Source organism: Microcaecilia unicolor, chromosome 3 (assembly GCF_901765095.1).
Source record: "Microcaecilia unicolor chromosome 3, aMicUni1.1, whole genome shotgun sequence".
NCBI classification, from domain to species: Eukaryota; Metazoa; Chordata; class Amphibia; order Gymnophiona; family Siphonopidae; genus Microcaecilia; species Microcaecilia unicolor.
Genome location: NC_044033.1, coordinates 336,299,874 through 336,444,052, shown reverse-complemented (window position 1 = coordinate 336,444,052; position 144,179 = coordinate 336,299,874). Strand labels below are relative to the sequence as shown.

At 46.8% G+C, this 144,179-nt stretch overlaps 1 protein-coding gene across 1 annotated transcript; it reads left to right on the top strand.

Annotated features, from left to right (window-relative positions):
• The first annotated feature begins 49,421 nt into the window (after positions 1 to 49,421).
• LOC115464736 (zinc finger protein 398-like) lies at positions 49,422 to 130,273 on the top strand. The gene is made up of 7 exons (XM_030195090.1): positions 49,422 to 49,589; positions 106,374 to 106,500; positions 113,225 to 113,338; positions 113,475 to 113,588; positions 114,301 to 114,461; positions 129,334 to 129,359; positions 130,255 to 130,273. Exons 1-7 carry the CDS (start codon positions 49,566 to 49,568, stop codon positions 130,271 to 130,273), a joined length of 585 nt encoding a protein of 194 aa, XP_030050950.1. The 5' UTR covers positions 49,422 to 49,565.
• Positions 130,274 to 144,179: the final 13,906 nt, after the last annotated feature.

Genomic DNA, 144,179 nt, shown 5'->3' with positions numbered 1-144,179 from the left:
CATCCAGTGGGAAAATGTGGGTTATAGATGCTACAAATAAATACATCAATTTATTTTTTGTACCTGGGGCTTTCCTACTCATAGCAGGTTCAATGTGGCTTACATATTATATACAGGTACTTATTTGTACCTGGGACAATGGATGGTTAGGTGACTTGCCCTGTGCCTGCAGTGGGAATTGAACCCAGTTCCCCAAGACCAAAGTCCACTAACCACTTCTTCACTCCACATCAATACATACGCCTTCAATGTCTTTTTCACATTATTCAACACAGTCCTACAATCCTCCATAAGTATGGAACAACAACATTTCTACATTCTAGCCTGCAAACTATTTTCAAGGTGGCCACAGGTACTGAGCCCTTACGTCATGGTGAGGGAGAGGGTTTCTGGTTACAGCTCCTAATCCAAATTACCTGCAGGTGGCTACAGCCTGGTGGTTGCAGTGGCCTAGTGCTTAGAGCACCAGTCTTAGAATCCAGAGGTTACCAGTTCAAATCCAAGTGCTGCTCCTTGTGACCTTGGGCAAGTCACTTAACTCTCCATTGCCTCAGGTGCAAACTTAGAGCTTTCCAGAGTAACTGAATGTAACTTACCTTGAACTACTACTGAAAAAGCTGTGAGCACAATCCAAATAAATACAAAAATATATATTTATGTCCCCTAGCCTGTGCCCTTCTGTACCTGTTGTATTATATTACAATTGTGATGAAGTAAACATCCATCTAATGCTTTTACCATTACTTTCCCTTTTCTCCTCACCACTATATACCAGTGCTCAATGTGAAAAGATGGCCCAGCTGCTTATAACATCTTTGTGGCCCCCACCAATGTGGTTTGGTTGTGGGTGAGGGTGTCTGGTGATAAAAGAGCAAACTTCGTCTAGGCGCTACCTATAGATATCTCCAAGTTTCTACTTGGCAGCTCACTAGTGCTACACAACATACCTATTTACACAACTCTGTGCTGTGCAGCTCTATGGTAAGGGGGGGGGGAGAGGGTAGATGGGCATTTCTGTTCCTCATCACAAACGCCCACCCAGCCTCCCCCTTACCATACAGCCATGAAGTTTGGAAGGAACAGGTGGCCTTCTGTATGGCCACACATCACACATATGTCCCAAAGTTTCTCAGTCACAGTTCACCTGTCATGCAATCCATATTGCTGCCTCCTCTCACATCAACCCCAGTATTTGATATTCCCTATCATTTGGAACAGCTGTCGGCGGCCCACATTGCGGGAGTCATGAATGTCAAGGCGGATTTTCTCAGTTGCCATACCTTGGATCCCGGAGAGTTCCAGGAGGTTGATGGGCCATTTCGTCTCTGCAGGAGACTAGAGCCCCTGCGCTGTCCGTCCCAGGCAGTGGGCTCCCCAGCCCGTCAAGCAGGCATCCGTCGTGACGACAACCCACTCTGGGGTCGTAAGAGGAATTCCTGTGGACCTTACAGAAGCTGCCCTTCGAGCCCTTGCCAAGGGCATCGCTAAAGGACCTGACTTTGAAAACGGTCTTCCTGGTGGCTATCACCTCAGCCAGAAGAGTTTCCGAGCTCCAGGCGTTCTCGTGTAGAGAGCCGTTCCTGCGATTCACTGAGGCAGGAGTGTGATTCACCCAGTGCCTTCCTTCCTACCCAAGATTGTTTCTCGATTCCATGTGAATCAGCAGCTTTGCCTACCCTCCTTTCGTAGGGAGGATTACTCAGAGGAGTACCCTGCGCTCAAATACCTGGATGTTAGACGGGTCATCATCAGATACTTGGAAGTGACCAATGATTTCCGGAAGACGGATCACCTGTTCGTGCTATTCGCAGGCACTCGTAAGGGTCTGCAGGCATCTAAGCCTACGGTGGCAAGTTGGGTCAAGGAGACGATCGCGGCAGCTTATGTGGCGGCAGGGAAGATTCCGCCTATTCAGTTCAAGGCACACTCTACTAGAGCACAAGCAGCCTCGATGGCGGAGTCCAGATCTGTCTCCTTGGAAGAGATTTGCAGAGTGGCTACTTGGCCGTCGGCTCATACCTTCTCACGACATTACCGCTTGGATGTGGCTGCTCAGGCCGAGGCCCAGTTTGGGGCTTGTGTTGCGTTCATGGATTTCCATGTCCCGCCCTGGGTGAGTACTGCTTCGGTACATCCCACCAGTCTATGGATTGATCGGCTTGATGATAGGGAAGGTAAAATTATGTATCATACCTGATCATTTTCTTTCCCTTAATCATAGCCGATCAATCCATAGCCCCTTCCAGATATCTGTATTGTTTGTGTTCTGGTTATATTTCAGGTTCAAGTTCAGTCTTCAGTTCCTGTTCACGAGGACTTCATGTTCAAGTTCTTCCAATTGAAGTTTCTTCGAGCTGAGACGATTTTGTGTTACAGTGAGCTGCTGCTTCCTCTCCTCCCGTTTCAGTGGTGGCTGGATTGATAACTAAATTGTACCAGCGCTCCCTCCCGCTTCGTGCGACTGTAGGGTAGCTTTGTATCCCTCCCGCTTTGGCGGTGTTAGGGTAAGCCAGTTCCTCCCGCGGTTGTGGTAGCAGGATAAGCCAGTTCCCCCCGCCTCGGCGGGTGTGGTTTCCCGCCTACCGCCCCGGCAGTGGTGCGCTGGAATATTTCCCCTCCCCCGCTTCGGCGGTGGTGAGCTGGGCAGAGTGTCCCTTTGTGGGTGTAATTCTCTAAGTGCTGAGTCCTGCGGATGGAGCTTTGATATCGACATACCGAGGAATTTCCGGCAGCACATGACCACTTATAGGGAGGCAAAAGATTGCTCTCTATCTCCACCTGCTGGTAGATGGACACAACCCCACCAGTCTATGGATTGATTGGCTATGATTAAGGGAAAGAAAATTATCAGGTATGATACATAATTTTACCATATGTAATGCACAAAGAGACACACACTGTTATATGAAATATATGTCATCTGTATTAAAATAACCCCAACAATAACAGTTTTGATTTCCCTCCCTCCCCCCAAATGTCCTTTATGGCTGCCCACGTCGTCCTTCCTGAAGGGCCGTATGTACCAGGCTAATGAGCAGTACCAGGGGCACCCTCACTGCCCTATGGTGCTGCTTATTAGCCTGCCGCATTGCCCCCATCTCCTGCCTCATTGCTGACACCTCCTGCAGCAACTGGGTTTGGATATTTACCAACTGGTGTTGCCCATCCACCAGTTGCTGCAGGAGGTGCAGTGCTGGGGCAGGGGATGGAGGTGGGGATGGAGAGGGGGTGGGGCTTGAGCAGGGGATGGAGAGGGGCCTGCGGATGGGGGTGGGGATTGAGCAGGGGATGGAGAGGGGCCTGCGGATGGGGGTGGGGATGGGGTGGAGACAGCAGGGGGTGTGGGCCCCTCATCTTCACCCTCAAGGGGAAGCATTTCAGGCGAGGCCTCCTCTTCCTGGGCCTCCTCTTTCTCCTCCTCTTCCTGGGCCTCCTCCTTTTCCTCCTCCTCTTCCTGGGCCTCCTCCTCCTCCTCTTCCTCCTTCCTCTGGGCCCTCTTCCTCCGGCACCTCTTGTGCCTCTTCCTTTTGGCCCTCCTCCTCCTCCTGCCGCCGCTGGCGCCCTGTGTATGTAACAGGATTGCCTTAGAGATCAGCACATCCAACATAGGTTACATAACATAAGTGCAGGAGCTGGCTGGCCTGAGGCGGGGGATAGGCTATGAGATGCATGAGATGAGATGACAGGGAACCCTGGATGCTTGTCTGACTCAGAGTACACAGGCAGACCACAGTCATTGCTCAGCAGCATGTTTGCATAATGATTTGTGACTCTCCTTGGCTGAGCATTTTGGGGTTTTCTTTTTTTTTGGGGGGGGGGGGGGGGGGGAGGGAACGCATCACTTTAATATGAGGCAATGACATCCAGTAAGAGTAGGACCTGAGGCAGCAGTACCATGAACGAGTATCCACCCCAGAAAGAGGGATACAGAAGTGAGGCATGTCATCTCATTCATCTCAGAAGAGCTGAGTTGGAAGTTGCAGCCACACTCAAGGTTTCTCCCCTGAGTTCATTTTGCTGCTGCATCAGGCCTTTCTGCTGCAAAATGCTGCTCCTGCTTCCCTGTCTGACAAGGGTGATCCGCCCTTGGGTGGATCTCCAGGCCCTAGGGGACTCTGTTTCATAGTTGGGGGTCTTCTGTTCTCTCCACCCAGTGCTCCTGCATAATGTCCAGAATTCCCCGGGGTAGCCGTCCGTATACTAGCTCAAACAGAGACACCCCCAGCGATGCCTGAATATTTTCCCGGCAGGCGTGGATGGCAGGGGGACGGAGGGGTCGCTGGACATGGGTGGATGGCAGGGGGGACAGGAGGGTCGCTGGACATGGGTGGATGGCAGGGGGGACAGGAGGGTCGCTGGACATGGGTGGATGGCAGGGGGGGATGGGGGTCGCTGGACATGGTTGGATGGCAGGGGGAAGAGAGAATCGCTGGACATGAGTGGATGGCAGGGAGGACGGGGGGGGGGGGTCGCTGGACATGGGTGGATGGAGGGCAGGGGAGAGGAGGGCTGCTAGACATGGGTGGATGGAGGAGAGGGAAGGGAGAGAGAAGAAATGCTGGACATGGATGGAGGCGAGGGAAGAGTGAGGAAGGAGATGAGATGAGGGAAAAGGAAGAGAGGAGAAAAACTGCACATGGATGTAGAAAATAGGCAGAAGCTGGATCCACTGGACAGTCAAGTCTGCGGAGGACTCAGCTTTTACTTACGGATGTAAGGCAAGAAATTAAGAAGAAAGGAGGAAAGTAAAGAAATAAATGGAAAGGAAGCCCTGGAAACGGAGTTAAGAGGACAGATAGTAGTAGAATCAGATACTGAGCCAGCATGATCAGAAAAACAAAGTCACCAGACAACAAAGGTAGAAAAAATCATTTTATTTTCATTTTAGTGTCTGGAATATGTCCAATTTGAGAATTTACATTTGCTGTCTTATTTTGCACTCGGTATACTGGAGCTGTAACAGCTTACACAAATTATTTATAATGAAAAAAAAATCACGGTATTTTTTTTCTCCTATACTAGTATAATATTTTCAGTGTTGTCTGTTTATATGCACTATGGCTGGTATAAGGCGTGTGGCAAATGTGGGTGTGGCTATAATGGGGTGGAGTCATATGTGGTGACTCCGCTCACAATGAGTACCAGCACCTTTTTTCTACAAAAAAAGCACTGTAAATATGTCTTCTTTATCATGTACCACACAGGCACATTATAGGGAAAATGGGCAATGGGATTTGATATGCCACCTTTCTGTGGTTTTTGCAGCTATATTCAAAGTGGTTTACGTAGTATTTACAGAGTACTTAACCCTCCATTGCCCCAGGTTCCAATAAGTACCTGTATATACTATGTAAACTGCTTTCACTGTAGTTGCAAAAACCACAGAAAGGTGGTATATCAAGTTCCTTCCCTCTCCCTCCTATTTCTTTTTCAACTTCTGTGTTAAGGGTGTGACATGTCAACTGTACACTAGTCATCTGTACTGTGCAATGTGTTACCCACCTTTAGAAAGTAACCAGATGTCACAGAGAAGATTGAGACCTGTAGTGCCTCCGCCTACAGGGCTGTTGAATAGAAACAACTGTACCAGAAAATGTCCAGTGTTTAATCTTAAATGACAGACCCCAGCTCCCTCCTCTCTCCGAGCTTTGTCAGGCAAAATACACACCCAAAGATAGCTATATACAGTGGTGGAAATAAGTATTTGATCCCTTGCTGATTTTGTAAGTGTGCCCACTGACAAAGACATGAGCAGCCCATAATTGAAGGGTAGGTTATTGGTAACAGTGAGAGATAGCACATCACAAATTAAATCCGGAAAATCACATTGTGGAAAGTATATGAATTTATTTGCATTCTGCAGAGGGAAATAAGTATTTAATCCCTCTGGCAAACAAGACCTAATACTTGGTGGCAAAACCCTTGTTGGCAAGCACAGCGGTCAGACGTCTTCTGTAGTTGATGATGAGGTTTGCACACATGTCAGGAGGAATTTTGGTCCACTCCTCTTTGCAGATCATCTCTAAATCATTAAGAGTTCTGGGCTGTCGCTTGGCAACTCGCAGCTTCAGTTCCCTCCATAAGTTTTCAATGGGATTAAGGTCTGGTGACTGGCTAGGCCACTCCATGACCCTAATGTGCTTCTTCCTGAGCCACTCCTTTGTTGCCTTGGCTGTATGTTTTGGGTCATTGTCGTGCTGGAAGACCCAGCCACGACCCATTTTTAAGGCCCTGGCGGAGGGAAGGAGGTTGTCACTCAGAATTGTACGGTACATGGCCCCATCCATTCTCCCATTGATGCGGTGAAGTAGTCCTGTGCCCTTAGCAGAGAAACACCCCCAAAACATAACATTTCCACCTCCATGCTTGACAGTGGGGACGGTGTTCTTTGGGTCATAGGCAGCATTTCTCTTCCTCCAAACACGGCGAGTTGAGTTCATGCCAAAGAGCTCAATTTTTGTCTCATCTGACCACAGCACCTTCTCCCAATCACTCTCGGCATCATCCAGGTGTTCACTGGCAAACTTCAGACGGGCCGTCACATGTGCCTTCCGGAGCAGGGGGACCTTGCGGGCACTGCAGGATTGCAATCCGTTATGTCGTAATGTGTTACCAATGGTTTTCGTGGTGACAGTGGTCCCAGCTGCCTTGAGATCATTGACAAGTTCCCCCCTTGTAGTTGTAGGCTGATTTCTAACCTTCCTCATGATCAAGGATACCCCACGAGGTGAGATTTTGCGTGGAGCCCCAGATCTTTGTCGATTGACAGTCATTTTGTACTTCTTCCATTTTCTTACTATGGCACCAACAGTTGTCTCCTTCTCGCCCAGCGTCTTACTGATGGTTTTGTAGCCCATTCCAGCCTTGTGCAGGTGTATGATCTTGTCCCTGACATCCTTAGACAGCTCCTTGCTCTTGGCCATTTTGTAGAGGTTAGAGTCTGACTGATTCACTGAGTCTGTGGACAGGTGTCTTTCATACAGGTGACCATTGCCGACAGCTGTCTGTCATGCAGGTAACGAGTTGATTTGGAGCATCTACCTGGTCTGTAGGGGCCAGATCTCTTACTGGTTGGTGGGGGATCAAATACTTATTTCCCTCTGCAGAATGCAAATAAATTCATATACTTTCCACAATGTGATTTTCCGGATTTAATTTGTGATGTGCTATCTCTCACTGTTACCAATAACCTACCCTTCAATTATGGGCTGCTCATGTCTTTGTCAGTGGGCAAACTTACAAAATCAGCAAGGGATCAAATACTTATTTCCACCACTGTATACACACTCAGACACTGCTCCATCAGAACAAAAAAACAGGAAAAAAAACCTCCCCAGGGATTCTATAAATACAATTTAAATGTCATTTTCCAACTTTTTATTGACAGCTTATTCAATTGTTAATCCTGATGTTATATTCAAGATTAAAAAGGAAGATGAGAAATATTTCACTCAACCTTTTGAGTGGGAGGGAAAAGAAAATCCAAATTACTCCACTAACAGTAAGTAAATGTTTTGGATTTAAAGGGTTCTGCATTCTCAGGTCACAGAAAACATTCAAATCACATGTTTGGAGACTTAAAAACTGTTTCCTAATTTAATATTATTTGATCTTTGGTGAATCCTTTTAAACGTGCTTTTTCATAACAGGCCTTCCAATTGTAACATCTGTATTCTGAGTATCAAATAAGAGGAAGATCTTTCCCTCGTGGATCATCTTGAATCAGAGATGTCCAAACAGACTCACCCTTCTGTAACAAGAAAGTTTAAAATTCCTCCTGGACACATTTACTAAGGGCAACCTGGACCATTTAGGAATTGAGCTCTGGTGGGATAAGAGGTCTGTCTCTTGAATTGTGCGTTTCGTCTGGGCAGGAAAACATCCTAGGCTGTCCCGTACCCTATCATATCAAGGGAGACGTCGGGGAGGCCTGGCGGTCCCGAATGTCTTCTGGTACTATCGGGCGGCCCAAGGAAAGGTAGCTTTGGAATGGTACCAGGGATATCCGGATAGACAATGGGTGCATCTGGAGCAACACTCCGCGGGGGCGACACCGTTGGGAGCACTTATGTGGCTACCGAAGCCATTTCGCAAACTAGGCGAAAGCGTGTGTCCCTCGGTGGAGGTTACCCATCACTACTGGGATAAATTGTTTCCGGGGGGCAGGTGTACTTTGACGCATTTGGCCCCTATAGCTCACAACCCGTTATTCTTGCCTGGGACGACGGATGGGTCCGTCATGAGGTGGTACGGGGAAGGGCTGCGAACATGGGACCAGTTATTTGATGGAGACACTCTCCTTGAATTTGGAGAGCTGCAGTTACGATACCCTGGGGTGCTGAGAGATGATTTTGCATACTACCAATTAGCTCAATTCCTCCGTACTAAGGCAGTTAGTACGGTAATTAAACGGACCAAAGGCTACCTGGAGGAGATCTGCGAAAAGTTAACCACTTCTAGGGGCTTGATAGGCACACTTTACAAATATATCGCTGCGCAGAACCCTGTGTACGAATGCCGTAGGAGGGGATGGGAGAGGGAATTGGGGGTGACACTGGATGTGCCGGGGTGGGAGAGAATAGAACGCGAAGCGACAAAGGTCTCCATACACGTCCCGCTAAAGGAAAATGCTATGAAGGTGCTATACAGGTGGTACCTTACTCCTGATCGCCTCCAGCACATATACCCAAACATATCAGGTCTTTGCTGGAGGGGGTGTGGTATGAGGGGGACTATGGGGCATCTCTGGTGGAGTTGTTACAAAGTGAGAGCTTTCTGGAAGGCGGTTCAAAACAGGCTGCAGAGCTGGTTACAAACACCCATTCCATGGGCTTCGACGGTGTTTCTTTTTGCTGCAAAAGTAGAGGGCATGCCGGCTGCGCAGCATAAACTGCTGAGGCAGGCAGTATGTGTCGCCCGAGTGACAATTGCCCAGCACTGGAAACGACAGGGGGTCCCTTTGGTTAAGAGATGGCACAATAAACTGAAACGTGTGTGAGAGATGGAAAGACTCTTGGCAGTCAGGAAACATCAAACGCACAAGTGGCATGACATACAGTATGGCAGTTTTTTATTAATGCAGCAGGCAATGTTTAGAGCAGGCACATATGAGAAATGTGAGTGGCACATAGTGAGACAGTTGTGTAGGGCGGGGAAATAGATGGGGGTGGGAGGGATTGGGCAGGATTTAGCAATAGAGGGGGGCTGTTGATAAGATGGGGGATGGGGGGAAACATTTTTTTTCAATAAAAAGTTGAAGTTTCTACAGTTTATATTTAATTGTTGTACTGTGGCAGTAAATTGCACTACCTGGTTTTCATCTTGTCTGGACTACATTGTAAACATGCCAGTGTAGAGCGATAAATATTGTATGTTGTCTAATGAGAATTTTCAATAAAAGACTTCTTACAAATAAAAAAAAAAAAAAAAAAGAGGTCTGTCTCTTCATCCTCTTTCCTCCTCCCACTGTCTCTTTCCCTACTTTGGATAGAGTAAGCAGCCTGTGGAGACGGAGGAGGCACCTGGGTGGGTGTCCTGGGGAGTAGGTTCAGGCTTGTGAAACCTTTCATCCTCAAGTGTCAGGGTGTTGAGAAATCTGAGATGTCCATCTTGAACAACCAATTTACAAACAAACATTTAAATTATAAATGGAAAAACAACGCACAGGTATGTTTGTCTGGCATTATTCTTGTTAAAATGGCCACACAGACATCCTTGCAGAAGAGAGGAGTAGCTTAGTGGTTAGTGCAGTGGACTGTAAACCAAGGGACCCAGATCGTCCCTGTACAACTTTATGTTCATGTATGAACAACGCAAAGTTTACAAGCTTTGTGATGTTCTTAATAGAGTCTAGAGTTGGTTATTTAGCGTAGTTGATTATTATATCTAACTCACTTCACCTTGGGTTGATCTTTGTGTTCAGCTCACCATTTTTTGTGGTTGGTTCCCTCACAGGTTTGCATGTAATGTTTTCTTCAGCTCTTATATTTGCCAAAAAAATAAATCTCTCCAGCAGGAGCGTAGCAAGCCTGGCACACGCCCTGTGTGACACGCCCCAGAATGCTGATATTGATGTGTCCTCCACCCTGCCCACTTTGAAAGGGAAGTCATTCCCTTTGTTCCCTGTGCGAACGAACCTTCCGAATATAGCTTGTTGCGGCCCTGCTCTCCAGGAACAGAAAAATGCCTACTGTACCTGAATGTACACTCTTCAATAGCTTTCAAGTTGTCTTATATCTTTAAGTACAGTAAGTATTTTTCTGCTCCTGGAGGGAGCTCCAGGAAAAAAAAAATTAGTAGTTACCCTGGGATTTGAATCAGTTCCTCACGTGCGTCTGTGGTGCTCAGATTTCCTCTTTCCTTGAATCCCTGAGATTCAGTCCCGATTCCCTCTTGCTTAAATCTAATTAAAACATCAGGCTTGATATTATAGAAGCCTGTTATAGAAAAAAAAAAAGTCCACTGCACTAACCAGTAAGCCACAACTGGGATGTGCTTCTTGCTTTGTTCAGAATGGCCAAATACCTGCAGCTGACACAGCCTGGCTTTCCTTTCCTATTTCACTTTTAGGGGGAAGGAAGAGGGTCAGAAAGCAATGGGAGATTAAGGAGGGGGTTATACCTTAATCCTTCCGGTGATCAGCTGCTCCATTAGACCATCTTGTTCTAATTTGGACGTGACTGAAACAGGTCTCGATAAAAACACCCTTCTTTTTAGACATAGACATTTCTTCCCATTGGAAAATCACTGTTGGACATCTCAGCTTTCGTCCCTCTCTAGTCCCACCCAGCCTACAACATGCCCCCTTACTATTTGGATAAATAGCAGTGTGAAACGTCCAAATTCTGCTTTTCCATATTTTATACCAAGGGACCATGTGGTACCTACCGCACGCTAATGTTCGTTATCGCATGCTAAGCTTTAGTAAAAGGGTCCTGTAGTGACTTAGCAGCTTTCCAATGGTTGATGTCCAGCAGAATCTGATTTCTGATCTACAGCAACTAGATGAAAAACAACCTGTGCCAAAACAAAAACTCCTGATGACAGAAATTTACATTATGTTTATTACTGAATAAACATAATGGAAATTTCTGTCAGTATCCACCACAGAGCTGTTTGTAGCTCTCGAGGAAAGGAGCTGCCTACCATAGTATTAAAATGATCATGGAATTGCTAAATATATTTCTGATGATGATCAGTACAGCAGCACCCCCTCTTAGCTTTGTTCAGATGACAGTGCCTATGAAAACAACATAATTCTGTGCACTTACACAGGTTCTTTGGTAACTTGTTTTAAAGATATTGTACTGTCTTTTCTATAACAGGCTTCTACAAAGTCAAGTCTGATGTTTTAATCAGATTTGAGCAAGAGGGAATCGGGACTCAACCTCAAGGATCCGAGGAAAGAGGAAATCTGACCGCCACAGGCACATGTGAGGAACTACTACTACTACTTATCATTTCTATAGCGCTACAAGGCATACGCAGCGCTGTACACCATACACAAAAAGACAGTCCCTGCTCAAAGAGCTTACAATCTAGATAAGACAGGTAAACAGAACAATAAGGGTAACAGACAGAACAATAAGGGTAAGGGAATAAAGAGGTGAGGATAAAAGGATAGGGCAAGTGGATAAAAGGACAGGGCAAGTGAGTGGTGGTTAGGAGTCAAAAGCAGCGGTAAAGAGGTGGGCTTTAAGTTTGGACTTGAAAACGGCCAAAGATGAGGCTAGACTTACAGGCTCGGGTAGTCTATTCCAGGCGTGATTCCAGGAACTGCATGAAGCATGTGATGTAGCTTAAATTAAAGCTAGTAATGAGGTGATACAAACCTTTCTTACATGAAAAATGACTCCTCTGGACCAGGCACAGTGAGAATGAGGTGTTATAATCATGGCCCCTGCTTCTAAGCTTTGCTTTCTGGAATAATGTGTTTGTTTGTTCTATTTCCCTTATTTCTTCTTTCATTATCTGATCTGCCTTTTTTGCCTTTTATTTCTTCTCTCTCTTATTTTCACTCATCCAGTGGTGTGCTGGTAAATGTTTAACAACAGGCTCTCTCCCCGGTCCACCTCTGCGCCCCCCCCCCCCATCCACCTCTGCGCCCCTCGTCCACCTCTGCACCCCCCCCCCCCCAAATTGCAGAGCTGGTTATAGCCGGGGAGAGAGCCTGGGGGGGGGGGGGGCAATCTAATTCATGTTTAATGTGGGATAAAATGCCATAAATAAGTAAATAAAAATAAACTTTTAATGTTGAGCACCTGATTCTCAAAGTGGACATATTCCAAACACTATAATGAAAATAAAATGATTTTTTTCTACCTTTGTTGTCTGGTGACGTTGCTTTTCTGATCATCCTGGCCCAGTATCCGATTCTGCTGCTATCTGTCCTCTTAACTCCATTTCCAGGGCTTCCTTTCCATTTATTTCTTTACTTTCCGCCTTTCTTCTTCATTACTTGCCCTACATCTGTAAGTAAAAGCTGGGTCCTCCGCAGACTTGACTGTCCAGTAGATCCAGCTTCAGCCTATTTTCTTCATCCATGTGCAGTTTTTCTCCTCTCTTCCTTTCCCCTCTTCTCATCTCATTCCTCACTCTTCCCTCCCCTCCATCCATGTCCAGCATTTCTTCTCTCTCCCTTTCCTCTCCTCCATCCATGTCCAGCAACCCTCCTCTCCCCCCTGCCCTGCACTCCATACACCCATGTCCAGCAACAACCCTCCTCTCCCCTGCTCTCCATGCACCCATGTCCAGCAACCTTCCTCTCCCCTCCATCCACCCATGTCCAGCGACCCTCCTCTCCCCACCTGCCCTGCATCCACCCATGTCCAGCAACCCTCCTCTCCTCTCCATCCACCCATGTCCAGCAACCCTCCTCTCCCCCTGCCCTCCATCCACCCATGTCCAGCAACCCTGCTCTCCCCTGCCCTCCATCCACCCACCCATGTCCAGCAACCCTCCTCTCCCCTCCATCCACCCATGTCCAGCAACAACCCTCCTCTCCCCTGCTCTCCATGCACCCATGTCCAGAAACAACCCTCCTCTCCCCTGCTCTCCATGCACCCATGTCCAGCGACCCTCCTCTCCCCACCTGCCCTGCATCCACCCATGTCCAGCAACCCTCCTCTCCCCTCCATCCACCCATGTCCAGCAACCCTCCTCTCCCCCTGCCCTCCATCCACCCACCCATGTCCAGCAACCCTCCTCTCCCCTCCATCCACCCATGTCCAGCAACCCTCCTCTCCCCTGCCCTCCATCCATCCACCCATGTCCAGCAGCCCTGCTCTCCCCTGCCCTCCATCCACCCACCCATGTCCAGCAACCCTCCTCTCCCCTGCCCTCCATCCACCCACCCATGTCCAGCAACCCTCCTCTCCCCTGCCCTCCATCCATCCACCCATGTCCAGCAGCTCTGCTCTCCCCTGCCCTCCATCCACCCACCCATGTCCAGCAACCCTCCTCTCCCCTCATCCACCCATGTCCAGCAACCCTCCTCTCCCCGCCCTCCATCCATCCACCCATGTCCAGCAGCCCTGCTCTCCCCTGCCCTCCATCCACCCACCCATGTCCAGCAACCCTCCTCTCCCCTGCCCTCCATCCACCCACCCATGTCCAGCAGCCCTCCTCTCCCCTGCCCTCCATCCACCCACCCATGTCCAGCAACCCTCCTCTCCCCTGCCCTCCATCCACCCACCCATGTCCAGCAACCCTCCTCTCCTCTCCCCTCCATCCACCCACCCATGTCCAGCAACCCTCCTCTCCCCTGCCCTCCATCCACCCATGTCCAGCAGCCCTGCTCTCCCCTGCCCTCCATCCACCCATGTCCAGCAACCCTCCTCTCCCCTTCCCTCCATCCACCCCCCCATGTCCAGCAACGCAACCCTCCTCTCCCCCCTGCCCTCCTCCCCTCCATCTGCCTTCTTCCAGCCCCCCCCCCTCCGCTGCCCCGGTCGTCCATCATCCGTCTGCCCTCTGCTCCCCGACCTGGTTTCCTTCCGGCGCCGCTGCTTGCCTTTAAAAAATTTATTTTCCTTCGAGGCGCGCCGGCGTTGAAGCGAAGGCAGCAGGCTCAGCTCAGTTCCAGCCTTCCGTTCTCTTCCCTCGCATCATGGCTCCGCCCTCGCGCAAACAGGAAATACGTCAGAAGAGGGCAGAGCCATGATGCGAGGGAAGGGAACGGAAGGCTGGAACTGAGCTGAGCCTGCTGCCTTCGCTTCAACGCCGGCGCGCCTTGAGGGAAAATAAAATTTTTAAAGGCAAGCAGCGGCGCCGGAAGGAAACCAGGTCTGTCGGGGAGCAGAGGGAAGACGAATGATGGACGACCGGGGCAGTGGGGGAGCAGAGGCGAGCCGGCTCGCACTGGCCAACAACCAGCTCGCAAGATGCCAGTAAATTTAACAAGACTCTTGCGAGCCGCTGCGAGCCGGCTCCAGCATACCACTGCACTCATCTGTTCCCCGTGGATTTCTCTCTTCTTTTCTTTTTTTCAACACCTACTGTCAATTTTAATAACCTTTTTAAATCTCTCACTGCTTTTTACCTCTCTCGGTGCCTCTCTAAGATGCTGAGCCTTCTCCCACCCAGCAAGTCGTGGATTTTATTCTCTGTGAGGCACGAAGTGCTGCTAGATAGAGAGATACATAAAGTGTTCCATACATTAATATTACAGCAGGAAAATCAAATCTAAAATCTACCATATTTTTTATTTTTTCATAGATTTTTGGGGGATCATCAGATCTTAATGCAACTCACACCATTAAAACAGCTTGTTCTTTCTTCATACTGAAAAACATGGTTGTGGTGCAAATCCTCATTAGATCACCCTTATTTTTTGTATTTGTGGCATATCCTATATAATAATTTGCACCATGAACATTCCATGAAGCTGCCTGGGTCCATGCCTCCATTCTGATTGGCTGTGCCTGGGACTGAAGCCTCGGATGATGTCATCCAGAGAGCCCAAGCAACAGCAGCATTTTGACAGAGAAAAAAAAAGTAACACCCTGTCAGAAAACCTCCCCTGTCTCACACATACGCATACGATCTCTCTCTGTGACACACAACACACACAGTTCACCCCCCCACACACACACACAACACACACAGTTCCCCCCCCCCACACACACACACTCATGCAACATCTAAAACCTTCTTCCCTCTGTCATTCTGACAGAGAAAAAAAATGTAACACCCTGTCAGAAAACCTCCCCTGTCTCTCACATACACACACGATCTCTCTCTGTGATACAAAACACACACAGTTCACCCCCCCCCCCCCACACACACACAATTTCTGACTCTCTCACACACACACACACACACACACACACACACACACACACACACTCATGGAACATCTAAAACCTCCCCCACCCCTGTCATTCTGACAGAAAAAAAATGTAACCCTCACCTCTGGCACTGTCAGACACACACACAATAACTCTCACATACACAATCACTGTCTGTCTCATAGACACACACACTGACCCCTCCTTGGAGAATACAACACAGATGATGAACACTTCGGAACCCAATACAAGCCCAACACCGACATAGACCACTTCACCACACCCATCACCCCACCCCCCTCTCATTCTGACAGAGAAAAAAAAAACTGTACCACCCTCTCAAAAACCCTCCCCTGTCTCACTTACACATAAACACACAATCTCTCTCTGTGACACACAACACACACAGTTCGCCCTACCCCCACCCCACAAGGTAACTGTCACACACACACACAATTACTGACTCACACACACACACACACACACTCATGCACCATCGCAGTTCATCAAACCCACCCCCACCACTGTCACTGTCAGAAACACACAAAGACACACAATCTGTCACATACACAGTTACTGTCTGAATCATATACACACATACTGAAAAAGCCAAGAACTACACAAACTACTCCTCCTCTGCCAATAGAACAATGATGTACAACACTTAGGAACTCCACTCAAACACAAACTATCAATAAAAAAAACCAAACATATATTAAAACAGTTCAGGTCAAAACAAACACAAATAGATAAAACCCTTTCTAGCGCCTGTTTCATTTGATTGAGAAACAGGCCTTTCTTACTAGTATATTATATAACAAATCCTGATTATTCCTAGAACCTATAGTGTAGCACAGCACAGCACTTATCTTATCTGGTTGGCGACAATGTTTAGTAGCAGGAGAACCTCCACCGACATGGCCAGGTTTCTTAAAAAAACTTCCCACAGAGAAGAGGTTCTCAAATAATATGTGTCCTGTACTCCTGCATAGAAACAAAATGGCCATCTCAGAAATGACTAAATCCATGGCATTTGGTCCATACAAACCGTATTTTCGAAACGAAAGATGGACGCCCATTTTTTTCAAAAATACGGTCTGTCCCACCCCTTCACGTAGCCGTTCTCGGACATAGACGTCTATGGAGATGGGCGTTCCCGTTCGATTATGCCCCTCCACAGGTTCTAAGAATAATCACGATTTGTTATATAAGATATATGCCACAAATACAAAAAATAAGGGTGATCTAATGAGGATTTGCACCGCAACCATGTTTTTCAGTATGAAGAAAGAACAAGCTGTTCTAATGGTGAGAGTTGCATTAAGATCTGATGATCCCCAAAACATCTATGAAAAAAATAAAAAATATGGTAGATTTTAGATTTGATTTTCCTGCTGTAATATTAATGTCTGGGACACTTTTGTATCATAGTTATATTCAAGTCCCCACATTGGTTTGAAATTTTTGGTCAATCAATTGGATGCTAGATAGAGAGAGGCAGACAGGATGGTTTTACTGGAAGAACATAGTAACATAGTAGATGATGGCAGAGAAAGACCTGTACGGTCCATCCAGTCTGCCCAACAAGATAAACTCATATGTTCTACTTTATATATATATTGTGAGAAGGAAGAGGCTGTCCTACCCTGGTTAGGCCCCTAGAGGGCGCTGTTTCCCTAAAATGTCCAGGGAGAAGGGCTGGGTGAGTCACTAAAGGGAGCCAGTAAGGGGTGTATAGCAAGAGGTCGCTAGGACCGAGGAGGGTCCTGGGGGTGGAAACAGGTGCAGCAGGTTATGGGCTGGGTCCTGTTTGGCCATTAACCACTTAATACCCCACCTGAGTGGTGAGGGAGAGAGGAGAGCTAGCAGCTAAAGAAGAGGGCTGGTAGCTGAAGCAGGAGGATGCCCATGAGAAGTACTGGCTGAGCCCTTTGGACTGATGGTGAACTGTGTGCAAAGCAAGGAAGCTGACTGGGGTAAGAAGGCCCTAGAGTGTCAGGTATAAGAACTGTATGTTACAAGGAAGGACTGAGTGTCCAGGTGCTTAAGCTGGAAGATTGAACTGAGTAGGAAGAAATGTTTAAGCTGGAAGAACTGTTTAAGCTTGTAAAAGTGTTTTAAGCTGGAAGAGGTGTGCCCCAGGAAGCGGGAATAAAAGATTTGTATGAGAAATATCCTGTTGGTGAGACCTGACTATGTTTGCCTTTTGAGAAGCAGGTCACCCTGAGCAGAAAGGGGTAGTAGACTAATTTGCATAAAATCTGCATACTGAGAACCAGCTCACCCTGAGTGAAAGAGGGACCTTGGATCAGGGCCATGCCAAGGGTCTCTGGTGCCCAGTGTTGCCAGGTGGGCGGTTTTACCGCCCAATTGGGTGGTTTTCCGCGACCCGCCGCGGGAAATTTTTGCCCGCGGCGGGTTGCGGTTTTTTGGGCTGTTTTTGGCCTTCAGGGCGGTTTTTTCGGCCACGGGGGGGGGGCGGGGTTAGTGACGTTTTTGGGTGGGGTTAATGACGTTTTGGGCGGGGTTAGTGATGTGGGAGGTGGGGCCGATGACGTGGGAGGCGGGGCTGATGACGGGGAGGCGGGGCTGGTGACTTGGGAGGTGGGGTTGTGACGGCGGGGGCGGGGTTGATGACGCGGGGGTGGGGGTGTCAGGGGCGGGGTTTGTGTTTGGGCGGGTTTTGGGCTGTTTTTTGGGCTCGATTGGGCTGGAAAAAAATTTTCCACCTGGCAACCCTGCTGGTGCCCCCCTGCAGACTATCAGTTGGTGCCCCGTCTCGCTTCTTCATTAGATGTTTCTCCATTGCTACCTGTCTTTTCTTTAGACTGAAAACTACAGGCCCAGCCAGACCTGACAAAAGGGTCTACCACACCCTTTAATGTCAAGCATATACTAGAAAACTGTAAATTAGCTTACACAGGAAAGCAGTTTAAAAAAATAAACCAATTCCTGCTGTTTCTTAACACTGCTCTCCAGAGAAAGCACTGCCTTTATAAAGAGGCTTTTCAGTGGGACTTAGCCTATTAAAAACTATTAGCATAATTAGGAATGGCCAGCCCTTGTAACTGCAGAGACCTAAGCTTTGATTATGCATGTTCCTGTCTTTGTTAGTGTGTGTGTGTGTGTGTGGGGGGGGGGGGGGGGGGGGGGGGATCTCCATCTCCATCTCATTTACACAGTCTGACCTCCCTGGCTCACTGAGAGCCCAGTCTCTTGGAGACTGCTATACATTGCAAAATAAGATAGCAGATGTAAATTCTCAAAGTGGACATATTCCACTCAAAGTGGACATATTCCAAACACTAAACCTTTGTTGGCTGCTGACTTTCTTTTTCTGATCATGCTGGTATCTGTCCTCTTAACTCTGTTTCCAGGGCTTCCTTTCCACTGTATGTATCCCTCATTGATAAGTTTCTGACTCTAAAGTTTAGCAATTTTATTAAAGCAAAATGTATTTTCAAATATCACAAACTCTCCCTATCCAAGCAGAATGTTTTATATAAAAACAAACACACAAAAAAAGCAATTAGATTTTTACTTACCAGCTATTCTACACTATACGTCAGCTAAACTTACTCAGCCAATTAAATGGATTTTAGCTGTAGCTATGATAATTATGTACACATCATTGCAGTCATGCCCTCCTCTCAGTGTACATGCTCAAAAAACAAAAACTTTGAACCACTTACAGATAACAATTACACTATTTATTTTTTATTTCTCCCCAGTCTCACTTGCACACCTGCCTCCAAACCTGTTCTCTTTAATTTGAATGTTGTTCCAGCTCACCCTGAATGAAAGTTGTTCACACACCAAAGCCATAAATAGCTGCTGGTTGTAGTCTTTGAAGCAGCTTTAGCAGAGCAGCGTGTCTGTCTCAGCACTGCAGGGCTACCTTCACTTCCTGATGCGGGTCAGCACTGCAGGGCTACCTTCACTTCCTGATGCAGGAAGGGCAGGGGAGAGAGGAGAATCACAACTTCAGGTAAAAGATTTTGCAAGTGAGTGGCGCCCTCTAGAGGTCGGCGCCCCCCTGCATTGCTTACCTCGCTTACCGTGTCAGCACAGCCCTGCCTGGGATCCTGAGGTGGGAGCTTCATCTTCACAATAGCCTCATCATTTTCACAATATATATATGTATACACACCTGACCTTGATTTGTATCTGCCATTTTCAGGGCACAGACTGTAGAAGTCTGCCCAGCACTAGCCCCGCCTCCCAACCACCAGCCCCACCTCCTAACCACCGGTGCTGGCACCCAATCTGTGCTAAGCTTCTGAGGATCCATTTCTGAACAGGATTCCTTTATGTTTATCCCACGCATTTTTGAATTCCGTTACCGTTTTCATCTCCACCACCTCCCTTGGGAGGGCATTCCAAGTATCCACCACTCTCTCCTTGAAAAAATACTTCCTGACATTTTTCTTGAGTCTGCCCCTCTTCAACCTCATTTCATGTCTTCTAATTCTACCGCCTTCCCGTCTCCGGAAAAGGTTTGTTTGCAGATTAATCCCTTTCAAATATTTGAACGTCTGTATCATATCACCCCTGTTTCTCCTTTCCTCCAGGATATACATATTCAGGTCAGCAAGTCTCTCCTCATACGTCTTGTAACGCAAATCCCATACCATTTTTGTAGCTTTTCTTTGCACCACTTCAATTTTTTTTTAAATCCTTAGCAAGATACAGCCACCAAAACTGAACACAATTCTCCAGGTGGGGCCTCACGAACGACTTGTACAGGGGCATCAACACCTCCTTTCTTCTGCTGGTCACACCGCTCTCTATACAGCCTAGCAACCTTCTGGCTATAGCCACCGCCTTGTCACACTGTTTTGTTGCCTTCAGATCCTCAGATACTATCACCCCAAGATCCCGCTCCCTGCCTGTACATATCAGACTCTCACCGCCTAACACGTACATCTCCTGTGGATTTCTACTCCCTAAGAAGCTGGAGGAAAGGCAGAATAGCTCAGCATGACATTAGGATGGATGGATGCAGAAAGAAATAGGGAAAAATAAAGGGACATGGGACTTGATATACCGCCTTTCTGTGATTTTTTTACAACTACATTCAAAGCGGTTTACATAGTATATTCAGGTACTTATTTGTACCAGGGGCAATGGAGGGTTAAGTGACTTGCCCAGAGTCACAAGGAGCTGCAGTGGTAGTCAAACTCAGTTCCCCAGGATCAAAATCCACTGCACTAACCACTAGGCCACTAAGAGGAAAGCCAAGTGACCCCTCCCATTCAATGGAAGCAAGGGATAGAAGCAGTTAGACCCCCAGAGGAAGCATCATATTAGGAGAGAGGAAGGTTCAGTAACCCACTTACTGGCAGTTGCAGGGGAGAGGAAGACAGGAAAACTCACATTGGTGGCATCTTTAAAACGTGAAGTAATTTTTCTACTGTTCTTACAAGCAGCCAAATTTACACTGCTGAGGCCACAGTAGAGATCCTGAAAATGGAAGAGGATCCCATCAGTGACCAGCTGGAAGGTGGAGAAGACAATATGGATATCAGGAGTAAGCTAAGAATCCATCCGTCTGTTTGCTCCTCTGCCTCTCCGAGTAGCAGTCATTTATCGACCCCCTGATAAGTCCCTTTCTTCCTTTCTCACTGACTTTGATGCCTGGCTTTCCTTCTTTCTTGAACCTTCATCTCCATCCCTCATTCTTGAGGATTTTAACATCCATGCTAATGATCCCTCTGATTCTTTTGCTTTCTTGCTTTAACATCCTCTTTCAGTCTTCAACTGTGCTCCACTGCCCCCACTCACCAGAATGGCCACTGTCTTGATCTTATCCTCTTCTCAAACTGCTCACTCTCCAGTTTCTGTGCCTCAGCTCTTCCCCTCTCTGACCATCATCTAATAACTTTCACACTTAAACACCCTCCTCCCCAGTCCCGTCCAATCTTAACCAATACATTTAGGAATCTTCAGGCTATTGACCCTTCTACTCTGTCCTCCAGTGTTTCAAATCTCTTCTTTACCACTATTTTATCCAAGTCTGTCAATGAGGCTGTCTCTTCCTATAATACTATTCTCTTCTCTGCTCTGGATACTCTCGCTCCTCCCATTCCCTGTTCTGTAAAACATACCAAACCCCAGCCTTGGCTGACCTCTAGAATCCACTACCTATGTTCTTGTGCCTACTCTGCCGAACGCCTTTGGCTGAAATCCCGTGCCCATGCTGACTTCATACATTTCAAATTCTTGCTGGCCTCCTTCCAGTCTGCTCTTGCCAAACAGGACTATTACATCCAGTTGACAAATTCTCTTGGCTTAAACCCTCGATGTTTCTTTGCCATACTGAACTCTCTCCTCAAAGTGCCTTCACTTTCCCCCCAAACTCTGGCTGAGTACTTTCATGATAAGGTTCACAAGATTAAACTTAAATTCTCAACCAGGTCACCTCCACCTCTCCTTCCCTTAGTCCATTCTCTCAACCCTCCAACCCCTGCCTCCTTTTCTTCCTTTTCTGAAATCATTGAAGAGGAAACTACACATCTTCTTTCCTCCTCGAAACTAACTACCTGTTCCTCTGATCCTATTCCCACCCATCTACTTAACACTATCTCTCCTACTGTCATCCCTTTTATCTGTCATATCAATCTTTCACTTTCCACTGCGACTGTTCCTAATGCCTTCAAAAATGCCGTAGTCACACCACTCCTTAAAAAACCTTTAATGGACCCTACCTGTCCTTCCAACTATTGCCCCATCTCCCTCCTCCCTTTCCTATCCAAGATACTTGAACGTGCTGTTCACCGCCGTTGCCTTGATTTTCTTTCATCTCAAGCTATTCTTGATCCACTTCAATCTGGCTTTCGCCCCCTTCATTCAACTGAAACGGCGCTTGCTAAAGTCTCCAATGATCTGTTCCTGGCAAGATCCAAAGGTCTTTATTCTATCCTCATCCTTCTCGATCTATCTGCTGCTTTTGACACTGTTGATCACAGTCTACTCCTTGATACGCTGTTCTCACTTGGATTTCAGGGCTCTGTCCTTTCCTTGTTTTCTTCTTATCTCTCCCAGCATACCTTTAGTGTATACTCTAGTGGATCCTCCTCTACTTCTATCCCACTGTCAGTTGGTGTACCTCAGAGATCTGTCCTGGGATTTCTTCTTTTCTCCATCTATACTTCTTCCCTTGGTACTCTGATCTCATCCCATGGTTTTCAGTATCATCTTTACGCTGATGACTCCCAGATCTACCTCTCCACACCAGAAATCTCAGCCGAAATCCATTCTAAAGTATCAGCCTGCCTGTCTGACATTGCTGCCTGGATGTCTCAGCGCCATCTGAAACTAAACATGACCAAGACTGGGCTTCTTATCTTTCCCCCTAAACCAACCTCTCTTCCTCCCCCATTCTCTATTTCTGTGGATAACACTCTCATCCTTCCTGTCTCATCAGCTCATAACCTTGGGGTCATCTTCGACTCCTCCCTCTCCTTCTCTGCAAATATTCAGCAGACTGCTAAAACCTGTCGTTTCTTTCTCTATAATATCAGCAAAATTCGTCCTTTCCTTTTTGAGCACACTACCAGAACCCTCATCTACATTCTTATCACCTCTCGCTTAGACTATTGCAACTTGCTTCTCACAGGTCTCCCACTTAGCCATCTCTCTCCTCTTCAATCTGTTCAAAATTCTGCTGCACGACTAATATTCCACCAGTGTCGTCATGCTCATATTAGTCCTCTCCTAAAGTCACTTCACTGGCTTCCTATCCGTTTCCACATACAGTTTAAACTCCTCTTATTGACTTATAAGTGCATTCACTCTGCAGCTCCTCAGTACCTCTCCACTCTTATCTCTCCCTACATTCCTCCCCGGAAACTCCGTTCACTGGGTAAGTCTCTCTTATCTGCACCCGTCTCCTCCACTGCTAACTCCAGACTCCGTTCCTTTTATCTTGTTGCACCATATGCCTGGAATAGACTTCCTGAGCCGGTACGTCAAGCTCTATCTCTGGCCATCTTCAAATCTAAGCTAAAAAAAAAAACCCCTTTTTGATGCTGCTTTTAACGTCTAACCCGTTATTCACTTGTTCAGAACCCTTATTTTATCATCCTCACTTTAATATTCCCTTATCTCTTGTTTGTTCTGTTTGTTTGTCTGTCCTAATTAGATTGTAAGCTCTGTCGAGCAGGGACTGTCTCTTCATGTTAAGGTGTTCAGCGTTACGTACATCTAGTAGCGCTATAGAAATGATTAGTAGTAGTAGTATAAAATCCTTACTTTGTGCTGTGGAGAATTTCTGCATTTTCACCAGAAGCCGACCACATCAGTTTTGTTTCGTCACTGAAACCAGCCTGAAATTTGTGTTTGGCTGTATTTCAGTTTCAGCCAAAAAAGCCGGTGCTGCGCAGACCCCACTCCCTTTCCCCAGCCAGAAAGATCCCCCTCCCAAACCCAGCCATCAGCGGCAGCCCCCCTCCTGGCCTACCATCTTGTTAACATAGTAGATGACGGCAGAAAAAGACCTGCACGGTCCATCCAGTCTGCCCACGATAAACTCATATGTGTATACCTTAACCTTGATTTGTACCTGTCTTTTTCAGGGCACAGACTGTATAAGTCTGTCCAGTAGTATTTCCCGCCTCCCATCACCGGCTCTGGCACAGACCCCGTATAAGTCTGCCCTCCCCTATCCTAGCCTCTCAACCACCAACCCCTCTTCCCCCCACCACCCAATTTCAGCTAAGCTTCTGTGGATCCATTCCTTCTGCACAGGATTCCTTTATGCCTATCCCACGCATGTTTGAATTCCGTTACCGTTTTCATCTCTACCACCTCCCGCGGGAGGGCATTCCAAGCGTTCACCACCCTCTCTGTGAAGAAATACATGTTGGTGGCTAGTGGGAGCAGGACTAGTCCCCACTTGCTCCTGCCCACACCGGCTCCTGCACCAAAATGGCTGCTGGGACTTCCAGTGGCAGTCATTTTGAGATTGGAGCTCGTACAGGTAGGAGCAAATGAGGTCCCGGTCGCCATTTTGATACAGGAACTGGCATGGGCAGGAGCAAATGGGGACCGTTCCTAGTCTTTTGCCACCCTCCCCCCCCCAGCCAACAACGATGCAGTAGGCCTAGGAGAGGAGCTGCAGCTGACAACTAGTTCTGAGAGAGGGGGGCTTTTTCGGGGGGGGGAGGGGCAAGGCTATTTTCAATTTTGGCTGCAAGATTCAGTTTCGGTCAGGCTCCAATTATCACATAGATGGTGAATGTTACTGGTGATTTTCAGTTCACATTTTTATTTCTTAGTAACTAGAATTCAGTTTTCTTAAGCTACCAGGTGTGAAGTTTGGGTCTCCAGGAGGGTGTTCAGAGCTTTTAGTTAGTGAATATAATCAGAGTTAAGGGAATCACTGCAGAGACTAGAGTGAGGATGAGATTTCCAGAGATAGCAGATGAGATCAGGATTGTCTGTTTCTTCCATGTGTCAAATCCCATTTGCACCTGTCTACAAAAACACCTTCTCCTGTTATGTGACATTCTCTCTTTCTCTGCTCCTCTGAGCTTTTATTGTTAACCATGGCATATCAAATGTAATAACATAAATTGTAAAAAAATAAGTAGACAGGCAAATGTCTTTAAAAGACTTCTGTTTGGGATATTGAAATATATACAGTGGGGGAAATAAGTATTTGATCCCTTGCTGATTTTGTAAGTTTGCCCACTGACAAAGACATGAGCAGCCCATAATTGAAGGGTAGGTTATTGGTAACAGTGAGAGATAGCACATCACAAATTAAATCCGGAAAATCACATTGTGGAAAGTATATGAATTTATTTGCATTCTGCAGAGGGAAATAAGTATTTGATCCCCCACCAACCAGTAAGAGATCTGGCCCCTACAGACCAGGTAGATGCTCCAAATCAACTCGTTACCTGCATGACAGACAGCTGTCGGCAATGGTCACCTGTATGAAAGACACCTGTCCACAGACTCAGTGAATCAGTCAGACTCTAACCTCTACAAAATGGCCAAGAGCAAGGAGCTGTCTAAGGATGTCAGGGACAAGATCATACACCTGCACAAGGCTGGAATGGGCTACAAAACCATCAGTAAGACGCTGGGCGAGAAGGAGACAACTGTTGGTGCCATAGTAAGAAAATGGAAGAAGTACAAAATGACTGTCAATCGACAAAGATCTGGGGCTCCACGCAAAATCTCACCTCGTGGGGTATCCTTGATCATGAGGAAGGTTAGAAATCAGCCTACAACTACAAGGGGGGAACTTGTCAATGATCTCAAGGCAGCTGGGACCACTGTCACCACGAAAACCATTGGTAACACATTACGACATAACGGATTGCAATCCTGCAGTGCCCGCAAAGTCCCCCTGCTCCGGAAGGCACATGTGACGGCCCGTCTGAAGTTTGCCAGTGAACACCTGGATGATGCCGAGAGTGATTGGGAGAAGGTGCTGTGGTCAGATGAGACAAAAATTGAGCTCTTTGGCATGAACTCAACTCGCCGTGTTTGGAGGAAGAGAAATGCTGCCTATGACCCAAAGAACACCGTCCCCACTGTCAAGCATGGAGGTGGAAATGTTATGTTTTGGGGGTGTTTCTCTGCTAAGGGCACAGGACTACTTCACCGCATCAATGGGAGAATGGATGGGGCCATGTACCGTACAATTCTGAGTGACAACCTCCTTCCCTCCGCCAGGGCCTTAAAAATGGGTCGTGGCTGGGTCTTCCAGCACGACAATGACCCAAAACATACAGCCAAGGCAACAAAGGAGTGGCTCAGGAAGAAGCACATTAGGGTCATGGAGTGGCCTAGCCAGTCACCAGACCTTAATCCCATTGAAAACTTATGGAGGGAGCTGAAGCTGCGAGTTGCCAAGCGACAGCCCAGAACTCTTAATGATTTAGAGATGATCTGCAAAGAGGAGTGGACCAAATTCCTCCTGACATGTGTGCAAACCTCATCATCAACTACAGAAGACGTCTGACCGCTGTGCTTGCCAACAAGGGTTTTGCCACCAAGTATTAGGTCTTGTTTGCCAGAGGGATTAAATACTTATTTCCCTCTGCAGAATGCAAATAAATTCATATACTTTCCACAATGTGATTTTCCGGATTTAATTTGTGATGTGCTATCTCTCACTGTTACCAATAACCTACCCTTCAATTATGGGCTGCTCATGTCTTTGTCAGTGGGCAAACTTACAAAATCAGCAAGGGATCAAATACTTATTTCCCCCACTGTATGTTTTACTCAGTAGCTGCCAGAAATGGGGTTGTTACTTTTTAAAAGTACCTGGCTTCAAAAGTAGTGAAGTAAAAGTAAAAAGCCTTATCCAAATTAAAATACTCAAGTAAAGGTAATAACATACAGCTCTTAATTACGGCAAAAAAAAAAAAAAAAAAGGTATTCTTAAGTTGGACCACCGAATCTAGTATGTTTACAAGCAAACTTCCAGGGGGGCACACGAAATCCTTCCTAGAAAAACAAAACAACACACTGCACATTGCAGTGGGCAGAACAACATTAATACACCTATTGGAAAACAAAACAAGCTGGATTAGTACAGATCACTCCTACACAGACACTTGATGCAGAATACCTAGTCTTTATCATGCATGAACAGAGGAAACCCCTCATGAAGTATTGAATAAGTAACCACAAACTAAAAATAAAAATATGTAGACAAAAATTTAACTGAACACCTCAAGAAGCCATACTCTGCATACAGTCAAAAACCAAAGAAACAGAAACAGTGACGCGTCCCTTTGTACTGTGCAAAATATAAAAAGAGCAGATGTACATTTCATAAACTTACATAGTCCAATTGCTACATTAAAAATTAACAAATAAAACAAAAACAAGAAATAAGATGATACGTTTTTATTGGACTAACTTATTACATTTTTTGACGAGTTTTCAGAGGCGAAAACCTTCTTAAGTCAGGACAAATGTACTATGACAGCAGTATACTGTTCCAACCTGAAGAAATAGGTTTTTCTGGTCTCCAAAAGTTAGTCAAAAAATGTATATCCTATATAATTCTCACCTCCAATGTTCTAACGTGCCTGGGACCGTGGATCCCTCGGAGGTGGTCTGCTAGGCAGGCTAGAACACACTGACCTCAGTGACGTCACTGACAGCTGATTCCCAGGCAAGGGGAGGAGTAGGGAAACATGCAAAGCGTGTTTCCCTACTCCTCCCCCTGTCTGGGAATCAGCTGTGAGTGCGCCGCTCCCTGCGACTTCGGAGCAAGTGGCAGGGAGCGGGGCAACACAGAACCCCCCCCTTGACGCATCACCAAAACACCCCCCCCCCACACACACACACACGAAGAACATCAACACCCCGTGTCCCCTCACGCCCCTCCCACCAAGTTCCACACTCTGCTCTCCCTCCGATTTCAACACCCTCCTCCGCGTTACGAACCCCCCTTCCGCGACCCTGTCGACCCCCCCCTTCTTGCCGAAAACCATCCCCCGCCGCTGTCGAGTACCTGTGCTGACGGGGACCCCTACCCCTGACAGCCGAAGTCATGTTCTGGGCTACGCGGCGTTGCTTCCTGAATGATCTTCTGTGCGTGCATCTGACATCAGACGCACGCACAGAAACTTGAACAGAAGATCATTCAAGAAGCAACACCAGGACAAACGAGAACAGAACTTCGGGGGTTGGGGTCCCCCGTCAGCACAGGTACTCGACGACGGCGGCAGGGGATGGTTTTCGGCGAGAAGGGGGGGTCGACGGTCGCGGAAGGGGGGTTCCAGGGGTCCGTAACGCAGAGGGGGGGGTGTTGAAAATGGAGGGAGGGCGGAGTCTGGAACTCGGTGGGAGGGGCGTGAGGGGGCCTTGAACTAGGTGGGTGGGAGGCCAGGGAGGGAGGGAGGCCTTGAACTGGGAGGGTGGGAGGGACGGTGGGTGGGTCTGGAACTCGGAGGGGACAGAGCGAGACAGTGAGGAAGGGTAGGGGATTGCCTTGCTAGCACCTGTTTCATTGCATTAAGAAACGGGCCTTTTTTACTAGTAGTCCAATATAAAGGTGTCACATTATTATTTTTTCTTTTCTTTATATTTATTAACTTTTAAAATAGACTAACAAGTCTACTTCATCCTAAATTGAAATCCTTTCTTCTATCTTTGATGTCTGGCCATTTAATTTTTCTAATTGTGCTTTCCTGTCTTTTTTTCAACTCTTTCCAAGGGTCTCCTGTCCATTTGCCATTTTTTTGCTCTTCTGTCTTCTTCACCTCTTCCACTGTAACCAACTCCAACACTGATCTGTTCCAGCTCTGTCAGTGCTGTGGGTGCTTGAGCACCGTCAATACTGTGCAAACCCTTTGTGGTCAGGAAGGGGTAATTTCTATTGGGTTTAACATCCCCAGTCATTTTGAAAAGTTGACTCTATGTCCCCACATATCCAATCTTGCCCAGTTTCTTATGGAGGATGGGAGGGAAGAGGGAGCAGGCCCCACACACAGTGAAAGTGCAGTTCAGACTGGGGAGGCAGCTAAGCCTGACAGCAACAAAGTAACAGCCAATCAACTGCTATTCTGGGCAAGTACCAAGAAAATGTGGCAGAAAGATACTGAAGTATATTTTTATCCCCTAGTCTTAAGTGGAATTTTCCAGCACACCTAGATAGGTTGTCTATACATGTTACATTTAGGGCCACATGTTAATCACAGTTAACTGTGTAATTAATGCATTATTAATCACGATTTTAAAATTAATTATGTTACAGCATCTCCTGTCTCCTCCAAACATCTCTTCTGCTCTCTTCCACTTCCAACCACTGTGTTCGGCATTATCCAGCATCTTTCCCCCTGCCCACAATTCAACATCACCCCCCTCCCAGCAGCAGCAGCAGCAGTGTGGCCTGGTTTGATGCTTTCCGTCCGGCTACTCAGTTTGCCTCCTCTGACATCATGTCCTGTTTCTGAATGGGCAGGACGTGTCAAAGGGAAAGCTTTGGAGCAGGCCACAAACAGAGTATATGCAACACTGCTATTGCTGGGGACCAATAGAACACTATATTTAAGATGGCCCAGCGGTAGGGAGAGGAGAGTGGGGATTGAGAGGAGGGGCAGATGCTAACTCCGGTGGGGGAGGGGAGTGAGCTGCAGACCTGTGAGCAGAACTGGAGGAGGCACTAGTGGAACTTATGACCAAAGCACCATAAGCTCCAGAAACCACAAGAAGAACTGGGTTCTCTTCATCATCAAGTTTGTCGTTGCTTATGAGCATGGAGGGAGGGAAGAGAAAGAGAGAGAATGAAACCCAGGAAAGAAGGAGAGAGAATAGACCTGAGAAGGAAGAGAAAGGGAGAAATGCTGGATCTGAGTGCGGAAAGAAGGGAGATTATCAATCCTTTAGGAAAGGGAATGAGGATTGGAATTTGATATACCGTCTTTCTGTGGTTATAATCAAAGCAGCTTACATATTATATATAGGTACTTATTTTGTATCCGGGGCACTAGAGGTTTAAATTTGTTTATTGACGTGATAAGAAGGCAATACAAACATAAGGTGCCAACAATTAGCATTATTAATACAACAGTTTACTATCAGATTTATTTCAAACGTCAAAACTTATTCTGCTATTATTCTCAACCAATCCCTTCCCCCCCCCCCCCCCCCCCCCATTTAACCCTCCGTATCTTAGGCATTATAACAATGTTTTTAAGGGGAAAGCCACATGTATATATCCAGTAAAATTGGTAACATATATAAGCAAATGTAACAAGTATAATAATACTTTTCCAATTAACTCATTGTCCAGTTATGGACACATAACATTGTGCCTTGTTCCTCTGTGCTTCCTTCAAGATGTAGTGCGCCGTACATCAGAAATGGAGTTTTCTCAGAGTTTCGGCAGCTTATGCTAAACATAATATAACAACAATTGCCAACCTTCATTTGTGTCACTAGCAGTCTCCATAGTTATTATCAATGATGGAGTAGAGGTCCCTTCCTCCTCCCTCCTTATGTCTTTTCCTAAATCCTCTTATTGGAATCCCCTATATACCATCCCACTCCCTCCCCTCCCTATCAGGAAGTTTCCCATAAGCTCAGGGAACTTATATCACCATCTAGGGTTACAGATTATGTCATGTAGGAATGTGGGGGGTCCCCCAATCGATTAAGAATAAAACTACGGGCTCGAGGTGCAAGAACATGTATATAGCTCTTCCAGGTAAGATATAATTCTTTTGTCGTTTGAATCTCAAAGAGACATCTCGTAGTTCCATCAGAAACAAAGCATGGAGTCTATTGCGCCACTGCCAATAAGTGGGAGGTTCCTGTTTAACCCAGTTGACCATTATGCATTTTTTGCCTATTAGACATGCTTTGTAAATCAATAAGTTAGAGTGAACAGCACCAGCCCCCGGCATGGCGTCCATCCCCAGCAGAGCGTGCTCTGATCGTAGCGAAATGCGTTTGTGCATCAAAAATCCCCAAAACCCAAATATCCTAGTCCAGAACTGTTGGATCTTCTGGCACTCCCATAGGGCATGGTAAAGGTACAGGGTGCTCCTCTACATCTTTCACAAATAGGAGAATCCACGCTCCCCATTTTATAAAGCCTCAATTTGGATGTATAGGCTCGAAAAATCACCCTTCCCTGGCATTCTCTTAACTCTGCATTATGTATCTTTCTGGGAATCTGTCTTACATTGCGCAGCAACATTTGCAACGTTATCACCGTTTTAGTATCCGCCAACCATTTCAATATAAGATGGTCTATGTGCTTATGCCTTTCATGCTGCAGAAGCCTTTTGTGGAGAAGTGATATTGATATAGCTTCGTCTGTTGGTAGTTCATATAATTTATCTATTTTATTGGGTATATCCATAGCAAGTGATTGCTTAGGGATTCCTCTAATGTAGTGGGAAATCTGTTGGTATGCAAAAGTGTCCATCCATGTTATTACCCCCAGCCCCAAGGAGTCCAACCGCTTAATCTTACCATTTAAGTCTACCATATCTTGTATACTATGAATCCCTTTTTGTCCCCAACTTCTAAACAATTTCTTCCTGAAAATAAAAAATTGTTACATAACACCATCTTGGTTAATTTAAAAATAAATTCCGATGGTACTTCATATGGTCTCGGATGATGTTGTAACACATTACTAACTTCAATGAGGTATCATCGTGTATAAAGATTTAATGTCCAACGTTGCCATGATCACATGTGAGTCAACTCCGCTATATCCTGTAACATCACAAGGAAATGAGTGGTATCCTTAATAAAAGATTGACTTTTCGTGACGACATCATGTAAAAATGAATCTCTATAAATAGAGAGAGGCTCTAAGAGGGAACCACATGATGACATGATGGGTCTCCCCGGAGGATTGAACATGTCTTTATGTACTTTAGGCAGTATATACAATACTGGTATAGTAGGTGTTTTCTTATTCAGATACTGAAATTCTTTCTTGGTCAAAAAACCTTCCTCAACCCCCTTCTGAATGATGGTACGCCAAGAGCCAGTTGCCATTATATTCAGTAACACTGTCAAACTGATATGGCAAACTCCACCACATAAAATTTCAAATTACAACACTAGAAATGGATGGAGATACTACTCAGAGTAATACATATCATTGTATTGTGCAGTAGTTTTTACAGCATTTTTACTCGTGGGGAAGGAGTCTCATACTTTACACAACAAGCTTCATTTCATCCTACACGGTGAATCTGAGCGCATGTGTACATTTATAATCACTGACTCACCATCCCCCTCCTTTCACTGTTTCTGCACAATACAACTTATTTGACTAACTGCGGTAGGTGTATTTTACTTATCTCAATAGGTCGGCGTGCCGTGTTACCCCATGTAAAGCATATTAAACCACTTATTAGACTGGGGAACTGAGGAGCTGAGTTCAATTTTTCCCACTTCAGGCACAGGCAGCTCCTTGTGACTCTGGGCAAGTCACTTAACCCTCCATTGCCCCATGTAAGCCGCATTGAGCCTGCCATGAGTGGGAAAGCGCGGGGTACAAATATAACAAAAATAAAATAAATAACCTGTATCTCTGTATAAAAGTACTCTGGACCTACCGTTTCACCTTGCTGGCACCATCATACCGCCACCCGTTAGTAAAACCAACATGGCGATGGCGTCTATTTAACTGATCGGAAACAGCTGATTACTACTCAACTATCAATCAATGGGTGAAAGCAGCTCTAAGCGCCTCGTTGTACACGCTCACCAGAAACAGCTGATTGCTGCCTCGCTATCTAACCTTAAGCTAAGCGGCGCTACACAACCAAATATATATGCTGCAAAGATGTTAAAAGAAACAACCCCAATTCAAATATGTGTTCAGACCACCAGGTTCTAAAGTGTTTAAATGATAGATCCAGTATGTTTCTCTCTGTAGCAACTTCGCCATGGTATTTATCTACACCAAGGTGTAAGAGATTCCCCCCAAAGACAGGGTATCTCCAAACACCTGTGCTTCCGAGCAATAAAGCAGACCAGAATCTGCACAGGAAAACAATAAAAATATATCACTGGGCTAGTTCAAAGGAGCTCACACTTCCTTGGTGAATCAGGAGACATAGGATCAAAGCAAACCAAATTATTAGGGCAGTGTGTGGGAAAATAATTCAGTATTTAAGACCCCAGAGAGGGACAGAGAGAGGCAAACATTCACGCACACACACCCTCGCACCTGCATCCCTTCCACATCCACAGGGACTCATTCACTGCAAGGCATCAGGCAAACCCCGAGACACACTGAAGCACTGCTGTATTATCTTTCTACTCCAAGTGCTGTAAGCTGACTTATAAGGTAATGTTGACACAAGGGTGAGGAGGAGTGGAGTGCTGCTGCTGTGTTTGTGTGTACAGTCTCCTAAAGGTTGCATGGGATGGAGACCTACAAAGTGCCATATATGTATTGAAATCCCCTTAAACCAAAAACTCCTTCAAATCTAACCACACTGATAAAATGATTTCTACTAGCTCTAGCCAAATCTCACCCCTAATCGCTGGGGGTATAAGTGCTGAAAGAACATAAGAGCAGCCATACTGGGTCAACCCAGTGGTCCATCTAGCCCAGTATCCTGTTTTCCAAACAGTGGCCAAGCCAGGTCACAAGTACCTGGCAGAAACCCAAATTGTGGCAACATTCCATCTAGATCCCCAAAGAATAGCAAGATCATGGAATCCTAAAGAGTGACAAGATTCCATGCAGAATCTCAAAGAGCAGCAACATTCCTCTGCACTGCAATGCATGTCTTCTAGGAACTGCATCTTTTTAAAGACTGTTATCCTGACCCCCTCTTCCATCAGTGATTCTATATACAGACCCCTGACGCAGGCTTTATTCCAAAACACACTACTGTGTCGAATTTTGAAGAATAAAGATTTTGGTTATTATAACTCTTGTCTTCTGGTATTTTGTGGAAGAGCCCTGCTACCTTCACTAATCCTTCTGCTGGTTTCTCTCTACGTAGTGATACACGGTCCTCCGCTTTCGCGGTGCTCCGTCAGAAATTTAGCTTTGCCATGCTCCTCAGAAGGTCAAGTCTTATGCCCCAGGCAATAGGAAATAGGTAGGTGGAGATCCCCATTGTTCTCAGAAGAGAGAAATTGCAGAATTCAGGTGCTGGGAGTCTGTACTTGGTTGTCATGTGCTCAGATTTGTTTAAATCATATGCAAATTAGTCTGTTTTGGGGAGGTTCTCATTTGCATATTTATGGGTAAATAATGATGGAAATGTTTACAGCCTTAATGTTAGGTCATGGCTCTGATCAAAAATGTAAAGTTTGATCCAAAAACGAAGGGTTTATCTAGTGTTTTTCACTAAAACTTCCCATGAGTGTCTGTATGTTAATCTGCATTCAGATAGAGCTCTCTGATTGGATGATCAGCTTCTGTTAGGGAAGGGAACAGAGTGAGAGCAACTGACTGTTGGTTTGGCCAAGAGAGACATGCAGTTGTGACTTCCTGTGTGTGTTGACTGAGGTTATAAAAGAGTGCCTGATTATGTGGTAAATGAGAAAATATGAATGAAAAGAGGTTGGTGGAGATTGAAGTTTGAGGTTTCTCTAGTGAGAAAAGGATCTGAATATTTCAGGATTACTTGAAGTTTATGAAGAATAGAAAAGGGTGAATTTCAGTTTAAGAGTGTTTAAATCCTATAAGCTATATAAAGGCTAGATAGATTTAAGTGACTGTAAGCAAGGAAACCTTAATATTTGATCTGAAATAAATATTTGATCTGAGATAGTTGATCAGAGATAAATGTTTGATCTGAATTATATCCTTTGGTGCAAAGGAGATTAGAAAAAGAATCTTTGGAAACTAAGAGGACTTTGCTCACATTTTGAATTAGCATTCCTATTTTGAGTTGGAAATCTTTGAAGTGTTATGAAAATACATTTTGCTTTAATGAAATTGCTAAACTTTAGAGTCAGAGACTTATCAATGAGGGATACATACAGTGCTATTTTTTCCTGAGGTCCGGCTTACTTGCCTGCTCCCTGTTCCTGCTCTGCTAGATGGAGGGGGGGGGGGGGCGCCAACTGATAGTCTGCAGGGGGGCACCAGAGACCCTAGGCACGGCCCTGCCCAAAACCCACCCAAAACCCACTACCCTGACTGTACACCACTACCATAGACCTTATGGGTGAAGGGGGCACCTATATGTGGGTACAATGGGTTTCTGTTGAGTTTGGAGGCCTCGCAGTTTCCTCCACAAGTGAACAGGTAGTGGGGCTATGGACCTGGGCCCTTCTGTCTGAAGTGTACTGCACCTACTACTAAACTACTCCAGGGACCTGCACGCTGCTGTAATGGATCTGAGTATGACATCTGAGGCTGGCAAGTAATGTTCTTCAACACACTTTTTGGGGGTGGGAGGGGGTTAGTGACCACTGGGGGAGTAAGGGGAGGTCATCCCTGATTCCATCCAGTGTTCATCCGGTCACCTTTTTGTGCCGTATTTGTAATAAAAACAGGTCTAGCTCAAAACGTCTAAGTTTTAGTCCTGGACGTTTTTGCTTTGTTCAATTATAGCTGAAAGACATCCAAGTCTTAGGAATGCCCAAGTCCCACCTTGAACACGCCTCTGGCATGCCCCCTTGAGAGTTGGACATCCTTCTGATGGAGTTCAGAGCAGGGGCGTAGCCAGACAACAGATTTTAGATGGGCCTAGGCAAGAAGTGGGTGGGCACCAAGTGTTCTCCCCTCCCCCCCCCCCCCCCCCCCCCCCCCACACACACACACTACCACCAAAAAATATCCCATCTGGCGGAAAAACCTTCTTTCTACCTTGGCAGTCTACAGCAGGCATGTGCTGAAAACTGAGCATGCACAGGTGCCAGTATCGTGGAGATCAGGGGGAAGTCTTCAGCTGGTGGAGCATGGGATCCCCACCAGCTATGGTTAAATGTGTGCTACTGTTGGGTGGGCCTGAGCCCTAAGTGGGTGGGCTCTGGCCCACCCAGGCCCACCTGTGGCTACGCCACTGCTTCAGAGAAAGACGTCCAAAAAGTAGTTTCAATAATACTGATTTGGACGTTTCTGTGAGATAAACATCCAAATGCTGACTTGTGTCAATTTTTGGACGTCTATCTCTTTTAAATAGGAGCCAATTAACCTTCTATTGCCCCAGGTACAAAATAAGTAACTGTATATAATATATAAACTGATTTGATTGTAACCATAGAAAGGCAATATATCAGTCCCTTCCCCTTTCCTAAATAGCCTCCAAGTGTTAGTGTACTGTTTCTCTGTTCTGTGAAGGAAGACTTAGAAATCTATTTATTCCAATAAAAAGATATCACCAACAACTTTATTATTGACCTCTATCAGGGGCATTTTCGAAAGAGAAGGACGCCATTTTTTGACACAAATCGGGAGATGGGTGTCCTTCTCTCAGGGTCACCCAAATCGGCATAATCAAAAGCCGATTTTGGGCGTCCTCACCAGCAGATTCCACCAGAAATATCCATGGAAACTCAGACCTCACTGGGGGGGGGGGGGGGGTGTCCGGGGAGGCCTTGAGGGGGAGGTACTGTCATGATTGTGCCCATGTTTCATGCTGTCATTCATTTTGCCACCTGGTGGCTGCGACGGACTGTCTGCTTGCTATTTCCCATGTTCCAAAAATCATTCCGGTTCAGTCCGGATCTTCCAGCCTTCCAAACTGTCTTGGGATTCTTGGAAGTAAGCAGCACCCTTACCTGGTGACCTCCCTGGTATCTTGCCTTTATTAACCACCTGGAAACTTTCTAGTGTGCCTTTGCAACAGAGGTCCTCAGAAGACTTTTCATCTGTGTGAGTTTGTTGCAGTGCTAACCTTGCTACTTTCAGTTTCAGCTAGACTCTGCGTGTTTCCTTTTTTATTCTACTGTCTTCTGCCTGCCCAAGTCTCTGCATGTTTCCTGGTTTATTCTACTGCCTGCTGCCTGCCCGAGACTGCGTGTTTCCCGGTTTATTCTACTGCTTGCTGCCTGCCCAGGTCCCTGCTTGATTCCTGGTCTTCTACTGATCGCCGCAGGCCTTTAGACTCTGTTTGGTTCCTGGTTTCCCTTCTGCTTTGCTGCTTGCCAGTAAGACACTGCTTGATTCATGGACTATTCTGCTGACTGCTTATTGCTTCTGTTCCAGTCTAGCTGCTCCAGTCTGGCCTGTGCCCGTCTGTCTGTAGTCCGCCTTGCTGCCTGTTTGGGTGGCTCTCCTGCCGCTGCCGGTTATCGGTAGTGGCCCAAGGGCTCACTTCTCCTGACCAGTGTGAAACCAGATGACCACCAGAGGGAATTGGGGATGACCTCCCCTTACTTCCCTCATGGTCACCAACCCTCTCCCACCCCCCAAAAATATTTAAAAACATTTTTTCCATCCTCTATGCCAGCCTCAAATGTCATACCCAGCTCCATCACAACAGTATGCAGATCCCTGGAGCAGTTTTTAGTGGGTGCAGTGTACTTCAGGCAGGCAGACCCAGGCCCATCCCCCCCACCTCTTACACTTGTTGTGGTAAATGTGAGCCCTCCAAAACCCACCCGAAACCCACTGTACCCACATGTAGATGCCCCCCTTCACCCCTTAGGGCTAAAGTAGTGGTGTTTTGAGGGGGTTTGGGGGGCACTATGCAGCTGGGAGCAATTTGTGAAGTCCACTGCAGTGCCCGGTTGGTGTCCTGGTGTTGCAGGAATTAATACATGAATTTGTGATGCTTCAGGAGTCAGACAGCACACACCAGAATGAGAGAGTAATCTTCTTTATTTGCCAGCAAACAAAGCAGGACATCAGTTCTAGCTCTCTTCTCTTTCTCTCAGCTCTTTTGATATTATGGCTTCTGTCTCAGCTGCTTCTCTTCTGCTGTCTCTCCTGTTGTCTTCCAGCTTTCTTCCAGCTCTCTTCTTATGCTGTCTTCTCCTTCTTCTGTCTGTTCCTTCTGTCCTTCTCTTTCTTCTGAGCTCCTTCTGACGTAAACTGCTTCTGCTCCTACTTAATACTGTTCTATCCCCCTCCTAGCCTTGCCCCCCCCTTACTCTCCAATTGGTTAAGGAATAGATTGGTCACTTTGCCTCAACCAATCATTACTTTTGAAATATCAGTTACATAGGTTCCAGACATCCTAAACTGACCTGTGACCTGGGGCCCCTTACACCAGACATTTGGTCTCCAGAACTCTTATATTTTCCTTATGATTAATGTCTCATCTATAGCTTAAACTGGGTTCCCTTAGAGACCAAGAGGCCCTAGTGAGATTGGTTATTCTCATATTCCTAGTCTGGTTCATACTAACTGCTAACTAAACTCTGGCATTCATTAAAGAGGTCAAAAGTCAGTCTTACTTAATAGCATACGGCTATGGTCTGTTATTACTTTCAGGAGGCCAGTCCTACACTTAGCTATAATTAATCAAGACTTCTCCTGACCTTTTTCACCTATCAGCTTATACATTGAACCAGCCAGAACTATGGCTAAGTCAAACCACATGTTGATCTCTTCACTGCAGCCTTAAACAGCAGACAAAGGATCATTTTAAAAGTAACACAGAGTTGAACAAACATCCTACATAGAAATTACAGAGAATAAAACATATTCTAAAATACACAGAATCAATATTCCTTATAAGACATATTCTACATATCAGGAATATCTACATATTAAGCACTTCTAAATAGTATTTCAGCTTTAAACTACAGTATGCCTAATAATATACAGATGTGCCAGCTAGCATTGGCAATTCACAAGGGTGAAAGAAATTCCTGTCTCTGACCTTTCTAACCTTTGGCTCAGCCAAGCCAGACTCTAATTAACTCCAGCTTGCATTCCTTCACTTCACTTACAGAGTAAAGAGTTGAAATTTGAAATAAGAATTCAATTCAAATACCAAGCTTTTAATATCATTTCTTATATATATAATTATGCCATGGCTGCCTCACTGGCATGTGAGGGGGACCAGTGCACTACGAATGCTGGCTCCTCCAGGTGCCTTGGATTTGTTCATTTTTGAGATGGGCGTCCTTGGTTTCCATTATCGCCGAAAACCGGGAACAAAGATCTCTAAGGTCCACGATCTCAACGTTTAGGTCGACAATCTCTAAGGTCAACCTAAATGTTGAGATTTGGGCGTCCCCGACCATATTATCGAAACAAAAGATGGACGTCCATCTTGTTTCGATAATACGGGTTTCCCCGCCCCTTCGTCGGAAAGTCCTTAGAGATGGACACCCTTAGAGATCCACATCTACTTAATTTTATATTCAAATTGTGCATAATATCTAATTTTAGCTATAATATAAAATACATGAAAGTTAGGATGGCCTCAACCAATGATGCAGTTTCTGAGTTAAAAAAGGGCATTCAACTTGGACTTGCCAATAACTGATAACAATATTTAAATTAAACAATCCTTTAAACAAATATTAATAATTCTAGTTTTTCGATAAGTATTTTCTGCTGTTCCTTTCAGGTCTCAGCAGAATAATATAGTACTTAGGAAAAAAAGATACAGCCCAGAAGTCCAGCACTGGAGGCCAGGATAGCAAATATCTCCACTGCCACCATGTATTTGCCCTTGGTACTCAGGTATGTTGGGATGAGGGAGACCCAGACACTGCAGAACACCAGCATGCTGAAGGTGATGTACTTGGCCTCATTGAAACTATCAGGTAGATTTCTTGCTAGGAAAGCTACAATGAAGCTGACACCAGCCAGAAATCCCAGGTAACCTAAAACACAATAAAATGCAACTATTGACCCTTCATTACATTCAATTATTATTGTTCCAATTTCCAATTTCATATTAAGATATGGGAACAGGGGAGCAGTGAACAATCAGACAAGACAAAGAACAGTTTGAATAAAGGAACAGGAAAGGACTATAGAAACTGAGACCCTGGAACCCATCCATTTCCGGAGCTTGCTTCCAGGCTTGGTGGCATGAAAGGCTGTGACCACAGTGATGGTTTTTGCCAATACAGAGGAGAGAGAAATGGAAAAATTGATCCCAAAAGCAGTCTGTCGGAGAATGCAGGTCACCTTGTTTGGACAGCCAATGAATATTAATGAGCAAAGAAAGCAGAACATGAGGGAGATAAGGAGAATGTAACTGAGGCCCCGGTTATTGGCTTTCATTATAGGGGTATCTTTGTAATGAATAAAGATCCCCAAAATGACAGTATTAATGAGAATTAAGAAAATGCAGATGAAAGTCAGTTATCCCCAAAGGCTCTTCATAGGTCAGGAAGGTTATCACTTTTGGGATGCAGGTATCTTTGTTCTGATTGGGCCATTGGTCCTCTGGGCATTTCATACACGCATCCACATCTGAGAATGAAAAATATCGTCCCATTATCTCACAAATAGCATCAGTTATAGGACAGTAACTGTTCCCTTATAATAAATCTTGTTTCAAAATGACAGAGAGTAGCAAACACTAAACAGCTAATGAATGATGGAGCTTCCTGGAAATAAATCATGCATTATCTCTTAGAAATACTTGCACCTGAAATGCATGCTTTTAAAGGATTGCATACATCTTATCCAATTGGAGTATGATCAGTTTTGCTAGCGGTATCCAGCTCATATGTTTGGATCAGACACAAGGTATTCCACTAGGACACATGAAGACCCATTGCTCATAGAATACTGAGATTGCAATTGAGACGACCAGACCAGGATGTGCTCAATTCTGGTGATGTTTTGGAAAAGGCAAGAGTGCATACATATTTGCTGGCCCATGTTGGGTCTTCAATAAAGGTTGAATATGGGCCTGATAGTGACTAAAATTGCCCATGAATGTGGCATTTTATAACTTGAAATCACTCACCAGTTTGGTTGGAGACCTCTCCTTCTGGACAGGAGATACAGTCATAGCAACAGACGGGCTCTCCTTTCCTGGTTAATTTCCTGAAACCAGGAAGGCAACTCGGGCTGCATCTGGACTCTGGAAATGTCTGAGGATTGAGAATAACCTGAAATAATACTGGATTATGACTTTGCAAATGCAGTGTTACTTTTCTGTATAAACATGAGCCGGTTTTCCCATTTAGTTTTTGAGCTCGTTACCAGGCTATTCACAAGAATATGGAGATATGAGCGGTATTTTGATTGGAAATATGAACAGCATGAAATAAGCTTGGCCTGGAATCACCCTTAAGTTTCATTAAAAGTATGAGAAAATACCTCTGCTTTCTCAAATAACTCTTTCTCCGTCTCCTCATAAGACTTGGCTATGAGAAACGAACTTTGTAGGTTTTATCTTCGTAGTCTACTTTTCTATCTCCAAAAGTGAACATTTACCTAATAGATCTGCTCACTATTGGTTGTTTACTGTATTAGTACTTTTGTTTCTTTAATCATTTAGCTAACACTTTTATCCAGAGTGAGTTTCATTCAGGTACACTAAATGTTGTTTTTTTTTAATTTGCTGCCTTGTCAAATGGATATATTTTGGCCAAATTTGTCTTGATAAGTGAAGGACGCAGCAAAGGTGTTCTAGGAATAGCACTCAAAGTTTAATTTTTTTCTTCATTGATTTTTCAGAGCGATTTACTGAATGTAGTCCATAGTGTACAATTTGGACAGTTAGGGCACAATATTTGAGCAAAACTGTGTACTATTTAAATAACAGTGCAGTGCCCTGGGATTTGTAGGATGAAGTGTGTGTACTGTGGACAGAGCTGGCTCAAGGGCTAGTGGTGCCCTGAGCCAACATACTTTGGTGACACCCTCCACCCCCACAGCATCGCTTCCAGAACCAATTCCCCTGTCAGGGGTTCAGCATCACTCCCTCTTGTAGGCTGGCCAATGGCAGCCTGTCATGCTGCTGCTGCTCCCAACATCAACCAATATATGCTTGACAAGATGGCAATGGAGTGAGAGAGATAAGGGAACAGTGTCAGACCCATGGGTAGGGAGAAGAGACTGGACTGAGGGGAGGGGGAAGGGTTAACCTGTTGATCAGGTGAGGTCAGAGGCTGAGTATTTTGGTACCCTTAGTCGCCAGCGCCCTGGGACAGAGCCTCACCTGGTTCAATGGTTAAGCCAGCTGTGGCAGTTGGAGCAGAGAAAATTACAATGCAGATTTTCCTGGGAAAGGGGGAAGATACCATGGGGTGGACAGAATAGGGCTCTTGCTGGGGGTTAGGTGGGCAATGAAGGGTGAGGGATGGGGATAGAGAACTCTAGAAGGCAGAGTTCTGCTCAAGGATAGAGAGCAGGTGAACAAAAAGGGGGTGGAGGAGAAAGACAGAAAAATTAGAGGTATTCTGCTACAGGAGAATACCTGGAAAAGGGGTAGAGAAAGCTGGGGACTGAACTTAACAGGGGAAGGGACACAAGCTAAGAGAGATGGAGAAGGTAACATAGTAAATGATGACAGATAAAGACCTGAATGGTCCATCCAGTCTGCCCAACAAGATAAACTCATTTTACATGGTATGTGCTACTTTATATGTATACCCGAATTTGATTTGTCCTTGCTGTTCTCAGGGCGTAGACCGTAGAAGTCTGCCCACCATCGGTTTTGCTTCCCAATTACTGGTGTTGCCACCCAATCTCCACAAATATCTCATAGATCTACTACTACTATTTAACATTTCTAAAGCGCTACCAGGGTTACGCAGCGCTGTACAATTTAACAAGGAAGGACAGTCCCTGCTCAAGGAGCTTACAATCTAAAGGACAAAAGTGCAGTTAATTAGATTGGGGCAGTCTAGATTTCTTGGATAGAGGTACAATGGTTAGGTGCCGAAAGCAACATTGAAGAGGTGGGCTTTGAGCAAGGATTTGAGATGGGTAGGGAGGGGGCTTGGCATATGGGCTCAGGGAGTTTATTCCAAGCACAAGGTGAGGCGAGGCAGAAAGGGCGGAGCCTGGAGTTGGCGATGGTGGAGAAGGGTACTGATAGGAGGGATTTGTCCTGTGAGCGGAGGTTACGGGTAGGAGCGTAAGGGGAGATGAGGGTAGAGAGGTAGTGAGGGGCTGCAGATCACGTGCATTTAAAGGTTAATAGGAGAAGCTTGAACTGAATGCGGTACCTGATCGGAAGCCAGTGAAGTGACTTGAGGAGAGGGGTGATACGAGCATATCGGTCGAGGCGGAAGATAAGATGGGCAGCAGAGTTCTGAATGGATTGAAGGGAGGATACATGGTTAAGTGGGAGGCCAGTGAGGAGTAGGTTGCAGTAGTCAAGGCGAGAGGTGATAAGAGCGTGGATAATAGTTCGGTTGGTGTGCTCGGAGAGGAAGCGGCGAATTTTGCTGATGTTATAGAGAAAGAAGCGACAGGTCTTGGCTGTCTGCTGGATATGGGCAGAGAAGGAGGGGGAGGAGTCGAAGATGACTCCGAGGTTGTGGGCAGTTGAGGATGAGGGTGTTGTCGACTAAAATAGAGAGTGGAGGGAGAGGAGAAGTGGGTTTGGGTGGAAAGACAATGAGCTCGGTCTTGGCCATGATCAGTTTCAGGTGGCGGTTGGACATCCAGGCGGCAATGTCGGATAAGGAGGCCGATACTTTGGCCTGGGTTTCCACAGTGATGTCTGGTGTGGAGAGATAAAGCTGGGTGTCGTCGGCATAAAGATGATATTGGAAACCATGAGATGAGATCAGCGAGCCCAGGGAAGAGGTGTAGATTGAAAAAAGAAGAGGTCCAAGGACAGATAATTTTAATTTTTAAATTTGTACCCTGCACTTTTTCCCACTGATGGCAGGCAATGGAGGGTTAAGTGACTTGCCCAGAGTCACAAGGAGCTGCCTGGGCTGGGAATTGAACTCAGTTCCTCAGGACCAAAGTCCACCACCCTAACCACTAGGCCACTCCTTCCTGAGGATCCATTCCTTCTAAACAGGATTCCTTTGTGTTTATCCCACGCATGAATTCCATTACCGTTTTCATCTCCACTGCCTGCTGCGGGAGGGCATTCCACATGCCTACCACCCTTTCTATGAAAAAATACTTTCTGACGTTACTTCTGAGTCTGCCCCCCTTATAATTCAGATATGGGGTTATATGCAGAATATAGGTCTAGCTAACCACAAGCTTGAACAAGTTATGTGCTAAGGAGAGAAACTGGCTTCTGGAAAAATGAGAAGTAACTACAATTTTAAAGCTTTACTTCCACACAGTGTATGATCATGTTTTGTAAAATACAGTAATTTGGGGGTTACCGCATAATATTGTATTTCAGATTTGGCAACACCGATTTACCGTTCAATGACTGCACTGCATTTGCTGTCTTCATGTAATTTCAAGAAGCAGTTTGCAATGAATAAATAAATTAAAATTTAACCTATATAATAATTTGCACCTCCAACATTCTATTTCTGGATGGCTGGGTTCGTAACATCCATAATCACTCAGTGCCCCGCCCTCGCGTCAAAACGTAATGACATCAGAGGACGGAACAATGAGAGGGAAGGGAAGTCAGCACCAGCCAGCCAGCAAACGTTCAGGTACAAATCGAGGGGAGGAGAGAATTGTGGGACATCGAGGGGAGGGAAGAATCACGAGACATGGAGGGGAGGAAGGGAAGTGGAGGGGAGGGCAGAGGAGAATTGATGGACATAGATGGGATGGGAGGACAGTAGAGGAGAGACTCGCGGGACACAGAGGGCAGGGAAGAGGAGAATCGCTGGACGGGGAGGGGAGGGGAGGGGAGGAAAGAATCGCTGGACATGGATTGGAGGGCAGGGGAGAGAGAGGAAAAAAAAGCTTACATGACAGCCTTCCTAGGGCCCGTTTCATTGAGGAAACGGGCACGGTTCCACTAGTGTATAATAATTTGTCAATATGCATCCCTGGACGGCTGGCTGTCTGGGTTCGTAACCATATGGCTGCAGAAAAAGGAGGACACATTGATCCAGTCCGGGTTTTGCCCCGGACTGGCTCAATATGTCCTCCTTTTTCTGGAGCCATACAGTAACCCTACATATGCAAATGTACTACGTAATTGGCTCGCCTCCAGTCTTCCCTTCCCTCTCAGTGTTCCGTCCTCGAGGAAAGAAGAAATTACGTCAGAGGAGGGCAGGACACCAAAGATGCCAGGGTTGTGGAATTCCCGCCCAATTGGGTGGCTTTTTGGACGCGGCTGCGGGGGATTTCCCATTCCCTGCGGGTTGCGTGATTGGGCGGTTTGAGCGGTCGTGGCAGCGCGTGATTGGGCGGTTTTCGCTGCCGCCGATTGGCTGGCTTTCGCCGTGCTGCCACGGCAACCGCTAATCAGCAGCCCAATCTGGCCCTTCTTATGCGCTGGCAACTTGCCAGAAATTCACTCACTGCAACTTCGCTTGTTCCCGATTCCGGAAGAGACTGAGCAGCAGAGTGTCAGAGAGCCGCCTCACGTGGTCCACGTGGAGAGAGAGAGAGACTGAGAGAGAGCGTCAACCGTCACCACCCGACCCGGAAGAGAGGAGATCAGGACAGGAGGACTCCCCGGCGACCACCCAACCCCGGAAGAAGAGAGAGGAGAGTCAGAGTAGCAGAGCAGTAGAGCAGCAGCTGCAGCTGCAGCACTGCAGAAGAGGGAGCCTCATGGAGAGAGAGAGCCTGTGGACCCGAGAAGAGCACCATCCATTCCAGCCAGCTACTAACTGTAAGTATTGCACTTAAAGTTTCTTTTAGAAATAGGCTGGTTTAATAGGGTGGGGGGACACCTAGGTACCATGTGGATTTTTATCTGTTTTACTGTCCCTTTTATCTGGAGAAAACAATTTTCTTGTTTTCTCCTGATAAAAGGGCCAGTGAACAGACATGATAATTTTGTATTTTAGTCCTTTGCAACTTGGGTAGTGCCGCGTGCTGTGCCAATTTATGTGCGTCCATCCATGATGATTTGGCTGGTTTAATAGGGTGGGGGGGGGGGGGGGACACCTAGGTACCATGTGGATTTTCTTGTTTTCTCTTGATAAAAGGGACAGTAAAACAGATTTTAAAAAATCCACATGCTACCTAGGTGCCCCCCTCCCTATTAAACCAGCCAAATCATCATGGACGGCCATACATAAATTGTGGATTGCTATTTGCAGTGCTGCTGCTATATTGTAAAACGCACTTCCCTTTTTTTATTTTTATAGCGCTACAAGGCATACGCAGCGCTGTAGACCATAGACAAAAAGACAGTCCCCACTCCCTGCTGATAGTTTTCTACTTTCCGACTGTTCATATTCATATTATAATGGGAAAGTGGGCATCTTATACCAAGAAATACTGCAAGAGCTGGGAGAAAGAGGCACTCTTAAAAGACTGGATAAGGAGTGTGCCAGGAGACGACAACAAAGCATATTGTCGTTTTTGCAAAGCTGAGATACGTGCACATCATCATGATTTAGTGAACCATGCCAATACAGCCAAACATAAGAGGAATGCAGCGCCATTTTCAAGTGTAGGTCATTATTTGATATGGGCTGCCAGTCTATCACTATCGACAAGTCGACCAAGACAGCGGAGCTGACGTTGACGGCACACGTTGCGTGCCATTCCAGTATCGCAACGATCGATCACCTAGGTGAGGTTATGAAGAACATTTCGGGCAAAGACATAGCTATACACCGCACAAAATGTTCTGCACTGATCAAGAATGTCCTTGGCCCTGCAGTCCACCAAGAACTGATTTCGGACCTGTGCACAAATGACACGTCTTATTCCTTGATCATCGATGAAAGCACAGATATCGGCCTGGAGAAGCAGCTGTGTGTGATGGTACGCTACTACAGCAGTTCCTTGAAGTGTATTATCACTTCATTTCTAGGAATATTAGCCCTTGAGACTGGTACTGCAGAAGGAATATTCAATGCCATAACCAATTTTCTTCAATCAAATCATCTTCAAATAGGCAAATGCATTGGCTTAGCAACTGATGGCTGTAGTACCATGTGTGGAAGAAATAATTCAGTAATAACACGGTTCCGTGAAGTGTGCCCCAACATTGTACACACAAAGTGTATTTGCCATTCAATTCAGCTGAGTTCTTCGCATGCGCTGATGGTGATGCCAAGGAACATTGAATTCATGGTTGCTGAGACCTATAACTGGTTCTGCCATAGTACTGTTCACCAGCAGAAATACAAACAGATATATCAGTGCATTAATGTTGGTCAAGAACCACTAAAGATCCTGAAGTTGTCAGACACTCGCTGGCTGTCCATAGCTGCTAGTGTTCAGCGTGTGCTTGATCAATATGATGAACTGAAGCTTCACTTCCAGATAGTGAAGGATGAGGCACGCTGCTACACCGCCGACCAGCTCTACCAGATGTACAACACACCACAAAACAAGCTGTACTTGATATTTGTGAGGCCCATACTGCAGGAAGTCAACCAAGTGAACAAGCTGTTTCAGTCTGATAAAGTGAGCCCTGTCCGTTTGCTCGATGAGCTAATGACATTGTATCGCACCATGCTGCTGCGGCTTGTGAGACCGACCACATTCACATTGTGGGGCGCAACTCTCATGTATGATTTGGAAGACAGGTCTAAGCATCAACGCTGGCAGCGATGACCTTTGGTATCGAATTCCAGTTGGCGCTGCATGACTCTGGAATTGAACCCACATCTGTAGAACACATTAAAGAACGCTGTAGAAATTTACCTATTTGAACTTCTGAGGGAAATGCGTCAGAGGCTACCGTCAAACGTCCACCTGCTAGAGTCTCTGTCAGATCTTTCTCCATCTATTGTCCTTGGAGCCCTGAAACCACAGGTGTCGAAGTTGTAATTTCTACCTTTGTATAAAGGTCGTATTGGAGATCTGGAGCAACAGTGGCTGTGGATCAGCAGTGTGTTATGGCCAATCCACAGTGACAATGAGATCGAGCAGTTTTGGGTGACTGTAGCAAATCACACAGATGCTACAGGAGATCATGACTTCCTCCTGCTGGGGAATTTTGCCCTATCTATGTTGGCTTTGCCTTTCAGCAATGCAGCTGTGGAAAGAACCTTTTCTCAGATGAATCTTATCAAGACCAAACTGAGAAACAGGATGCGACAAGGCACTCTGGAAGCCTTGTTGCGTATTCGTAGCTACATGGGGCGCAAAGGCATATGCTGCAATGAGTTTGTTCCTACAGATCGGATGCTGAGTTTATGCACGTCTGATATCTATGCGACTACAAGCCAGGCCGAGGAGGAGGATGACGCGATACCCGACGATGACGATTGTGCACCTTCCTGCAGCGGAGTTTCCAGGCCGTAAAAGCCCGGTGAGTACTGTGCTCAGAGGGGGTGGGTGTGGGTAGCCTGACTGACCATTGGGTGAGACAGTTCCATTTTCATCTGTCTCAGTGTAGTTATAACTGTTCCATCCTAATCTGTTTCTTTTTCTCTTTCTGTTTCAGTGTTCCTGTGCCTGTTCCTGCCTTGGAGATGGACGGTGATGGTCCTCTTCCTGGACCTCTGGGCATGACTTGGTGTTCCTGCTACTGTTTCTGTTCCTATTCCTGGCCATCAGCAGGAACACCAGGGCAGTTCCAGGAACAGTAAGATTGTGGCAGGCCTCAGTGTGTACCCTGTTCCTGGGCCTGCCTCAGTGTTCTGTTCCTGGCCTGGGCCTACCTCAGTCAGTATTGCAGCTTGTGTTTTCCAGGTGCACTGCTTCTATTTTTTTTTTCAGGTGCTCTGTTCCTGCCTCAGTCGGTATCCTGTTCCTCTTGCCTCAGCATTTCCTGTCGGGATCTTCTTGATACTTAAGCCAAGTTCTTGCTTAAATTAATCTACTAACAAATGTAAATTGAAAAGTATATACATATATTCTCGAATTCCTCATTAATATTCATGATTTCCTCATGAATATTCACGATTTTTCATGATTATTCACGATTCCTCATGAATATTAACTGTGGGCTCCTTTTGGGCTTCTTTTGGCCAGAGATTGGGCTGGAAAGTTTTTTGCGACCTGGCAACCTTGCCTGAGGACACTGAGAGGGAAGGAAAGGGAAGTCTGGAGCCGAGCCCGCTGCGACTTCAGGTAAAATAAAAATTTTAAAAGTAGGGCAGCAGGAAGGAAAGGAGGGCTCTCCGAGGGCGGGCAGTTGAGGGCTGGGGTTGAACTGCAACTTGGGTGCTTAATAGAGGGACAGGTGGGGGCTGGTGGGGCGAGTCAATGGACTGGGAGGAGAGAATCGCTGTACAGGAAGGGAAGGGGAGGGGGGGGGAGGTCACAGGAGAATCGCTGGACATGGATGGGAGGGTAGGGGGGAAAGGAGTAATTGCTGGACATTGAGGGGAGGACAGGGGAGAGAGGAGAATTGCTGGATATGGATGGAGGAGAAGGCAGGGAAAAGAGATTTAAAACATAATGACGATTAGATGATTGCCTTGCTAGGGCCTGTTTCATTTTTTGCTTGTGCCTAAATAAACACTAAGAAGATATAAATGTAATACTACATAGTGAGATATCCAGAATTTTCAGATAGACTCGGGTGTCAAAAACCACAAGGAGGTAGATGCTAGAGGACTAACTCATACTCATTTCCCTGATGTTATCTGCTTTCTACTCAAATCCACCTTAAGTACTAGGAAATCCCAGAATGGCCTCAGCAGAGGGGAGGGGGAGGAGCTGGAGTTCTCTGATGTTGTTTCCTTTGTGTAGCTTCTGCATTTCTGCAAAGAAAAGACTGGTATAAAAGCGGAAACGTTCTCTTTTTGTGGTGTGAAATCCTTGCAAGACTCAGTTCCAGGTCAGCAGAGGGAATTTATCTGAGATCTGGAATAAATTCAACTTTCTGTGTTATTTATCTTTCCTGGAAAAGGGAAATCTCTAGCCTGAATCCACCCCAGCACAGCAGAATTCAGAGGGAAAACAGCAGGGAAATGTCTGCTCTGGTTTCTGATCAGGTAAGCAAGCAATGATTCTGTCTCCTCTTGCACATGGTGCAAGCATAGGAGCCAACTTTTCTAAGTTATAACCCGGATGTAAATTTCCTCTCCCTGGACACAGTCTCGGAATTTATTCAATACTAGTGGGGCTGCTCAAGCACTCACTTTACCCACCAAGTTGGCTCCTATGGGTTCCAGCACTATAAGGAAAACATTTCTGTGCACAGCTTTTCCAGCTTTCTCTTCTCTTTCCTTATTTGTCTGTGTTGGAGTGAAGTAGTAGGTCTAGTTTATGTTTATTAAAACATTTAATATACTGCTTAGCTAAACAAAAGATCAAGGCGGTTTACAGTAAATTTAAAACACACAGAAAATTGGGAAATAACTCCAAGGAGTTTTAATAAACAGAAGTGGAAGTGAGCCTATAAAATCTAGTCCACTGTAAGCAAGGAAGCCAATTAGCATATGTAAGTTTCTCCTTCCCAGCGCAGCCGTCATCCCCGTACACTCAGTAAGCAAACCTATGAGCTGCTTCATTATTGTCGTTTTTTTAAAATTGTTGGTCCATGTGTAACAAGTCTAAAGCTGTTTCAGTTGGGTAGGCAGTGCCTTAAAAGGTGGAGAACAAAAGGTTTTCTTTTGTTTTACTTATTGTACAGCTTTTTAATTTATTTGAAAGCTTCCAATGTGTAGATATAAATATCATGAAATAACAATAGAACTTCAGTAAAACAGTTAAAAAATATATTATACTACTACTAAACATTTCTATAGCGCTAATAGATTAGCTGGTAGAAATAGCAATTTCCATATCATCATGCATATCAATCCATAGACTGGTGGGTTGTGTCCATCTACCAGCAGGTGGAGATAAGACATCAATCCTTTTGCCTCCCTATATGTGGTCATATGCTGCCGGAAACTTCTCAGTATGTTCTCTATCTCAGCAGGTGGTGGTCACACACAGCAGCAGCTCTGGCTAGGTCTCCAAGCCTAATTCTTAGGTTTTGTTGAGTACCTGGGGTTGAGGGCTCTTCGTGAGCAAGTGCAAACCTGGTGGTGCCAGGTCCCTCCTTTTCTCCCCCCCCTCCCGCTGGCTCCGTTAAAAAAAACAAAACTTTTTTTTTTTTAAACGTTCAAAAAGGACGTTCATTTGCAGCTGCTCACTGGAATCAGGTCATCGCAGCTCGGAGCAAAAAGCAGGTAATTTTACCTTTTACTGGCGGGCAGGGGGTTCCTCGAACTCCGCGTGGCGAATGGTGTCGGAGGGCAAAGGCGTGAAAAGACGCTCCCCGGACCGCATACACGCGTCTAGCGTGGGATGTGGGGGGTTCAAAGGCAGAATCGCCTTTTTTGAGCGCTTTTTCAGAGGTGGGTGAGTTCCCCGGTTTTTCCTCCGGTTTGGCGGTTTTTCCCTCCTTGGGCGCCCATGCCACACTGCTCGGTCGGCTTCTTCTCGGGCCGCCCTTGAGGTGGGAGACATTAATAATATGGTCGCCCTTGATGTGGGCAATGGTAAAAAGGTGGCGAAATTTAAGCGCCATTCTTCCCGCGCGGCTCCGTGGAGTGTTGCGGCGGACGCCATTTTGGATGAGCAGCGTGAATTTCCTCCGCTCTTGGGAGCGCAGGTTGCGAGTGCCTCTAGGGCTGTTGCCCAGGCTGCAGAAGTGCCCAGACTAGGGGGTTTCTCTCCTGAATTCGTTTTGCTGCTTCATCAGGCGTTTCTTATGCAGAACGCTGCCCCTGCTCCCCTGTCTGATAAGGGTGATGAGGCCTCTGAGGTTATAAACGTCCTCGTGTTGAATTCCAGGCCCTTGGGGACTCGGTCTCCTCGGATGTGGATGAGGGCAGCGTATCGGAGTTCTCCCAACGGTCCTTAAGGGGATTCCTTGGAGGAGACGGATCCTCACTTGGATGGAGCGGATGACCCCTCTGCGGCGCGGCTGTTTCGCTCAGAGGATTTGCCCAACCTGCTAGTGCAGGCCATGAGCATTTTGAAGATTTCCTCTCCGGAGGAAGGCCCTTTCTCAGCCTCTGCTGGCTCTGCCATTATGCTGAGAACTAAGCGCCCGCCTAGAACCTTCCACATCCATGAAGCTATGCAGACTTTGGTTTCGGCTCAGTGGGACTTCCCTGAAGCGAGCATTAAAGTAGCCAGGGCTATGTCCCATCTGTATCCTCTGCCAGAGGGGAAGCTTTGCACTGGCCTACTGTGGATTCTTTAATCACTGCAGTGACTAAGAAAACGGCGCTGCTGGTGGAAGGTGGCACTGCCCTGAAGGATGCTCAGGACAGGAGATTGGAGGCGGCCTTAAAGTCGGCCTTTGAGGCGGCCGCCCTGAGTTTGCAAATCTCGGTTTGCGGCTCCTATGTGGCCAGGGCGTGCCTGACTGTGTTGCAGCAGGCTTCCCCCTCAGATCCTTCCTTGAGGGCGGACTGGCCAGCCCTGGAGTCGGGCATGGCCTACTTGGCAGACTTGCTGTATGATGTCTTGTGAGCCTCGGCTAAAGGTATGGCTCAGACAGTCTCTGCCTGGCGGTGGCTGTGGCTTAAGCACTGGTCGGCTGACCATGCCTCAAAATCTCGCCTAGCCAAGTTGCCTTTTAAAGGCAAGCTGCTCTTTGGGGACGAGCTGGACAAGATTGTGACGGAGCTCGGCACGTCTTAGAGCAAGAGGTTGCCAGAGGTCAGGTCTCGGGCTAGCAGTGCTCGACCTGGTTCCTCCGAGGGCCGGTTTCAGGAGGCCCGTCGGTATCGCCCGGGCAAGTCAGGCTCCTCTGCCTCCTCTTCTTCAAAAGGAACTTTTCCCCCAAGCAGCATTCCTTTCGCAGAGACTGCCGGCCCGGAGGTTCGTCCTCTGCCCCCCCCCCCCAGGGTCTCGTACCCATTGACGGGGCGCTGGTCCATGGCCCAGAGCAGATAGGAGGAAGGTTGTCCTCATTTCTGGGTGAGTGGACCAGGGTAACTTCAGACGCTTGGGTTCTGGAAGTCATCAGAGACGGCTACAAGCTGGAGTTCTGCCGACCCTTGAGAGACGGGTTTGTGAACTCTCCCTGCAAGTCTCCAGTCAAAGCAGCTGCTGTGCAGTAGACTTTGGACAATCTAATCCGCCTGGGCGCGGTGGTCCCGGTGCCAGTCAGTCAGCTTGGCAAGGGCCGTTACTCCATTTACTTTGTGGTGCCAAAGAAAGGAGGATCTGCTCGGCCTATTCTCGACCTCAAGGGGGTCAATCGGGCCTTGAGAGTGCGGCACTTCCGGATGGAGACTCTCTGCTCCGTAATAGCTGCGGTGAAAAAAGGAGAATTTCTGGCATCCTTGGACATCAAGGAAGCTTACTTGCATATTCCCATCTGGCCTCCTCATCAGCGCTTCCTGCACTTTGCAGTCCTGGGCCGACACTTCCAGTTCAGAGCCCTCCCGTTCGGGTTGGCTACTGCTCCGCGGACCTTTTCCAAAGTAATGGTGGTCATCGTGGCTTTCCTCCGCAAGGAAGGAGTGCAAGTTCATCCCTATCTGGACGACTGGTTGATCCGAGCCCCCTCTTATGCAGAGTGTGAGAAGGCTACGGACAGGGTGATTGCTCTTCTGAGCTCCCTGGGATGGATCATCAACTGGGAGAAATGTCAGCTGCACCCGACTCAGTCCCTGGAGTATCTGGGAGTTCGATTCGACACCCAGGTGGGCGGAGTGTTCCTGCCAGACAGCCGGAGCGTCAAGCTTCGGGCCCAGGTGGACCAGTTCCTAGCAGCCTCGATTATTCGGGCTTGGGACTATGTGCAGCTGTTGGGCTCCATGACGGCCACGATGGAAGTAGTGCCCTGGGCCAGGGCCCATATGAGACCACTACAACATTCCCTGCTGTGGCGGTGGACTCCGGTGTCAGAAGATTACACTGTACGCCTTCCCTTGGATCCAGCGGTGCGCAAGGCGCTGAGCTGGTGGCTGAGGCTAGACAAGCTGTCTGCAAGAATGCCTCTTACGACCCCGGAGTGGGTTGTCGTCACGACGGACACCTGTTTGACGGGCTGGGGAGCCCACTGCATGGGAAGGACAGCGCAGGGGCTCTGGTCTCCTGCAGAGGCGAAGTGGTCTATCAACCTCCTGGAACTCCGAGCCATTCGGTTGGTGCTTCTAGAGTTTCTCCCGGTTCTGGTACTGAGGCCAATACGGGTCCTGTCGAACAATGTCACGGCCGTGGCCTATGTCAATCTCCAGGGAGGTACCAGGAGCGCCCCTCTAGCCAAGGAGGCCATGAAGCTATGCCTGTGGGCGGAAGCGAATCTGGACCGGCGGCCAACATTGCGGGAGTCATGAATGTCAAGGCGGACTTTCTCAGTCACCATACCTTGGATCCCGGAGAGTGGCAGCTGTCTGCTCGGGTGTTCTTGGACGTCACGGAGCGCTGGGGCCAGCCGAGCCTGGATCTGATGGCGTCCTCGGCCAATTGACAAGTGCCACGTTTCTTCAGCAGAGGACGGGACCCTCGGTCTCTGGGAGTCGATGCTCTTCTCCAGCAGTGGCCGGCACAGGAGCTGCTCTACATGTTCCCACCCTGGCCCATGATGGGCAGGGTTCTAGGCCGGGTGGCAAAGCATCCGGGCCGGGTAATCCTGGTGGGTCCGGATCGGCCCAGACGTCCCTGGTATGTGGACTTGATCAGGCTCGCAGTGGACCGCCCTCTCAGGCTGCCTGCGGAGCGGGGCCTCTTGCATCAGGGTCCCGTTGTGATGGAGGATCCCTCCCCCTTTGGTCTTACGGCCTGGCTCTTGAGAGGAAGCAGCTGAGGTAGAAGGGCTTCTCAGACAAGGTCATCACCACTATGCTGAGAGCGAGGAAGCGCTCTACTTCTACTACTTATGCCAGGATTTGGCATATCTTTGCATCATGGTGCAAGGCAGGCTCTCTATTGCCCTTCACTGCTCCAATATCTTCAGTGTTGGCATTCCTGCAGGAGGGTCTGGAGAAAGGCCTGTCCCTCAGTTCGCTGAAAGTCCAGGTGGCGGCTCTAGCTTGCTTCAGGGGCTGTCTGAAGAGCGCTTCCCTGGCGCCAGATGTGGTGCATTTTCTCAAAGGAGTTAATCACCTGCGCCCTCCTCTGCACTCGATGGTGCCTACGTGGAGTCTTAACCTGGTGCTACGGGCCTTGCAGAAGCTGCCCTTTGAACCCTTGTCCAGGGCATCGCTGAAAGACCTGACGTTGAAAGCGGTCTTTTTGGTGGCTATTACTTCAGCTGACTTTTCTCCCAGTTGATGATCCATCCCAGGGTGCTCAGAAGAGCAATCACCCTGTCCGTAGCCTTCCCACACTCTGCATAAGAGGGGGCTCGGATCAACCAGTCGTCCAGATAGGGATGAACTTGCACTTCTTCCGAGCTCCAGGCAGTATCGTGTCGAGCAGGCCTCTGGCAATGGCTTCTGGTCACCATTTGATTTGCAGGCAGATGAGGATGGACTCTTGATGAACTAACCACTTGTAACCACTCGCCTCCACCTACCCTCCTCTCCTCCTTCCTGTACACATTAATTGATTTGATTTGCTTACTTTATTTTTTGTCTATTAGATTGTAAGCTCTTTGAGCAGGGACTGTCTTTCTTCTATGTTTGTGCAGCGCTGCGTACGCCTTGTAGCGCTATAGAAATGCTAAATAGTAGTAGTAGTAGTAGTAGTAGTAGTAGTAGTAGAGAGCCGTTCCTGCGGTTCACTGAAGCAGGAGTGTCGCTTCGCCCAGTGCCTGCCTTCCTGCCTAAGATTGTTTCTCGCTTCCATGTGAATCAGCAGCTCTGTCTTACCCTCCTTTCGTAGGGAGGACTACCCTGCTCTCAAATGTCTGGATGTTAGACGAGTCATCATCAGATACTTGGAAGTGACCATTGATTTCCGGAAGTCGGATCACCTGTTCGTGCTGTTTGCAGGCCCTCGTAAGGGTCTGCAGGCGTCTAAGCCTACTGTGGCACGTTGGGTCAAGGAGACGATTGCGGCAGCTTATGTGGCTGCAGGGAAGGTGCCGCCTATCCAGCTGAAGGCTCTTTCAACTAGAGCACAGGCGGCCTCGATGGCAGAGTCCAGATCCGTCTCCTTGGAAGAGATTTGTAAAGCGGCAACTTGGGCATCAGCTAATACCTTCTCAAGACATTACCGCTTGGATGTGGCTGCTCGGGCCTAGGCCCACTTTGGAGCTTCAGTGTTGCGTTCTGGGATTTCCATGTCCCGCCCTGGGTGAGTGCTGCTTCGGTACATCCCACCAGTCTATGGATTGATATGCATGATGATATGGAAGGTAAAATTATGTATCATACCTGATAATTTTCTTTCCATTAATCATAGCATATCAATCCATAGCCCCTCCCAGATATCTGTATTGTTTTCTGTTCTGCTTATATTTCAGGTTCTAGGTTAATCTTTAGTTCCTGTTCAGGAGGACTTCGTGTTCAAGTTCTTCTACTTGGAGTTTCATTGAGTTGAGACGATTTTGTGTTATAGTGAGCTGCTGCATTCCTCTCCCCCCGTTTCGACGGTGGCTGGATTGAGAACTAAATTCTGCCGGTGCTCCCCCCCCCCCGCTTCGTGCGGTAGTGGGGTAGCTTTGTTTCCCTCCCGCTTCGGCGGTGTTAGGGTCAGCCAGCTCCTCCCGCGGTTGCGGTTGCAGGATAAGCCAGATCCCCCCCGCATTGGCGGGTGTGGTGTCCCTCCCCCGCTTCGCGGGGATGAGCTGGACGGATTCCCCCTCCCTCGCTTGTGCGGGGATGAGCTGGGTTGATTCCCCTCCCCCGTTTCGGCGGTGGTGAGCTGGGCAGAGTGTCCCTTCGTGGGTGTAATTCTCTAAGTGCTGAGTCCTGCGGATGGAGCTTTGATATCGACATACTGAGGAGTTTCCGGCAGCACATGACCACATATAGGGAGGCAAAAGGATTGCTGTCTATCTCCACTTGCTGGTAGATGGACACAACCCACCAGTCTATGGATTGATATGCTATGATTAATGGAAAGAAAATTATCAGGTATGATACATAATTTTACCTTTCAACTCTGTATTTTGTGCTCATTCTTCTACACTAAAAACTAAACCAATACACTGTATATTTATTTATTTGTTACATTTGTATCCCACATTTTCCCACCTATTTGCAGGCTCAATGTGGCTTACATAGTACTGGGGAGGCGTTCGCCAACTCTTTTGTGAACAAATACAAAGTGATGTGGTAAGATTAGGTTCTGGTGTAAGCAAATACAAAGTGATGTGGTAAGATTAGGTTCACGTGGTACAGTCACATTGGGGAATCGTAGAGCGGAAGAGTTGAGTTATTATGTCCATTACGTACTTTGGTTTTGTTCAGGCATTTAAGTTGGATCGGTAGGGTATGCCTTTTTAAACAGGTTAGTTTTTAGTGATTTCCGGAAGTTTAGGTGGTCATACGTTCTTTTCAAGGCTTTTGGTAGTGTGTTCCACAGTTGTGTGCTTATGTAGGAGAAACTGGATGCGTAAGTTGATTTGTATTTAAGTCCTTTGCATCTTAGGTAGTGGAGATTTAGATATGTTCGTGTTGATTTGGATGTGTTTCTGGTTGGTAGGTTTATGAGGTCTGTCATGTATCCCGGGGCTTCGCCCAAGATAATTTTATGAACCAGGTTGCAGATTTAGAAAGCAATACGTTCTTTCTTTGGGAGCCAGTGCAGTTTTTCACAGAGGGGTTTTGCGCTTTCAAATCGCGTTTTCCCAAATATAAGCCTGGCTGCCGTGTTTTGAGCAGTCTGAAGTTTCTTTAAGGTTTGTTCTTTGCATCCCATATAAATTCCATTGCAGTAGTCTACATGGCTTAGCACCATTGATTGTATCAGGTTACGAAATGTTTCCCTCCGGAAGAATGGTTTCACGCGTTTGAGTTTCCACATTGAGTGGAACATTTTCTTTGTTGTGGATTTCACTTGGCTCTCTAATGTTAAGTTGCAGCCTATTGTGACGCTGAGAATTTTTAGGCTGCCTGAGATAGGGAGGGCGTAATCTGGGGTGTTTGTACTTGTGGGGTTATCTACGCTGTATTGGGATGAGAGAATGAGACAGTGTGTTTTTTCTTTATTGAGTTTTAGTTGAAATGCATTTGCCCATGAGTTCATGATGTTCAAGCTGAGCTTGACTTCGTTGGTGATTTCTGTAAGTTCAGGTTTTAAGGAATGTATATTGTGACATCGTCTGCATAGATGAAAGGGTTAAGGCTTTGATTGGATAAGGACTTGGCTAGTGGGGTCATCATTAGGTTGAAGAGGATCGGTGATAGTGGTAATCCTTGAGGTACTCCACAGTCTGCTTTCCATGGTGATGATATGTTTGAGTTTGATTTTTCTTGATATGTCCTAGTGATTAGGAAAACCTTGATGCAGCTAAGTATGTTTCCTCCAATCCCGAAGTAATCTAATAGTCTTAGTAATATATTATGGTTTACCATGTCGAATGCACTAGACATGTCGAATTGGAGGAGAAGGATGCTTTTGCCTGTTGCTATTTCCTGCTTGAATTTGGCTAGGAGAGTAATTAGTACTGTTTCAGTGCTGTGGAGGGGGTGAAATCCTGATTGTGATTCATGTAATATTGAGAATTTGTTTATATAATCAGTTAGTTGTTTGGTTACCATGCTTTCCATCAGTTTGACTACCAGTGGGATAGATGCTACTGGACAGTAGTTAGTGATTTTGTTTGGTTTTTTTTTGGTATCTTTTGGTATTGGGGTGAGTAGGATATTGCCATTTTCCTTAGGGAAGAGGCCTTGCTGCGGCATGTAGTTTATGTGGGACATGAGGTCTGCTATGAAGCGGTCAGGGGCGGATTTTATTAGTTAGCTGGGACAGGTATCCAGTTTACAGTGAGTGTTGGAGAACCTATTAATCACCTGGGTAACTGTTTCGAAGGTGAGGAGAACGAAGTTTGACCAGGTTCGGTCAGCTGGATATTCTCCAAAGATTGGGTCCAAACCATTGATGAAGTTTTTGATATCGGTATTGACCTGAGGTAGCATGTTTCGTAGGTTTGCAATTTTTTCATTGAAGTATTTAGCAAGTTTGACTGCAGATGGGATGTCTGTATTGGTTGTAGTAACCAAGGTGGTGTCTAGTAGTTTGTTCACGAGTTGGTATAGTTTCTTCGTGTCTTTGTAATCTGTCCCTATTTTAGTTTTATAGTATGATCTTTTGGTTTGTCTTATTGTGTTTGCTTCCATGTGTTGAGTGAGTGTTGATCTTTTGTTTTACTCCATGCTTGTTCGAGTTCCCTGGATTGTGCTTTTAGCATTTTCAGTTCATCGTTGAACCATGATATCGAGTTCGTCCTATGTGAGGTTCTTGTTCGTGAGGGTGCCATTTCATGTAGTATGCTTTTACATCTTTTATCCCATTCTGCGAGGTAGTATATGGAGTCCGTTTGTGCTGTCCATTAGTTATTGTATATCTGTTGCCAGAATGTTATCGTATCTACTTGACCTCTTATGCTATAGGTTGTGTGTTCTTGTATACGGTGTGAACCCTTCTTCCGCCATTTTAGGGATAAGTTCAGTTTATAATGATCGGTCCAAGGTGTTTCTGTCCATTTGATATCTGTTATTATTAGGTTTTGGTCTGTTGACAGTTTGTGTGAGATGAGATCGAGTGTGTGCCCTTTGACGTGGGTTGCTTGCATATGTGGCCAATTGAGATCCCATAAGTGGAGGAATTCCTTATCTCTCTATATAAAACGCACCTCCAACGTTCTATGAAGCCTCTTTTAGCCAAAAGTGAAGGGGGTGAGATCCCATTGTGTCTGCCCCGCCCACGCGTCAAACGTGATGACGTCGAGGGCGGAGCAATGACACTCAACCAATCGCTTCGCTCGGCAGCGAAGCGTCAGGGAAGGAGGCGGCGCTCTCGACGTCTAGCCTTCCCTTCGCTGTGTTCCGCCTTCTTCTGACGCCAAGGATGACGTCAAAAGAAGACGGAACACAGCGAAGGGAACCCTAGACGTCGGGAGCGCCGCCTCCTTCCCTGACGCTTCGCTGCCGGAACCGCCACGGGGTAAATTTTAAAAGAAGAAAAAAAAAAAAAACCCGATGCATGGATGCGAAGGGGGGGGCATGGATGCGAAGGGGGGGAGGAGAAGAGGGCGGGCCAGGCTGGGACATGGGAGAGAGAGGAGCATGGATGCGAGGGGGGGGGGTCATGGAAGGGAGAGAGGGGACTTGCTGGAAAAGGATGAATGGAGGCGGCAGGGGACAGAGGAGCATGGATTGCAGGGCAGGCCTCAGGCAGAGAGGAGAAATGCTGGATAGGGATGAATGGAGGGGGCAGGTGACAGAGTAACATGGATGGCCATGGATTGGGACGGCAGGGCTCAGGGAAAGGGAAATTGCTGGATAGGGATGAATGGAGGGGACAGATGGGCATGGATGGATATGGATTGCAGGGCAGGCCTCAGGCAGAGAGGGAAAATGCTGGAAAGGGATGAATGGAGGGGGCAGGAGACAGAGTAACATGAATGGCCATGGATTGGGAGGGCAGGGCTCAGGGAAAGGGGAATTGCTGGATAGGGATGAATGACAGGCCTCAGGCAGGGGCAGGAGACAGAGGAGGCGGCAGGGGACAGAGGAGCATGGATTGCAGGGCAGGCCTCAGGCAGAGAGGAGAAATGCTGGATAGGGATGAATGGAGGGGGCAGGTGACAGAGTAACATGGATGGCCATGGATTGGGACGGCAGGGCTCAGGGAAAGGGAAATTGCTGGATAGGGATGAATGGAGGGGACAGATGGGCATGGATGGATATGGATTGCAGGGCAGGCCTCAGGCAGAGAGGGAAAATGCTGGAAAGGGATGAATGGAGGGGGCAGGAGACAGAGTAACATGAATGGCCATGGATTGGGAGGACAGGCCTCAGGCAGAGAGGGGAAATGCTGGAAAGGGATGAATGGAGGGGGCAGGGGACAGAGGAGCATGGATTGCAGGGCAGGCCTCAGCCAGAGAGGGGAATGCTGGATAGGGATGAATGGAGGGGGCAGGTGACAGAGTAACATGGATGGCCATGGATTGGGACGGCAGGGCTCAGGGAAAGGGGAATTGCTGGATACGGATGAATGGAGGGGACAGATGGCCATGGATGGATATGGATTGCAGGGCAGGCCTCAGGCACAGAGGGGAAATGCTGGAAAGGGATGAATGGAGGGGGCAGGGGACAGAGTAACATGGATGGCCATGGATTGGGAGGGCAGGGCTCAGGGAAAGGGGAATTGCTGGATAGGGATGAATGAAGGGGACAGATGGGCATGGATGGATATGGATTGCAGGACAGGCCTCAGGCAGAGAGGGGAAATGCTGGAAAGGGATGAATGGAGGGGGCAGGTGACAGAGTAACATGGATGGCCATGGATTGGGACGGCAGAGCTCAGGGAAAGGGGAATTGCTGGATAGGGATGAATGGAGGGGACAGATGGGCATGGATGGATATGGATTGCAGGGCAGGCCTCAGGCTAAGAGGGGAAATGCTGGAAAGGGATGAATGGAGGGGGCAGGGGACAGAGGCGCTTGGATGGCCACACACACACACACTCTCTATCACACTGTGTCTCACATACACACTTCCACACACTCTCTCACAAACACACTCACACCCAGACTCACTCTCTCTCTCACACACTCACACTTTCACTCTGACTCTCAGTCACTCTCACATACACTCTCCCAAACATACATACTCCGAGGAAAACCTTGCTAGCGTCCATTTCATTTGTGTCAGAAACGGGCCTTTTTTACTAGTATACAATAAAGATGGCCAAATTTCAGTGAAAATATCCTGTTTCCTGATGGGTTCATCTTAAATGTTGTTGTAATCTGCCTTGGGAAGCCTGGTGTTATAAAGATGATGGAATATATTAAAATTAAATGGAAGTAGAATTAAACTCTCCTTTTATTGGGGCACATGGAATCACATATTCATCTGTTTTGTAGAACTTTACCTTTTAGATACAGAAATGGATTATTCTGTTTGAGCATGTTTCAGGAACAAGTGGTTTATAAGTCAAAATAATAAAAATATTTTCTGTCAAACAGATCTCTCATTTGTGGAATCAAAACTAAGTGGGCTATAAATCCTTAATGCAGTCCATTGTTTTTCTTATATTTTGTTCTTGTGATGGCTCATACTGTGCCAAAACTGGAAATACAGTGAGACAGAATAATAGAATTCAGTAGCATCCAAAACTTATTCTTTATGTTTTAATCATCTTTATTAAGAGCAAAATATGTTGGTTGATAAACTTCATACAGAACAAGAAAAAACTAAACCATCCAACATGGCACAATAAAAACGTTTACAGAAAACATACCTCAAGAACTCTTCCCCTCTCGTACTCCCCCTCCCTCCCTCCCTCTAAGCCCACCTGACTGTTTCCACCCGCCAAAATAACACAACTGATGCACAGATCACTAGGACTCAAAGCATTTAATAACAAGCACTGCCTCCACTGTATGCAAATCTCTCTCATGAATATTCATTGTAGGTATTCTGACAAACCTGACTGGCTTGGGGAACTCCAGGACCAGGTTTGGGAACCACTGGGTTATCCTAACTACCATAAGAGGCAGACACGATTGTATAATTAACATTATAATTTTATTTGTATTTGGGTAATAACTGAGAAAATTATATTACAAAGAAAGAAGTTGACTTGGTTTGTAACTTCTGTTGTATATCAACCAGTAGTAAATATATACTAGTAATAAACAATATTACCCAAAGGTACTTCACACTTCTTTCATGCCGCCGTTGGAATTTGAAAGAATTCAGAGGACACCATCGTTTACTATACAAGGAGCAAAGAAACTGAGACCAATAGTGGCAAGATTACTATGATACCAGCAAGCATTTCAGATACTACAACTAGCAAAAGCCAAACCTCCTCTGAAATTTGAAGGTCATTCTGTTATTATAGTGGCTGATCTTCATAAAAATACTATTGACAGAAGGAAAAGATTCTTAGCTATTCATGCACATCTAAAATGTATTGGAGACAGATATGGTCTATTTTTTTCAGCAACTATGAAAATAACAATTAATAATGTCACCAAATCATTTGAAGATCCTGAGGCTCTAATAGAATATTTGGATCAACAAGGTTTTGCTGCAATGGATATTTCCACAAGGAAATCTGCTTTTGCTTCATGATCGCTCACTAATTTAATACAGTAAATTGATGTCAGAATCTCTTCTGTTACTTGGATTAGTGGTGGATGCTTGGAATGCCCTCCCGTGGGAGGTGGTGGAGATGAAAACAGTAACAGAATTCAAACATGCGTGGGATATACATAAAGGAATCCTGTGCAGAAGGAATGGATCCTCAGGAGCTTAGCCGAAATTGGGTGACGGAGCCGGTGGGGGGGAAGAGGGGTTGGTGGTTGGGAGGCGAGGATAGTGGTGGGTAGACTTATACGTTCTGTGCCAGAGCCAGTGGTGGGAGGCGGGACTGGTGGTTGGGAGGCGGGGAATAGTGCTGGGCAGACTTATATGGTCTGTGCCAGAGCCAGTGGTGGGAGGCGGGGCTGGTGGTTGGGAGGAGGGGATAGTGCTGGGCAGACTTATACGGTCTGTGCCCTGAAAAAGACAGGTATAAATCAAGGTAAGGTATACACATACGAGTTTATCTTGTTGGGCAGACTGGATGGACCGTGCAGGTCTTTTTCTGCCGTCATCTACTATGTTTTTAACTGCGTTTTTATAATATACCACTGCAGTCTTCAAAACAGAAGGAGCAAGTTCCCACAAACCATCTTTCTCTTTTGATCTAGGCACAAGAAAAAAAAGGCTTTCAAATGCTCCCAGGTTTCAACCTAATACATGTTAAATGTGGGATATGACTGTCATATAAACAAATAAATAGATACAAACTCTGAATGTTGTGCACCTGATTCTCGTAACATGTCTGTTTTAGTGACCCATTACCAGGGGAAAAAAAATTTCTGCACGAATATAACACATGCTAGGGTGTCCCTATAACCAGCCACTCCAATTGACCACTGATTAAGATTTATAAAAAATTACTACTGTACCTATGAAAAGTTATTCTGTTATTGTACTTCCTCTGTGTACGTCCATTGCTTCACAAGTTGGCATGTTTGAAAATATATGTGAGATTAAATAAAAATGCTACCAACAATAAAGAACGACAACATGGATGCAGCAGCTCATAGGTTTGCTTGCTTTGTTTTGAGTGAACGGGGATGATGGCAGTGCTGGGAAGGGGAAACTTAGACTATCCTAATTGGTTTCAGCGTTCTGACATCACTTCGTCTCCTGTCTATTAAACCTCCTTGAGGATCTCTCTTCTGCCAGCTCTGGGGACCTTCCCTCTGTCATAACTTCTTGTGGCCGAATTGGAAGGACGCAGCAGAGGGAAAGCTTCAGGCCAGTTGTAAGGAGAAAGATGTAATTGCTCTAGGCATTGCCGGCCAATGTTGCAAATCTGTAGGCCTATGGGGAGGGGTAGGCAGTGGAAGGTAGGAAGACATGCCAGACTCATGGGGGGGAATGGGGCGAGAAGCTGCACACAGATGGAAAGGAGAGGGGAAATGCACATGGAAGAGAAGGGGATTGGGGGAGCCACATGGATGAAAGGGAAGGGGAGAGGGGAAAATGCACCTGAAGGCTGGGATGGAAGAGAAAGGGGTAAGGGAGAAATGCACATGGATGTAAGGGAAGGGAGAGGAGAAAATTCTCCCCACACACACACTTTCCTTCTATCCATGTGCAGAACACACGTGGATGGAAGGGGAGAGAAGAAAATGCTGCAAGTGGATAGAAGGAAAGTGTGTGTGTGTGTGTGTGAAATGCCCATGAATAGAAGGGAAGGGAGTGGGGGAAATGCACATGGTTGGAAGAGAAGAGATGAAAAACTAGATTTGTGAAGGAGGTAGATAATGGAAGAAAGCTGAATGTGAAAGATCAGTTCTAAAGATGGATGTAGGACAGGAAATGAAGAAGAAAGGAGGAGAGAAAAAATAGCAAATGGGCAGGAGGTCCTGAAAACAGAGTTAAGCTCGCAGACAAAGGGAAGCAGAACCAGAAACTGGGAACAAGATGATTAGAAAAGTATAATCTCCAGACAACAACGTTATGAAAAATTATTTTCTCCAAGGACAAGCAGGCTGAATCCTCCTCAGAAGTGAGACGACAATTTGCGTCGGTCCGGGAACCGGCATTATTCATACCAAATAGTTTGCTTGATCTTTCTGGTGCACATTGAGGGGCATAATCGAACACGCTTCCCAAGTTTTCCTGGGGACGTCCTCGCAGGATGTCCCCGTAAAAGGGCGAGGTAACCCGTATTATCGAAACAAGATGGACATCCATCTTTCGTTTCGATAATACAGTCGTGGACGCCCAAATCTCAACATTTAGGTCAATCTTAGAGATGGTCGTCCCTAGAAATGGTCATCCCTGGTTTTCGGCGATAATGGAAAGCGAGGACGCCCATCTCAGAAATGACCAAATCCAAGCCATTTGGTCATGGGAGGAGCCAAGATTCGTAGTGCACTGGTCCCCCTGACATGCCAGGACACCAACCGGGCACCCTAGGGGGCACTGCAGTGGACTTCAGAAAAAGCTGCCAAGTGCATAACTCCCTTTCCTTCTGTGCTGAGCCCCCCCCCCCCCCAAATCCACTCCCCACAACTGTACACCACTCCCATAACCCTAATAAGATGAAGGGGGGCACCTAGATGTGGGTGCAGTAGGTGTGCAGTACCCACTAAAACTGCTCCAGGGACCTACATACTGCTGTCATGGGTATGATACTGTATTTGAGGCTGGAATACAGGCTGGAAAAAAATTTTTTTTTTGAGGGTGGGAGGGGGTTAGTGACCACTGGGGGAGTAAGGGGTATGATATTTGAGGCTGGAAACAATATATATATTTTTTGAGGTTGGGAGGGGGTTAGTGACAACTGGGTGAGTAAGGGGAGGTCATCCCCAATTCCCTCCGGTGGTCATCTGGTCAGTTCGGGCACTTTTCGTGACTTGGTGGTAACAAAAAAAGGACCAAGTAAAGTCGGCCAAGTGTTCGTCAGGGACGCCCTTCTTTTTTCCATTATTGGCCGAGAACACCCATGTGTTAAAGCATGCCCCAGTCCCGCCTTCACTATGCTTCCGACATGCCCCCGTGAACTTTGGCCGTCCCCGTGAAGGAAAGCAGTTGAGGACGCCCAAAATCGGTTTTTGATTATGCCGAGTTGGGCGACCCTGTGAGAAGGACGCCCATCTTGCGATTTGTGTCGAAAGATGGGCGCCCTTCTCTTTTGAAAATAAGCCCAATTGTGTGCCCGTCTGCCGCGTGACCGCGTTCCTCAGTTCATTTTTTCCACGTCAGGAGCAACAGGTTTTCGTGTTGTTCTCTTTTTGCCCGGCCTTCACACTATTTTTGTGCCTTTTTTCTTCTTTGTACTCCTTTTGTTTGAAAAAAACCCTTTTCGTTACGGCTGTGTTAGGCTGCTTGGACAGGTCTTTCTTCTTCTTTTGTGCCCATTTTTCTTGGCACCATCGAGTTTAATTTTGCTGAAGCTGTCTTCCCTTTCATGTTATCGAAGACTCCCAGTGGCTTCAAACACTGTACTCAATGCAACCGGACCATCTCAGGTACTGACACACATTCGTGTGAAGAAAAGGACTCAACTGACTCGAAGCCCAACGAGAGAAACTTTTTGGGGCTCGATCCGATCCTTCGGCATCGAGGGAAGCATCGACGTCGGGAGTGGAGGTAAGGACGACTGCTGAGAGATCCAGACACACTGGGAGCAGTGAGGCATTGAGTGGGTCTCCACCTGCTTCGAGGCCTCTTGCTATGCAGGCACCATGGGACCGTCCATCGTCGGAGCAGACCCCGAGAAGATGTGGGGATTCAACGTTGTCCTCCTCAGCACTGAGGAGTCTCGGTGAGGTGCATTGAGCGAAGGCTAAGAAGCACCAACACCGTTCTTCTTTGATGCATGGTGCTAGAAACTCCGGGGCGCTGATAGATTTGGTACTCGAGAAGCGTCAATGCCGGGAGGACTGCTCTCCCTCCATTCAAGAGGTGCCGGCGTGTCTGTCTCCCAGCAGTCAAGTTCCTGCTCCTGAACCCCAGGCGATTCTGCAGCCTGGTGTTCCACTGGCCCTACAGCCTTTACTAATGGTGGCTCTCAACGAGCAGATCCAAGCCTTGCTTCCAGAGCTTCCGGAGAAACTGCGTCACACAGCATCGGCGACGGGAGTGCTTGCACCTAACATGCCACCTGCTACAGCTATGTCTGGCCCTCCACTAGGGGAAGAAGGGCTGGGATTGTATTCCAGGTACTTCTTTGTGCAGAAGAAAACGGGGGATGCATCCCATCCTAGACCTAAGGGCCCTGAACAAATTCCTAGTCCGAGAAAAGTTCAGGATGGTTTCCCTGGGCACCTTTAGGAAAACGATTGTCTATGCTCTCTGGACTTCAAGGACATACATATGTACATAAGTATTGCCATACTGGGCAAGACCAGAGGTCCATCATGCCCAGCATCCTGTTTCCAACAGTGGCCAAATCAGGTCACAAATACCTGGCAAGATCCCAAAAAAGTTCAAAACATTCTATACTGCTAATCCCAGAAATAGTGGATTCTCCCCAAGTCCATTTAATAATTATCTTTGGTCGCGGGACTTTCAGTGATGCGGTGAGCAGAGCGGCAGCTGCTGGGTCTGGCTCTGAGGCTTCCCGCTCTCGGGCGCATGATTTGTGGGTGATTTAAGGTCGCCTTTTATGGAAAAATTCTTTCAAAAATCCCCAACCGCGATGGCGCAGAAATCAGCGTGGAAAGAGAAAAGCAAGGTTGGAGGTAGCGAACTCAAGTTAGCGGAGGACTCCACGCTGGCGGCCCCTACACAGCTAGAACAACTAACCACCGTGGTAGTGAAAGCCCTAGATCTGCGCTGGAGTGCACTATCGCAGCAGCTAGAAACCTTTCAAGTTGGATTGAATGTACTGGGGACCCGAACAGGAGACCTGGAGGTGATAGTCTCAGCACTTGAGGATGATGCGCACTCACAGGCCCCAGACATTGCGAGTCTGCAGAAGCAGGTGGCAGCACAAGCATTGTAACTAGAAGACTTAAAAAACCGTTCCAGGCGAAATAACATCAGAGTTGTGGGTATCTTGGAGCGAGTGCCAGAACAGAATTTGGCGGAGTGGCTGGAGTCCTGGTTTGCAAAAGAAAGAACTGGCTTTGACTGACTCGGGAGGCCTGGCCTGGTGGTAGTGGAAAGGGTGCACCGGGTGGGCCGGGCAGCGGATGCCCAAAATCGCGGGCAGGTGATAGTGGCGAAGATCCATAATTTCAGGCACAAGGTGGAGATTGAGAGGCTTTCGATTTAAGGAGAGAGAATTTGAACTACGAGGGACATAAAGTCATGGTTTTTCAAGACTATTCTCAATCTGTTTAAGAACGGCGGCGAGGGTTCCACCCGTTGTGCTCATGGCTTATAAAAAATTCTGGCATGGTTGCGTAGGTAGTAGCGAATGGTAGTAGATCGGAACCATTTGAAATGCAACACAGCACAAGGCAGGGCTGTCCTCTCTCTCTCCGCTTTTATTCGATCTTTCACTGGAGCCCTTATTGCGGCTGCTTAATCAGATGCCGGAGATACGGGGCATTGATGTTGGAGGGGAGGAGCTTAGGGCGCTTGCATATGCGGATGACATCATGCTCCTGCTTGCTGATACTCAGGTTTCACTGCAGCATGTCTTAACTGTGATGGAACACTATGGGACATTGTCAGGGTTCTCCCCAAATCTTCAAAATTCTTGTGCGCTGGCCTTAGAGGATGATGTCTTTCACTCGTGGAAAGGTCAGTTTCTGCTCCGCAGGGAAGCTGTAGCATTAAAATATTTGGGGATATTTATTCCTCGAGATCTGGCCTTGTTATATGAGCATAATGTTAAGGTACTTCCGGAGTTCACTCGGAAACAATTGAGGTTGTGGGAGGCGCTCCCTCTTTCGTTATGGGGACAGATAGCGCTGTTTAATATGATGGTTGTGCCTAAGTGGCTGTATATTTTTCAACAGCTTCTCCTATTTCTTAAAAAGCGAGATGAGAGGAGGTTGGGCAAAATTTTGCAGTCATATTTGTGGAAAGGGAAACGTCCAAGGCTTCCATTATCTATGATTTCCACCCCCAAAGCTAGCACATTTGCTTATTTCCGATCTGACGAAGAAGGGCAACCTTCGAAAGCTAATCAAGAAATGTATTAAGTTATGTCCAATAAAAAAGGTATCATCTTATTTTCTTTTCCATGTTTTATTTTGTTTGATTTCTATTGATCACCCCCAAAGAGTATGAAGGTATGGGGCTTTTAGATCTTCGTTCGCTAACAGTGGCATGTTCCATGAGGCATATTAACGATTGGTTCCGAGGCTCCTCTGACTTTTCTTTAACGTCAGTGGAGACCTCCCTTTTTCCGGGGACGCATTTTAGTCACTTGTTGCACTCTGGGGGTAGGATGCCGAGTGAGGCTTTGAGAAGACATCCATTGTTGGGGTCATTGAGAGCGACTTGGAGATGGTTATGTCGTCGTTATCAGCTAAAGTCACACCGTTTCTCTCCATCTGTAACAACCCGGCTTTTCCCCCGGGTCAGGGGTCCAGTGTGTTTAAGCAATGGGCAAAGAAGGGTATTATATACTTGGTTCATGTAATAGATGAGGAGGGTAAGGTTCGCCCCTTTGTCAACTTGCAACAGCAATATGGGATTCCAAACGGGCAATTTTTCGCTTATCTCCAATTGCGACATTATGTCCATACTTTAACTTGGACGGACTTGACGGAGGATGTTTCTGACATCCTTTCTGAGGCCTACTCGTTGGGGCTCAGCTGTGTGTGCCTTTAAAATTCCATCATCAGCAGTTAAAGGACACGACCACGGAGTTGAACTATGCGTCTTTGGCAGCAGGTTGGTCAAGAGACCTCAATTGTGAGGTGACAGAGGATTTGTGCAAGACATAAATTAAAAATCTATATGCGTGGCGTTTATCGGTATTACAGCGAGAAAAGCTTTATAGATTTCTTTTGCGCTTGCATATCTCTCCACTGTGCGCATTTAAAGCTAAGTTTGCGAATACTGGAGTTTGCCCAAAGTGTGGAGTGGCTTTGGCCTCCCTGGGGCACATGTTTTGGCTCTGCCCGCAAGTGCAGAGTTTGTGGGTGACAGTGCTGAAGACGATAGAATCTTTGTGGGGCTGCACTTTGATCTGTGATCCATTGTTATTGTTTAATAGCTTTAAATTTACGACCCAACCTCCGGTGGGATTCAAGGGGTTTGTACAATTGGCTATCCTTTTTGGGATCAACGCTATATTTGTGGATGCTGCCCGCTGGTCCCCATCTCATGGCCTGGCCAACCTAGTTAATTTCCCAAATGAGATTAGATAGGTGTGGGGTCAAGCATATGGATAGTATTCCGGGAAACCGTTTTCGAGAAATGTGGGAGCCATTCTGGGTTACATTGCCACCTAAAGGGAGAAGTTACATTTTGAACTTTATCACACATGTTGGGGGGGGTGGATGGGTGGTATGGTAAAGAGTTGATGAGTTGTATTGTTTTGACCTTGTGTTCAGAAGGAGGGTGGCGTATTAGCTTGGGGGGGGGGGGGAGGGGAGAAACTATTAAGGGTAACATTACTACCCTGTTCACCACTTAGTACATCCCACGGGCGGGGTGCAGTCTCGGTTATAAGGGTCGAAAGCTTGTTTCTTTGGCTTGCTTATCAATAACATTGGTTAACCATTCCCATACAAATGGTCTAGTGGGAAGACCGGAGGCTATAAGAGACAAAGCCTCTGGTGTGGACTCTAAGCTGGATGGTTATACGTTTCTCTATTTGGTATGTTATGTATGGTACTACCGAATTCTGACTTCTTTGTTAACAGATTTCATGTGATTGTATATGATTCCGATATTCTTATTTTTCTAAATTGGTGTAGCTGCTTCTCATCCTGACGGTCGGGGGGAGTATGGGAATGAATAGGGGGGGGTTGCAACAGTTGTGAAAGTGGATGAGATGACCATTCTTGTCTTGCTCAGAAGTTTAGTTTGAACTGGGGTAATTTGTTGACTGATTTGCTATCTCATCAATAACCTGTTGGAACATAAATCAGAAGGAATAGGGAGTGAGGGGGGGTGGGGGGGGGAAGGATTGACTGGGGGAAAAATAAGGAAAACTAATTGACGAGTGAAGAAGGGTTGACAATTGATCGTTGCACTGTTATTGTTTTCTTGTTGCAACATTCTGTATGTACTGTCTGAATTTTCTGTCAATAAACAGATTTAAACATAAAAAAGAATATAAAGTTTGCATTGATGTACCCAGCACGCCTGAAAATACTTTACCAGGAGAAATGGCACTACTTTACAGCAGTAACTGAGGTGAAATCCTTCCTTACAGATACGGGGCATTCAGTGGATGTATGAACATGAGGCGCACTGTTATAATGTAACACAAATTGTATCAGAGTGTGGTCACTGAAATGAGTGTCGGGGAGCGGGGGCCTTTTGCCTCCAAAGGGAGTCTACATTTTACGGGCTAAGGCTTGTGAAATGGTTGGGATTAAGGGAGAGGGAAGGGCAAGAGGGGGATGGGAGGGGGGAAGAAGAGTAGCTGAGATGGGGAGCTGGTTGTGTATGTTTGTGGTAGGGATGTTGGGGTAGAAGGGATTGGGGTAGGGGAGGAAGGAAGGTAGGGAGGGAGGAATGGGAAGAAGAGGTAGAGGGTTTGATAGTGGGGAAGTGGAACTCTCATAGGGGTAGGCAACATCTCTGCTACCATCAATACATAGGAAAGCACGTTATGGTGCGGTGGAGTTCAAATAAATCATTAGAAATGATTGAAGTGGGAAGAACCCGGGGAGGGGCTGGGCTCCCGGGTTTTGGTTCTAATCAAGATGGTTTTCTTAGTTATTTTTTTTTTTTTTATATCATTTTTATTGATGGTCATAAGTTTACAAGTGATAATGAAGTGAAGAAATGCATTACATTGCAAGTATATTTCAAACAACTTAACAAACATCCAACTTATTCAAACTGGCCATCCATAATTTTGTTCTTTCCCGCCTTATTCCTTCTAACTCCCCTCCTTCCCACCCCCCTCCCACCCTCCCTCCCGTGAGCATTACCCATTCAGGATTCTACTGCGAGCCGTGGGGGTCAAGGTATCCCAGAACAGTAACCAACATTGTAATAGTCTATCTCCCCGTGGGGATGCTAAGTCATTCACCTCCCTACGTTCCAGGGCACCCAGGGAGATCATGAGGGATCGCCATCTTGACACAGAAGGTGGCTCTGCTGAAATCCAGTTCAGTAGGATCGTTTTCTTTCCCATAGCAACCGCCCTTCGGAGGAAAGGCAGCATACCCCTTCTCCGGTTCCCCCTCACTCTGTATTTGTCGAACAATAAAGCGGGAAAGGGGTACCATGTCAACTCCCAAACAGTTGAGACAAAGGCACAGAGTTGAACCCAGAAAGCACGGACCGGGGGACACAACCAGAACATATGTCCCAAGTGTGCTCCAGGTCTCGCACACCTGGGGCAATCATCCAAGGGACGCATGGCAGCCCTGAACGCCCTGTGTGGTGAAATGTAGAGCCTCATCGTAAATTTATACTGGGATTCCCGTAGTGTCACATCTCTGAAGGTCCTATATCCGATAACCAGATTAGTTTGTACCATTGCACCAGTAATAGGACAACCCAAATCTCCAGTCCAAGCCCTGGCAATCTGATCATATGTTATCTCCGGGCAGAGTTCTTTAATTTTAAAATGGCAGAATTTAAGAGGAACCAAAAGCTGCGCCTCCAGGTCAAGCAAATCTGTGAGTTGCCTCCGTCTCTGCGAGGTCAAAGAGACTCGAGGGAGGGAGGCAATGTAATGACTCAGTTGTAGATAAGAAAAAGTGGCCTGTACCGGGAGTCCAGCAGTCTCACATAAGTCTTTAAAGGACCTACATTTTCCTTCTTTTGTTAGCACCTGGAACAAAAAAACTGTCCCCCCCTCTCTCCATTTCCGGAAGGTCACAGTATCCGTGCCCGCTGGGAAATCTGCGTTTCCTCCAATCGGCAGGAAGGGGGAGGAGTGGCACTCAAAGTCCCCAGCTTTGCACAACCATCGCCATGTCCGTCTTAGTGGCATAAAGATAGGAGAACATCCTTTAGCAGTAGGTGCTTTGCCTGCTGGCGCATGTAGCCAATAACTAAAATGGCACCTGCTCACCATTATGGTTTCAGTGATGGGAAATGAAAAATAGGACGTTCCCCTGAACCAGTCTGCAATGTGTCTCATACAACCCGCCACAGACATACGCTGTATACTATGAACCCCAAGCCCTCCTTTAGGTATTGGAAGATATGTCTGTTTTTGTGTGACCCTGGGCCTTTTCCCTTTCCAGAGATATCTAGCAAGTAGTCTGTGCAATTTCCGTTCATCTTTATATAGGAAGAAAAGGGACAACACCTGAACCACATATAACCATTTAGGGACCAAAATCATATTGTACAGAGCCACCCGTCCCCACAAAGACAAGGGGAGGCGCTGCCACATTTCTAAGGTGTGTCGTGTCTCCCTCCACAAGGGGGCTAGATTAATTCTGTAAAGTTGTGTTAATGAAGTTGGTATTCTAATCCCCAGATAGACCAAATAATCCGTGGTCCACTTCAACGGGAACCTTCCCTCCCAGCGCTCCCGCACCAAAAGGGGTATTGGCAGCGCCTCAGATTTCTGTGAGTTAAGTTGAAAACCCGAATAGTATCCAAACTCTGCTATGTGGTCTAAAGCTATTGGCAGCGATGTTTGGGGGTGTGTCAACACTAAAAGAATATCGTCCGCGTAGGCTAGTACTTTGATATGGAGATGTGGCAACTGAACTCCCTGTACCTCTGGATCTTTTATGATGTTACGGAGCAAGGGTTCTAGATAAATCAAAAATAAAAGTGGGGATAGGGGGCAGCCCTGTCTAGTGCCCCGTCTTACCAAAAAACGCGGAGTGCACATTCCGTTCACGAGGACCCGGGCCCCAGGGTCAGTATATAAGGTATCAATTGCATGCAAGTACCACCCGGACAGCCCCACGTATCTGAGTATTTGAAAAAGGTAGTCCCAGTTCACTTGGTCAAATGCCTTAGTAGCATCCAGGCCCGCCAGCAACAGTGGGTGATTCGTGGCCTCAGCTTGCGCTACAGCCAACAAGGCCCTACGTACATTTAGACCTGGGTGTCTCCCCCGTACGAATCCCACCTGGTGGTCTCCCACTAAAGTCGGGAGATGTACAGCCAATCTATCAGCAAGGATCTTAGCTAAAATTTTTACATCAACATTGAGAAGGGAAATTGGTCGATAAGACCCCGGCTGATCTGTTGGCTTACCCGGTTTAGGGATTAAGACAATTAAGGCTTCATTCGATTCCCTGGGTAGTCTCCCCACCTCCACCGCTGCATCAAGGTGAAGAGTCAGGGGAACACTCAGTTGAGTCGACAGTAATTTGTAGTATTCTGTAGAGAATCCGTCCAGGCCCGGAGTTTTACCCAAAGATAAACCTCTGATCGTTTGTTGAACTTCTCGAGCCTGGAGGGGGGCATTCAATTGGTCTCTGATGATGGGGGACAGCACCGGGAGTCCTGCATCTCTCAAGTATTCCTCTAATTGTGGTCCACCCTGCTGCGCCTCTGGTTGGTACATTCGAGAAAAATAATCCCGAAATATAGTCAGTATGTCTTTAGGGCAGGATTTACGAGAGCCATCAGGCGCCAACATTGTAGGGATAAATGTCCTGTCTGACCAGGCTTTGGCAACTTTAGCTAGCAGTTTCCCAGGTCTGTTGCCCAATTTGTAATATTGATATCTACGACTAAAGGCCTGCTTCTTGGCACGTTCGTGTAGTAATGAATCTAGGGCCACCTGTGCCGCAATCACATTATCGTAGTTGGTCTGGGTTCGACAGCGCATGTGTGCACGTTTGGCTTGTTGATATTTCCGCTCCAGCGTAATTATTCCTTGGGAGATCTTTTTGTGTCTTGCACTTAAGTAGCTAATAATTTCCCCTCTCATGACCGCTTTAGAAGTTTCCCAGAATAATGTCGGGTTATCCTTATGAGCCACATTATCAGACTCAAACAGGTTCCATTTTTGTACTAGAAATTTACCAAAATCTCTGTCCCCAGCTAAATAGGATGGGAACCTCCAAGATTTAAATCTATCTACGGCGTGTCCCAGAGCCATATCAGCCCAAACTGGAGTGTGATCTGAGATCGCCATAGGTGCCATGTCCGTCTTAATTACCCGGGAAAAAAGTGATGTAGAGACTAAGAGGTAGTCTATACGGGACCAGGTCTTATGGGCTTTCGAGAGGTGTGTATAGTCCCGCCTCTGAGGGAATAATAACCTCCAAGGGTCCACTAGGTCCATCATTTTACACAGATAAGGCAATCCTTTACTACGGGGAAGTGCACTCCATGCCCCAACCGTCGAGCGGTCAATTTCCGGGTCAAGTACTTGGTTGAAATCTCCCGCTACAATCCAAGGGGCCGTGTCATATTTAAGGCCTAGATTTATCAAAGTCTGAAAAAAATCTGCATCATAAACATTTGGGCCGTATATAGCACATAGATAATACTCCTGTCCCATAATGTTAAGATGGAGCAAAACATATCTTCCCTTTGGGTCTTTTCCTATTAATTTAGAAGTACACGGGAGCCCTCTCCTAATCAGAATGGCCACTCCTCCCCGTCTGGCCCCAGAGGAGGAGTAATAACACTCCCCCACCCACTGTTGGCGCAGCTTCTGGTGTTCCTCGTCAGAGAGTTTAGTCTCCTGTAGGCAGACTATGGAAGCCTTTAGGCGGTTTAAGTGTGTTAAGATTTTTGATCTCTTGATCGGGGAGGTGATCCCAGCTACATTCCAGGTCACCAATCGCAAAGGTGCAGTCAGCATAATCCCCTCAAAATGGCCAAATTAACATGTAACAAAACCAAATCGGTGCCTTGGTTGCCCAGCCTCAACCAAAGGCCGTTTCTCCACCATCCAATTATTACATCAAATACCATTTGGTTATACAAATTTCCACGTATTCTCACAGCCCGCCATTTTGTTCCTGCATCATTCCGCTCGCCTCTACCCCTAAACCCACCCTCCCCACCCCCCCCTCCCTCCCCCCCCCCACTGCCCTCCCCCCATCTTCCCCCCCTTACCCATCTAGCCTGTCTAACCAACCTCACTCCTCCTTAGTGAGTGTATGAGGCAGAGGTCTAGATGCCAAAGGGACCCCACCCTTTGTGCAAGTTAAGAATGTTCTAGAAATGTCTCACATGTCTCCAAAATCTGCAAGTGTCGTGGCACAGGACACTGAAGTGTCTTCCCCGTCCAGCCCATTCTTCAACCGTTCTGCTGTGTGTCTCCGGTCTGCCATTTTGTTCACCAACCATTCAAACTCACTCTTAGTCCACAAGCAGTTGATCGGCATTAGTAATCCAACAGGAACTTTTTGGAACTGAGTCAAATTAGAAGTTCAACTAGCAATCACCAACCAAAAACTCTGTCAACATTCCGGCATGGTTTGGTAACCGGCCATCGATTAAATTAGTGATCTCCCCCAGAGTCAGGTCTGGTAACGTTCCAACCAGGCCACCGCGTCTTCCGGGCTAGTATAAGCTGTCCAGGTTCCATTCTCCAAAATCTTCAACGTTGCTGGGTATTGCAAAGTAAACTTGATCTTGTTTCCCACCAAACGGGTACAAACTGTAGAAAAAGCTCGCCTTTGTGCTGCCAAGGCCGCGGAGTAATCCTGAAAGATACGAATTAAAGTTCCATCATATTTTGTAGTTTCCCTACAGCTTTTATAACATCGCAATATTGCAGCTTTTTGGGCATAGCAGTGAAATTTTGCTATCACCACTCTGGGCTTCAAATCTCTGGTAGGTCTGGGCCCCACGCGATGTGCACGTTCAATTCGGATCGCTCGGCCTTCACCCGCCTCCGGGAAGTTCGCTTGCAGCCATGTCTCTAGTGTTTGTTTTAAATCTTTATCTGCCAAAGATTCTGCGAACCCCACAAATCTGAGGTTATCGCGGCGCGAGCGATTTTCCAAGTCTTCTACTCGCTGTGCATTCTCCTGGATAAGGCGTTGTAATCTTTCAATCTCCCCCGAGTTGGTTTGCTGCCCGTCTTCCACCTCCGCAACTCGGGCTTCCAGCTCCCCCGTGCGACGCGACAGTTCTGTGGTAAGCGCCGACAAGCCTGTTATCTGGGCAGAAAGTTGTTCAAACTGAGGGGCCAGCGCTCCCACTACTGCCTCTGTAAGTTCTGGGAGCGTAAAATCAGAAGCCGGGCGGGAGGGTGAGTTCGCCGGCGAGGCGGTCGCCATCTTGGTTTCGCCGAGTCTCAGTTTATCTTCCTTTTTCTTTGTTTTTCCCGGTTTGCGCCATCGCCGATCGCGTCAAATATTTGTCCATGCGTTGGGGAAGCAAGTTCTTCCTGAATCATCAGTTTTTGATGACTAAGACGCCGTTAAAACCTCGATTTTCGGGCAGGGTTCCCAGCAGCAGAGACTACCACGTCTTTCCCTGCTCACCGCATCACGTGACCTCGTTTTCTTAGTTATTTACAGCAAGTCACATATGATGCAGGTTAAAAAGACACGCTTTGTCACATGGAACGTGGGCGGGATCACGTCACCAATAAAGTGGAAAAAAATTCTGGCGGCATTATGCTGACATGGGGCGGATATAGCATGGCTACAGGAAACCCGTCTTTCAGAGGCAGAGCACGCAAAGCTAAAAAGATCCTGGGTGGGAGAGGTTTTCTCTGCCTCCGCGGATGGGTGGAAAAGAGGAGTAGCAGTTTTGATCAGGAAAGGTATTGCAGCAAAGGCAGAGTTGATTTCACGAGATCCCCTGGGGCACTATGTATTAGTCCGTTTATGGCTTCAAGGCAGAGAACTGGTGATGTTAGGCCTCTATGGCCCGAATGCGTACGACCCTGCCTTTTACCAAGCACTAATATGCCAGTGTTCCTGGTTACAACACCAGTTGATAGTCATGGGAGACTTTAATTTAGTGGCGGACCCAGAGTGCGATTGTTCTGTTCCAAGGGGGGTAGCGCAGTAAGGTCAGAGAGTGCAGGCGCTACGCACCTTCATGCGTACTTTGGGCCTACTAGATGTTTGGCGTATATTACATTCGGGGGAGAAAGATTACACCCATTTATCATGGGCACATGGGACATTTTCAAGAATCAACTACATCCTACTGGGCCGAGAGTTGTTCCCGGAAGTATTGCAGGCTGAGATAGTCCCAGAGGAGATCTCAGACCATAGCCTAGTATGGGTGGATGTGGAAGCTCCAACATTTTATCAGGTTAGCACGGGATGGAGATTTCCAGGGTACTTATACAAGAACAAAGAGTTCCCCCAATACATTCGACAAAAATGGGCAGATTACACTGAATTTAATGCACAACATACAGAGAACCCAAGCTTATTTTGGATGGCAGCAAAAGTAGTATTGAGAGGAGATGTAATGGCATATGTGAAGGCCAGGAATAACAATTTAGCCAGAGCCATCATGCAGTTAGAGTTGCAGCTAAAAAGAGCAAAGCGACAATATGCGGGTAATCCAAATAAAAAGACTTGGGAGCAACTTAAAGTGACACAGGTAGCTCTTAATTCCCACCTACATGAGAAAACCACGAGGGCAATGTTGTACCAAAAATATAAGAAGCACAGGTTTGGGAACAAAACAGGCCCTCTGTTAGCTAGATTTTTAACAAATTGGAAATCCCATAGGGTGATCACGGCAGTAAAGGACAGCTCGGGGACCTTAAAGACCAAAAGTGAGGACATTACACAGATCTTTACAAAATACTTCACACAATTATACCAGAAACAGCAGAGACCAAGAGATATATCCCTTGGCACTTATATGACGAGATTGGGTATGCTACATTTGACAAGTCAGGAGATAGAAAGCTTGAACGAACCCATACAAGATCAGGAACTTCAGGAAGTGGTCCGAGGATTAGTGCTGCATTCTGCGCCGGGCCCAGACGGGTTCTCGGGCGAGTTCTATATACTTCTTCTGGAGACCTGGGCACCCTCAGCATACTATGGCAGTGTAATACAATCTGGGGAGTTCCCTTGTCATGCAAACGCGGCATTAGTAACTCTGCTGCTGAAACCGGGCAAACCGAGCGATCAGACTGATGCATATCGGCCTATCTCATTGCTCAATATAGATAATAAAATTGCAGCAAAAGTCTTGGCCAATAGATTGGCTCAGATACTGCCCCGATTGATAGGCGAGGAGCAGACAGGGTTTGTGCGACAGAGGCAAGCGGGAAGTAATGTCCGCAGATTGTTATTGGCGATGGCCCATTGTAAAAAGGAGGATGCTTCAGCGCTTTTGCTGAGTCTTGACACAGAGAAAGCATTCAACAAAGTAGACTGGGACTACTTGTTTGACACACTACATTGTATGAAATTCCAGGGTTGGTTTTATGAAGCTATTTGCACCCTATATACAGCAACAACAGCCGAGATTTTATTTATTTATTTAATATATTTATATCCCACATTTTCCCACTAATTGCAGGCTCAATGTGGCTTACATTAATCTGTAGTAAGGCTACAGTGCATAAGGTACAATTATACAGTAGATAGTAATTTAGTAAATATCCACTAAAACAACAATGTATAAAGATAATAAAGGTAATTAGTGTTCATGAACCTTGTTAAGACTAAAAGTTAAACAGAATTATGCTGGGGAATAAGCTTTTTTGAACAGTACGGACTTCAGTAGTTTTCTAAAATTTAGATAGTTCTGGGTAGATTATACTGATTTAGGTAAGGCATTCCATAGTTGTGTGCCTATAAAAGTAAAGTTGGAGGCATACATAGATTTGTAGTTGAGATTGTTACAATCTGGGTAGTGTAAATTCAAGTAGGATCGTGAGAGACTGGATCTATTTCTAGGTGGTAAATCAATCAGTTCAAGCATATATTCTGGAACTTCTCCGAAGATTATCCTGTGAATTAAGGTGCAAACCTTGAAGGCCACTCGTTTCTTAATGGGAAGCCAGTGCAGTATTTCACGAAGGGGCTTGGCGGGTTCAAATTTAAATATGCCAAAGATCAGTCTTGCTGCAGTGTTCTGAGCAGTCTGTAATTTCTTGAGTAGATATTCTTTGCAGCCTGCATATATAACGTTGCAGTAATCCATCTGGTTTAAGACCATTGATTGTATCAGATTGCGGAAGACATCACAGGGAAAAAATGGTTTTATTCGCCTGAGTCTCCATATTGAATAAAACATTTTCTTTGTGGTGTTAGTTACCTGGGTCTCCAGTATTAGGTGGCTATCAATTGTAATCCCTAGAAGTTTTAAACTGTTCGATTATAGGTAGAGAAAGGTTGGGAGTATTCAAAGTAGTGGGATTGTATTTGTTATGTTGGGAAGATAAAATGAGACATTGAGTCTTTTCAGCGTTCAACTTCAGATGGAATGAATTGGCCCATTCGTTCATAGTGTTCAGAACAAGAGTGATATGATTGGTGATTTCATCCAAGTTCTGTTTAAAAGATATATATAGTGACATCATCTGCGCATATAAATGTATTTAATCCTAATTTGGATAGGGCATTGGCCAATGGAGTTAATATTATGTTAAACAGTGTAGGGGAAAGTGGTGAACCTTGAGGGACTTCACAAACTGTGTTCCATGAAGATGATAAGGTTGAGTTTAATTTCAGTCGATAGGATCTGAATGAAAGAAAACCCTTGAACCATTCAAGTACACTTCCACCAGTCCCGAAATAGTCCAAAAGATGTAATAGGATATCGTGGTCAATGGGGTGAGAAGTGAAGCTATCCAGATTAACCGAGGGACTCGCCAGGGCTGCCCACTCTCGCCCCTTCTGTTTATTCTTTCCCTGTACCCGCTACTTAGAGCATTGAAGCTGGAGGAGGGAGTACAGGGGGTATGGATGGGAGATCATGTAATCAAGACATTAGCATTTGCAGATGATCTGCTGATTCTGATAAGGAACCCGGATGGGCCCCTCCGGCACTGCTAAGAACGATTGATCTTTACAGCCAGTTCTCTGGCTTTACTTTAAACTTCCAAAAGTCAATGTGTATGGTGGTGCCGGGGAGGGATAGGACTCAATGGCAGGGGAAACTTAATGTGAACTAGGGGGAGGGGAGTTTAGGTACCTGGGAGTCCTTATCCTGAAGGATTTAACACAACTATATACTCTGAATGTTGCTAGATTGGTGGGGGATACATGTGCACGCTTACAGCTCTGGCAAGCTTACCTACTCTCATTGATGGGCCGCATCGCCTTACTTAATATGATTCTACCGAGGTGGCTGTATGTTTTTTAGGTGTTATCGCTGTTTCGCCCAAAGATGAAAGAACATTGAACCAGGCCATCCGAAGATTTCTCTGGCGGGGGAAGAAGGCAAGAATACCTCTGTCAGTATTTCAAACTCCAGTGGAATATGGAGGGCTGGGGTTACTCAGCATACGCAGCTTAACAGTAGCATGTGGCATGCGCCATTTCAATGACTGGTACAGAGACACTAGCTTTTTTTCTCAGCAACCTCACTAGAGACATTTGTGTTACAGAATATCCATTTTGGTTACTTGCTACATGCGCCACAAGCAAGGATCAGAAATGATTTTGAGGTTACTGGAATATTCACAACAGCAAGAGCAGTCTGGAGATGGGTTTGTAGACTGCATCGTTTTTCAGCAAAGTCGACACCATTTCTGCCAATATGCGGGAACCCGGATTTTCAGCCGGGGCTGCTGGCCGGCGCATTTTCAAGATGGAGACAGAAAGGCCTGGTTTACTTAACGCATGTACTGACCGAGGAAGGAAAAATCAAACCTTTTGAAGAACTACGGCAAAGTTATCAGTTATTGCCTTCAGATATCTTTTACTACTACCAGCTAAAACATTACATATCTAACTTATCCTGGTACTCCCTTACGGAAGATGTGCAGGAGCAGTTGGCGGATGCATTTTCCATCCGAGCGCAACAAAAAGTGCCGCTCGCGTTCCACCATAGACACACAAAAGATACAACCTCAGAGGTAGACTTTGGAAAGCTGGCGGAAGTATGGAGTACAGAGTTGGGAGTTAAAATAACAGAAATCATAAAGGAGCATATTATGAGGCTGAGAAAGCTAACTGCACTGTCGAAACATTGGGAGACTCAGTACCAGGTGGTACTTCGAGCTCACATCCCCCCAAGACGAGCCTTCCATATGGGGCTTTCCTCGGACGGGGCATGCTCAAAATGTGGTGCAGAAGGAGCTACCTTGGGACATATGTTCTGGAGTTGCCCAGTAATGCACATCTTCTGGACAAGGCTTTTACAATGGACCTCTGGTATTTGGCAGACTGACTGGTGCCCCGAACCAGAGATGTTGTTTGGGAAGTTGAGGGTGCGAGGCCCTAATCCGCTGGGTTTGAGAGAATGTGCACTCTGAGCTATACTGTCCGCTTGGCTGTCTATCAAACCCGCCTCGGATCAGTATTGGTGGGGGGAGATGCTGCAGGTTCTACGATTTGAAAGACTGGAAACAAATCAGCAATCCCCTGCTGGAGATCTTCGGTGTCAATGTAGATGGGGCCCATTCTGGGAAACGCTGACCCCCGCAGCCCGAGGACATTTATTAAATATTGTAAAGAATCTTGAGGCTTGTGTGCTGATAATGCTCCCTCCTCAGGCTCCCTGGTCCCTCTTTCCCTCAGGGTGAGCTGGTTCTCAAAGGCAAACACACTCAGGTCTCACCAACAGGATATTTGCCTATACCTCTTTATTCCCTGGTGTCCCTGGGGCACACTTCTTCAGCTTAAAACACTTTTACAAACTTAAACAGTTTCATTTTAAGCCAGGCTGTTGCAAACACAGTCCAAGTACAACCAGGCTTCTCTCAGCACAGTGCAAGTAAGCCAGCCTGTTGCTAACACAGTTCAAGTACCACCAGGCTTCTCTCAGCACCGTGCAATTAAGCCAGGCTGTTGCTAACACAGTTCAAGTACCACCAGGCTTCTCTCAGCACCGTGCAATTAAGCCAGGCTGTTGCAAACACAGTCCAAGTACAACCAGGCTTCTCTCAGCACAGTTCAATTAAGCCAGGCTGTTGCAAACACAGTCCAAGTACAACCAGGCTTCTCTCAGCACAGTTCAATTAAGCCAGGCTGTTACAAACCCAGTCCAAGCACAACCAGACTTCTCTCAGCACAGTGCAATTAAGCCAGGCTGTTGCAAACACAGTCCAAGTACAACCAGGCTTCTCTCAGCACAGTTCAATTAAGCCAGGCTGTTACAACCAGTTAACACCCAGTTCTTCTACCTGGCCCTCTAGAGTCTTCTTACCCCCAGCCAGCTTCCTTGCCTTGCAGATGGTTAACACACAGTTTCTATACCTGGCACTCCAGGGGCTTCTTACACCAGCCAGCTTCCTTGCCTTGCAGATGGTTAACACCCAGTCCCTATACCTGGCACTCCAGGGCTTCTGACACTGCTAGCTCTCCTCCTCTCCAGGTGGGGTATTAAGTCTTTAATAGCTAAACAGGACCCAGCCCCTAGCCGGCTGCACCTGTTTCCCCCACCAGGACTCTCCACGGTCCTAGAGACCTCCAGCTATATGCCTCCCTTTTTACTGGCCCCCTGAGTCACCCACCTTCTCTCTGGACATTTTTAGGGGAACAGCTCCCCCTAGGGGCCTAACCCTGGTATTACAGCCTCTTCCTCCTTACAATATGTGAATAAAAAGGGGTATAGATTTGGTGAAAAATGAAGGCAGTTCGACATTTACCTTAGGGGTAGGAGGGATGGGGTGATACCTGGGAAAAGGGGGGTTGGGGGAGGATCGGGCGGGAAGGGGGTTTATAGGGTAGGTTTAAAACTTACATGTAGTGTGTTTAAGATGAAAACATAAGTCTTGAATGCATATTGAGGATTATTCTGTGAATTTATTATGTATGCATTGATTATCAAGCACAATATCAGTACACATAGCTCATCTGGGGAGAGGGATGGGAGTGGGATTGGGTTAGGCGGGGAGAAAATTAAAAAGTTTGAGGTTAATGCCTACTTTTGCTCAACTTGATTTGTTTATAGTTCTAATTCATTGCATACTGAACTTGTTGGATGTTTTCCTTTTTAAATCATCAATAGAAAATTGTTGAAACATAATTATCTATGGACTTTTCCTTTAGGAAGCCGTCCAAACCTTTTTTAAACTCCACTAAGCTAACCACCTTTACCACATTCTCCGACAACGAATTCTGGAGTTTAATTACACGTTGAGTGAATGTGCTGGCTGACAGTGTATATAAGTGAAAACATTCAAACATTACTATGACAGTCTGACAGGGTGGGAGGATGGGGGTGGGTTGGAGGTATGCATGGGGACATCAAAGCATATCATTAATATTCTAACAGGATGGGTGTGGATAGGTGAGGGGTGGGGTGATCAACAGAGACATACAGCTTTATGGTTTATAATGGGCTAGGAACCCCAGGTCCTTGTTAAGTCCTTTCTGTTGGGTGTTAAAATATTCAATCATTCTGACTTCAAAGGTCTTACGTTCTTGTATGGTTTTAAAGTTACCTTTCAGTATTCTCACTGTGAAATCACTGGTACAGTGTCCTGGTTCTGTGAAGTGCTGTCCCACTGTGGTGGGGGCCCTACTGGCTGTATTGTTCATGTTTCACTTATATACACTGTCAGCCAGCACATTTGCTTATTTCCGATCTGACGAAGAAGGGCAACCTTCGAAAGCTAATCAAGAAATGTATTAAGTTATGTCCAATAAAAAAGGTATCATCTTATTTTCTTTTCCATGTTTTATTTTGTTTGATTTCTATTGATAACCTTAAGAGTGGACTAACACGGCTACCACACTCCTCTACGTTGAGTGAAGAAATATTTTCTCTGATTCGTTTTAAATTTACTACATTGTAGCTTCATCAAATGCCCCCTAGTCCTAGTATTTTTGGAAAGTGTAAACAGACGATTCACATCTACCCGTTCCACTCCACTCATTATTTTATAGACCTCTATCATATCTCCCCTAAGCTGTCTTTTCTCTAAGCTGAAGAGCCCTAGCTGCTTTAGCCTTTCCTCATAGGGAAGTCGTCCCATCCCCTTTATCATTTTCGGCACCCTTCTCTGCACCTTTTCTAGTTCCACTATATCTTTTTTAGATATGGCGATCAGAATTGAACACAATATTCGAGGAGCGGTTGCACCATGGTGCGATACAAAGACATTATAACATCCTCATTTTTATTTTCCATTCCTTTCCTAATAATACCTAACATTCTATTTGCTTTCTTAGCCGTAGCAGCACACTGAACAGAAGGTTCCAACGTATCATCAACGACAACACGTAGATCCCTTTCTTGGTCCATGACTCCTAACGTGGAACCTTGCATGACGTAGCTATAATTCGGGTTCCTCTTTCCCACATGCATAATTTTGCACTTGCTCACATTAAACATCATCTGCCATTTAGATGCCCATTCTCCCAGTCTCGTATGGTCCTTTTGAAATTTTTCACAATCCTCTCTCGATTTAACAACTTTGAATAACTTTGTGTCATCAGCAAGTTTAATTACCTCACTAGTTACTAGTTACTAGGTCATTTATAAATATGTTAAAAAGCAGCGGTCCCAACACAGACCCCTGTGGAACCTACTACTACTATTTAACATTTCTAAAGCGCTACCAGGGTTGTGCAGCGCTATACAATTAATAAAGGACAGTCCCTGCTCAATGGAGCTTACAATCTAAAGGACAAAAAGTGCAGTCAATCAAGATTGAGGCAGTCTAGATTTCCTGGATAGAGGTACAATGGTTAGGTGCCGAAAGCAACATTGAAGAGGTGGGCTCTGAGCAAGGATTTGAAGATGGGTAGGGAGGGGGCTTGGCGTATTGGCTCAGGGAGTTTATTCCAAGCATAGGGTGAGGCGAGGTAGAAAGGGCGGAGTCTGGAGTTGGCGGTGGTGGAGAAGGGTACTGAGAGGAGGAATTTGTCCTGTGAGCGGAGGTTACGGGTAGGAGCATAAGGTGTGAAGATCCGTACCTCCTCCCGGGGCCGTCAGGATCTGGCCTCCACCCTGGCCGCTCAGCCTCCTGGCTCACTGCAGTTCACAGGGCAGGGCTTAAAGGAATCGAACTCCAAAAAGGTAGAAATCACCACTCCTTTTATTGTCAGGGATTCACAGTCCAATACGTCCAACAGAAATCCTGCAACCCTCCACACAGTCTGCTCCTGTTTTTACTCACAGGGGCCAGGCTTAGCAGGAAAAAAAAACCTTGCAGCTCGCTGCTGCTTCGAAAAAAAAACAAAACAGTTGGAGCCAATTTAACAGTCCCCACAGATAGGTTCCTCTGTAGTCCAGCTTCACAACAAAAAGGAACCCAGGTAGCTTGGCCCCATCCTTGGGTTTCTGCAACAGTTCAAAAACCCCAAAGTTCTTTGGGCCTCATCCCACAAAAGGGAAGCAAATACTGTAGCTTACTTCCCCCTCCCCCCACACAAGGCTCTTTCACGCAGTTCAAAATTCACAGTGCATTGTGCCTTAACACTCAGTTCAGACCCACAGTCTCTTAAAAAAAAACCACAGCCTGAACTCTCTTGGGAAAGAGGAAAAGATCCCACCCTTTCTGGGTCACTCTATTACTGCACTGACCCTCCTCCCGCATGACCCTTTCTCTTTCACCCTTCCAGTCCAGCTGTTATACCAAGAGTTTACCTGGTTCTTCACTTTATTTCCCAAGGAGTGAGCCCAGGCAGAAAGGTCCATGGGTTCCTCAAGGCCTCCTTCCTTTTCCTTCTCCCCAGCTTCTTGCCAGTCCATGGGCTCATTCTCTTCCTCCCTGGGCAGCTGTTCCTCTTTTACTTGATTACCCTCCAGGTGCCCCTCCCCTGCCTTGTCAGAGCCCTCCCCCGGGGAATGCTGGGGAAGATAATCTCTAGACCAGGGTTTGCCCCGGAGCTGCTGGGAAATGTGGTCTTTCTCCCCCCTCCATTTTCTAGGGGACACTACCTTTTCCCTTCTCTCCCGCTCTCTCTGGGGAAGGATTAAAGGTAAGCTCTGCTCTGTCTTCTTCTGCTCTTGAGCCTCCTCCCTTCTCCCTCCTCCACTTCCATCGGTTCCAACCCCTTATCCTCTCCTTCACAAAGGGGAGATGAGGGTAGAGAGATAGTGAGGGGCTGCAGATTGAGTGCATTTGTAGGTTAGTAGGAGAAGCTTGAAGTGTATGCGGTACCTGATCGGAAGCCCGTGAAGTGACTTGAGGAGAGGGGTGATATGAGCATATCGGTCTAGGCGTAAGATAAGACGCGCAGCAGAGTTCTGAACGGATTGAAGGGGGGATAGATGGTTAAGTGGGAGGCCAGTGAGGAGTAGGTTGCAGTAGTCAAGGCGAGAGGTAATGAGAGAGTGAATGAGAGTTCGGGTGGTGTGCTCAGAGAGGAAGGGGTGAATTTTTCTGATGTTATAGAGAAAGAAGCGACAGGCCTTGACTGTCTGCTGGATATGCGCAGAGAAGGAGAGGGAGGAGTCGAAGATGACTCCGAGGTTGCGGGCAGATGAGACGGGGAGGATGAGGGTGTTATCAACTGAAATAGAGAGTGGAGGGAGAGGAGAAGTGGGTTTGGGTGGAAAGACAATGAGCTCGGTCTTGGCCATGTTCAGTTTCAGGTGGCGGTTGGACATCCAGGCAGCAATGCCGGATAATCAGGCTGATATTTTGGCCTGGGTTTCCACAGTGATGTCTGGTGTGGAGAGAGAAAGCATAAAGGCATAAAGGCATAAAGATGATATTGGAAACCATGAGATGAGATCAGCGAGCCCAGGGAAGAGGTGTAGATTGTAAAAAGAAGGGGTCCAAGGACAGATCCCTGAGGAACTCCAACAGAGAGCGGGATAGGGGTGGAGGAAGATCCATGAGAATGTACTCTGAAGGTACGGTGGGAGAGATAACAGGAGAACCAGGAGAGGACAGAGCCCTGGAACCCAAATGAGGATAGTGTAGCAAGAAGTAAATTATGATTGACAGTGTCAAAAGCGGCGGATAGGTCGAGGAGGATGAGGATGGAGTAGTGACATTTGGATTTGGCAAGGAACAGGTCATTACAGACTTTAGTGAGTGCCATTTCTGTCGAGTGTAGAGGGCGAAAACCGGATTGAAGTGGATCGAGGATGGCATGAGAGGAGAGAAGATCAAGGCAGCGGCTGTGAACAACGCGTTCAAGTATCTTGGAGAGGAAGGGTAGGAGGGAGATGGGGCGGTAGTTAGAAGGGCAGGTAGGGTCTAGTGATGGTTTTTTGAGGAGTGGTGTGACTACAGCATACTTGAAGGAGTCAGGGACAGTTGCAGTGGAGAGAGAGGTTGAGGATATGACAGATGGGGGGGTGGTGACAGTAGGAGAGATGGTGTTTAGTAAGTTAGTGGGGATGGGATCAGAGGAACAGGTGGTGCATTTCAAGGAGGAAAGAAGGTGGGCGGTTTCCTCCTCGGTGATATCAGGAAAAGAGGAGAAGGAGGCCTGAGTTGGTTGGTTGAGGGACTGGGTTAAAGGGTGAAGAGTAAGTGGTGGCTTGGTAGTGAATTCGAGGTTGATCTTCTGCACCTTGTCGTGGAAGTAGTCAGCCAGTGATTGAGGAGAGAGTGAGGGGGTGGGTGGGAGCGGAGGGCACTTTGAGAAGGGAGTTAAGGGTGGCGAAGAAACGATGAGGGTTGGAGCCGAGAGAATTAGTCAGTTGGGTGTAATAGTCCTGTTTGGCAAGGAATAGGGAGGACTGGAAGGAGAATAGCATGAATTTGTAATGAATGAAGTCGCTATGTGTGCGAGATTTCCTCCAGAGGCGTTCAGCAGATCGGGCGCAGGAGCGAAGGTATCAGATGCAAGGGGTCACCCAGGGCTGGGGATTAGTACGCCTTGTGGGACGGGAGATGGATGGTGCAAGGGTGTCCAGAGCAGAGGAGAGAGTGGCATTGTAAGTAGAGACAGCCTTGTCGATAGACTCAGAGGACATGATGGACGGGAGGAGATTAGAGATACTAGAGGATAAGGTGGGAGGGACCCCACTATCAACCCTTCTCTATTGAAAATACTGACCATTTAACCCTACTTTCTGTTTTCTATCTTTTATACCCAGTTTTTAATTCACAATAAAACAGTACCTCCTATCCCATGACTCTCCAGTCTCCCCTGAAGTCTTTCATGAGGTACGCTTATACTCATCTCCCAATACTTCCAGCTCACAGGAAGTATCTTCGATTTCGGCTGAGGATGCAGCACTTTCAGTACTGCCCTTTGGCCTAGTGTCAGCTCCCAGAGTATTTAGGAAGTGTCTAGCAATAGTTGCAGCATCGCTACGCAGACTGATAGTGCATGTGCGCCCTTATCTCAACGATTGGCTGGTGAAGAGCACCTCGAAGGATGGTGCTCGGGAGTCCATGCGGAAGACTATTCAGGTGCTGGAACTACTAGGGTATGTAGTAAATTACCCCAAGTCCCATCTCACTCCTGTTCAGCAGTTGGAGTTCATTGGAGCCTTGCTCGACATGAGAACAGTTTTAGCCTGTCTTCCTGAGATATGGGCAGACAACCTGCTGTCCCTGGTGTCCACGGTTCAAGTGTCTCAGCAGGTCACAGCTCGGCAGATGTTGAGACTCTTGGGACAAATGGCCTCCACAGTTCATGTTACACCCATGACACGTCTTCATGTGAAATCTGCTCAATGGACCCTGGCTTCTGGGAAGCTAGAGGATGTCATTCATGTGTCCACAGAGTTTCTACGCCCTCTCCAGTGGTGGACTGTTCGATCCAATCTGACCTTGGGATGTTCATTCCAAATTCCTCACACTCAAAAAGTGCAGACAACGGATGCATCAGTCCTGGGGTGGGGAGCTCATGTAGATGGTTTCACACCCAAGGGGCTTGGTCTCTCCAAGAAAAGACTCTTCACATCAATCTCCTGGATCTCCGAGCGATATGGAATGCTTTAAAGGCTTTCAGAGATAGCTGTCTAACCAAATTATTGTAATTCAAACGGAAAATCAGGTTGCAATGTATTACACGTACAAGCAGGGGGGCACCGGATCTCACCCTCTGTGTCAGGAAGCCATCCAGTTGTTGCTTTGGGAAAACCATCACAGCATGTTTCTCCAAGCCACTTATCTGGCACAAGTAAACAACAGTCTGGCCGACAGACTGAGCAGAGTAATACAACCTCACGAGTGGTCTGTGAACATGGGCATCACCCGCAAGATCTTCCGTTAGTGGGGCGCCTCCTCGGTGGATCTTTTTGCCACTCAGCTCAACCACAAGGTCCCTCAGTTCTGTTCCAGACTTCAGGCCCACGACAGACTAGCATCGGATGCCTTCCTTCTTTATTGGGGACATGCCTCCTGTATGCATATCCTCCAATACCTCTAGTAGGAAAGACTTTGTTGAAACTCAAGCAAGACAGTGGAACCATGATCCTGATCACACCTTTTGGTCGTTTCAGATTTGGTTCCCTTTTCTTCTGGAGTTATCCTCTAAAAACCCGTGAAGATTGGAGTGTTTCCCGACCCTCATCATGCAGAACGAGGGGTCGCTTCTTCATCCCAACCTCCAGTCTCTGCCTCTCACAGCCTGGATGTTGAGGGCCTAGAATTTGCTTCCTTAGGTCTTTCGGAGGGTGTCTCACGGGTCTTGCTGGCTTCCAGGAAAGGTTCCACTAAGAGATCTTATTCTTTCAAATGGAGAAGGTTTGCCGTCTGGTGTGACAGCAAGGCCATAGATCCCCTTTCTTGTCCTACACAGACTCTGCTTGAATATCTTGTACACATCAGAGTCTGGTCTTAAGACCAACTCCATAAGGGTTCACCTAATTGTGATTAGTGCTTATCATTGGCGTGTAGAAGGTAAGCCTATCTCTGGACAGCCTTTAGTTGTTCACTTTATGAGAGGTTTGCTTTTGTCAAAGCCCCCTGTCAGACCTCCACCAGTGTCATGGGATCTCAACGTTGTTCTCTCCCAGCTGATGAGAGCTCCTCTTGAGCCACTGAATTCCTGCCATCTGAAGTATTTAACCTAGAAGGTTGTTTTCTTGGGGGCTGATACTTCAGCTCGTAGGGTAAGTGAGCTTCAGGCCTTAGTAGTGAATGCACCTTACACTAAGTTTCATCACAATAGAGTAGTCCTTCGCACGCACCCTAAGATCCTGCCGAAGATGGTGTCTGAATTCCATCTTAACCAGTCAATAGTCTTGCCAACATTTTTTCCCCGTCCTCATTACCACCCTGGCGAACACAGCTTACACACCTTGGACTGCAAGAGAGCGTTGGCCTTCTACATGGAGCAGACGAAGCCCTTCAGACAGTCCCAACAGGAGGGGAGTCGCCATTGGTAAACGCACCATTTCCAATTGGCTGGCAGATTGCAATTCCTTCACTTATGTCCAAGCTGGGTTGACTTTAGCGGGCCATGTCACGGTTCACAATGTCAGAACTATGGTTGTGTCAGTGGCCCATTTCAAGTCAGCCTCCATTGAAGAGATTTGCAAAGCTGCGACATATCATTACTACCTTGAGCCAAGATACCTGGCGCGACAGTCGGTTTGGACAGTCAGTGTTGCAGAATCTGTTTGGGGTTTAAAATCCAACTCCACCCTCCTAGGCCTGTTTTGTTTTGTTCCAGGCTGCACTCTCAGCTAGTTGTTTAGTTTCAGGTTAATCTATGTTACGTCCTCGCCGTTGTGAGGCCCAATTGACCAATGTTTCTTGTTTTGGGTCAGCCAGGATGCTAGGGATACCCCACTTGTGAGAAGCATTCAGTCTGCTTGTCCTCTGAAAAAGCGAAGATACTCACCTGTAGCAGGTGTTCTCCGAGGACAGCAGGCTGATCATTCTCACAAACCCACCCACCTCCCCTTGGAGTTGTCATCTCCTTTCTTCTCTCTCTACTTTGGACTGAACTGAGCAACGCGGTCATGCGGCAGGCGGGAAGGCATTCTGCGCATGCACGGTGAGGTGCGCGTCAGAAGGCTCTAGCAAACTTTTTGATATGAATAATGCCGGTTCCTGGGCCGACGAGGATCGTTGAGCTACTTTTGTGAATGATCAGCCTTCTGTCCTCCGAGAACACCTGCTACAGGTGAGTATCTTCACTTTATTTTCAGTGTGGAGGCCTATTTTCAAAGATCATAGCCTTACAAAGTTACGTAGTAACCTATGGAACTTTGTAAGTCTAAGTGCTTTGAAAATGAGCCCCTTAGTGATTGAATTATATGTCAGCTTTATTTTGCACTGTACAGAAGGACATGCATTTCCTTCTATTTCTTTGGTGTTGCATGACATTGCAACGTCCGGTATCTCTGCTTTTAGCTTTTGCATGTTTTTTGCGGTTCCATATTTTGTTTGAGATGAATCATGTTCTGCATCTGTAACTGAGGTGAAAAATTCTGTTGGCGTGTGGTTTCTGTTACAGATTCCTACTCAGTCCATCTTTTTCCAGTTTCCCAGTCGCAGGTATATTGGTGCTACAATATATTTCAGTAGTATAATTAAATGAAATACCTATTTCTGAGGGTTACAGGTATGGGTGGGGATGGAGGATCTTAACAGGGATGGACAGGTATGGCTTTGATTCCAGTGGTGTACCTTGACCATTTCTGTGCCTTGTAAGTGTGCCATGAAATGAAAAGATCGAAAATCATGGCTCTAGCCAGACGTATCCAGCAAAGATCAGCTCTGGTTAATCTATTAGATGAAATGCTAAGTTTAAAAAGTACATTTTAAGTTGACTGTCAAAATTCTTCAAAGATTCCTCTTTCCGTGGAGCTATCGGTGGTCTATTCCAAAGAACTGGAGCCAGCCAAAAAAAAACCCCGTGCTATCCTTAGTTGCTGCTAAAGGTGCCCGAGATTTTATTTATTTATTACATTTGTACCCAACATTTTCACATCTATTTGCAGGCTCAATGTGGCTTACATAGTACCGTCAAAGGCGTTTGCCCTGTCGGTGGATAACAAATAGAAAGTTGTATAGTGATCGTATGAGGTATAAGTGGAGGGTTGGAATGGATGAAGATTTTGTGTTGTCCTGTTCGATCATAGTCATGCTGTGTTGGTAGGTGAAGAGAGTTACATGGGGTCATTGGGGTAAGCCTTTTTGAAGAGGTTGGTTTTTAGTGGTTTCCTGAAGTTCAAGTGGTCGTGGATTGTTTTCACAGCTTTTGGGAGCCCATTCCATAGTTGTGCGCTTATGTAGGAGAAGCCGGCTGCGTATATTGTTTTGTATTTCAGTCCTTTGGAATTTGGGTAGTGTAGGTTTAGGTAGGATCTTGATGATCTGACTTTTTCTTTTTTTTTTTTTTTCCACTTTAAATTTTTATTGACAATCTTAATACTGTTTAGCAAAACAGACAAATAACAATCCATTAACAAAAATTGTCTTCAGCTGTCTCCAAAGGATTAATCTCTTACAACAGCCCATATCAAACTCACAGTACCCACTAACAGTAACAAAAACAGTGCCCCGATCGCACACCACCAATCCCTCCCTGTTAATTCTAACATTCATAACTCCTCGTGCCCAACATTCCCATGTCCCAGTCTTATCTCCCCTTTCTCCCCAAAGCCCTCCCATCCTCCAATCCCCCCACACCCGCAACCTAAGTACCTATAGTTTCTTAACTCCTGCCCTTAAACGATCCCACCCTCCTTTTTGTTGTCAGATATTCCATATGTATTAATTGTCCCAATTTATCCTTCCTCTCCTCCATTGTAGGAGCATTGGAAGATTTCCATTTCAAGGCTATAAGGCATTTGGCTGCCGCAAAACCCCATCTGAGCCATTTGCTAACTTCCCAAGATTCCCTTTCATTGTACAAGCCCAAGAGACATTCTTTGGGCCACACACCAATGATGTATTTGTCAACTTAACCAACCCTTTCACCACCCCTTGCCAAAAATCCACCACCCTATTACTTGTCCACCAAATGTGAAAAAAAGGATCCCTTATGCACCCCACACCTTCACCACCTATCCGATTATCTGGATACATTTTATGCAATCTTTCGGGCGTATAGTACCATCTAGTGAGAACTTTATAAGCATTCTCTTGTATCAGGACACACACTGATGCTTTATAAACTTCTCCACAAATAACTTCCCATTCTTGATCTGTAAATTTAGATTCCAAGTCTACTTCCCATGCCCCTTGAAACCCAAATTGCCTAGGATCACTGCCCCTAAAAAATCTATAGAGCACAGATATAGGTCTGGGAACCCGTCTCAAAATTATCCACAAATTTTCTAAACATTCCGTCTCTTGAGGATTTGTCCCCCTCCACCCCATATTCCCCCACAAGATACTGAACCTGAACATAAGCAAACCTATCCCCTTCTGTCAAGTCATATCTAGAACACAATGTCTCAAAACTCAGCAATTTTCCATCCTGCAAGACTTTATGAAAACTTATCAACCCCTTCCTCTCCCAGTGTCCAAATCTAGCATTCTCCCTGCCTGCCCCAAATTTCATCTCCCACCTCAGGGACGCCAGTGTAGAAACCCTCTCCCTCCTGTCCCCATCTCCTCCTAACCTCCTTCCATACATCTAACAAATGCTTCACATATGGATTATACAGCCCTACATGAGCCCCTCCCTCCCTCTCCGTAGTCCATAAGTAAGAATTAAGCTCCCTACCAGTACTGTAAGACCTTGCCACCTGACTTCCAGCCTTCTTGTTCTCACCCTCCCAATCCATAATCATCCGAACCTGCACCGCATAGTAATACAGTGTTAGGAACCGCCCTTCCTCCCCTCTCAGGCACCCCCCACAGCATTCGGCTTCCTAATCTAGGATGTTTCCCATTCCAAATAAACTTTGTTACCAAGCTTTGAAGCTGCTTAATAGCCCCTCGAGGTAATTCGACTAGCAGAGCTTGAAACAGAAAAAGCAGCCGTGGCAAAACATTCAACTTGTTCACTGCCATACATCCCCACCAAGACAAGCACAAACCCTTCCAACTAGACAATTCAGATTTGATTTGACCCACTATCTTACCATAATTAATGTTGCTCACCCTATTAAGATCACTCGGAATTTGAATCCCCAAATACCAAAATTTACCTTTGGCCCATTTGAAGGGAAATCTCCCACCCATTCTACTTGCCGCCCCTGGTGGTAATGATACATCCAGTATCTCACTTTTATAAATATTTACTTTAAAACCCGCATATTCTTTAAATTCATCCAAAATCTCCAATATCTTGGGCAGCGTTTGCTCTGGATCAGCCACATACATTAACACATCACCAGCAAATAAGGCTATTCTATGCTCCCTCCCCCCAACCCTAACTCCTCTCAAGTCTGGGTGTTGTCGCATGACTTCCGCCAATGGCTCCATATACATTGCAAACAAGGGAGGAGAAAGCGGGCATCCCTGCCTGGTCCCTCTCTCCACAGGAAAGAAATTTGTATATCCCCATTTATTCGAAGACAAGCCCTTGGCTTATCATAAAATGCTGCCAACCACTTAAAAAATTACCCCCCAGATCCATCCGCTCTAACACTCCCCACAAAAATCCCCAGCTAACCCTATCAAATGCCTTTTCTGCATCAGTGGCCAACAAAATCATCTCCCTACCTCCCCTCTGTGCTTCCCATATCAAATTCAGAGTACGCCTAATATTATCCCCTACCTGCCTGCCTGGAATAAATCCCGCCTGATCCGCATTCACTAGCTTGGGCAGCACTCTAGCCAACCTGTTCGCCAATACTTTCGCCTCTAACTTCGCATCGGCATTCAATAACGAAGTAGGCCTGTATGAACCACAATTCCCTGGATCCTTCCCAGGCTTAGGAATAACCACCACCCCTGCCTCTGTCATAGATCTGGGAAACCCTCCCCCCTCTAAAACACCATTACCCACCCTCACTAATTAAATCACTTACTTCCTCAATGTAGCATTTATAAAATTGCCCTGTATATCCATCTAATCCTGGAGCTTTCCCATTCGGCAACCTCTTAATCACACCCCGTACCTCTTGCAATCGAAGAGGCTCCCCAATCCTAGCTTTCTCAGCCTTATCCAACTGCTGCAGGGGAATCCTGTCCAAATACTGGACCCAACCCTCCTCCCCAACCCCCCATTCTGCACTGTACAATTTTCCATAATATTTCAAAAAACATTCCCCTATCTCTTTATCTGTATATTTCCAACCCCCCCCCCCCCCCCCCCCCTTGAATTTTTTGGATATTAGAGCGCCCCTTTCTTTCCTTCAAATATCTAGCTAGCATTTTACTAGACTTATTTGCAAATTTAAAAAACTGTTGCTTTAATTTATATCGCATAAACTCCACCTCCTCCATCTGCAATTGCATCAATTGTCCCCTCACCTCCCTTAATTCTTCCCACACTCGCTCCCCGGATTCCTCTTATGCAACTGTTCCAAATAGTGCAACCTCTGCCACAATTCCAGAGAACGCCTTTCCCTCTCCTGCTTCCTTCTGGCCCCCCATTTTATCAAAAACCCCCGCACCACCACCTTGAAAGCATCCCAGAGAGTACCATCAGACACTTCCCCATTATCATTAAACCGCCTGTATTCCAAAATTACCTGTCTTACATCCTCTCTAATACCCTCATCACCCAATAAAGTCTCATTCAACCTCCAAATCCCCTACGACCCTCCAATCCCATACCCTGTAGTTTAACCCAGCTTGGCGCATGATCCGAAACACTAATTGTTTCTATTTCTGCCTGTTCCACCAAATGCCATGCTTCCGATGGATCCATACCCCATCCAATCTTGAATATGATTGCGCTGCATGCGAATAAAAAGTATAATCCCTTTGGGATCCATGTAACAATCTCCAACAATCCACCATCTCCAACCCTTTCATAAGTTGCCCCAAGGCTTTTCTCCCTTGCCCTCTATGAAAATCTCCCTCTTTTGAGTGATCCAGTCTAGCGTCTGGACCCAAATTAAAATCCCCCCCCCCCCCCCCCCACCCACCACTACATGACCTCCCACAAAACCCAACAATTCCTCCTTTAGCTTTAGGAAAAATTTTTCCCTGGTTTCCATTTGGAGCATAAATATTAACCAGCGTAAGTTCCTTACCCTGCAACCAACCTCTAAGGGCCACACATCTCCCTTCCTTATCCGTAAACACCTGTTTAGTAACAGACCCACAATTTTGCCGAATTAAGATAACTATCCCGCCCACCCTCTCACCTCCCCCTCCCCCCGATGTGTCACTACTTCTTGATACTGCCTGTGATGTAACATATGGGTGTCCCTTGGTCAGAGGTGTGTTTCTTGCAAAAATGTAATTTCCCATTTCAATCTCTCTAGTTCTTTAAACACGCTACTCCGCTTCCCATGATTATTTAATTCATTCACATTCCATGTACCAACCACCAAAGATGTTCCCTTTCTCATACTCTCCCTCCCCCACCCCTTTCCCCCACCCCCCAATAGTGCCGGATCCACCTAATCGCAGTCCAGCCATCACAAAGGAAATGACTCACACACCCAGGGCCTAAAACATCCCTTATTAATGACCCAATCCCTTTCTTTCCTCTATTCCCCCTCGCCTCCCCCCTAGCTCATCCCACTATTCCCATTATACTACCCCAGTCCTCTTTTACAGAATGTCATTCATATACAGATCATCTCCTCTCTTCAAGAAATGGACTTCACAGTTGTCTTCCCTCTTGTCCCCTCCCTCTGCCATCTCGTGGCTGGAACCGAATCTTTAAGCCGCTCGTCCTTCTCCATCCGATTCAGAAGTCCTTTGCATCCCAATGCACTCAGAGCTGACCACGCCTCCTCTGGGTTCTTGATCTTGCGGGATTTCCCCTCCACTGTTAGCCACATAGCAAATGGGAACCTGTACCTTATCCCCTTTGTTCTCATGAAAGCAATAACTTCCCTAAAGGATCTACGTTTCTGCAGAGTGCTCCAGGCCAAATCTTGATACACTCCAATTTTGCAGTTCTTCCACTTGATTTCTCCCTGTTGTCTCGCCTTAGCTAAAAATCTTCTCTTTTATAGGGAAACTAGTAAAAAAAAGCCCCGTTTCTGATGCAAATGAAACACGGGCTAGCAAGGTTTTCTTCAGAGTGTGCATGTGGGAGTGTATGTGTCCCTGCCCTCTCTCCCTTCCCCTGTGCTGTCTGTCCCCTCCCCCCTCCGAGTGGAGTCCTTCAGTGTTAAGTTTCCTGCTGTGCTGTGTTTGTGTTACAGAGAGAGTGAGGGCGTCTCTCTCCCCTCCCCCCTCTGAGTCCTTCACTGTTACAGAGAGAGCGATTTCGTGCTGTGCTGTTTTCCTTCACTGTTTGTGTTACAGAGAGAGCGACGGTGGGGCAGACACTCGTGGGGAAACTGGATATCTCTGGCGCTTCACACTTCCGGCTGGAGGCTTCATTAGAACGTTGGTGGTGCCTTTTATATATAGAGATTTGCAAAACAAACCACAATATCCCTCGGAGCAAAGTCCCGCTGTGGCCCTGGTGCCCTGTGAGCTCTCTGTATCTGCAAATCAGCTCTTTCACTCCTCCCAGCTGGATAAAGACTAAATTCACACAACTCCTCTATCACTGCTGGACAATTGACAAAGAGATCTGACTCCAGAATCCCCTTAAAACGTAAATTGTTTCTTCAGGACCTGTTTTCCAGGTCTTCCAACTGCTCCTTAACATTTTGGAGTTCTTCCTGTTCACCTGAGAGCTCTTGACACACCAAGCTTACTTCTGTCTTAAGGGTCTCTACCTCCTCCTCCACCTCACCAACCCGAGACCCTAAATCTCTCAATTCAGTATGTATGTCTCTCATGGCCATATGTATATCCTTTCTAACTCCAGCAAAATCCTCCTTCAGCTCCCTGAACCAGCCTTATACTGCTTTATTCACTGGCTCGCCCATCCCAGAGTCTCTCTCCTCCAGCTGTCCATTCCTCATCTGATCCTCAGACCCTGCCATATTTTTCTTCATTTTCACTAAACTTCTTCCCGCACACTGTAGCTCCCTCTAAGCACTGACCTCCAATGGCCCCAGATTCACACAGCCATCCACTGCTTTATCCACCACATCTCCTTCAGTCCATACCACCACTACCTTAGCTGTTATGGGCCCCGGGTTCCTCTGGTCTCTCTGATCTCTGGGTAGCTCGACTTGCCTAACAGTTCCTTCTGCCAAGTCTTCCTCCAGCTCTCCGTCCAGATTGCTCAGCTCTCCTCTCTCCTTTAATAGCACCTCCGATCCGTCCAGATTGCTCAGCTCTCCTCTCTCCTTTAATAGCACCTCCGATTTGTCGGCACTGCTTCCCTGCCCCTGCTCCTCGATCGACTCACCAAGGAACACCCCCGAGGCCTCCTCCTTATCTGCGGAGCACTTTTCCACTCCTGCCTCGCCAGAGTCGCCATGCTGCTCCGCGCGTCTCGCGGCTGCGCTGCCATTTTAGCAGAGCTACGCTCTGATCACGCCGACAACACCACTGCCGCCTTCGTGCCGGGAGTCACAGAGAACTTGAATTTCTCTAACCCCTTCTTCGAGGTCATCTTTAATAACTCGTTTTTCCCCTTTTCTTCCTTGAAAATTGCTGCAGGAAAGGGTTTAAAGCTAATTGCTACTACTACTACTATTTAGCATTTTTATAGCGCTACAAAGCGTACGCAGCGCTGCACAAGTATAGAAGACAGACAGTCCCTGCTCAAAGAGCTTACAATCTAATAGACAAAAATAAAGCAAGCAAATCAATTAATGTGTTGAGGAAAGAGGAGAGGAGGGTAGGTGGAGGCGAGTGGTTACAAGTCAAAAGCAATGTTAAACAGGTGGGCTTTCAATCTAGATTTAACTAATGTTTTTAATTACCCCTCTCTAGACTCCCGCAGGACCCTTGCCCAGGAGGTGGAGAGAGGGTTTCAGAAGGCTCATAATAAGTCTCTTAAATATGACCTCTGTTTTCTGGCTCCTAATTTCCAAGGACATCCTAGGGCATCTATTCTCCCACATGATGTACTAGAGTTTAAAAGATAGTCTATTTATCTGATATAAGGTGTGAAATGAAGCAGAGAAATTAACACAGAGACTAGAGAATAGTGAGAGAGAATTTCTGTGAAACAGTTTAAAGAGAAGAGATTGAAACTGAGACTGGAGCAGTTTAGTGATAGAAATAGCCTTTTATTCTCACCAATCAGGACTTCAAGTTGGTACATACATCAGACAGATTCTGGGTCCAACCGGCCAGAGCTTCGCCTTCTGAGATTTGGTGGGGAAAGAGTCCGATTTTAGCTCAGATTTGCATTTCTTATATAGTATTTGGTCCCCATACAAGTCTATGGAGAGGGACTTTTTTTTATCTTAACCACAGGTCAGGTGTCCACCTGTTTCTCAATCTTTTTCTTGTCTTGTAAACTCCTAATATGGTCAACTCCTAACATGGACTGTTGTTCCTAATCTTGTGCAACCATCTCTTCTAAGATGAAGAGATCAGTTCCATATCTTGTGACTCTGGCTGCCATTTTAACTGCAACAGACTCCATGTTCTGAACCAAACTTTTTAGGATTTTAGCCATCAATTCCTTGATCTTGGCTTTTGCACTGCTTTTGAATGTCACACTAAATTCTAATAAGGCTTATCAAGCAGCCCTGCTTCTGCAGGTGCTCAGCAACAAGGCCATCATCAGATTTTTAGGCCTAGTCAGTGCCTTTTAGCAGTTTAAGCTGTTTAAGGTATGTAAATTGACCCACCACTATTCCAGTGGATGGATCCCAAGCTGGGACACATATTAACTTGCAGGAAAAGCAAGTCCTTGCTCAGCCAGTCATAGATTTTTAAACCTAGCTGGTATTTTTACAGCCTGAGTCCTAAAATCCGGCCTTCCACCCTTCCGGTGGGCATCCAGTGAGGGCCTCTTGCTGTACTATAATTATACATTCCCCACTTGTCACCCTATCTGGGGAGGGGTGACACAAAGCTCGTCAAGCTTGTCACCATCCATTCCAGAAGGTGGCAAGCTATCAAATCAGAGGGCGAGTTTTGGTCTTACAAATACATTTAAATGGCTTGGTCAGTGTATTCTTCTCAGTAAAGCTTTTACCACACTCACTACATGTAAATGGCTTTTCTCCTGTATGGATTTTCTGGTGTATGGTCAATTTTTCCTTTGTGCTAATTAGCTGGCTTGCCCTGACGGAGCTCGATCTTCAAGCTCCCATCTCTTTGCATGACGTCCGGTCTGACTTTGTTTCTTATTGGTAAGTCTATGAGGTCTGTCATGTATTCTGGGACTACGCCATATATGATTTTGTGGACTAAGGTTCAGATTTTGAAGATGATCCGTTCTTTGATTGGGAGCCAATGCAACTTTTCTCGGAGGGGTTTGGCACTTTCAAAGCGTGTTTTGCTGAATATCAGCCTGGCTGCTGTATTTTGGCCTGTCTGGAGTTTTTTTTTGAGTTGTTCTTTGCAGCTCGTGTAGATTCTGTTGCAGTAATCTGCATGGCTTAGGACCATTGATTGTATTAGGTATTGAAAAGTTGCTCTTCGGAAGAAAGGTTTTAATCGTTTGAGCTTCCACATTGAATAGACTGTTTTCTTTGTTACAGAGTTTATTGGGTCTCGAGGGTAAGGTTGCGATCGAGTGTGACACCGAGTATTTTCAAACTGTCCGAGATAGGGAGGGTATGTCCTGGAGTATTTATGGTTGTGGGTTTGTATTTGTTATATGGAGAGGAGCGGATGAGGCAATGTGTTTTTTCAGTGTACAGTTTCAGTTGGAATGAGTTTGCCCAGGAGTCCATGCTGTTCAGACTGTTGTTGATTTTGTTGGTTATTTCTGTCAGATCATGTCTGAAGGGGATGTGTATTGTAACATCATCTGCATAAATGAATGGGTTAAGGCCTCGGTTGGATAAGGACTGTGCCAGTGGAATCATCATCATGTTGAAGAGTATTGGTGATAATGGTGATCCTTGAGGTACTCCGCAGACTGCTTTCCACGGTGGCGATATGTTTGACTTTGATTTTACTTGATAAGTTTTGGTGGTTAGAAAGCCTTTGATCCAGTTAAGTACGTTTCCTTCAATCCCAAAGTGACCTAGTATTCTTAGTAGTATGTTGTGGGTTACCATGTCAAATGCGCTCGACATGTCGAACTGGAGGAGGAGTATGTTTTTGCCTGTGGCAATCTCCTGCTTGAATGTGGCCAGGAGGGTGACTAGGACAGTTTCAGTGCTATGGTGGGATCGGAATCCTGATTGTGAATTATGTAGTATTGAGAACTTGTCCAGGTATTCCGTAAGCTGTTTAGTCACGAAGCTGTCCATCATTTTTACTACTAATGGGATAGACGCAACTGGGCAGTAATTGGTGATATCGTTTGTGCTTTTCTTGGCGTCTTTTGGTATTGGGATGAGTAGGATGTTGCCGTGTTCCTCAGGGAAGAGACCTTGTTATAGCATGAAGTTTAGATGGGATGTGAAGTCTGCTATGAAGCGGTCTGGGGCAGACTTGAGTAGATGACTGGGACATGTATCCAGTTTGCAGTGGGTCTTGGCAAACCTGTGGGTCGCTTGTGTAACTGATTCGGTACTGAGGAGATTAAATGTTGTCCAAATGTGATCAGCTGGGTATCCTTTGGAGGATGGGTCCAGATTGTTGAAGAAGATTTCGATGTTGGTATTGTGATGAGGAAGTGTGCTGCGTAGTTTTATTATTTTTTTGTTAAAGTAGTTAACAAGTTTGTGTGCGGGTGGGATGTCTGTGTTGGTTGTGGTGATAGGGGTGGTATCTAGTAACTTATTTACGAGTTGGAATAGTTTCTTCATATCTTTGTAATCTGGTCCTAATTTGGTTTTGTAGTAGGACCTTTTGGTTTGTTTTATTGCGTATTTGTATTTTCTATGTATTTGTTTCCATGCGTTGAGTGTGTGTTCATTTTTTGTCTTTCTCCATACTCGTTCAAGTTTTCTAGATTGTGTTGTGAGTTTTTTTTAGTTCATCATTGAGCCATGGTATAGTGTTTTGTCTTTTTGATATTTTTGTTTTTAAGGGTGCTATTTTGTTTAGTACGCTGTTGCATCTGCCATCCCAGTGGTTGAGATAAAGTATGGAATCAGTGCGTGTTGTCCATTCGTTGTCATACATTTGTTGCCAGAATATTTGTGGATCAATTTGCCCTCTTGTAGTGTAAGTAGTGCGTCTGATGTACTGTTTGAGCCCTTCTTCCGTCAGTTTAGAGTTAGGTTCAGTTTGTAAAGGTCAATCCAAGGTATAGCTGTCCATTTGATGTCTGTTATTAATGTTATTGTCCGTAGGTAGTTTATGTGATAGGAGGTCCAATGTATGTCCTTTGATATGGGTAGTTTGCATGTGGGGCCATTTAAAATCCCAGGACTGTAGGAAGTCTTTACATTCAAGTGCGTTTGTGGAGTTTGGGTCTTCTAGGTGAAGGTTAATGTTGCCTAGTAGCAGTATGTTGTTGTTGTTTACACAGTTGTTTGATATGAAGTCCATGAAGGTGGGCTGACTTTCCTTCCAGTTTTCCGGGTGGTCTGTAGAATAATACGCAATTCAGGTGATCGGTTAGGGAGTTGTTATGGATTCTAAGTGAGGCAATTTCTAGTTGGGGTGTTATGGAGGCGACTGTGGTTTCGGTGGTGATGTCGCAATGCATTAGGTATAAGTATCCTCTTTTCATTCTTTGATCTAAGTGACTTCTTTTGCACATATGGAACTGCCAAAGAAGATAAGGAGGTAACAATTAGAGACCTGCACGGGAATGACGTTTGCGGGAATCTCGCGGAGCCTGCGGGGTTTCTGCAGGGATGGAAGCAGTGGAAATGTAAGCTGCACCTGCACCAGCCTCTCATCTACTGAGTACCAGATTCTTTGAGTGCTGTTTTCTCCTCCTCCTCTTCCATTAAGGAGGTGGTAGAGAGACAAATGATGACGGAATTGAAAAAGACGTGGGGTACATAAGTACATAAGTAATGCCATACTGGGAAAAGACCAAGGGTCCATCGAGCCCAGCATCCTGTCCACGACAGTGGCCAATTCAGGCCAAGGGCGCCTGGCAAGCTTCCCAAACGTACAAACATTCTATACATGTTATTCCTGGAACTGTGGATTTTTCCCCAAGTCCATTTAGTAGCAGTTTATGGACTTGTCCTTTAGGAAACCGTCCAACCCCTTTTTAAACTCTGCTAAGCTAACCGCCTTCACCACTTTCTCCGGCAACGAATTCCAGAGTTTAATTATACGTTGAGTGAAGAAAAATTTTCTCCGATTTGTTTTAAATTTACTACACTGTAGTTTCATCGCATGCCCCCTAGTCCTAGTATTTTTGGATAGCGTGAACAGATGCTTCACATCCACATGTTCCACTCCACTCATTATTTTATATACCTCTATCATGTCTCCCCTCAGCCATCTCTTCTCCAAGCTGAATAGCCCTAGCCTCCTTAATCTTTCTTCATAGGGAAGTCGTCCCATCCCTGCTATCATTTTAGTCGCCCTTCGCTGCATCTTTTCCAATTCTACTATATCTTTCTTGAGATGCGGCGACCAGAATTGAACAGAATACTCAAGGTGCGGTCACACCATGTAGCGATACAACGGCATTATAACATCCTCACACCTGTTTTCCATACCGTTCCTAATAATACTCAACATTCTATTCGCTTTCCTAGCCGCAGCAGCACACTGAGCAGAAGGTTTCAGTGTATTATTGACGACGACACCCAGAACCCTTTCTTGGTCCGTAACTCCTAACGTGGAACCTTGCATGACATAGCTATAATTCGGGTTCTTTTTTCCCACATGCATCACCTTGCACTTGCTCACATTAAACGTCATCTGCCATTTAGCCGCCCAGTCTCCCAGTCTCGTAAGGTCCTCTTGTAATTTTTCACAATCCTGTCGCGATTTAACAACTTTGAATAACTTTGTGTCATCAGCAAATTTAATTACCTCGCTAGTTACTCCCATCTCTAAATCATTTATAAATATATTAAAAAGCAGCGGTCCTAGCACAGACCCCTGAGGAACCCCACGGACTACCCTTCTCCATTGTGAATACTGCCCATTTAACCCCACTCTCTGTTTCCTATCCTTCAACCAGTTTTTAATCCACAATAGGACATTTCCTCCTATCCCATGACCCTCCAATTTCCTCTGTAGCCTTTCATGAGGTACCTTGTCAAACGCCTTTTGAAAATCCAGATACACAATATCAACAGACCCCTCAGGAACCCCACTGACTACCCTTCTCCATTGTGAACACAGAGGATCTTTAATTAGAAAATGGAAGTTATAAAAAACCTAACCTTAAATGGCTGCATGTGTGTGGATGTGTCGAGTGACGCTTAGATGGCGACTCTGTCTGTGATGAACTATGGCCGATACCGGGCAGACTTGTATGGTCTAGTCTCATATATGACAGTCTGGTTTAGGCTGGGCTGGAAAGGGCTTAGACAGCAACTTAAGTGGCTGAAACATGAGGACAGTGCTGGATTGACTTTTATGGTCTGTGTCCCACAAATGAGAAGACAAATAGACTGGAGTGGGCTTCGATGGCAACTCCAGCAGTTGGAACATAAGGATAGGGCCAGGTGGACTTCTATGGTCTATGTCCCAGAAACACCAAAGAAAGACCATAATCAAGTGTATAATATCACACTCATTGATTTAATCATGAATTGATAATGAGCGTGACTGTTGGGCAGTCTTGACCATTCATTTTTTGTTTGCTGTCTCTTATTATTAATCCTCTTTGCTCCCGGGCTGATGGGCAGACCTCAGCTCTGACACAGGCATGAGCATCAGATGTCACCTGACCTACTGGCTCATGCATGTGGCAACCTCTCAGCACACAGGTCTAGTGAATCAGAGACAAATCTTACATGCGCACACCAGAGCGTTCCAATTTCCAACTTCTGTTCATTCCTTGCCTGTAGTGCTGTGGCTCAAGTCCAGAGAGAGACTGAGAGAGCTGACCGGAATTTTTTTTTTTATGTACCATTAAATTCTTGCGGGGATGGGTGGGACGGGTTAAGTGCTTAAAGGGACGGGTGGGGATGGGGAAGATTCCAGCAGGGATGGGCGAGGATGGGTAAGATTTCTGTCCCCGTGCAACTCAGTACCAATTAAAAAAAAAAAAAAAAAAGCTCTATTGGCTAACACAAGTCTCTTATAGAAAATCATTAGCATCATATCTGTGTTAGTTGAATGTTCTAATGCTTATTGGGTGTATCATTAGTATTATGCTAACATTGTATTATATCTCTGGTATTTGAATTTCAGTTCTGTTAAATGTGTATATTTTTGATACTGTTTCACGGTAGTTCTATTATTAGGATTCAATTTACTGTTTTCAAGTTTACCTTATTTATTGTATTTATGTTTATTCTTGGTTATTTTACTATTGTGATGCTGTTAACAAAATTGTAAGTTTTATATCAAGGTAAGGTATACACAAAAAGTAGCACATGTGAGTTTATCTTGTTGGGCAGACTGGATGGACCGTGCAGGTCTTTTTCTGCCGTCATCTACTATGTTACTATGTATATTCAACTGTACCTGCTGTACACCACCTTGGGTGAATCTCTTCATAAAGGTGGTTAATAAATCCCAGTAAATAAATAAATAGAACAGTCTGTTACACAACCATGATAATGAAACTGTGACTGACGGTGTCCTGTCTTCTGTTCCAGGTATTGGTCTCATTCAAGGATGTCGCTGCTTATTTCTTGAAAGTGGACTGGGACATACTTGGAGAATGGCAGAAGGAGCTGTACAAGAAGGTCATCAAGGAGATTCATGACATCCTCATCTCACGAGGTAAATATGCCTTCTTTCCATATCATCATGCCGATCAATCCATAGACTGGTGGGTTGTGTCCATCTACCAGCAGGTGGAGATAGAGAGCAAAGTTTTGCCTCCCTATATGTGGTCATGTGCTGCCAGGAAGTCCTCAGTATTCTCTCTATCTCAGCAGGTGTGTGGTCACACGCAGCAGCTCTGGCTTGGCCTCCACGCCTATTTGCTTAGGCTTTGTTGAGTGCCTGGGGTTGAGGGCTTTCTTGAGCAAGTGCAAACCTGATGGTTCCAGGTCCCTCCTTTTCTCCCCCCTCCCGCTGGCTCCGTTTATTAAAAAAAAAAAAAAGAGAACTTTTGTTTAAACGTTTAAAATAGACGTTCATCTTCAGCTGCTCACTGGGAACACCATTCGTCGCAGCTTGGAGCAAGAAGCAGGTAATTTTACCCTTTTTCAGCAGGTAGGGGGTTCCCGAACGCTTCCCTTGTGGGAAATAGCGGCGGAGTTTAAGAGGGCTAAAAGAGGTTCTCCTGACCGCGTTTGCGCGGTCAGTGGTGGCGGGGTGAGGAGTCAGAGTCGCCCTATTTATCCGGTTCTGAGGATACAGAGTTCGTCGGGCCGTCCACCATTGCGGCGTCGACGGCGTTTCCCGCCATGGCCGCTCTTTCGGCTTTGGGCGCCCATCCCCCGCTAGCCGCCTTTCTGCCGTTGTCCGCCCAGGCAAGTAGGGCGGCCCAGCCTAGTGTAGCCGCCCATGATTTGGGTGGCAGGAAGAAAGTTAAGCGGTCCCGCGTGACCACGCGGAGTAGCGCTGCGGACACCAGTTTGATGGCGCAATGCTCCTCTCCCTCTGTTTCAGGATTTGAGGTTGAGAGCTCGGCTAGGGTCTTTGCCCAGACCACAGAGACTCGTAGACAGGAGGGGTTTACCCCTGAGTTTGTGTTACTCCTGCATCAGGCGTTCCAGCTGCAAAATGCTGCTCCGTCCTCCCGGGTCTCTTCTGTGGCTGACAAGGTTGAGGTGCCTGCTTTATTTAAGCGTCCGCGGATGGAGCCTCCTGTTTGGGAGGATTCTGGCTCTGAGGTAGATGAGGGCAGCATCTCTGAAATTTCCCAGAGGTCCCTTGGGGATTCTATGGAGGAGGCTGATCCTCGCTCTGATGGAGCTGATGACACTTTCGCAGCGCGGCTTTTCCGCGTGGAGGAACTGCCTACCCTGCTGATTCAGGCTATGGGCATTCTAAACATTTCCTCGCCAGCTGAAGTTCCTCCCTCGGCCGGTCCCTCCTTCATGGTGGGAACCAAGCGCCCGCCCAGGACCTTTCATATCCATGAAGCCATGCATATGGTCATTTCGGCTCAGTGGGACTCTCCGGAGGCGAGCCTCAAGGTGGCGCGGGCTATGTCCCGGCTTTACACTTTGCCTGAGGGTGAACGAGAGGCCTTGCGCTGGCCGGCGGTGGACTCCCAAATCACGGCAGTGACCAAAAAGACAGCCTTGCCGGTAGAGGGCGACACGGCCTTCAAGGAGCCTCAGGACAGGAAGCTTGAAGCGGCCTTAAAGATGGCCTTTGAGGCAGATGCCTTGTGCTTGCAGGCTTCAGTATGCGGCTCGTATGTGGCCAGGGCATGCCTGTCTGTGGTACAGCGGGCTTCCCCCTTGGATCCGTCCTGGAGTCGGGCTTGAACTACTTGACAGACCTTCTCTATGATGTTTTGAGAGCTTCGGCTAAAGGTCTTGCTCAGACGGTCGCCGCTCGTCGGTGGCTTTGGCTTAAATATTGGTCTGCGGACCAGGCCTCCAAGTCTCGTCTGGCCAAGTTCCCTTTAAAGGCAAATTGCTTTTCGGGGACGAACTGGACAAGATTGTCACTGAGCTTGGCAGTTCTAAAGGAAAGAGGTTGCCGGAAAGCAGAGAGAAGTCCAGTAGTGCCTGCTCTGGTCCAGCGAGGGGACGTTTTCAAGAGGCCCATCGTTATCGTCTGGGCAAGTCTGGAGCCTCCTTCTCCTCCTCCAAGCAGCGGTTTACTCCAAAGCAGCATTCCTTTCGCAGAGACCGCCGACCGGGAGGTACTTCCTCCGGTCCTGCCCCAGGGTCTCGTACCCAATGACGGGTCCCTGGTCCATGGTCCAGGGCAAATAGGAGGACGGCTGTCTTCATTCCTGGATGAGTGGACCAGGGTAACTGCAGACACATGGGTTCTGGATGTGATAAGAGACGGCTACAAGTTGGAATTCTGCCGGCCTCTAAGGGACTGTTATGTAAGGTCTCCCTGCAAGTCCCCGTTCAAAGTGGCGGCGGTTCGGCAAACCTTGGACAATCTGATCCGCCTGGGTGCGTTAGTTCCAGTTCCCGCAGACCAGTGGGGTACGGGACGCTACTCCATTTACTTTGTGGTGCCAAAGACAGAGGCTCTTCTCGGCCGATTCTCGACCTGAAAGGGGTCAATCGGGCCTTGAGGGTGCGGCATTTCCGCATGGAGACTCTCCGCTCTGTGATCTCCGCCTTGAAGAAGGGAGAGTTCCTTACATCCCTGGACATCAAGGAGGCCTATCTACACATCCCTATCTGGCAGCCGCATCAGTGCTTTCTGCGTTTCGCAGTGCTGGGCCGCCATTTCCAGTTCCGAGCCCTCCCTTTCGGGTTGGCTACGGCCCCGCGGACCTTTTCCAAGGTAATGGTCGTCATTGTGGCGTTCCTCCACAGGGAAAGTGTGCAGGTCCATCCTTATCTGGACAACTGGCTGTTTCGGGCCCCCTCCTTTTTGGAGTGTGGAAGAGCGACGAACAAGGTCATTGCTCTGCTGAGCTCCCTGGGATGGATCATCAACCAGGAGAAAAGCCAGATTCTGCCGACGCAGTCCCTGGAATATCTGGGAGTGCGGTTCGACACCAAGACGGGCAGAGTGTTCCTGCCGGCAGCCGGAGCCGCAAGCTTCAGGCCCAGGTGGGCCGGCTCCTGGACTGCTCAGCTCCCCGAGCTTGGGACTATGTGCAGCTGTTGGGATCCATGACAGCCATGATGGAAGTAGTGCCCTGGGCCAGGGCTTACATGAGACCGCTACAGCACTCTCTTCTGCGGCGTTAGACTCCAGTTTCGGAGGATTATGCGGTACGCCTTCCCCTGGATGCGGGGGTGAGAAGAGCCCTGAGTTGGTGGCTGAGGTCAGACAGGCTGTCAGCCGGAATGCCTCTCACGACCCCGGAGTGGACTGTCGTCACGACGGACGTCTGCTTGACAGGCTGGGGAGCCCACTGCCTGGGACAGACAGCACAGGGGCTCTGGACGTCGGTGGAAGCGCGGTGGCCCATCAATTTCTTGGAGCTTCGGGCTATTCGGTTGGCGCTGCAAGCATTCCTGCAGGACCTGGTGATGAAACCAGTGTGGGTGCTCTCGGACAATGCCACAGCTGTGGCCTATGTGAATCGGCAGGGCGGTACCAAGAGCGCGCCCTTGGCCAGGAAGGCCTTGAAGTTATGCCATTGTGCAGAAGCGAACCTGGAGCAGTTGTCAGCGGCACACATTGCGGGAGTCCTGAATGTCCAGGCGGACTTTCTCAGTCGCCATACCTTGGATCCTGGAGAGTGGCAGCTGTCGGCTCAGGCTTTCGGGGAGATCACGAAGCGCTGGGGCAGGCCGACCGTAGACCTGATGGCGACCTCGGCCAATTGTCAAGTGCCACGGTTCTTCAGCAGAGGTCGAGATTCTCGGTCTCTGGGAATCGATGCTCTCCTTCAGCAGTGGCCGACACAGGAGCTTCTCTACGTGTTTCCTCCATGGCCCATGATGGGCAGAATCCTTGGCTGGGTGGCGAGGCATCCAGGTCGCGTGGTCTTGGTAGGCCCAGACTGGCCCAGACGTCCTTGGTATGCGGATCTGATCCGGCTATCCATAGACAGTCCTCTACTGCTTCCAGCGGAGTGGGGACTGTTGCATCAGGGGCCCGTGGTGATGGAGGATCCCTCCCCCTTTGGTCTTACGGACTGGCTCTTGAGAGGAAGTGGCTGAAGAAGAAGGGGTTCTCAGACAAGGTCATCGCCACGATGCTGAGAGCACGGAAGCGCTCCACCTCTACCGCCTACGCCAGGGTCTGGCATTCCTTTGAGGGCTGGTGCGAGGCCGGTTCACTGTCGCCGTTTTCGGCTACCGTGTCTGCAGTGTTGGCATTCCTGCAAGAGGGACTGGAGAAGGGGCTTTCGCTCAGTTCACTCAAGGTCCAGGTGGCGGCTATTGCTTGCTTCAGGGGCCCCCTGAAGGGTGCTTCTCTGGCTTCTCATCCAGATGTGGTGCGTTTTCTGAAAGGAGTAAATCATCTGCGACCTCCTGTGCACTCTGTGACTCCGGCATGGAATCTCAGTCTCGTCCTGCGTGCATTGCAGAAGTCACCCTTTGAGCCCTTGTCACGGCTGTCGCTTAAGGACCTCACGTGTTCTTGGTGGCAATCACTTCAGCCAGAAGAGTTTCTGAGAGCCAGGCGCTCTCGTGCCGGGAGCCGTTCCTGAGGTTCACGGAGGCAGGGGAGGTTATTCGGCCGGTGCTGTCCTTCCTGCCCAAGGTTGTTTCTCGCTTCCATGTGAATCAGCAGCTGTGTCTACCCTCCTTCCGGAGGGAGGATTATCCAGAGGAGTTTCATGCTCTCAGATGCCTGGCTGTTAGACGGATCATCATGAAATACCTGGAAGTGACCAACGATTTCCGGAAGTTTGATCATCTCTTCGTGCTGTTTACATGCCCTCGTAGGGGCCTTCAGGCATCCAAGCTTACAGTAGCACGTTGGGTCAAGGAAGCGATTGTATCTGCCTGTGTGGCATCAGGGAAGGTGCCGCCTATTCGGCTGAAGGCTCATTCTACTAGAGCGCAAGCGGCCTCTATAGCGGAGTCCAGAGCCGTTTCCTTGGAAGAGATTTGCAGGCCGGCGACTTGGGCGTCGGTCCATACTTTCTCAAAGCATTACCGCTTAGATGTGGCTGCTCATGCCGAGGCACAGTTTGGAGCATCAGTGTTGCGCTCCGGGATTTCTAGGTCCCACCCTGGGTGAGTACTGCTTAGGTACATCCCACCAGTCTATGTATTGATCGGTATGATGATATGGAAGGTAAAATTATGTATCATACCTGATAATTTTCTTTCCATTAATCGTAGCCGATCAATCCATAGCCCCGCCCAGATTTTCTGTACTTTTTTGTGTATAATGCAGATTCAAGTTTAAGTTCAAGTATTCGAGTTCAAGTTATTGATCATGAGGACTTTGTGTTCAAGGTCCTCAAGTTGGATTTCTCTTCAGTTGAGACGATTCGTGTTATAGTGAGCTGCTGCTGATTCTCCCCTTCCCCGTTTTGGACGGTGGCTGGGTTGAGCTCTAAATTGCCGGCACTCGGCCTCGTATTCCTCCCGTTTTTGCGGTGGTAGGGTAAGCCAGCTCCTCCCGCGGTTGCGGTAGCAGGATATGCCAGTACCCCCCACTTCGGCGGGGGTGAGTCCCCCCACCGCTTTGTGGTGGCGGTTGACTGTGTGTGTCCCCCCCCGCTTGGCGGGGGTGGGTTGACGGAGTGTCCCCTCCCCGCTTGGCGGGGATGGATTGACGGGAGTGGCCCTGTGTGGGTGTAATTCTCTGTGGAGGTGTTTCCTGCGATTGGAGCTTTGATATCGACAATACTGAGGACTTCCTGGCAGCACATGACCACATATAGGGAGGCAAAACTTTGCTCTCTATCTCCACCTGCTGGTAGATGGACACAACCCACCAGTCTATGGATTGATCGGCTATGATTAACGGAAAGAAAATTATCAGGTATGATACATAATTTTACCTTATTATTTGCCACATAGGTACATTATAGAATGGGTGCTGTTGTTTTGTCAGAGCTGGAAAAATCTCAGATACCAGGTGCCATGGGCACCTGAAATTGAGACCTGGCTTATGATGCAAAAGATATTTACCTTAAAGTAGAGGATTCATCCAAGACCAGCTGTATTTTGATCCTTTTTGCTGAGAACTGCAGCTGCTGACTGGTCAATTACCCTGTACAGTGTGTAACCCCTTCGGTTGGTAACCAGATGTCACAGAGAAGTTTGACACCTGCAGTGACTTCAGCTTAGAGGTTCATGAAGAGAAATGAGGCACCAGAAAACCTCCAACATTTAGTATAACTCAGGCAGCAAATTGCAGCTCCCTCTTCTCTGCAAACCTTTTCAGGACAATACAAATAACCCAAGATAAACAGTGTTGCCCTAAGTCTATATATGGCCCTCAAAATTGTGTGCATGCAATTTAATTGCTCAATGAGCCAATTAGCACCAATAGGTGGGCCCTAATAATCAATTTTTAGTGCTAATTGGCTTTAATTTAAACTTATGCGTGGATCTAGAAAGGGGGTGCGGACATGGGCGTTCCTGAAATTTGCACACAGTGTTACAGACAACGGAGATCCACGCCTAATTTAGGTGTGAGAATCTAGACCAGGTTTCAGTTGCCGTAAATCCTCCCACTCAAAATTGGGTGCAGATCCTGGCGCAAATGATATTCTTTAAATTGCGCCCAACTCTGAGCAGCATTTATAGAATAGCGTTCAGCGCCAATTTTTATCAGCTCTGGTTTTTTGCTGCCATATAAAAAACTTAGACCTGTTCGTCCACACAGAAACACAGACACACACATGCACTGCTTGTTCAGAACAGGAAACAGGTGGAACCTTCCCAGGGCTTCTACATATATATTTAAATGCTATTTTCCTGCTTACTTACAGGTTATTCAATTGTTAATCCTGATGTTATATTCAAGATTAAAAAGGAAGACGAGAAATATTTCAGTCCACATTTTGACTGGGAGGAAAAAGAAAACCCAGATGATCTCATTAAGAGTAAGTAGATGTTTTGGATTTGAAGTGCTTTGAATTTTCAGATCCAAGTCTCTAGGCATTTAGAGACTTAAAGTCCATTTCCTAATTTAGTATTATTGTATCTGTGATGACTCCTTCTAATGTATTTTCTCTTAAGACCTTCCAATTGTAACGTCTGTGATCTCACTCGGTGTTAAACAAGAGGACAATCTCCCCTTGATGGATCTTCCTAAATCAGAGGCATCTGAACAGGCTCAGTCTCCTTCAACAAGTAAGAATAAAATTTCTCCTGCATATCTTAGTAAGCTCAGCTGGGATTATTTAGGAATTCAGAGCTGGTGAGATAAAAATCCGTTACCCTCTGTATAAAGCAGATGCTGTCAAAGTACCCCTCTTTTTTGGTTCTGTACCAGTGGAGGTGTCTATGAAAACAGCATCATTCTGGGCACTTTGAGGCCTTGTGGTAACATTTTTTCCTAAACATATTGGACCAGATTCTATATATCGCACCTTGCGTTCTCCGCCGAAATCTAAGTGTATTTCATATCAACATACGTAACTTAATTGGCTTAATAAGCCAATCTGCATTTCTAACAGCATTTAACAAGAAATAATGAGCACTAATTGGCAATAATTAGAATGTATGCGCATAACTCACTGATCATATGCTGTAATGAACTGTGCCTAAATTGTAAACTGTTCAGTTCAAAGGGACGTGGCCATGGGCGGGGGAAATAGATGTTCCCAAATTTACGCACATTCTTATCAAATATGGCCCAGTCCGCTTAACTCTACGCATGGGGATTTGCGGCACATTTTCCTTGGTATAAACGGAGGCAGGTAGTTTTAGGCGCTGGGTTATGAACTGAGCATATTCTACCTACCGCGCCTAAATCTTATAGAATACGCCTAGGCGGAAATGAGTTCCGCGTGGATTTTTTAAGAATCTGACCCATCGTGCTGTTTTTTTTTTCATATAATAGGCTCCCACAATGTCAAGCCTGACATTTTAATCCAATTTGAGCAAGAAGGATTCAGGACTGAGCCTCAGGGATTTGAGGAAACAGGAAATCTGATCACGACAGTCAGATGTGAGGAACTGCCTGAAGCATCTGATGAAGCTACAATTAAAGCTAATAATGAGGTGATACAAACTTATCCTCTAAGAAAGATGCCTCCTCTGGACCAGGGATAGTGAGAATGAGCAGTTATAATCACAGCCTCTGACTTCTAACTCTTGTTGTGTAGATAATGTGTTTGTTCTATTTTTCTTATTTTTACTTTTCTCCTTTCTTTTGTGTTCTCTTTCTTTTTTTCATTTCTTCTCTGTTATTCTCCCCCACCCCTATCCCATGTCACTCTCTCTTTCCTTCATCTTCTTTAATATCTATTGTCTCTCATCCTTTACCAAGTTTTATAATCTTCCCTGTATATCTCAATGTTTCTGACCTCTCTCTAGCCACTTAGCAATCTGTTTCTCGCTGAATTTTTATTCTGTTCCACTCAATATCCTCATTTAATATATTGAACCACCACCCTCCAGTTTAGTCCACTCTAGCATGGTGATATAATTTGTACCCCGATATCAGAGTCTTCCATTGGTTATCGTCCTTTCACAGATCTCTGAGTTGCCTTTTATATCTACCTTTCATTTAGTGCAATATACTCTAACTCCCATCTTATCTTTCAAGCTTCTAGGATATGTATACAGACATTGCAAAGTATGTTTGTTGTCTATATTTACAGCTTGCTTACTAGTTGACAGGGATAGTTAACAGTCTTTACTCTCCATCTTCTTTTCCCTCAATGGTGTCCGTCTGGCCTACTCCTGCCTTTGTTGCAACTTCCCTTTCGGGATGCCCTTACTTCCCTGTTTTGATATCATCCTGTTAAAGGTAACTAATCTTAATCCGGGTGCTCCTGAGCAGCTGTCAGTTTCCCCACAATGTTGTCCAGTTCATAACAAATCTAAATCCTTGTTCCCTGTACCAATGTCTCACCCACATATTGAAACTGGAGCTCTGGGTCCTGAATGTGGAACAGGGAATTTCCTTGTCATCAAGCAGATGAAGCCATTATGTATGGGTTGTGTCCATCAACCAGCAGGGGGAGATAGAGAGCACTCAACTTTCTCAGTGCCTCATGGCCAGCTAGCTCCACTGCCTCTTCAGTATTCTCTATCTCCCCAAGCAGGGTGGCTGCAGCTTCTTCGAGCTCCATCAAAATCTGCCTGGGGGTGGCTCCTGGCTTGCCAGTTGTTAGCCGGGGTGTTAGAGGCTATAGCAGCTTCACTTTGAAGGCACATAGGTCAGCCCTTTCCCTGCTTTACCCATGCCCCCGTGGATGTGGACATATTAGCTTGCTTTTCCCTGTCCTTTCCCACTCAGTAGATGCAGGCACATTGGTTCGCCTTTCCCTGCCTTTCCCACTTATCTGAGCCTGCGGAGTGTTTTTATTTACCTCTTTTGCCTCTGCTTTCCTCACAGCATTAAAAAAAAAAAAAATTAAAGTCGCGTCTCGCTTTAGCGCAGTGACCTTGGAAAAGAGTTTTTTTTTCTTGAGATTCTTCTGCAGGACCGGAGCTGTGATACTCAGTCTAGTGAGGTAAGAGTGTTTTCTGACTCCTCCGGGGTGGGCCCGCGATTGGGACGTTTTTGGCGCGAACCGCCATTTTTGAATTTTACCGCCATTTTCGGCGATGGCTGCGGAGACTGTAAAGTGCTGTTCTAAATGTGGCAAGCGCAAATCAGCAGTGGGGCTCTGTAATTCTTGCTGTACAGACGGTAGAGCCGGCCCGAGCATGGCGAGCGGCGATCTTTCACGCTCTGAGCTGGCAGCGGACGACATTTTGGATTTTCCACATGGCGCGGCCTCCGTTGCGACGGAGAGCCCTGAATCCGGGGGGGGGGGGGTCCTCTGAGTGAGGCTAATAATAGAGCTGATAGCCCTGGGCAGGATCCGGGCGGTCTGGGAGCGGTTTTCTCCCCTGATTTTGTTAATGCTGCATAGGGCATACATGCTTAAAAGTGCTCTTCCACAGGGATTTTCGGACCCTCTGCCTGCCCCCCCAGTGGATCCTAACCTTTTGGAGTTGGATTTGCCTGTTTCTTATCCTCCTGATAAACGCAGAAGGGCTAATTCCCCTTCTGAGTGTGGCGCACCCCCCTTTTCCCCTCCGTGGTCGGGCTGTGAGGATTCTGAGGGGTCTGGCAGAACTTCTTGGGCTGAGGAGCCAGAGTCTGGTGCAGAATTGCCACAGGAGCTTGATGATCTGGCTGCGGTGAGGATTTTCCACTGCGAGGAGCTACCAGCGATTATTTCAGATGTCTTGCAAGCCCTCTCGATTGAAGATCCTGGGAGTGGCACAGCCTCCTCGGTTAATCCAAGGATGGCTAGTACCAGAAAGCCTGCTCGAGCCTTTCCTTTGCATGACTCCATCCAAGAGCTTATTTCGGCTCAATGGGCTGACCCCGAGGGACCTTTGAAGGTTGACAGGGCTATGGGGCAATTATACCCTCTGAGTGAGGAACATTTGGCTCGCTTTGCAATGCCTAAAGTGGATGCCCTGGTCACGGCTGTGGCAAAGAGAACTACCCTCCCTGTTGAAGGAGGAGTTGCTCTGAAGGATATTCAAGACCGCAGGCTTGATTCAGCTCTGAAGCGGTCCTTTGATTTGGCAGGTCTCACTGTTCGGACGTCTGCATGCAGTTGTTATGCTGCTAGAGCCTGCCTGGCTTGGTTACAGCAGGCAGTGGAACAGCCTGGTGATGGAGCGGAGGCCTTATCTGAAGTGGCTCCGCGGATGGAGTCGGCCTTGTCCTTTTTGGCTGACGCCCTTTATGATATGGTCAGAGCTTCGGCTAAGCAAATGGCTGTAGCAGTGGCGGCTCGCCGGACTCTTTGGCTACGACATTGGGCGGTGGACATGGCCTCTAAGCAAAGGTTGGTGAAGTTGCCTTTTCAAGGCCTTCTCCTGTTTGGTGAGGAACTGGAAAACATTGTTAAAGGCCTGGGGGATTCCAAACCTCAGCACTTGCCCGAAGATAGGCCGAAGCCTTCCTCTAAGGGTCAGGTGGTCCGCTCCTCTTACAGATCTCGCTTCCGTGAAGCTAGAAGGTACCGCCTGGGGCGTGCTGCTGGGTTCACTTCGCGTTCCCGCTTTCAGCAGAGAAATCCTTTTGCTCGGACAAACGTTCCGCAGCTGCCGGTTCAAGGCCTGGAGTTCAGGGCGACCCTCTCAATGAGGGTGCGCCGGCCCCCTCCTCGTTTCCTGTCATCGGAGGAAGACTTTCCCTCTTTTTCGAGGAGTGGGCCAAAATCTCCGCAGATCAGTGGGTCTTGGACCTGATCAGAGACGGATACCGAATAGAATTCGATGCCCCGGTGAGAGACGTGTTTGTGGAGTCCCGATGCGGTTCTGCCGCCAAACGGGCGGCGGTAGAGGAGACTCTGCACAGTCTGTGCCAGATAAGGACTATGACCCCGGTGCCTCCCGCCGAACAAGGTCTAGGCCGCTACTCCATTTACTTTGTGGTGCCACGAAAAGGCGGGTCTTTTCGCCCGATCCTGGACTTAAAAGAGCTAAACAAGTCCTTAAGAGTGCGGCATTTTCATATGGAAACCCTGCGCTCCGTCATTGCGGCGGTACAGCCAGGAGAGTTTCTCACGTCTCTGGACCTGAAAGAAGCTTACTTGCACATACCAATTTGGCCCCCGCACCAGAAGTTTCTGCGGTTTGCGGTGTTGGGAAAACATTTCCAGTTTCGGGCCTTGCCTTTTGGCCTCGCCACAGCTCCCCGAACCTTTTCAAAGGTTATGGTGTTTGTAGCTGCTTTTCTCAGGCGAGAGGGTATCCGGGTTCACCTGTACCTAAACGACTGGCTCATCAGAGCAGACTCTGTAACAGAGAGCTATCAAGCTACAGCCAGAGTGGTCTCAGTACTTCAGTCTCTAGGCTGGGTCATCAATATGGCCAAAAGTCACCTGACCCCCTCGCAATCTCTAGAATATTTGGGGGCCAGGTTCGACACAGACTCGGGCTATGTATACCTACCGAGCTAAGGCGGTGCAAGCTTCAGAATCAGGTCCGTCTGCTCCTGAGGATGCCCCGCCCGCGAGCTTGGGACATTGTCCAGCTGCTGGGATCGATGACAGCCACGTTGGAAGTGGTGCCCTGGGCGAGAGCGCACCTGAGACCTCTACAGTATTCCCTACTTCAAAGATGGTCTCCAGTATCTCAGGATTATCAGTGCAGACTTTCTTGGCTCCCTGCGGCCCGTCTCAGTATGGAGTGGTGGCTCTCAGACAGCATTTTGCGGCGGGGAATGCCGCTGGCGCTCCCCGATTGGTACCTAGTGGTGACAGATGCCAGCCTGAAGGGCTGGGACGCACATTGTCAGGGGAAGCATGCTCAGGTCTGTGGACGCCCGACGAGTCGAAGTGGTCTATCAACCGCCTGGAGTTGAAAGCGGTGTTTCCGGCTCTTCTGGCCTTTCAAGTGACCCTGAAAGGATTGGCTGTCCGAGTGATGTCGGACAACACGACAGCAGTGGCCTACATAAATCGACAAGGTGGCACTCAGTGCAGAGCTCTAGCCGCACAGGCCGAACAAATTTGCCACTGGGCCGAGCTGCATCTACAGTCCCTGTCAGCAGCTCACATTGCAGGTCAGAGCAACGTGCAAGCCGACTATCTAAGCAGGCATCAGATCGATCCAGCGGAGTGGGAACTAGCAGACGACGTATTCCTGCAGATATGTGCCAAATGGGGCAAGCCAGTGATGGATCTTATGGCAACCAGTTCCAATGCCAAAATCCCGTGCTTCTTCAGCAGACGGAGGGATCCTCGCTCTGCCGGGTTGGATGCCTTGGCTCAACCCTGGCCCCTGGGCTTGCTGTCTTATGGCATGGCGATTGAGAGGGCGCAATTGAGAGATAAAGGCTACTTAAATAAGGTAATTTCCACTCTCTTGCAGGCCTGTAAGCGCTCCACATCTGTGGTTTATGCCAGGATTTGGCGCCAGTTTGAATTCTGGTGTGTTTTCAAGAGCGCTTTCTCCGTTGCGGGCTCCTGTCTCGCCGATTCTGGACTTTTTGCAGGATGGTGTACACAAAGGCTTGGCCTATAATTCCCTGCGGGTGCAAGTGGCAGCATTGGCCTCCCTGCGTGGCAAGGTTGAAAGCGTGTCCTTAGCTGCTCATCCAGATGTGGCACGGTTTCTTAGAGGGGTGCTTCGGCTCTGTCCTCCCGTGCGGGCACCTTGTCCAGCTTGGAACCTGGGGTTAGTATTGAAGGCCCTTCAGGGGGCTCCCTTTGAACCACTTCGGCGTGCTTCAGAGAAAGATTTGACACTGAAGGCCGTCTTGTTAGTGGCCATTACCTCGGCGAGACGGGTGTCAGAGCTCCAGGTGCTGTCCTGTAGAGACCCTTTTCTGCAATTCTCAGAGTCAGGGGTCACGGTTCGGACCGTGCCTTCCTTCATGCCTAAGGTGGTTTCAGCGTTTCACCTAAATCAGCCTTTTTTTCTTCCCTCCTTTGTTGAGGAGGAGTTGCCAGGTTCATTTGGGCAGTTGCACTTTTTGGATGTGCGCAGGACTCTGTTGCAGTATCTGCGAATTACAAGTTCTTTCAGGACCTCTGATCATCTTTTTGTGCTGTTTGCAGGTCCTCGCAGAGGGTCTTCAGCGTCTAAAGCCACTGTTGCCCGTTGGCTCAAAGAATCTATCTTTTCAGCATATCTGCTGTCTGGCCGGGCTCCGCCTGAAGCCTTTAAGGCATATTCCACAAGAGCGATTTCCTCTTCCTGGGCGGAAACTGGAGCACTATCTCTTCTTGAGATTTGCAGTGCTGCAACATGGGCTTCTAAGCTCTCTTTCGCCCGACATTACAGGCTGGATGTGGCTGCCAGGAGGGATGCACATTTTGGAGCACAGGTGCTAGTGCGTAGTGTGGCTTGTTCCCACCCTATTTAGGAATTGCTTTGTTACATCCCATACATAATGGCTTCATCTGCTTGATGACAAGGAAGGGAAAATTAGGTTCTTACCAGTGCTTTTTTTGTGCCGGTACGCAACGGTACGGCGTACCGGCACCTTTTTTTTCCCCGCCCCGCCCCCCCGCGACAGTCCGGGCGAGTCCTGCACTTAGTTTTTTTTTTTTAAGACTCAGAACGTGCGAACGATGCAGCCGGCAGCGATTGAAAGAGGCTGTCTGGGCTGGCGTCTGCATCGGAGCTTCCCTCACCCTCTGCGAGTCCCGCGAAACAGGAAGTTGTAACAACGAAGGCGGGACTCGCAGAGGGTGAGGGAAGCTCCGACGCAGACGCCAGCCCAGACAGCCTCTTTCAATCGCTGCCGGCTGCATCGTTCGCACATTCTGAGTCTTAAAAAAAAAAACTAAGTGCAGGACTCGCCCGGAGTGTCGCGGGGGGGGGGGGGGGGGGGGAACGATTGGGGAGAGAAAGAGGGAAACCAACAGAGGGAAGGATTGGGGAGAGAGGGAAAGAGGGAAAACAACAGAGGGAAGGATTGGGGAGAGAGAGAAAGAGGGAAAACAACAGAGGGAAGGATCGGGGAGAGAGAGAAAGAGGGAAAACAGAGGGAAGGATAGGGGAGAGAGAGAAAGAGGGAAACCAACAGAGGGAAGGATCGGGGAGAGAGAGAAAGAGGGAAACCAACAGAGGGAAGGATCGGGGAGAGAGAGAAAGAGGGAAACCAACAGAGGGAAGGATCGGGGAGAGAGAGAAAGAGGGAAACCAACAGAGGGAAGGATTGGGGAGAGAGGGAAAGAGGGAAACCAACAGAGGGAAGGATTGGGGAGAGAGAGAAAGAGGGAAGGATAGGGGAGAGAGAGAAAGAGGGAAAACAACAGAGGGAAGGATCGGGGAGAGAGAGAAAGAGGGAAACCAACAGAGGGAAAGATTGGGGAGAGAGAGAAAGAGGGAAAACAACAGAGGGAAGGATTGGGGAGAGAGAGAAAGAGGGAAACCAACAGAGGGAAGGATCGGGGAGAGAGAGAAAGATGGAAACCAACAGAGGGAAGGATTGGGGAGAGAGGGAAAGAGGGAAACCAACAGAGGGAAGGATTGGGGAGAGAGAGAAAGAGGGAAACCAACAAAGGGAAGGATTGGGGAGAGAGGGAAAGAGGGAAACCAACAGAGGGAAGGATTGGGGAAAGAGGGAAACCAACAGAGGGAAGGATTGGGGAGAGAGGGAAAGAGGGAAACCAACAGAGGGAAGGATTGGGGAGAGAGGGAAACCAACAGAGGGAAGGATTGGGGAGAGAGAGAAAGAGGGAAACCAACAGAGGGAAGGATTGGGAAGAGAGGGAAACCAACAGAGGGAAGGATTGGGGAGAGAGGGAAACCAACAGGGGGAAGGATTGGGGAAAGAGGGAAACCAACAGAGGGAAGGGTTGGGGAGAGAGAGAAAGAGGGAAACCAACAGAGGGAAGGATCGGGGAGAGAGGGAAACCAACAGATTGAAGGATTGGGGGGAGAGAGGGAAACCAACAGAGGGAAGGATTGGGGAGAGAGAGGGAAACCAACAGAGGGAAGGGGACCAATATGGAAAGAAAAACAGTCACCAGACAACAAAGGTAGAAAAAAATCATTTTATTTTCATTTTAGTGTTTGTAATATGTCCAATTTGAGAATTTACATTGGCTGTCTTATTTTGCACTGGGTATACTGGAGCTGTAAGAGCTTACAGAGATTATTTATCATGAAAAAAAATCACGTTATTTTTTTCTCCTATAGTACTATAATGTTTTCAATGATGTCTGTTTATATGCGCCATGGCTGGTATAGGGGTGTGTGGTTAATGTGGGTGTGGCTATCATAGGGGTGGAGCCATATGTGGTGACCCCGCCCATAATGAGTACCGGCACCTTTTTTTCTACAAAAAAAGCACTGGTTCTTACCATGATAATTTTCTTTCCTTTAGTCATAGCAGATGAAGCCATGAGCTCTAGTCATAGCAGATGAAGCCATGAGCTCTCCCTATATGATGTCTGTATTGCAGTGATTCTGATTTTAGGTGCTGTTGTTGTTTCCTGAAGTTATATTACTTCCTTGGGGAGTCGGAAAACAGTCTTCAGGATTCTTGTTACAGTTATAGGAGGATGAGTTCATTCCCTCCAGTTCATGTTTTGGGAGGATGAGTTTATTCCCTCCAGGAGGATGCAAGTAGTCCCTCCATTTATACAAAGTGGAGGACAAGTTTATTCCCTCCAGGAGGATGAGTTCATTCCCTCCTTTTGTGAGTTCATGCCCTTGTTAAGGGGCCATCGTTCGCTGTGAGGAAAGTTCATGTTATTCCCATTGCGGTTTGCCATACTGCTTTGGAAGCTTCAAATACTGAAGAGGCAGTGGAGCTAGCTGGCCATGAGGCACTGAGAAAAGTTGAGTGTTCTCTATCTCCCCCTGCTGGTTGATGGACACAACCCATACGTAATGGCTTCATCTGCTATGACTAAAGGAAATAAAATTATTATGGTAACAACCTAATTTTGTTACAGAAAAAGTGGGAGAGCGACTAAGGATGCCAGAAACTGGAGGATGTTGAATAATAAACAATTTATTGATAAATTTGAAGACTCGACACAACGTCGTGTTTCGGCCGTCAGGCCTGCATCAGGAGTCTCTGGGACAAAATATTACAAAATAACATTGAAAATAATCGTTCAGATGTAACGTAGTCTTTAAAAAGACTGTATTTGGGAAAAAGTTGCCGTCAGATGCGCTGCGTGCGCTGTTCGTAATGCAGCGCATATTTTGTCCCAGAGACTCCTGATGCAGGCCTGACGGCCGAAACACGACGTTGTGTCGAGTCTTCAAATTTATCAATAAATTGTTTATTATTCAACATCCTCCAGTTTCTGGCATCCTTGGTCGCTCTCCCACTTTTTCTGTAACACTGTCTTTACCGTGGGGCGTTTGAGTTCTCCGCTTTTCTGGCGGATCTTCTCCCACAAGAACCTAATTTTCCCATTTCTGAGAATGTTACTCTGAAGCTCCTGGATTTCATCTTTCTATCCAAGAGCCTAAGTTTGGCTTCCATGAGTTCCCTCCCACACTTTCCTATGTTTTTGGTACCCCACATGTACTACTACTACTACTATTTAACATTTCTAAAGCGCTACCAGGGTTGCGCATCGCTGTACAATTAACAAAGAAGGACAGTCCCTGCTCAAAGGAACTTACAATCTAAAGGACAAAAAGTGCAGTCAATCAAGATTGAGGCAGTCTAGATTTCCTGGATAGAGGTACAATGGTTAGGTGCCGAAAGCGACATTGAAGAGGTGGGTTTTGAGCAAGGATTTGAAGATGGGTAGGGAGGGGGCTTGGCGTATGGGCTCAGGGAGTTTATTCCAAGCATAGGGTGAGGCGAGGCAGAAAGGGCGGAGTCTGGAGTTGGCGGCGGTGGAGAAGGGTACTGAGAGGAGGGATTTGTCCTGTGAGCAGAGGTTACGGGTAGGAGTGTAAGGGGAGATGAGGGTAGAGAGGTAGTGAGGGGCTGCAGATTGAGTGCATTTGTAGATTAGTAGGAGAAGCTTGAAATGTTTGTGGTACCTGATTGGAAGCCCGTGAAGTGACTTGAGGAGAGGGGTGATATGAGCATATCAGTCTAGGCGTAAGATAAGACGCGCAGCAGAGTTCTGAACGGATTGAAGGGGGGATAGATGGTTAAGTGGGAGGCCAGTGAGGAGTAGGTTGCAGTAGTCAAGGCGATAGGTAATGAGAGAGTGAATGAGAGTTTGGGTGGTGTGCTTAGAGAGGAAAGGGTGAATTTTGCTGATGTTATAGAGAAAGAAGCAACGGGCCTTGACTGTCTGCTGGATATGGGCAGAGAAGGAGAGGGGGGAGTCGAAGATGACTCTGAGGTTGCGGGCAGATGAGACGGGGAGGATGAGGGTGTTATCGACTGAAATAGAGAGTGGAGGGAGAGGAGAAGTGGGTTTGGGTGGAAAGACAATGAGCTCGGTCTTGGCCACGTTCAGTTTCAGGTGGCGGTTGGACATCCAGGCAGCAATGTCGGATAAGCAGGCCGATACTTTGGCCTGGGTTTCCGCAGTGATGTCTGGTGTGGAGAGATAAAGCTGGGTGTCGTCAGCATAAAGATGATATTGGAAACCATGAGATGAGATCAGCGAGCCCAGGGAAGAGGTGTAGATTGAGAAAAGAAGGGGTCCAAGGACAGATCCCTGAGGAACTCCAACAGAGAGCGGGATGGGGGTGGAGGAAGATCCATGATAATGTACTGTGAAGGTACGGTGGGAGAGATAAGAGGAGAACCAGGAGAGCACAGAGCCCTGGAACCCAAATGAGGACAGTTTAGCAAGAAGTAAATTATGATTGACAGTGTCAAAAGCGGGGGATAGGTCGAGGAGGATGAGGATGGAGTAGTGACCTTTGGATTTGGCAAGGAACAGGTCATTACAGACTTTAGTGAGTGCCGTTTCTGTCGAGTGTAGAGGGCGAAAACCTGATTGAAGCGGATTGAGGATGGCATAAGAGGAGAGAAAATCAAGGCAATGGCTGTGAACAGCGTGTTCAAGTATCTTGAAGAGGAAGGGTAGGAGGGAGATGGGGCAGTAGTTGGAAGGGCAGGTAGGGTCTAGTGATGGTTTTTTGAGGAGTGGTATGACTACAGCATGCTTGAAGGAGTCAGGGACAGTTGCAGTGGAGAGAGAGAGGTTGAGGATATGACAGATGGAGGGGTAGTGGTGACAGTAAGAGAGATGGTGTTAGGAAGTTAGTGGGGATGGCATCAGAGGAACAGGTGGTGCATTTCGAGGAAAGAAACTCCTTTTGCTCGGACAGAAGTTGGGCGGTTTCCTCTTCGGTGTTATCATGAAAAGAGGAGAAGGAGGCCTGGGTTGGTTGGTTGAGGGAGTGGGTTAAAGGGTGAAGAGGAAGAGGTGGCTTGGTAGTGAATTCAAGGTTGATCTTCTGCACCTTGTTGCGGAAGTAGTCACTCAGTGATTGAGGATAGAGTGAGGGGTGGGTGGGAGCAGAGGGCACTTTGAGGAGGGAGTTAAGGGTGGCGAAGAGACGATGAGGGTTGGAGCCGAGAGAATTAGTCAATTGGGTGTAATAGTCCTGTTTGGCAAGGAATAGTGAGGACTGGAAGGAGGATAGCATGAATTTGTAATGAATGAAGTCGCTATGGGTGCGAGATTTCCTCCAGAGGCGTTCAGCAGATCGGGCACTGGAGCGAAGGTATCGGATGCAAGGGGTCACCCAGGGCTGGGGATTAGTACGCCTTGTGGGACGGGAGATGGACGGTGCAAGGGTGTCCAGAGCAGAGGAGAGAGTGGCATTGTAAGTAGAGACAGCCTTGTCGACAGACTCGGAGGACATGATGGATGGGAGGAGATTAGAGATACTAGAGGATAAGGTGGGAGGGTCGACAGCCTGGAGATTCCTGAAAGTAGTGGTTAGTGTTGGGCGGGACTGAGGGGGAGGGTGATGAAGTGTGAAGGTGATCAGGTGATGATCAGAGAGAGGAAGAGCAGAGGCGCAGAAATTGGAGGGTGAGCAGGTAGAGGAGAGGACGAGGTCAAGACAATGGCCAGTTTGGTGAGTAGGGGTGGTGGAGCTCAGCTGGAGGTTGAAGGAGGATGTCAGAGTGAAGAACTGAGAGGCGTAAGAATCGGATGGGTCGTCAGCGTGTATGTTAAAGTCTCCAAGAATGAGGGACGGAGATGAGGGTTCAAGAAAAACGGAGAGCCAGGCATCGAAGTCAGTAAGGAAGGAAGAGGGGGACTTATCAGGGGGGTGGTAAATGACTACAACTCTGAGTGGCAGTGGGTAGAATAGACGGATGGAGTGAACTTCAAAGGATGAGAAGCAGTGAGACCGATAGGAGGAGGGGTTGAAAACTACAGGAGGGCGAAAGTAGAAACCTGACGCCTCCTCCGCTGCCAACTGGATGGGGAGTTTGGGAGAAAAGATAACCTCCATGGCATAGGGCCGGGACTGAGGCAGAGTCGTAGGGGGTGAGCCAGGTTTCAGTTAGGGCGAGCAGTTGAAGGGAACGGGAGGTGAAGAGATCATGGGTGAAGGGAAGTTTGTTGTAGTCTGAGCGGGCATTCCACAGGGCACATGAGAAGGGGAGGGAAGAGGGGAGGAGGAGGGGAATAGAGATGAGATTGGAGACATCCCGGAATCGTTTGCATGGATAGGACGAGGACAGGTGTTTGCATGGATAGGACGAGAGCTGATGTGGAGGACCAGGATTGGGATTATTGTCCCCAGCGGAGAGCAGGAGAAGGAGTAAGAGAGTACGGAGAAGAGTAGGAGAGGTACGACAGCGACGAAGGCGAGATGTACTCAGATAGAAAGGAGATGGATGAATAGAATGAAGGGAATATTTAAGGTTGAGAGCTGAGAAAAAGGAAGAGGAAAAAAGAGATGGTGAGATGATGAATACAGATGGTGGGCAATGTGTTCCTGCAGTGTACAGTGGTTTATGATGAAGAAACAAATTAGGAAGGGACAGTGCCAAGAAGAAAAAGTGTACTGGAGCCATAAGTAGTAACTGAGAGAAAAGTAGATGTAAAGAGAAAAATGCCCCTAACGGCGCGCGGCACCTAGAGCGGAGGCCCTGAGTGGATCGGAGTGGACCTGGGAGTCACCCCGGAGAAGGCTGTAAATGATATGCAGATGAGCTGCAAGTCCTCCACAGCACCTGAAAGGCAGCCGGTGGTAGAGCTGGGCACCTCTCAGCTGAGGAAAAGGCTTACCAGGGGTTAGGCCGAAGCCAGCATTCCTCCCCCTGAGGGTCACTTGATCCAAGACAGCTGTCTCCTCCTCAGCATTTAAAATCTTATCTAGGTGATGTGTGAGATCTGTCTCCTTCACCCTAACCTTACCCTTCCCTCCCTAGCAGAACTTGGAGACACATCCTCAGCTGCTTTTGACTCAGTAAGCAATGTTGAATCGAAACCGTGTAGGATATAAGACCGAGGGCCTCTTTTACCAAGCTGCGGCAAAAGGAGGCCTGCGCTGGCGTCAGCGTGTGTTTTTGACTCGTGCAGAGGTCCCCTTTCTTCCGCAGCAGGTAAAAGGTAGGTCTTTCTTTTCTTGAGGAAATGGCCATTTAGCACTTGCCGCACGGTCATTTCGGGAGGGGAGGGAGCCCTTACCACCACCCATTTAGGTAGCAGTAAGGGCTTCCGCAGTAACCTAGTGGTAACCGGGCAGTGCATGACACTGCCCAATTACTGCCAGGTACACACCGGCGCTACAAAAATTAAAATATTTTTGTAGCGCCGGATATGACAGCATGCTCGGGGTTGGAACTATCGCCGGGATTTTGCAGTAGCCCAGCGGTACTTCCTTTTTAGCAAGTGGTAAGTCCATGTTGGGTTTACCGCTGCTTTGTAAAAGAGCCCCTGAGTGAATAAATAAATATTAGCTCAGGTCCTCTTAAAATGCTTACAAGATATAAGTATAGATGGGGACAGATTTGCAGTGGTTTTCCTCCTTTTTAGAAGGTTTTCTCCATCAAATATGTTTTTTTTTTTTTTTTTCCAGGGAGAGTCGCAGTGGTTTAGTATGCTGGGGGGTGTCCTTCAGGATTCTGTTTTCTGCTATATTATTTTACATCTATAGGTCCCTTTTATGTGATCTCATGTCAGTTTTTGTGCTGATGCTATATTAGCGATTGTATCTTTTTCTAAGTCGCTTGGTTCTCATCAGTCATTTTACTGAGATTTCAGCACAGTGTGGTCAAAATGGCCCAACAATGAATATGGAAAAGACTGAGATGATGGTGGTACCTACTGATCAGCTCTGCTCTTCTCTACATTTTTGTCTTTACCCTCCTTTCTTGAAGCTGTTCCAATTCATAGTTAAATCTGTTATCTAGGAATAGTTCTTGACTCTGCTGACGTTTCGCCCACAGGTTTTTTCTATGTATTATTTGAACTTTGCGGCTTTATTTTCACTATGTCAGATGATTTTTGTATGCTGACTGAGTTGTTGATTTTTACCTTAATTTGATTACTGTAATGTTCTATATTTAGGTTTGCCAGATACAGTGCATAGTTTTTTGCAACTTGTTTAGAACACTGCAGCACATCTGGTTTCTGGATGTGGACAATTTGGAGGCAATTCGACAACTGGAAGCCTCCATTTAGGTGCCCCAAGGATGTGCAGTAGGACCCTACTCCATCATGGAATCTAAGCGACTTAGGGTCCTGTTTACTAAGCCACATTAGAGGCGTGCTAGCGTTTTTAGCGCACGCTAACCGTGTAGATGCTCAGAATATTCCTATGGGGTATCTACATGGTTAGCGCGTACTGAAAACGCTAGTGATCCTTTGTAAAGAGGGACCTGAGTTCTCTTATAGAATAGTAGGTTAACCTGTTGACTTGCCTAAGATTTAGATCCTCAGTGTTACCAACCGTAGAGCTGGCGTAAATACAGCTTAGTCCTGTCCATGTCTTGCTCATGCTCTATCGCTGTGTCAGCCCCCTTGTAAGTGGGTATTTGCAAAATAGCACTTAGGCTTCCTGCTAGGAATAATGCAGGTACCAGCACACATACATGCCGAAATGCTGGTATTCTAGACATTCACATATGCGACATCTAGATTATAGCATTTCCCATTTAATACCTAGTTCTTCCATTCTGAGGGAGTTACATTGGATAGCTGTAAAATATCGAACACTACTTAAATGTCTTCCTTCTGGAAATCTTTGTTCTTCTTAGCAGTGCTGTGGTTTATAAAACTTCCATTACACAGTGTGTTTTCACTATGACATACTCAACTGGAACAATTTACTTTTGAAGTTGTGGTGTCTGCAGCATTATTTGAGGTTTTTTTTCAAGATAAAGGCTTGACTGTTTTCTTTTACTTACCCATTTCATTTTGAATGATTTTCTATTTCTCTTATTGTTTCTTTTTATGTGAACTATTACATGTGTTTGTTGTAAACCATGTAGAAGTATGTTGATAGGTGTAAAATAATGACACTTTGATATAGGGTGTCCTGTTTGCTGTTCTAGGCTTTGGTCACATTCAAGGATGTTGCTGCTTATTTCTTGGAAGTGGAGTGGAACATTCTGGAAGAATGGCAGAAGGAGCTTTACAAGAAGGTCATCAGGGAGATTCATGACATCCTCATCTCACAAAGTAAATGTGCTTATGTGATAGATGATAGAGGAACATATTATGGAATCAGTGGTGTAAAATTCACAGAAACTAGATACCATGGGCACCTGAAATTTAGATCCTGGCTTCTGATGCCATCCCATATTCAATAGGAACCTGTGAAAAACTCCACTGCTACAGGATCTGCAAAAGATGCTGCTCTCTCTGTTGTAAGATAAAATGTAGTCCTTAAACTAGAGGCTTCACACGACACCAGCAGAAGTCTCTCTCCCATTCCTATATAAAATATTTTGAAACAGAAATCCAGAGAGAGGATTTACCTCAAAGATTTCTTCTGAGACTTCTGCATAAGGTCATGACATATCAGCTGCACATGAGTCAACTATGGTATACAACATATAACCTCTCCAAATGATTGGCACCTGCAATGCTTCCACCTAGGAGGACTATGAAGAGAAGTCTCTGTACCAGGAAAACTGTATGATATAATATAACCAAGAGTCAGGCCACTGCTGCCTCTTCTTTCCAAGCTTTGTCAGACAAATACACACACCCCAAGATATCTGTATATACACATATACACACACACCTCCATGCACACATCACACACGGCTCCATCAGAGACGGAACCTGTCCAGTAATTTTCCTACTTTTTATTGGCAGGTTATTCAATTGTTAATCCTGATGTTGTATTCAAGATTAAAAATGAAGATGAGAAATATTTCACTCAACAATCTGAGTGGGAGGGAAAAGAAAATCCAAATGATTCCAACAGTAAGTAAATGTTTTGGATTTAATGAGCTTTGCATTTTTAGATCACAGGAGATGGTGTAAAACATCAAACATTTGGACACTTAGGACCTGAATGGCTGCCTGAGTCTGTAGCTCCGACATGTCCATGCCTTCTTTAAGCAATATCAGCAACCATCCACCCCTGATTTGAAAAATTTTTTCATTGGGGCAACGTTTTTGACTTGAGTGAGGGCTTTTCTGGTCGTATGGAAGCTATGTCAACAGCTCGGAAGGAGAGCGAGCACCAACCGGTAAGGCAAGCGAGCATGGCCCCATGGCGCCACGTGTTGTTGGCTCGCTCCTCGCACTCGGACTCTGACTCCGCTATGTCCCTTATCGAGGCAGGTAAAGCTTCTTCTAAACGGGGCCTTTGAAAAGATATAACCAAGTGCTTAACAGAGATTCGGGAGGAGATCAAATCCTCCAAAGAGGAAATTCTAGAGCGCATGGATGTCCTGAGCGTTGATCTACAAGAGTAGGGCGGGCGCATGGAGGACTTGGAGGCGTGTGCGGAGGAGCATGATGAGCAGCTGAGCAGGGCTGCATTACGATTATTTAAACTTTTTGAGTATTATGATGAACTGCAATACAAAGTGGACGAGTTAGAAAACTGAGGCCGCAGGAATAACCTCCGTTTTCGTGGGGTTCCTGAGGTGGGGGACAAAGAAGATGTTACGATTGTTAAGATACTCTGTGGAAAGTTGCTCGGGACGGAGGACATAGCTATTAAAAGTGCGCACAGATCCCTAGGAAAGAGACTTGATAACCGAACTCGGGACATTGTTGTCTGTTTTACTGCCTTTTCCACTAAAGAACAAGTGCTGCAGCGGGCCCGCTAGGTTCCACACATTGACTATAATGAGGCTCAAATTAAGGTCGGTGGGGGGGGGGGGGGGGAGGGGAGAAATTGCACCAGATTCGATTCCTCTCTAAGGTTTGGAAAATTCTGTACAACGAGGGCTTGACGACTACTGAGACTCCGCCCGTAGACCTACTATCTTATTTTCGAAAGAGATCGCTGGCCATCTTCCGACACAAATCGGGACATGGCCGGCGATCTCCTGATCCCGGCCAAATCGGTATTATCGAAAGCCGATTTTGGCCGGCCCCAACTGCTTTTTCTCGCAACGCCGGCCAACCTTCAAGGGGGAGTGTTGGTACGGTAGCAAAGGCGGGACGGGGGCAGTGCGGGGGCATGGTTACGAGATGGCCGGCTTCGCCTTATAATGGAAAAAAAAATGGCCGGTCGCCAGCCGGACTTGGTCCATTTATTTTTAGGACTAAATCTGAAAAAAGTGCCCCAATTTAACAGATGACCTCCCGAGGGAAGTGGGGATCACCTCCCCTTACTCCCCCAGTGGTCATCAACCCCCTCCAACCCCCCAAAAAAATTAAAAAACATTTTTTTGCCAGCCTGTATGCCAACCTGAAATGTCATACCTTTCTCCAAGACAGCAGTATGCAGGTCCCTGGAGCAGTATTTAGTGGATGCAGTGCACTTCAGGCAGGTGGACCCAGGCCCATCCCCCCCTACCTGTTTCACTTGTGGTGATAAATATTGAGCCCTCCAAACCTCCCCAAAACCCACTGTACCCACATGTAGGTGCCCCCCTTCACCCCTTAGGGCTATGGTAATGGTGTAGATTTGTGGGGAGTGGGTTTTGGGGGGGATTTGGGGGGCTCAGCACCCAAGGTAAGGGAGCTAAGTACCTGAGACCTTTTTTTTTAATTTTTAGACGTGCCCCCTAGGGTGCCCGGTTGGCGTTCTGGCATGTCAGGGGGTCCAGTGCACTACAAATGCTGGCTCCTCCCACGGCCAAATACCTTGCATTTCGCCGGATTTGAGATGGCCGGGCCCGGTTTTCATTATGGCTGAAAAACGGAGCCGGCCATCTCATCTAAACCCGGCGATCCTACTGTAAACCTGGTGAGCGATTTAGCCGGCCCCAAGTGTTTTTCGAAAATACTGCCGGCTCCGCCCCTTTGCGGAGCCGGCCGCGAAGATGGCCGGCCAGTGATTTGGCCGGCGCCGTTCGATTATGCCCCTCGTAGCTATCACAACTCGGGCTAAACTCCAATAATGGAAACTTGTTCCCAGCAAATCCAAGACTGCCCCAGCAGACACCTGAATGGATTGTTTTGTCTGTTTGCAGTCATATTCAAGTGGAGGAGTGGCCTAGTGTTAGGGTGGTGGACTCTGGTCCTGGGGAACTGAGGAACTGAGTTCGATTCCCGCTTCAGGCACAGCTCCTTGTGACTCTGGGCAAGTCACTTAACCCTCCATTGCCTCAGGTACCAAAAACTTAGATTGTGATCCATCTAGGGACAGAGAAGGTACCTGCATATAATGTGTACAGCGCTGCGTATGTCTAGTAGCGCTATAGAAATGATTAGTAAATAAAAAAATAAATAAATAAATAAATACTCTGTGAGAGTTGCTGTTATGGTTATAATTAAGGTTATATACGATGTGTTCCTGATGTGTACCTCAGTTGGCTTTGCATTGAGATAGGGTTGTATGAGGGGGTTTGGTATGATTGGGGATCTTGGGGCTGAGTTTGTGTGTGTGTGTGTGTGTGTGTTAGAATTGGTTAGTATTCGGGTGGTTGGGGTGTTTGTGTGGAGGTGGGGATGTGTGGGGAGGGGCGGCTTGGTTGGTATTTTGGGTGTGGTGGGGTTCTTTCTTCTGTTTTCCTAGTTAGGGGACTTTGTCCCTATCTAGTGGTGGGTGATGTGTGTGGGGTTGCTCTGGAGGGTGGTGGGGGGTGGGTTAAGCAGTCTTCATTAGGGTCTAGTGCCTTATTCTTACCTTTGTTTCATGATGATATGGGTTGGTACTATCTCGCTTAGCTATTATTCTGTACTCTTGTTTGTGTGGTGTTGTGCGGAAACGGGGGGGGGGGGGGGAGTCGTTGGGGTTTTTTTTTTCCTCTCTTTCCCTCTCCTTCCAACTTTTTCGAGGCAACTTGGTTTCTGAGTTGTATCACAGTTAATAAGCTTCAGTGTTGAACTGTAAATGAGTGAGGATCTAAAGTTTTTGACATATAATGTCAATGGTCTGAACTCTCCTCAGAAGCATCAAAAATTCTTCAGTCCAAACTATTTGGTATCCCCGGGTCAGATGATACCTGGGGACCAATCACATACGATGACATAATGTCCAGCCAGCTTCATGTTCAAGAAGCGAGCCTTTGTTATAGATGGCATTCAAACTCCCTGTCTGAGGCCCTAATGTTGGAGCTGTGTCCTTCTCTCCTACAATGTTCTCAGGAGATAACTGGCCTAGTTTGCAACAAAGAATATGTCCTTAGATGAAGTTGTGTTGGTATGCCCAGCAGTAATTTTCCTTTCTGAAAAGCTGGTTTATGATGATTACAGATGTATTCAGGTCAATGGCTAAAGAATCCATATTGTTGTAAAAGAATGGTTCAGGCTTGTGTAGGCCAAGACCAGCAAAGGTGAGATCTCAGGTAAATACCTCTACATCGTCCAAGTGGATGAGGTTGCCAAAATCATTAAGGACCTGCCCACCGGGTAGGCCCTGGGTCTGGATGGCTTACCAAACTATTTTTATAGCACTTTAAGGGGGGAGCATGGGGTTCGGGATGGGGAGGCATTGCCTCCCTCTATGATGGAAGCTTGGATAGCAGTGATTCTGAAGCCAGGCAAGGATAAGGTGGACTGTGCCTCCTATTACCCTATTTCCATTCTTAATTCTGATGTTAAAATTATAGCTAAGGTCCCAGCGATTCGACTTGCGAAACCTCCTATCGCCCTATTTCCATTGTGATGTTCCATTCCATGTGGAAACTCAAAAGAATAAAACCTTTCTTCCCAAGGGCCATTTTCCGAAACCTGGTACAATCGATGGTACAAAGAGGGGCATTATCAAACGTCGCCGGCCAAATAGATCGCTGACGATCTATGTTGGCGGCGGCGATACAGCCGGCCGGAACCGTATTATCGAAAAAGATGGCCGGCCATCTTTTTTTTCCGATAATACGGTTTAGCCCGGCCAAATGCCTTGGAGTTCGCCAGGTTTGAGATGGCCGGGTTTCTTTTTCAGCGATAATGGAAAGTTATGTCGGCCATCTCAAACCCCGGCCAAATTCAAGGCATTTGGCCGTGGGAGGAGCCAGCATTTTTAGTGCACTGGCCCCCCTGACATGCCAGGACACCAACCAACCACCCTAGGGGTCACTGCGGTGGACTTCAGAAAAGCTCCCACGTGCATAGCTCCCTTACCTTGGGAGCTCAACCTCCCCAACCCCCCCCCCCCCCCCCCCCCGAGAGCCACAGCGCAACCAGGGAAAGGCTGTCGGAGGATACAACACTTTCTGCTGTCATGGAGGTGGGTACGGCATTTGAGGCTGGCATACAGGCTGGCAAAAAAGGTTTTTAGTTTTATTTTTTTAGTATGAAAGGGGGCTGGTGACCACTGGGGGAGAATGGGGAGGTCATCCCCCATTCCCTCCAGTGGTCATCTGGTCAGTTGGGGCACCGTTTTGAGGCTTGGTCGTGAAAATAAAAGGACCAAGTAAACCCGGCGAAATACTGCTTAAAGCCGCTTTTTTTTTTTTCATTATAGGCGAAAGCCGGCCATCTGGTAGCCACGCCCATGGCCGCCCATGTCCCACCTTCACAAAGCCGCCAACACGCCCCCTTGAACTTTCGACGGCGAAGCGACGAGAAAGCGGCGATGCTGTCAATAATGCCGCTTTCGATTATACCGATTTGGCCGCTTTTAAGAAATCGCCGGCCATCTCTCGATTTGTGTCTGAAGATAGCCGGCGATCACTTTCGATAATAAGCTGGTAAGTCACCTGGACTACTGCAATGCAATGCACTTTACGCTGGATGTAAAGAACAGATTATCAAGAAACTCCAAACCACCCAAAACACTGCAGCCAGACTCATATTTGGAAAAACAAAATATGAAAGTGCAAAACCCCTAAGAGAGAAATTACACTGGCTCTCTCTTAAAGAACGCATCACGTTCAAGATTTGTACGATAGTTCATAAAATCATTTATGGAGACGCCCCGTCATACATGCATGACCTAGTAGACCTCCCGCCCAGAAATGCCAAAAGATCTTCACTTCCCCAGTTGCAAAGGATTAAAATACAAACTAATCCATGCGTCCAGCTTTTCTTACATGAGCTCGCAGCTGTGGAATACACTACCAAAATGCTTAAAAGCAATTAACGAAATAACTAACTTTTGCAAATCGTTAAAAACCTATCTCTTCACTAAAGCTTACCACGAGAATCCATAACTAATCACAACATACCACCACGACTCCCGACTATGACTGTCTTGTTTCTATAACTGTTTGGCTATATTGACATGTTAACCTTGTTATTCTTAACAACTTTGTAACACCAGTGGTACATCTGTACCCTGAAATGGCTCAGCCATTACAGGTAATTGTAAGCCACATTGAGCCTGAAAATAGGTGGGAAAATGTGGGATACAAATGCAATAAATAAAAATGTTAAGATTATAGCTAAGGTCCTAGCGATTCGACTTGCGAAAGTCCTTCCTGATCTAATCCATCCTGATTAAGTAGGGTTCGTTCCCCAAAGACAAACTAAAGATAATGTTCGCCGTATGGCTAACTTGCTGCATGTGGCTAACAAGTTTTAAAAAACCCTTGTGTCTTTTAGGATTAGATGCCGAAAAGGCATTTGATCAGGTTCATTGGCTTTTCATGATTAATGTTATGGAGCGATTGGGATTTGGGTCAGGCTTAGGGGTTGGACCCAAGCTCTTTATAACTCTCCTAGCTGTATTGCTTTGGTATTGCAGCCTGCTCACTTGATTACCACAGACTGCTCACAGAATAAAATACTACAGATTCTTTTAGATTCGTATTGGGTAAATGAAACTCTTTATTTGCACTTTAATTGGAGAGTGTATAAGTCATTATTATTACTGCATCACAATGATTAAGAAATACACACACTAATCGAGTACATTACTTAAGGAAAGCTATAGAAAAGTAAAATAAGAAAGATATATACTAGTAAAACAGGTCCGCTTCTGACACAAATGAAACGGGCGCTAGCAAGGTTTTCCTCGGAGTGTGTATGTTTGAGAGAGAGAGTGAGATGGAGTGTGTGTGTGAGATGGAGTGTGTGTGTGAGAGATGGAGTGTGTGTGTGTGTGAGAGAGACAGACAGAGAGCGCGTGTGTGTGTGTGGGGCTCCGAGTTCCATGACCCCCTTCTGTCTGAGGTGCAGGCCCCATCCCTCCCTCCCTCTCCCTCTCTTCTCCCTCTCTTCTCCCTCTCTCTCCTCCCCTCCGAGTTCCATGCCCCCCTCTCCTTCCCAGCGTGTTCCATGCCCCCCATTCCTCGGAATGTGTATGTTTGAGAGAGAGAGAGAGAGAGAGAGAGAGAGAGAGAGAGAGAGAGAGTGTGTGTGAGAGAGAGAGAGACAGAGTGTGTTTGTGTCAGAGAGAGAGAGAGTGAGTGAGTGTGTGAGAGACAGAGTGTGTGGGTGAGTCTATGTGTGAGAGAGAGTGTATGTGAGAGACAGAGAGTGAGAGTGTGTGTGTGTGAGAAAGTGAAGCCTTCAAGCCTTGAAGCATTCGTGCGCTCTGTAAGGCTCCATCTCCTCAATTGACGACACGTAGTTCCGGAACATTGCAGGAATGCTTCAAGGCTTGAAGGCTTCACTTTCTCGGCTTCAGAATGTTGGAGGTGCATTTTATTATATAGGATATACATACATCATCATCACTGGTCAGAAATTACATCATTCAGACCCTTATCTCATCAGCTGGGAGGCCCGTTGCAGCGAAAGCCTGAAGCGTCCAGACCAGGAACAAGTCTTTTCTGCACGATGCGTCCACCCACAGAATGAGCCCCAAGGCTCTGCTGCAAAAAGCCCCCTTTTTAAGCTAAAACTTATTCAGAATGTGCATGGGGATGCCGTCATACTCTCTCGGTTCAAGAAAACAAACCACTGGCCAGGTGAATTATTTACCAAACCTCAAGAGTACCCGCCCCCCTTCTGCACAAGCTGGCTTCAGGGACATACATTGTTCTTAAGAGGTGCCTTATCTCATACATTGTTCTTGAGTGTGCCTTATCTTATACCAGCCTGTTCTTTGAGATATAGCAGGAAAGTCACTTTTGGGTCAAAGACAGGGGATTTAAAAAATGTATTATCGATTAAAGCAAGACTGAAAAGCAATTTTTAATATTTTCCATCACATTCGGTTCTTTGCTTTTCAGTTTTGCTTATACGATAATTGTATAATTGAATAACTATGAGATATTTTCCGCATATAATGAGTAAGATCACAATTCCATATAGTCAAAATAATGATTATGCAAAGTATGATTAAGACAGGATGAAATAGCAAATTTAATGCTTTGGTAGCTGAAGGTGAATGTCCAGAGAAAATATCCCACCAAATATGGGCGGTAGCTTTTTGCAAGCGTGAAGAAATGTCCACAAGTGTATCTCCAGTGAGAGTTGTATCAATCTGGTGTTGAATCAAAGTTTTATTGCACTTCTGCAAATATTGTTGTAAAAGTTCATTTTTTTGTATAACATCTCTCAAAGGCTGTAAACTTAATGAAATGTCGGCTATATTCAGTACTTGTGGATACCAATATAGGGTCAATTGTTGCTCCATATCCGGTACAAAAGTATTTAATTGTCCATGCCACCATAAATGAGTGACATTGGTAAAACAACCAGAAAAAGGATAAGATAGATTATATAAATGGATTACATTGAAATCATAAGAAGCTAAACAAATGTATTGAGCATTAATTTCAATAAACATACTAAAATTAGCAGGGAGTATAGTCCAAGGGCAAACATTAATAGAATGCTGTAATAAACACGGCTCATATAAAGGAGAATGTTGTCCGCAAATAGCCCCATTAATGGTATGTTGGCAAAATTCTAAGTTATAAGTAATATTATCTGTCCCAATATAATTTCCAGAAAAATGTGGTAACCAAAATTCATTAACAAAAACAATGGGCAAAATTATAAATTTGCACGAAACACGTTGCTTGGTTACATTAAAATGCAAAATTTGCCCAGAACAAAAGAGGTCAGTACATATTACAGTATTTGGAGTTATTCAAATCCAATTTGCGGAAGGAATCCACCGGTGAAAGATTCGCCTCCACAAATATTCAGAATTAGTCATTAAATCATCCTGAGCCTTGTTCTTTTGTATGAGGGCAAATAAATGCTGCAACGTGCATGTAGTCCAATTCATAAAATATGTTATATTGACATCTACTTGTAATTGGGCTATTTGAGTATAATTGAAAAGGTTTAGAAAACTTTTATCATATTGTAAAGTCACCTGTTGTGGTTCAAACACTGGTGGTATCCACTTAGCTTGTAAAGTAATAAGCTGATTAATATCAGTTCCAATAAGCTTAGCTTTATAAGCTGAAGTCTCAGAATCAATAGCATTTATTACTCCTGCACTTGCACCAAAAGCTCCCAATAAGGTGTCATACCAAGCTCGCTTGACTCTATATTTGGGCAGTTGAGGAAAAGAAATATTGAAATGAGTAACATAATTCTGATGTTTTATAGCAGTATTTATACAGGTAGAAGGTACACGAACTAGGTTGTTATTGTGTACCCATGGATTTGAATCAAGTATAGTAACATAATCAACCCACCAAGTACGGTTCTTGATAGGTGTAGCATTTACACAAAAAAGCGTATAGACATTTGCTAAAGATACATTAGTAGTATAAATGTCCACAATGCTTGCCATTTTAGGACAGCATTCTTGTATTGTCTGTCTCTGGTTTGAGCGAAACTTAGCTGTGCAAGTCATATTAAATTGACAACACCGGATCTGGGTGTTATTAGTAACCCGAGCAGAAAGTAATTGTTTATCTTGTGGTTGAACATAAGCTCATTCATATGGCTGAACTCCTTATAATCGTATCGATGGACCGTACAGGTCTTTCTCTGCCGTCATCTACTATGTAACTATGTATGTATCTTTGTTCCTGTGAAAACCATAGTTACCACTGAGCATGCTCGATAAGCTGTGCATGTGAAATTGTCTTGTTTTCGGATTTCACTCTGATTCTTCTATTGCCAAATCAGCTTGTCTTGTCTTTTGGTGGTAAGATGTAGTCGTCCACCAGGGGTAATGGCAATACCCAAAGACACCATAAAAAGGAGGATCATACTGACTCTTACAAGGATCTATGAATGAAACATGTTAACAGATTAGTTACTCTCTGAGATAACATTTATTTGCTGGAACATAAGTCTATTTTTCTCTCCCAGATCGAAGGATCAAGACTGTATTATCTGCCCCTTGGGCAATAATTTCAGCAGGCTGTGGGGGCCCATTTTCTTGGGTAGCCCACACCTTTACACTTGCAGACAAATTAGGGGATTTTAAAAATCCAATATATATTATGGTCTGAAGCGTATTGTTGTACTACTTGACCCCTAAAATGGGAACCATTATCTGTCTGAATTTGGAGCGGAATTCCACAGTAAAGGGATATCAGTTCTAAAGTTTTGATGGTATTTATCTGGGTAGCTCATCTGCAAGGATATGCAATTAAATATCCAGAATAAGTATCTACTGCTGTGCATACATATTGACATCCCTGTGAATTGGGTAAAGGTCCTATAAAATACATTTGCCAGATCTGTCCAGGTAATTTTCCCCTTTGTAATTGCCCCTTAATCATGTGGGGAACAGATCGCCTAGTCTGATGTTGACAGACTGGACATTTTGCAATGACAGTTTTAATAACATCCATAGTTAAACTAATACCACGATCTGTTGCCCACCTGTAAGTGGCTTTTTCTCCCAAATGTCCACAATTCTGGTGCGCCCATATCGCCAAACCTGAGCAATTATCCGGTTCTTCCAACGTTTCCACCTTGAGAGGTGAAATTTTGCTTTGTTCATCAGCCACTGCGTTGTAAAGGCGTTCTAGAGTATCACCTTTGCAGTGAGCATCTAATTGAAAAACAGTAACATTAGTATTTTGTACATAATTCCAAATGTCTTGCCACAATTCTTTACCCTACAAATTTTTGGTATTAATCTTCCAGTTGTTCTTGTAGGTAGGTAGCCACGTGGCTAATCCATTTGCCACAAACCATGAGTCAGTATTAATGTAACATTGTCCTAAATTTTCTGTTTTCAAAGCCATATAGGCAGCAGACAACTCTGCATATTGACTCACTTGCTGAGACACTTAGCTCTACCTCTCCTGTCTGCACTGGCTACAAATCTAAGGCAGTTTGTATTGCTTGCTGCGCTGCTTCAAAAGCTTGTTGTTCTTTTTCTCCCCACTCAAAATTATATTTTTTCCTAACCACTTTATATAACGGTGCTAAAATTTGCCCCAGGTGGGGTATGTGTTGTCTTCAAAAGCCAAATAATCCTATAAAACGTTATGCCTCCTTTTTATTACAAGGAAGAACAAATTCCAAAATTTTCTGTTTAGCTTTTGGCAAACTTTCCCTCAGACCATTATGCCACTGAATGCCTAGAAATTTCACTGTTTGGGATGGCACTTGTATCTTATCAGAATTTATTTCCCATCCTTTGCCCTTTAAATGTAAAATTAACAACTCCAACTGAGTCTGAACATCTTTCTGTGTTTTCCCTTGAATCATAATATCATCAATATACTACTACTACTACTACTTAACACTTCTAAAGCGCTACAGGGCTATGCAGCGCTGTACACCATACATGAAAAGACGGTCCCTGCTCGAAGAGCTTATAATCTAAATAATGCACAATTTGCATATGATCAGCTAGAGGAAACTCATCTAAATGATCTGCCACCGTCCGGTGACAGATAGTGGGGCTATGAATCCAGCCCTGTGGTAGTTTTAATAACCCCCTTCTCCATTAACTCTTTTATAGTTTTACTGATCTGAAGGTGCCCCCCCCTGGTATTCTATACTGTTTTAAATGAATAGTCCGTGTGGCTGGGGGAATCTCTATTGGGGTCATTTTCACCTTTCCCACAGTAATTGAATGAGAATAGATATAAGGTTTAACTCCAAATTGATACCTCCCATCTTCTAACGTTAATCACAATCCCTTTAATATATCTATGCCCAGTATATACTCAGGCACAGGTACAATCATATAACTTTATATTCCCATTTAGGTAAATTTCCAATTTTTAATTCCACCCAGGTCTGTACAGCTTCAATTTGTTTTCCCCCCAATCTGGTAATGATAGCTTTCTGACCCTTAAATTTATGAGGATTCCCATATAATAAAGTGGCCTCAGCTCCAGTATCCACTAGAGCATGCATTTTTTGACAGGACCTATTTTTACAACAAATTTCTATATTTACATGGGGCTACAAATCTAAACACACTAAGTGGGTGGAAACCTGGTCATTCTGTCAATCATATTTTCCTGGTTTTTTTTTTAACATGCTGCACTTCTTTCCAGGGATACAAATCCTCATACCCCTGCCATTCCTCTTCCCTGCCCCCTGCATCCATGTCAGTGATTTCTCCCCTCTTCCCTGCCCCCTGCATCCATGTTCAGCTATTTCTCCCCTCTTCCCTGTCCCCTGCATCCATGTCAGCGATTTTCCCCCTCTTCCCTGCCCCCTGCATCCATGTTCAGCTATTTCTCACCTCTTCCCTGCCCCCTGCATCCATGTTCAGCTATTTCTCACCTCTTCCCTGCCCCCTGCATCTATGTTCAGCTATTTCTCACCTCTTCCCTGCCCCCTGCATCCATGTTCAGCTATTTCTCACCTCTCCCCTGCCCCCTGCATCCATGTTCAGCTATTTCTCCCCTCTTCCCTGCCCCCTGCATCCATGTTCAGCTATTTCTCCCCTCTTCCCTGCCCCCTGCATCCATGTTCAGCTATTTCTCACCTCTCCCCTGCCCCCTGCATCCATGTTCAGCTATTTCTCCCCTCTTCCCTGCCCCCTGCATCCATGTTCAGCTATTTCTCCCCTCTTCCCTGCCCCCTGCATCCATGTTCAGCTATTTCTCCCCTCTTCCCTGCCCCCTGCATCCATGTTCAGCTATTTCTCCCCTCTTCCCTGCCCCCTGCATCCATGTTCAGCTATTTCTCCCCTCTTCCCTGTCCCCTGCATCCATGTCAGCGATTTTCCCCCTCTTCCCTGCCCCCTGCATCCATGTTCAGCTATTTCTCACCTCTTCCCTGCCCCCTGCATCCATGTTCAGCTATTTCTCACCTCTTCCCTGCCCCCTGCATCTATGTTCAGCTATTTCTCACCTCTTCCCTGCCCCCTGCATCCATGTTCAGCTATTTCTCACCTCTCCCCTGCCCCCTGCATCCATGTTCAGCTATTTCTCACCTCTCCCCTGCCCCCTGCATCCATGTTCAGCTATTTCTCCCCTCTTCCCTGCCCCCTGCATCCATGTTCAGCTATTTCTCCCCTCTTCCCTGCCCCCTGCATCCATGTTCAGCTATTTCTCCCCTCTTCCCTGCCCCCTGCATCCATGTTCAGCTATTTCTCCCCTCTTCCCTGCCCCTGCATCCATGTTCAGCTATTTCTCCCCTCTTCCCTGCCCCCTGCATCCATGTTCAGCTATTTCTCCCCTCTTCCCTGCCCCCTGCATCCATGTTCAGCTATTTCTCCCCTCTTCCCTGCCCCCTGCATCCATGTTCAGCTATTTCTCCCCTCTTCTCTGCCCCCTGCATCCATGTCAGCTATTTGTCCCCTCTTCTCTGCCCCCTGCATCCATGTCAGCTATTTCTCCCCTCTTCCCTGCCCCCTGCATCCATGTCAGCGATTTCTCCCCTCTTCCCTGTCCCCTGCATCCATGTTCAGCGATTTCTCCCCTCTTCCCTGCCCCCTGCATCCATGTTCAGCGATTTCTCCCCTCTTCCCTGTCCCCTGCATCCATGTTCAGCGATTTCTCCCCTCTTCCCTGTCCCCTGCATCCATGTTCAGCGATTTCTCCCCTCTTCCCTGCCCCCTGCATCCATGTTCAGCGATTTCTCCCCTCTTCCCTGTCCCCTGCATCCATGTTCAGCGATTTCTCCCCTCTTCCCTGTCCCCTGCATCCATGTTCAGCGATTTCTCCCCTCTTCCCTGTCCCCTGCATCCATGTCAGCGATTTCTCCCCTCTTCCCTGCCCCCTGCATCCATGTTCAGCTATTTCTCCCCTCTTCCCTGTCCCCTGCTCTACCTCTTAAAACTCATTTTAACTGACAACGGCAGTGAAAGAAGCAAAGAGCAGCCGGCTCCTGTTCAGCTGCCTTTCTCCCTCCCTCTCAGCGTCCCGCCCTTGTGTAAACAGGAAATTAGGGCGGGACCACATCTCAGCTGAGAGGGAAGCGAAAGGCAGCTGAAGAGGAGCTGGCTGTTCATTGCTTCTTTCACTGCCGTTCGCTGCATAGGCGCCGTTTTTAAAAAAAATCGATTTAGGGGTGCGACCGGTCCCCCCGCGCCCCACCTAGCTACGCTTTTGCACCCTTGGTATCTGTGCCCTGAACAAGCTACTAGACTACCCCTTCAAGGTAAGGGCTGCGGGGATGGCGGTATCATGTGTGTATGGGGGGGTACAGTGGTAGCATCTGTTAGGGGGCGGCAGCGGCATTGTGTGAGCATGAGGGGGGGGGGGCCAGAGCACTCTCAGTCCGCCCCTGGTATCAAAAGATCACCTGCAAACCCAGTCTGCCTGCCCATCCATGCCATCTGCTGTCCCTTTCTATCCCTTACAGATCCTTTGTACTTGTCCCAAGCTTTCTGGAATTCAGATACTGTGTTCATCTTCACCAGGAGGCCATTCCACGAATTTACTACCCTTTTGTGAAGAAGTATTTAAGGAATGGCCGTATCATTTGAGCTAATATGTTTGAATTATGTATCCTTTCCTCATTCTGAGTGGAAAATTCAGATCATCACATATATGGGCCCACTTATACGAAGCCGAGCTAGCGACTGCCGGTGTGGTAATTCCAA

Bases quoted from the DNA above. Each gene is read 5' to 3' on its own strand.
- LOC115464736 (XM_030195090.1), top strand. From the start codon at position 49,566: ATGTCTGCTCTGGTTTCTGATCAG. The intron at 49,590-106,373 runs GTAAGCAAGCAA...CTTCTGTTCCAG, and splicing joins CTGCTCTGGTTTCTGATCAG to GTATTGGTCTCATTCAAGGA. The intron at 114,462-129,333 runs GTGATACAAACT...TTGCTGTTCTAG, and splicing joins CAATTAAAGCTAATAATGAG to GCTTTGGTCACATTCAAGGA.